The sequence below is a fragment of the Dermacentor variabilis genome, chromosome 2 (genome assembly GCF_050947875.1).
Source record: "Dermacentor variabilis isolate Ectoservices chromosome 2, ASM5094787v1, whole genome shotgun sequence".
NCBI classification, from domain to species: domain Eukaryota; kingdom Metazoa; phylum Arthropoda; class Arachnida; order Ixodida; family Ixodidae; genus Dermacentor; species Dermacentor variabilis.
The window spans coordinates 182,898,201-183,025,437 of NC_134569.1; the positions used below are offsets into that span (position 1 = coordinate 182,898,201).

The 127,237-nt window shown below is 47.3% G+C and overlaps 2 protein-coding genes across 2 annotated transcripts in view; one reads left to right on the forward strand and one right to left on the reverse strand.

Moving 5' to 3' along the window:
- The window catches only part of LOC142570585 (solute carrier family 22 member 7-like), a 5,064-nt gene extending 271 nt beyond the window's left edge, over positions 1–4,793 (reverse strand). The window contains exons 1-2 of the mRNA XM_075678956.1: positions 4,359–4,793; positions 1–1,283 (exon numbers count right to left, since the gene is read on the reverse strand). The exon at positions 1–1,283 is cut by the window's left edge and continues 271 nt beyond it. Of these exons, the coding sequence (XP_075535071.1) occupies positions 1–1,283; positions 4,359–4,793 (1,718 nt within the window). The remainder of the gene's footprint in view (positions 1,284–4,358) is intronic.
- A 4,462-nt stretch (positions 4,794–9,255) lies between these two features.
- Positions 9,256–107,441, forward strand: LOC142570586 (neprilysin-1-like). Its single transcript, XM_075678957.1, has 17 exons — positions 9,256–9,296; positions 11,102–11,244; positions 15,106–15,165; positions 16,741–16,902; positions 19,894–19,980; positions 33,750–33,952; positions 34,984–35,154; positions 36,539–36,655; positions 43,455–43,585; positions 50,655–50,853; positions 60,680–60,778; positions 64,195–64,269; positions 78,244–78,391; positions 86,613–86,731; positions 93,168–93,284; positions 94,963–95,039; positions 107,342–107,441. Exons 1-17 carry the CDS (start codon positions 9,256–9,258, stop codon positions 107,439–107,441), a joined length of 2,049 nt encoding a protein of 682 aa, XP_075535072.1.
- The last annotated feature ends 19,796 nt before the right edge of the window (positions 107,442–127,237 follow it).

A 127,237-nucleotide genomic window follows, 5' to 3' on the forward strand; every position in this document is an offset into this window, starting at 1 on the left:
TTTGGCGGGCGCTTGACGAAAACTTCCGGCAGCCACTGAATGGCAGCGGCGCTGGCGAAGACCACGAGGGCCAAGATGACGCCAAGGGCCAACTGATGCCCCTCTACTGCATCCTTGTTTACGACGACACCGAGAAAGCCTCCCACACGTCCACAACTATAGGCAAAGCAAAGACCAGTGCTGCGAATGGCGATGGGGAATACCTCGGCCGTGTAACCATAGGCGATGCTGAGGCAGGCCGAGCAGCATGCCAGCACCAAACTGCGAAGGATCGGAATCACGAACGAGAAGTCCAGAGACGGCGCCACAGCGTGGGCGGCCGTCAACGAGCACAGCAGCGCCAACATTCTGGTTAGTGTCTCGCGCTGGCCCTTCTTGACTATGACCTGGCAGGCGGCGAAGTAGATACAAGACTGTAAGGCCAGATGAGCTGCTGCCTGGTACACGCCGATAAGCTTGTCCTTGAGCATGAAAATGTAGAACAGGAACGTGAGGCTAACAAAGCATATGACCACGGAGGTAGCCTGGCGTCGGAATACGGCCCTGTGCGCGGCTAACTCGATCCCCGTTTCGCTTTTTAATGGCCCTGTAGATGAGGTCGTCTGCAGGTTTTCTTGCTGTTTCATTTGGTGCCGAAAGAAACGGAGCGAGATTCGGGCTTTCTCCATGTTGACTCTGTTGTCTTTTGCCACGATGAGCATCACCTGCTCCCCCTGGCGCCACCGCAATTTGCTGAATAGCCAGCTGGGCGACTCTTCTAAGGAGTAGCACAGAAGGACAAGTATGGTGGTCGGCAGCACGAGAACGGCCTGCGCAAGCGCCCACCGTGGCTGAAGGGCGCCAACGGCCCACAGGAAGGGTGCGGGAATGGTGACGCCGATGCCCGTGGCCCAAACGCAGTAGAGAGCGCGCCGCTCTTTTCCCGTCATCTCGTAGAGGAGCACGCAAAGGATCATGGTGGCAGAGTTGCACGAACCAGACACTAGGAGCCGGGCGATGAGGAAGAATGGAAAAGTCTCCGCCACGGCCGCGGTTAGGCTGGCGCTGAAGAGTGTCCCAGTCATAATGAGGATGACGGGCCGACGCCCCCAGTGGTCGGACAGCGCACCGGAAGCTGGAACGAAGGCCACCGCCACCAGCATGAAAAGGATGACGGAAAGGTGACGGAGCCAGTGTCTCCCGCACACCAGGTCCCACTCGCTGATAATACTGTCAGCGCGGTCGCCGGTGTCGTAGTCCCACTCTTGGCACTCCACCACCCGGCGTTCTGCTGACGCGTTTTCCTGCGTTGTTTGCATACGACGGAAACATTTTATCGTCAGTTCAGCTGAGTTTTCCTAGAAAGCTCATTCAAACCGCATGTCCCGTCTGTCCGTTGGGGGGTTGCTTGACCTGTTGTTATGTTATCTCACGTGCACTTTTGTACATTGCTGAATGGTGAAGTGTTTCTTGAAGAACTCGGTGTCTCTATTGGTTTCTGCATCGCTTCGCTGCAAAGTCTTAAGTAGCGATAATGCTCACTTTTGTAGGCTAGACTCGTCTGTCCAGCAGACACATCTGCTTTAAAAGGCCCCTGAAACGGTTCGGACAAATTTTGTAGACGCGTAGGGTACAGCTTAAGTAGAACATTCGCACCACAATTTAAGTGAAGCGTTACGTATTAATGGAGCTACAGCGCGATTACAAGTTACCCTCCTCCCTAGCAGTGCTTTTCCTCCTCAACTCGTTCGCCGAGCGATCGGGGCTAAGCTCCGCCTTCAGTGGTTCTGCGTCACGATGCGACGTCACATCGTCCGCTTCCGGTTGTTTTGGAGCCCGCCACCACCCGCGCGAAACTCTCCGCTAGCGGCTTGGCCGTCAACCCCAACCGAGAGCTATCGAAGCAGCGTGCGTTGCGAGCATTCTGTCGTAGCGCCGAACGTGTCTGGTATTCCGATAATCACACACTAGCAGAATGTTTCGACGGAACGGTGAAGGCATAAACTCAAGCTGATGAATGAAATTTAGCGTAGACGTACGTGAGCTGCCTGATCACTCTCCACGGTCCAGCCACTCGTGGCGCAGAGCTTAACCAGCCAAAGAAAGAGCTAATTTTGCTCTAATCAAATATAAAACATTTTAAACCTTTACAAAACCAACGTGTTAACGATTACACACCTGCGAAAAATTTACACCAGCAGCAAAGAAGTATACATTTTGTTACTGCTACTGTGTGTGGTTGAGCTCTGTCCCACCAGGTCGCTGCACCGTGCAAACCATTCACATTTTCGCTTGTGTTCATCCCCTGAAACGACACGCAAGGGCACACAGCCAGGCCCTGTCCTCTTGCGCTTGCGTTTACCCTAATACCGGACTCGCGAAACGCTATTGCGTTAGTAATCTTCCGGTGTAAAGTGACGGCCGCAATCGCGCAAATCCTGGCGCCTATCGGTTAGCGGCTGTCCAATGCGCTGCAGCCATTCCGCTCGTCTAATGGCTTGCAGAAGGACACGATGTCGCAGCTTAACATATTGCCAGTCGCTACGTTTGCAGTCCACAACGCAACAAAGTCGAATCATAGCGCTCGCGAAAAGACAGACCGACACTGACTGCGGAGCTCTCGTCAAAGACGGAGCACGTTGTAACACAAGCAGACGACAATTCCTGTGTGCCGGAAGTGCTTAAGTGTACTGAAAAATTGTTCTTGTGCATTCTCTTGATGTTACTTTCTTTTACAAAAACTAATTAACTAACATTCCAACTATAACAAACATTATTTGTTTACCATAAAGTTGGGAAAATTACTGATCACGCGCCCAGGTCAGCCAATCCGATAGCTCGCCCCACTGACGTCACATGGACGATTTCCGTCATATGGGTAGGGGCGGCTTAAAATTCCGCCGAGATGTGTGCTGCGATCGGCAGCGATGTGCATTTTTAAAACCTTATAATAAATTGCACGCTTTACGCGGCGCACTTAGATGTGTCAATTAATGATCAGAAGGACCTACTCTAACGATTCAGTACGTTTGTAGAAAATCGTCAAAATCGTTTCAGGGTCCCTTTAAGTAACGCAGGTGTCTCCCGAGAATGATTCGATCTCGCTTTTGAAATCTACTTTCCCGTTTCACGTAGACAGTGTGGGTTGGAAATACGAGCCGCGAGCACGGAAAGGGGTTTGGCCGTACGCACCTGCCCACAGTAAGTTGGTTAAGGGGCTATTGGCACACGCTTTCCTAAGGGCACGTGCTAAGCAGCAACTGTCACATGTCACCGAGCAATCTGTTTCCTACCACAGAGAGCGCGACTAGAGCAAGCTGCGTACTCGCTCCTCCCCCCCCCCCTTATCTGGTCTGATCGGTGATAAAACACTGCACAGATGATTAAGAACCCGTTATAATCGCGACTACATGACACCCACCAACAGGAGATACTGCAAAAGCAGCAGCGGAAAAGAATGTCATGGTAACCCCATATTTGCATTGGGTCTCGTACATGTTCATAAAGATAGCTTGGTGCGCAGGCGTACCTGTCGTGTGCTCCGCCTAAACTCCCGCGATTACGTGGCATGACAAATCCAGCCAGTGAACAGACAAGTGCGCGCACCGACAAGAGTAAAAATCGATTGGTTGACTGCTGTAAGGGAGCTGCGTATGATATTCCTCTCTTCTGTGGTCCAAGAATGTGCGTCTGCAGAAACATTACCTGGTGGTAAGAAAAGCAGACGTGCTTTTGTTGTCCGACTTGCGCTCAATGTCATTGTATTTTCCAGTTTAAAGCTATGGGAGTTATCGCCAAACGTCACAAGGTGTATATCACAATAATTATAGAATCGGCAGCCTCAGCCGGAAATGGCGCGGCTATACATCAGCAAGCATTCAATTCCCCTTTCTGAAAAAACAAGTGGCATACATACATAGGTCCACGGGCAACGTGACACGAAATGTTTGCTTGCAGATCTCGGGCGAAGCTTATTTCACCGCAAACACATCTAAGGCCCTTATTTAGATCATCTCTAAATCTTCCGAAATGGGGTTAGGCTAAGCTGCATTACATTAAGTTACGCTAACCTAACGGGCAATTGAAGGGATTTAGAGGGGATATATTTGGATGCTTTGGGTGGATTCGCTGTCAAATCCGCGATGCCCGTCTGTTTCTTGTTATTCACGTGTCTTATGATTGGCGTTCATGCTTTCACGAGAGTGTGGAACTTGTGTAAGTGAAAATGAACATTCGGTTAAAAGTCAGCGCTTGTGTCTGTGAGCATTATTCGTCTGATATCAGTTTTCTGCGCTTTAGTCGCATTCATTAAGGCCATTGGCCTACTTCGATCTAATCAACGTGCCGCCTATCGCATTAGGTTGCATCTTCTCACTCACCGCGGTCGGCGGGTCGTACATGGTGCACTGACTGAACCGCCCGTCGGTGTCGACGGGGATGGCTGCATTCCTCCAGACATGCGCCGGCAGATGGCGCATGTTGTCGGGAGGCCTGCACCAGTGGTCCACGGGTCTGCCGATGAGCTCGTAGGCGAGCGCCTGGCTCAGCATCACCGCCGCAGCCAGCGCCGCGGAGATTAGGACGCGCATTTGGTACCGGCCGTTGCCGAGGATGACGTGCGTGTTGTCCTCGATGGCTGCCGCCGAGACCGTTTCCGCGAAACCCTTGAGAGCGCTGCCGACCGGAACCTGACTGGCCGTGTCAGGCGGCACGGGTGCCTCATTTTTCTGCGAGCCTGTCTTCTTCGGTGACGCTAGGCATCGGAACGAAGATGGACTAGAGGGCGAGCTCAGGGCCGGCGTTTTCGACGCCATGATGCTTCTTCTTCTTCTCATCTGATGCGTTGCCTCGTGAGGAGCTGTTCTTCTTTGTTTTTTGACGTAAGCATCAGTTTTGTTGCTGTTTTTATTCTTTATAAGCTGCAGCACAGCATTGATGCTAACCTTTATAATTTCATCCAAATCGCTCACCATTATTTTTTTTCAGAGGGCATGCTCGGGCAGTATGTTGGTACGAAAGGGAAGGTATCCATTATGGCGTTGAATAATTTCATCTCGACTTCCTAATTGTGATCCTACACCGATGAATGCTGGACAGTTATTTAATTGTACATACTGCAGCCCCATAGGAGGGCTGTTGCAGTTACACTGATTTCCATAAAGAACACTTTCAAATTCGTTAATCAGGGGTGAGCGAAGGCAGCCAAGTAAGGAAGTCAATACTTCTATAGTGCTGGGAAAGAATCTTTATTTTAATGTATTTATACGGTCATAGAAAGGGTTAAGTTTAAGCTCGTGGTGAAGTCATTTATTTTTCATCTAGCCGCTCCACTTGCGCACCGATTACCGTCGTCCATTCTCTACCGCTGATAAGGTTATAATTTTTGTTGATGACATAATCACTAACAATAAATTGTTGCCCTTTCGTTCGTGCTTCTGCTTACGGTGCCTGTTGTAAGTTTGATGAGTGAAACTCTTATCTTCACCATTTTGTTACTTCATTCCACCAAAGAGACATTCTAGGTTGACGAAGAAGCGGCGTTTTGTTTAACAGCGGAGCTGTTTAAGCTTTTAGTCCCGCCGTTTAGCGTTACCAGAAAACTCGGCATTGCTGTATGGCGCCTCACGTTGCCTAGCAATCACCTGCGAAAGCACCGAACCACGTAACCTAACCTCCTCGCACCCCACGCGCGTAGAGCAGAGTCGTGACGTGACAGGCTAGTAAAAGCTCGGAACAGCCGACGCAGCGACACACCTCTCGGCTCATCTACTCCTTGCGTTCATGGGAAGACTGAAGAAAGTCCAGACGCCCGAAGAACAAACGGCTTACCAGGAAGAGCGCCATACTGCCAAGCGAGAAGCGTTGCGTCGCTGCCGAGCTGATCCGAAACACCGAGCCGAAGCTGCGGCTGAGAAGAGGCGACGCCGAGCCGAGGTTCTCGAGTTTCAGGAATGCGACAGTCGGCGCCTGAACGCTCTTCGTCACCAAGAAAGCGATCCCGGCCTGCGACTGCTCGAAAACTTCCAGCGTCAAGCTGCCGAGACAACTTAGCAAAACGTAGCCTAACCTCGAAAAACCTCGAAACAGCTTAGTCAAGCCTACTATAACCTCGAAAAACCTGCGAACGCCATAGCCAAGCCTACCAACAACTTAGCCAAAAACCTTCCATAACCTCGCAATACCTACAAACGACTTAGGAAAGCCAAGTAATAGCTAGGTTATCACAGTGAGCTCACAAACTCCAGCCTTGCACCACTAGTGCAAGCTGCACGCGTTTTTTTCATCAATTTTCCGAGCATAAGTCAATCAACATACAAGCACAACCGGATTTCTGCAATGTACGTTATTGATGATCGGTGGAAAGGTCCCTGATGCCAAGCATCGTAATCTGGTGAGCTCATGGGGGCATGACCACTGTAGGACCACTGTTTTGGTAGCGACACCGAATGTGGTTGAAGGCAGGGTAAGTGAACAAGAGATGTGCGATGATAGCTACCGATGCGCAAGCATAAAATATGGACAGCCTTACGAAAGTTTGTGTAGCACTATTTTCAGGCAGCCAAGGTGATCAAGTTTGGATTCGACGTGCAGTAGCTTATAAAATTATCATACATACATTTCTTCCCCTCTCCTCGTTGCACAGAGGAGTGCATAAAAGAGAGGAAGAAAATGTATATTAAAGACCCCTAACTAAAGGGTACAACTCGCACCGTGCCATTCTCTAAGCCTTTTCGGCAAGAATGTCTCGGTGAGGAAGAAAGTGCGAACGCATGTCGCTACCACTTAACAGGCCATATCGTTCTCTGAAACGTCAGCTGTTGGCACTGTTCATGAGAAAAATCTTACGATGCTCCGAGTATAAGTTTGAATATACTGTAAATAAAAATTTAGTATGCTTGGCTAGGTGTCGCAACAATAAACAGCATTAATCCGTCACGCTCAAGTAATATAGAATTCTGGATTTGAAGTAAAGGTTGTTCCCGATGCAATCATAGTTGTTCGTAACTCGACAAACATTGAAATCGTTGAGAACTGCGGTGACTCGCAAAGCGCTATGAACGAGATGAAACTAGTAAAAAAAAATATCGGCACTAGCAACCTCGTGTTGATATCTTTGTACGCGATAGTTTGCGCCTTATGACAAGACACGCATTGCAGATTTCAGTGACGAGCGCGTCCATCAGCCACCATGGGGACCTTGGAAATGAAGCGGTACTTTTATTGAGCAAAAAAATCTGTTGATCCACGCAACACGACATGCTCGACCTTGTAGAAAAGTTGCCACAGCACCACAGTACGATGACCGGCGCATACCCTAACTTCAGCTGGAAGATGCGCGCACTCACTTTTTATAATTGTTGCTACGACATGTGCGCCTAACGCGACAAGCTTCTCAAAATGCTGGCGTGCACCACGACCGTACTGGACGACGCGCGCAAGGGAGGAAGCGGGCACGCGTCGTGCAGTCCGGCAGTGCAAGTACGAGAGAACTTCCACTTCGGCAGTTGACGAGAGTGGTCGCTTCCCCATTCTCTCTCGTGCGCTGTAGTCGACACCTTCAGCGTTCAGCAGAACGCTCGCTTGCGTTTGTGTTGTCGCTACTCGGCGGTCGAGAATCCGCGATGGATTCTGTCTCACCGCTTCGCCCTCGATGGGCTCGCCACCGCAAAGCGGCCAGCGAGACATCTATTGACCCGCTTCCGTTGTGTTTTGAAGTTTTGCGCAAACGTTCAATGCTCCGGAGCAACGACTTTGCCACGCTTGTCAACTCAAAGCTTGTTAGTCAGGAGTCGGCAGTTTTGGCGCCCTTGCCCGACCATGGGTACACTACCGACGAGGCCCTTGTGCCGCGCCTACAGAACTGACACCTGAGCTTCCTGCGGCAACTGGAGACCATCGCTACGCTAAGCCCCCGCCTATAGAACTGCCACCTGAGCATGCCGCGGCAACTGGGGACCATCGCTGCGCTGAGCGCCTCGCTTTGCAGCGAGGCGAGCATACCTTCCTTAAAGCCAGAGACAGCCCTCCGTTCGTTGTCAGTCCCGACACGGCGACGTGCCGCAAACGTTGACGAGAATACGAGGACGGCATTGACCACGCGGTGTTCTGCAGGCAGCTTCCTCCACCCCTTACTGAGGCCACGACCAACCGGGCAGCCGTTCCCGAGCCGCGGCAGCGATGTGTGGGTAAAATATTAGTGTGTGTGTGTGTGAGGGGGGGGGGGGGTAAAATATTATTTCGGAGCAGGCGAAGTTGTTTGGTTTGCTCCCAATAAACTTCAATCATCATCTCTTGCCTCTCTGAAGTAAGTTTTTTCGCAAAGCTTCAGCGGAAGATGGCTTCGTGCTGTAAGAAAGCCAGAACTTATTGCCGTAGTTTCATATGCAAACATTGTGATCAGCGTTAATCGCGTATTTTCGCTATTTCTTTTATTTTAGGAGCCACTGCGTCCTAAAGTATTGTCGATATCAACCAATGCCGACGATGCCAGGCAACGTATGCCACAAGCCACAAATATTGAAGGTCTTCCGTTTTCTTGAAACGCTTGGCATAGAACTTAAATGTCACGCAGTGAGAGAGGAGTGTGAGAAATGCGCATTTTCTGTTTAAAACAAGATCTTTCGAAACCCACGTGCGGTATTAAAGTGATATATGATCTATGGTCTCTCAATAGCCATAGAAATCAGAATATGTATCGGGAATTCCTCTTATGCATGTAGACTTCAACTGCAGAAGTTCGCAAGAACCTCATAAAAGAACATCTCCACTCAACTGAGGTAAGCTGCCACAACTGAAAACGTGCACGTGCAGGGGGCTCTAGCAAACGTGCAGCGTAATTTGTGAATGACAGGGATAGTCAAAGAAGTTGACATCACGTGTCCGACTTGGGAGCAACCAGCCATGGACGCTCTTATTTTGCCAGTACGTCGAAGACTCGGTCTGGTGAAAGACCCGGTTGATTCTACCTGCTCGAACTGTTTTCTTTCTGTGACCCATATGTAATAAAGTCTTCACTTCCTTAATTATTCCTAATTTGAGTGTTATCTGACTGTGGTCTAAATCATTTTCCCACTGCAGTTTCGCTTGCTAGTCTCCAGTGGGGGCAAATTAATCATTTACAAATGCGACACGGCAATTATGTGAAATCACAACAATAGGGACGACGATGAAGAAGACTAGTGACGCATCTATTATTGTCCGTCTTGAGGAGCAAGCCTGCAAGTTTTTTGCCGAATTTGCTGCTTTTTTTAGCACGTAACAAGGACTACGAGCAGCATGGAGCCGGAACCGTCGGTTGAGAAAGTGCGCTATCGGAGGTAAGGCCGCTTGGAAAGAATTTTAACAACATGCTGGCAGTGTATGGTCCTCGATAAGGTTCCGGATGAGAAGAGCTTCAGGTGTCGCATGCATTCAATACTGATCACATGGCGTGGACTCAATTAGTCTGACTAAATGGGACGCATGTAGTCGATATAGCAAATACAAGCACGAGTATTTCTCTCATGCATTGACAGGGTACTAGAACGAATGTGCTAGAGTTTGTTGCTAGATCTTGAAGTTATATTGATAAGTATATTGAAACCTACCGGTGCGGCCACAAACTAAGGACGACGACGGGTGTGTCGTCTTCCTTAAGGTGCCTGGGACAGTCTCTCGTTTTATACTTCCTCCGGTGTCTGCTTTCCCTGTAAAGCTAGTAAGTCAACGCTGTACGGATTAGACAAGTACCCCCTGTCAATTTGGTTGTTTGCGGCCTGACACTAGTTCCTGCGCCCATTGCTGTAGAAAAGAAAACATCACATTTGTTCTTCATAATTTTCCATGCTCTTGTGTTCTTCGTGCGAAAATGAAGTTGCCATTGCAATACCTTGATCTACTTACCATAATAGCTACGCAAACGCGCATTCACTAATGCGAATGCAAACGAGACGTTTTCAGGGCAGCTATACTATAGTTGACGTTTCTTCCATTCGCTGTTCCTGTTCAGCTTACAGCAACGCCCATTATCTCGCCTCCTCTGCAACAACGGGAATAGAGACTAAGAGGGTGCTTTAAGTTGCAGTCGTAAACTACACTTCTGCAACACAATAATCGTTGGTCCTAACTTAAGGTTAGCACAGGCAACAACGGAAGACCGGATTGAAACTGTCACTTTACGATCTCTCGGCGTCTTGAGATTTCGACAGCATTTGCTCTGGCCAAGTTCATTATTAATAATAAACAAGGTGCAAACGGAATATAAAAAGAAAACACTACAAAAGACACCGTGAGCTGCTTTGATGTGTATTTCTTAGGCAAAAACTTTCCGAACCTGCCCCCCCCCAAAAAAAAATGTCTTCTTAAAAAGCTCAAATGGCACGAGAGACACTGGACGCGCGACACTCAGGCGCTAACCTGCAGCTGCAGAGTTGAGGAACGTCCTTCAGCACCGTGGAGTTCGGCGCATGTGCAAATTCACCCGCAATAACTCCCTCCACATACGAAGTTACACTGTCATAAAATGGGGCAGGAAAAGCTGACAATGGCGTAAAAGAACACAGTAAAAAATGGAACGAATCCTGGAGGATGCATGAGAAACATTGAGAAAAAAAAACCAGCGCGCATTGTGCCGGAGGTTTCAGGCAGTTTACCGCCTTTAATATGTTTAACAACCGGCTGCAAACTGACCCAAACATCTAGACATAATTAAAAATTAAATTATTGGGTTTTACGTGCCAAAACCACTTTCTGATTATGAGGCACGCCGTAGTGGAGGACTCCGGAAATTTCGACCACCTGGGGTTCTTTAACGTGCACCTAAATCTAAATACGCGGGTGTTTTCGCATTTCGCCTCCATCGAAATGTGGCCGCCGTGGCCGGGATCCGATCCCGCGACCTCGTGCTCAGCCATCTAGGCTTCTGGAAAATATATACTAGATGCTAGCGTATCGACGCTGACACTCAGACGGCGAATTCAAGCAGGAAAACCTTGCTCTTCATTTAACTCCGCTAAATCACTTTGTTGCGCCTTATAAGTGCAAATTGAATATCGAATAACGAATTACTTAACTAAACTAAACTATCCGAACAGTTCTCGTAGTGTAGCTTGAAACACGTGCGGCTATTTTGTTTCTGCCCCAGACGCAGACGGCGCTATCCAGTGCCTTCCTCAAAGCTGCAGACCAAGGGTCGACTTCTCGTGGTTGCATTCATTGCCGTCTCGGTGCTCGTGGTGTTTTTCGCATCTAGTGTCTTCCTCATCAGTCTCGGCGACTTAGCCAACAGTGAGTGCTTATCGGTCGGCTGCCGTATCACCACTTCCGTGTTGTGCATACGGGCGCAGAGGGTTAGGACGGATTACAGGCAAATGCCTATCGCTTCCTGCGTTTCGGGGTCGCACCCGCTTTGTGTATGTGGGTTAAAAAGTGGCGTACATACATACATACGTACATACTGCATATAAATGCCTGTTTCTGTCATTTGTGCCTCTGTATGCCCATTTTCGCTATCCTTTGCAGCCACGAAGACTTTCTCTAACTTATTCTGTGCCATGAAAACAACATCAACGCGATATCTACAAAATGTACACTCTTGTTTGCGATTTTTGTCAAGAATAATTCATGTAAAGAATAGCAGCTACCTCCGTCGTGTTGCCACCACTGAGACCAAGAACTCTGCGCTCGCTGCTGGACCTGACTTCCCTTGCGAGGAGATCACAAACTGTGTTTCGCGTGGCGAATTATGGCTCACTGGTCATTTTCATGAAGAAAGAAATACTCGCAGTTGTAGAGCTTTGACATCGAAGAGTCGTGTCTCTGGAGAGGTATCAGCACTGCCACGCGGATTAGCAGCTCAGTCGTGCACTGTACTTACAAATCAGTTGCTGCCATACCTAGGTACACTCTTAGAAATATTTACACCCGTTGGGGCTTATCTTGTCCCACAACAATGATCATCATCTGTCATGCCCGCGTTTCCTTTCTTTAACGCTGCCAGCCCGGTACTTCCCGGTCACGAACGGCATGCGCGTTATCAGTGTGACGCAACATTCTCGACAACAAAGTAGCGAGCGCCGAATTTTCAAGAAAGGAAACGCAAGCAAGGCAAATGACGATTATCGTTGTGGGACAAATGTACACCCCAAAAGATGCAACCGTTTTATGAGTGTAGACGTGCATGACGAATGCATCATGAATGAGTTCAGTTATATATGCCGTGATAAAAAAAATATAGCACGGTAATTCTGCCGCACGAAGACGTTTGCTATAACCGATATTCACTTCGTGTCGCAACTGAGGCGTAATCTATTATTTCTCCTTTCCAACAGGGCACGAAAAACTCCTCGCCCTCTCCTTACGAGCGGCTCGTGGTAAGGGAAAGATGACAGGCCATGCGCATCTTCGTGTGAATCTTCACACCGCAAGCGCATCGCGTGGTCGTAATCGAACTTTCCGTTCTATATAATCCTACGGATACTGTTGTGAAGCTGACCCTTGTGGTACATCAACCGTGTTCTGACCACTTGTGTTAGCCCGCCTTCTTAGCGCCAAAAACGAACACACAAAAAAACGCAGGTACTAGAGGACCAAGAGTTGCCAAGAACGAAGACAAAAAAAAAAGAACACACAGGTATGCCTGGCTTCCTGAGCGCTGTAGCGGTCATGACCATTTACCAACTTGCCGAGTGTACCATGCGTCCTATCTAACCTCTTCTATCATTTAGCGGCTCCTCCCAAGTACCACGCATGCCAGGGATGTAGCAAAAGAAATAAAAAAAACGAATAAATTCGAAGAAAAAGGGCAATAATTTACCAGAGACACTTCAGACTGCCCACGTGTGGTAAAGCGAAAGCCGTGTAGCTGGTTTGGTAAAATACTTTCTTTTTCTTTTTTCTGCGCGTTCCTTTTCCGCGCAAGCGTTTGCCTGTGTCTTAACTGCGCCTTGGAAAGGCCAAATGAAAACTTGCCAAGCGTCTCAACGCACTCGCTTGCTCGCGAGGAGGTCACCTCTCGAAGGACCGCTCAACGGCAGTTAATTGGACAATAATGCTTTATTTTATTTTTATGCGCATGTTATACACTCATGACATGGCACCACCTCCTACCCATTGGCTGCGCCATCAAGTGCCCAACTACACGCGCACTAGGCACCCATTTATTCAACCAGAGCCGTGGAGCTGCCGTGTCGTCCGGGAAGCGTGCTCTACTCACAGACCGGAGACCCGAGTTTGATTCTCACCCAGAACAAAATTTACCTAATATTCTTTTCAAAGGCATTAATTTACTTTGTTTACAGGAACTCCCCTGCAAAATTTTACGTCAATTCGAGAATTTTTTAAGTGCTTTTACTCTTTTTCTTTCACTCTGTATTCGGTCACGCCGCCTATTACAACGCCAGATTTTCGCGTGATGGGACATGTAGTGCTTTAAAATTAACAATGATTCCATGGTTTCTAAGGTTGCAGATCAAGTTGCACTGTAATAGAATCCCTACTTTATCCCTCATTGAAGCTCTTCTGCATAAATGTACTCCTGCCACACGCAAGAAAGCGGTGGTGTTAACAGGTTACATTATGCTTATGGTGCTTGAGACGCACCTCGGAACTATAGGATGTCTATGTAGTAAATAAATGTATAATAAACAAAAAACAAATAACCAATCGCGAAAGCTGGCTTTTTTTTTTCAGGAGCGGTCGTTGCGGGGAGGGCCTCCCTCAGAGCGATTTCGACAGTGCACTGACTTGTGGGCACAACGTGAACAACAGATACAAACGTACAGGTCTGAAGGGTAAACCTGTGTTTCTGTATCTGTTGTTCATGTTGCAGTTTCAGGTTTATGGCGTTATAGAAGTTATTACAATCAAACTAGCCACATTTATTAGTCTACTCGGTTCACTGACTCCCTTGCTTACATGCAGGTGATCGCTTGTGCTCTGAAAGCGAGATGAGGCGGGTGGGGGCGGGGGGGGGGGGGAGGCTTTTATTTGCAATATTTAACTGATGAACTGATAGAAGCATATCATGCCTGTGTACTCGCTATGAGAACTAAAAATTATACAACACTGTCACTTACTCTGTCAATTCCTGACTTTGAGATTGCAGCTCGAAAATAAAATTCAGCGATATCTACTCGACAAGCTTGAAGTGGACCGACGTGTATCACTCTCTGGCATACCTTGGCATCGATATTCCCGCCTCGCAAATCTGAATGCGCTGTGGCAGCGAGAAACTTCATGGTCATTATGTTAAGAGACGAGCCTTGTGGAATCATCCCACTTAGTTTGAGATTAATCCCGCTTAATCTCACTGGCTACAATTCGTAAATTGCAATATGCGCGGTAAAGTGGTTAATTAGCAAAATAACTTGTTAAAATCCAGTTAATTGGGTGAACACGCGTTTCACCTTCTTGTGCAAGTAATGTCCACCTCTGCGAATAATCAAGCTCAAAGACTACAATTATCTCGAACAGGCCGTATTTAAATATTTGAGAAAACTTTCAAATGATCACCCCGTATAAACCGCTATGTGAGTGACACAAACACTTTAGGCTCCTCATCGAACAAACAATTCGCGGGAAATTACTGTCTGAATGTCTATCATAGCCAGAATATTATTACATAAATTTACAAATATCTGCATTAACGGTGCACATTAACATTCGGAAGCTCGAGAGATTCGCATCGTACGGCAAACTAAGTGTTTTTATTCAACAAGGCTCGTCTCGCAACTCTCGCATAGGAATTAAGTAGCTGCGATCTTGCATCATCTGCGATCGGGTTATGACAGCACAGGTTAGCAATGTCCAATCTCAGAGATTCTTGACTGCAAGAACAGTTCATTCATTCGTTCCAGCGTTTGTAAGCCGCGCAGAAGACGAAAGAGCTCAAAGACTACGCGAACAGAATCGCTTGTGTTGGTGTCGTCCGTGTTATTTTCGCTGCGTTCTCTTTTCTGTTTTATTATTTTGCCTTAGCTAAAACTCACTCAACCCTCAATATTGAGAAACACGCCTATGTAAGTACTGCGGTCCTTCTTACTGGCCGAGTTTTTTGCACTTCCTTCGAATGGGCCAATTAAACTGCTAACGCTGAAGTTGTTCTCAGCGATCTTTTTACCGAATGGCGTTGTATGGTTCTATACGCAGGCAACCTGGATGACAGCGTGGACGTCGCCGTCTGTCGAAGCCCCGACTGTCGTGCTGAAGGTGTGGTTCAGGATTCTAACAGCGAAACATAAGGTGTACTGTGGAAGTTAGCTCTTTAAGTGCGATATTACAAAACACGTCCTCTACTAGATTGGCCGGTCATAAGACACAGCCAACTGAATTTTTAATAAACCACAGCCTGACAAAAAAAAATTATTTCATTGCTGTCTTGCTACGAAAGCATTTTTATCGTGGTTGAAGTGGGGGGGACGGGCGTTGGAGTGAGGGTGAGAAGCAGGTAATGTTGTGGGTCACTTATTCCTACCACACGTGATTTCTTGAAGTATCTCAGGTTAATAACAACAAACAGGATTGAATAAGTGGTGTTGAAGAGAAGCGCCTCAGCGCGCAAACTTGACCGCGTGGATTTAGGTTAGCGCATGTCGGGTGTCAACAACATGCGCAAGTAAAGATGAATTTGAAGAAACAAGAGCAGAAATCCTAGCCGCGGACCCAGCATAACCATTCACCAAAACCTATTGTCTGGAACTTATGACATGCTAGCGGACTTGAAGCTATCGGCTATGTACACGGCAAAGTTTTCGAGGCCAAATATTTAATTTACTTTTATTTTGATCGCCCTCGAGCTGTCTTAAAAGCACGCTGTATAGTGTGGCATGTGCCCCTACTCCAGTATGCATTGCTCAGTCTTTACCGTGGGCTTGTCTGAATTGGCAGGGCATCACTGGATCATTTATTATGCAGGCTGAACTACCGTCGAAAGCAACAGGCAGCTTTATTAGCATGCTATGTTGGGTCCGCTGCAGGTCCAGAGGCTCCCGCGTATATACCTGCAAATTTGCTAGTATTCTCATCACAACACCTAATCGTCTACCATCAGCAGCTTAGAATGTTTTACTTTAGCATCCATCCTAATAATCGCATGTCTTCTATGCAGATTATATTACCTGCCCAGCTTCAGCTTTTCTAAGTCGCAACTAAAATATCAGAAATTAGCATGCGATCTCTAATTATCTTGCCTAACTTAGATGAGGCTTTAGCACGTCCCACTCGCGGCCCTGTCCTCTGTTTATTGATATTCTGCATCACGGTCGACAGCTGTGCGAGTTTGGTATCATTCATATTGTTTGCACTGCGAACAGACACGTTCTGGGTCTCTCAATTGTTAGTCAATGCTTGTACTGGTCCAACAATCTGCTTAAGTTTGAGCTATAACCACTAAGAATCAAAAAGAGAATCTGGCTGCGTACAAGTCCCGGAAACAGCTTTCGCAACTCCCTAAACACATACTGCGACTGCTTACTTCCCCTTTTTTTAGAAGCATAACTGCAGTGTGAAGGCACTCATGGAAAATCAGAGCCCGTATACGCAAACATATTTGCACGCTAGAGCTGTTCGAAAGAGCATATTCCATGCAATTTTCATGATGAACGTAACTTTAGCGAAGGCGGCTGGCCAATGGTAAACAGCATTCGCGAAAGAAAAGCTTTTGTGAGTTCGGCCCAGTTTCGTTTTCTCAAACGGCTTTGCTTCGGTGCCTTGCTGCTTCTGTGAGCAGTTCTTTAATTTTTACACCCCACGCGGTTCGAAGACAGGAGTGTTTGAACGGTGCAGAGGAGGCCCTATCCCAAGACGTCGACGAGACGAAGCCGGCCTGCGACGACTTCTACGCGCACACGTGCAGCCGCTGGACGCGTCGAAACCTGCCCTCGCGACACCAGGCGGAGAACGCGCGGGCAGACACCGTGCGAGCCCGATACGTGCTCCAGCTGTACGGTAAGCATTGTCCTGATTTTTCCGGTTCTCTTGGAGGCCTCTATTTGCTCCACTGGGGGACACACCGAGCAATTGCATTGCCTTACCTTTGTCTTACGTCAGATGTTTGGTTATCGTGCTGCTTGCTACACGCCGTTCTTTCTTGCTAGTTGATTGTTTCTGGTTGTTTTTATCGCGTTTGATTGCGAGTACCGACGGCGTGCACGTGGTGTTGCTCGAAAGAAATATTATTACAATAGTAATTATATGGGCACTCGAGGCGCATTTCTGCGGTCGCCGTCGGCGTAGCCCTGATGTTTTGTACAAAGTCCAAAGGCGGTAACATCGTCGCCGCGTGCCCTATGCTGCATGTGCTAGTAAAATTAAAGCGTGCGAGGGTGAGCCGACGATGGCCGCTCAATCTAGCACGTGTCAGAAGGGAAAGCGGGGAGGAAACGCGCCGTCTCCCGTCGCGCGCAAGGTACAGGGTGGAGGGGAGGGAGGGGACCAGACAAGTCATCGCATAGGCTTGTTTATCGGCGCCTCTAGACACTCGCGTGCCGCTGAATAAATTTTGTTTTCATTTCATTATACTTCATTGAACTACCTGCCACGTTTAGTTCTTAGGCGAATCTCAATGTTGAGGACGAAATTATGTTGAGGAGATAAGCTGCAACGAAACCTTGATCAAATGGTAAAAAGTATATCTTTGTTTTTTTTTCAAACAGACCACATATTTATTCCTTGTAAACGCATATTGTGTGCATATCATCTCAGTTGGCCATCTTCTTATTGTCGTGACTAAATGTACGTAGCCCTCAGATTGAACTTCTGTTCTGAATTCTGTGTGCTCGATAACATTCTTCCGCGTAAGTAAAGCCTTGCATCGTGCAGTTGTTAAAGAAAGTGAGAAAGACAGAACAACCCTCGCTGTTATGGTGTTTCATTTTACGATTACATCTAAATTTCGCGAGATCAGTGGAACCTCATAATTATTTTGTTAAATCGAGAGCTTCGCTACATCTAGAACACTTAAGATCCTCAAGTGAATAAGACAACATCTATTGAAGTGTGAAGAATCATGTAGCTTTTGCCTGCATGGGCGTTCTTGTACTAAGGGACTGCACGCTGAGGTTGCTCTGAGAAGACGATGCACATTTCAACTTGGCTGTGATGACGAAGCTAGCGCCTTCTGGTAAGGTGACGCTGAGCTTTAAATGTATGTTGAGATTCTGCAAAGGGCAGCATCGTCCATGAGTAACGGCTCGCCTGAAAGCGGCACGCGATCAGCTTCATCGAGCAATAGTTTAATAAAGGTCGATGCACATTGAACACAGTACATTTCCTCTTGCATGTACTTTTACCTAAGTTAGCCCCCAAGATTTCATTGAGTTCGCCGAGACGTCGAGTTCTCATCGTTACTTATATTTTCAGCGCATTAAGATCTACGAACCTATGTCGGAAAGTCAAAAACACTACGTTATGCAAACAAATTAGTGGAACGGGGATTTGTTTAAGGGGTAATTTGACTGTAGCTAGTGATATTGCTTTTGGTTGGTCAGTAAAATGTCGTTACCGCGAGAGTAGTTATTGCGAAATAGCCCTTAAAATGGGGCGGAAGGTTCTGTCCGCCCAGACATATATCTTCAATATCAGTCACTCAATCAAGAATAATATATTTGTTTAAATCACAAGCCAACTTGGAGATGTGTCGTTACATATGCACAAAGGAAACGCTCTAACACCTTTACTGCAATTTCGACGTTCACATTTGTTTGCACATCGCAACTGCGAGCTTACTAATGTTATCAAAAAACATTTAATAAATTTTTTAGGAGCGGCACAAAATACAATAACATCAAATCACTGTTACTTCATCTTAGGCTCTCATGGCAGAAGCCATGACCGCGAGTGTCCATTATTCCCATCATAAGAAGGCAACAAACAAAGACACGAGGGACAACATAGGGGAAATTACTTATACACAATAACTGAATTAAAGTGAGAAATTTATGGAAGTGAAAGTGAATCAAAGAACAACTTGACACAGGTGGAAAACGTACCCACGCTTCTCATTTCGCGTGCAATGTTCTTACCAACTGAGCTATACTGGCGCCGTTTTCCCATCCACTTTCTTGGGTATCTATGTTTCCACTACTAGAACTAACCTAGGGAGTGTGAGCCAGTGCCACCACTCGCACATCTTGGAGGCGGATGTGTAACATACTTTCTGCCGTAGCTATCACGAGTACCTGATCTTTTTGGGTGAAGGCAACCGGTCAATAAACCTACGCATGCTACCTGAAGGCATCAATGTTGCCGGATTCGAGACCCTCGTTATGTAATGAACGGGAAGAAACGGGTTTATCTGAGGGGCGCGATATTTATCAATCATATCCCAAGAAGCTAACAAACAAAGACACCAAGGACAACTAAGGGAAATTCCTTGTACTTCATAATCGAATTATAGAAATGTTACATTAATGAAAATGAAAGTGGATGAAAGAGCAAGTTGCCGCTGGTGGGGAAAGATCCCACGTCTTCGCATTATTCCAATCTCATCCGTGTCGTTATTCCAAGAGCCAATTCACGTAGTATAACTATGGGTTGGTGTGAAGTACGTTTTGTTATTTATTGCACAATCGCTGTTCAGCTTTTCATCTTATTTCTGCGCTCTCTCTTTAACTATATATCTTTTCAAATCGTATTTGTCAAATTATGCTAAACATATGTTGTTCACAGTGCTGTTAGGGAGGGCAGACCTTGGTCAGGTGTGAGCGCCACCTTTTGCCTTCTGTGCGACGATTTATCGGCGCGATTGCACTGGTCAGCCCATGTGACCTTCGCATATGTAGCTTAGGCTGATCACCGCAGGTAGCTTTAGGCTGAAATATGCCCTTGCATTCTCTTACAATGCGATGCAGCGCTAATTCTCTGTGATGATGTGGTCACATGGCGCCGGTACATCTCAAAGACTATTCCAAAATAATCATCCTCGCAACACTGTTGCAGATTCCTACAAGGCAATGGCTATCGACAGTGCCCTCCAGACTGCCGAAGAGAAAGCAGCCGCCATGTTCACTGGCTGCATGGACAGAGGTAACTCCTTGTTCAAACGTCCTATGGATCCCCGCACACGAACCTTGAACAAAGACCACATAAGAAGTTCATCTATCATTATTCGAAATTGAATTCAATACCTACAAAGTGGTACATACTACATTGGAAAACATTCATTGGTGAAGTTTCTTGTCCCTGTCAAGGCTTGGTGATGGGCTCGGAAGCCGAACACGAGCGAATTCTGATTGAACTACGACAGATTTGGCTTTCTATTGAACTCCTACTCATTTATTTTGTGGCATTATGCTTCAGTTACATTGATGGCGTCTGTTGCTATCATTACTAACATGAACGTACAAGCAACAGAAAAAAATGTAGACGTCTTTAGGCTTAATAACAGCTATAGTCCATGATTACTTTGTTTAGCACTAAACGACACACACAAGAAAGACGACCAGGACAAGGCGCTACTCTCAACTGACATCATTTTATTGCGTCACTCCTTTATAGACAGCTCAAACAAGAGAACATGCGCAGTGAGCACCATGCGGTGGAGCCACCAACTTTGATGTGATGCGCCATTGCTTTGATGTGTTTAGAATCTTCCTAATGAAATGTTGTCATCACTATGCGAACATGAGTTCCATAGCACAGTTAAATAGGCTGCAGGCTGCTGGTTACCCAAGTGTGGTGGTGACGTCAGTCTCGGAGGTATTGCTTCAGAAGCTGAAAGGGAAGCGGCACAAAAGCAACTGCATCACACAAAAGAAGAGGCCTGAAGTTGTGCCGTATTGCCACAGAGTGGCTCACAATCTAAAGAATGTCGCCACTAGATACCAAATTCCGGTAGTGTTTTCCGCTCCTCAGAAATTGTCAATGTTGCGCAGCCGTATTTCTAAAACAATAAAAAACCTGATTGTGAAAAGAACCACGTGAAGTTTGTAAATTGCAGCGTCGGTGTGGTTTATAAGATTCCCTTGTCATGTGGCAAAGTGTATGTAGGGCAGTCAGGCCGCTGTGTTAACGAGCGCCTTAGAGAACATGAGCGATCCATACCAACAGGCACAGGTTCCCATTTGGCTCAGCATTGTAAAACATGCAAGTGCAAACCCATGTTTCGTGATACCACGATTTTGAAAAAGAGCCGTGACACCACCGTCCGAGAGTTATCGGAAGCATTTTTCATTCAGTCATTGGGGTCAGAGTGCATTAGTGTGCCTTCCTTAACCTTATACAGTGCTGAATTTGGTTTTTGGATTCTGTCGCGTGAGTGCGCTCTTGGGATCGGATGTTGTTGGTGGCTCCACCGCATGGTGCTCACTGCGCATGTTCCTCTGGTTTTAGCTGTCTATAAAGGAGTGACGCAATAAAATGATGTCAGTTGAGAGTAGCGCCTTGTCCTGGTCGTCTTTCTTGTGTGAGTCGTTTTGCGCTAAATTCATGGATTCGCACCAACTAGCCCGCCAACGCATTGTGCTGAACAGCTATAGTCTTCCACCTGATTGCACAGGTGGCGTTTTCCGATGTTTTTGTCGTATGTACCTTGTCCTACATGCCAATATTGTTATGTCGATCAAATGCTTCCTAGTGGCTGTACCGCCGGAGTACACAAGACACTGCTAACTACGATGGAAATTCACCGCACTAAATATTCGTGCCGTGCTGTGTAGCAGTGCTACTGGCAGCCATAAATCCATGTTGCTGGGGAGCCATGTGACGCTGGTTTCTCATCTTATTCCCATGTAGACAGAGAAGTGGTCCAGGAACAATTAGGGCTAGTTACGCTTTCGGGGCACTCTGCTTGAAAGAAGAGAGCAGATAATTATACTCACATATTGAGTATAATAAGAACATTCAACGCCCTGAAAGTAAATAAAATGCGTTACCAAATACCTATATTTTTACCGGCAATGTACGCAAAAAGCAAACGTAGTTCTTTAAAGACAATCATAAAAATCGAAGTTGTGCCTGCCGCCTTCTTCTTGCAAGAAAAAGTTATAGAAACTTCACCTAGGCGTAATTCACCTAAACCAGTTGTGGTTGACCAGCATAACGTAGTAAGCGCCGACTGCACCGCTTGTATATTTAGGCCGGCAAAGAGTAATCTTTCATTTATTTATTTTATTTATAAAACACCTTACAGGCCCTGTTGGGCATTGAATAAGGGGAGGGGCAATGTAACTATGATCTGTGGAGTACAATGGAAACAACTCCAAAATAAATCCAACACACGTGTGCAGTGGCTGAACTAAAGAACAAAACAAAGCACAGAATGCTCAAGCATAACAGCAAAATAAGAGGAAGGAGATTAAGTAGAAAGCGCGCACACACGTTCAAGAAATAATTTACGATCCGTTATCGAGACGATTTCATCGGGAAGACCATTCGAGTGAGATATGGCACGAGGTAAAGCAGATAAATTGAAGGCAGTAGTTTTAACAAAACTGCGCTTGATGCTAAGATGATTATGTAATCTGGAGGACGTATGGGTGGGGGTTTCGAAGGGTAATATGCATGGCTTATCGGAATGAACATATTATAAAGGAGGTTTATTGGGGTTCGTAGTGACCGCCGGTCCTAGGATGCACCGAGCAGTTTTCGAGCTCGAGGCTCTGATGCGCGCTTGATGCTGCCGATGCCGCTGACTGTGCGCACGTTCGTCATTTTCCTTACAATATTTGGAAAGTAGACAGAGCAAAGCAACCTAGCGGCGGATGGCTAGCGGCTGCAAAGGAATATCGAGCTTGGTCTGCGCTATACTGGAGTTCCGATCGAAATTCCGAGTGATATATCGGGCAGCTCTGTTCTGTATTCGTTCAAAAAAATTTCAAACAAATTAATCATGGTGCTTAATATCCCGAAACTGCACAGTTGTTTATGACAATTGCCGTTGTCGATGATTCCCAATTAATTTTGACCGACTGGTGTTCTTTAACGTGCATCTAAAGCACGGTTCATGAGCCTTTATGCGCCCCTTCGCAATGATGCAGGCATGGCAGAAATCAAGCGCGCGACCTAGTGCTCTGTCGCGCAGCGCCATACCAACTTAACTGCTACGACATTTGTTGTTGTTGTTGTTGTTGTTGTTGTTGTTGTTGTTGTTGTTGTTGTTGTTGTTGTTGTTGTTGTTGTTGTTGTTGTTGTTGTTGTTGTTGTTGTTGTTGTTGTTGTTGTTGTTGTTGTTGTTGTTGTTGTTGTTGTTGTTGTTGTTAAAATAACCATAAAATGTTTCCGCCCCCAGGAAGTGGATCCATTACGGCGGGGGGAGGGCCAATGAGGAGATCAGTTCAGATATTATTGACCATTTTTGAGTCTTGTAGAAATCAACTTAAGGCCTGGAAGATGAGGCGCCGGCTCTAGAGGTGACCAGTGAGAAGGCGCCAGGAGCCCAAATTCTGAGGCCTCAGATTAGGCGGGAGGGCGGCAATCGCTCTTTACGGTGATTGGCGAGAGCCGAGCAGCCCCAGAGCATATCTTGCTGATTCAACAGCTGGCTCTCTGGACAGGAACGGCAAGTGGCTGATTGCGAGGTCTGGAGGTGCATTCTGGCACAGCAGGCTGGCGTCACTGATGTCTCCGCGACGATGCGTCATAGGCGTGTGGCTTCAGCACCAGTAAAATTCCCTGGCAGAGGCATAGGATTTTATGGGAGGACGTTCCGGAGCGCGGTCCTTCGAGCCGCCTTCGCCTCTGCCACGACTGCGTCCGGTTCGATAGGGTGTGGCCATAGGGTAAGGCACTTGTGGCCGAGCCTTTGAGGGGCAGGATATAAGCTCCCTTGCCAGAGTCGGCCATTCGGTTGCCAGCGACCGAAGCGTGACCTAGTATCCATGCAAGGCGGACAGTGTCAGCGATTCGCATCGCCCGGTGCATCGAGTGAACAGCATCGTTGCGCGAGTCCGGTCGAGCGCAGGCCTTTACGCAGGCCTGCGAGTCTGTGTGAACAGTGTGATATATAAAGGCCGCAAAAGGTGGCTCCAGGATGGCTTCGCATGCAGCAGATATTGCAGCTAGTCCCACCGTTAATGAGTTATTGCTGGCAAATTGGCATGAGGAGTAGGCCGTGGCAGTACGTGGGCAATAGTAAGTTGTGGCGGAAGCATCGTCACAGAGAGCGCAGTCAGCGTACACAGCGTGGTGATGGGGCACAGCGTCGCGAACTTCTTCATGCCGCCTTGCGTAAGACATTTGGCTCTCTGCGTGATGGGTATTCACGTTATGGGGAAACGGTGCATAGTCCCCGGTCAGGGGGAAATCCCACGCAGCAGGGAAAGAGGGCAGAGGCGTCGAGGCGATTGGCAGATGAAGAAGCGAGCTGCGACCGGACATCGTGGATCTTAGTCGGAACTGATGTGAATGCTTGGTAGCCTCGGCTATTGCCTCCATCTGATTCATCCGGGCCATTTAGACAAGGCGGTCTAAGGGGGTTAAACGCGGTAGGCTGGTGGCAACACTCGTGGCTTCGTGGTTGAGCAATTGCAGTTTTTGTCATTCCTTTTTAGTCAGACTGTAGAAGTTATAGCCGTATACAGCACGTGAAATTAGCAGAGCAGTCATGAGGCGACGGAGGGTTCGCTCTTCACTTCACACCAGTTTTTGGCCGTGATGCGGCACATTAGGTGGAGTATACAGTGCCAGGGCCGTGTGATGTTGCGAAGCCACGTTGCTGCGCCACCATCCGCATCGATGTAAATGCCTAGAACTCGTACGCTCTCTTGATGAGGTATTTGCTCGCCATCAAAAGTGAACAAAAATTGCGAGGCCGAATGGGCGTCTTTCGTGCCCAGTACTACGAAGTTAGTTTTGTCAGCAGAAGTCATCAGTCCGACCTCCTTCAGAAATGTGGCAATGGTGTAGAGTCCGGCTTGAATGAAACGGGACTCGTCGCCATCGGAGCACCCATTGGTCCATATTGTGACATCGTCCGCATACACACTGAAGCGAAGTCAAAGTATCTCAGCCAGGCGATAGCAGAGTGGTGCCATCGCCAACTTGAACAGTAATGCCGAAAGGACTGCGCCTTGTGGTACTCCCACTCATGGTTCCTTCGGTGCTGAAACTGGCTGCTCTACGGCAATTTGAAATTCACGGTTATAGAGAAAGCCGCGTAGATATGCCCATGGTTTGCCTGTGATACCGGCGCCAGCTGCGAAAGCGAGGATCGAGAGGTGAGGTACGGAGTCAAACGCCTTGCGTATGTGGACCGTAACCAAACGTTTTATATCCAAGCGATGGCGAGTGTGTATAAGGTTCTGAGAGAGTGGAGCGAAACTGTCTTGCGTGCTATGCCGATGGCTGAAGCCATTTTCGCAGGCATGGAGGATGCTGTTTCTTTCGGCGTGCCAGTCAAGGCGACTCAGTGCCATTTTTATATAAGCTTTCCAGCCTCGGAAGTTGCTCAGAACAGAGGCCGATTCTCCTGGCTTGGGAATGCGGATGAGCGTTGATAGCTGCTATGAACCGGGCAGCTTCCCACTGTTCCAAACCTGATTAAAAAGAGCAACAAGTTCCTCGAGGGTATTATCGGTAAGGTTGGGAGCATAGCCGATGTAATGCTGTCCGCAACTGGTGCGCTGGACGTCTTAGTGGAAAGGAGTGCAGCACGAAGTTTCGCCTTGGTGAAAGGTGAGCTCATACTACCCTCCATCATAGGTAGGCTTGGATTCGAAGTAATATTCGAAGGATCGTATGAGCGTGGGGGGTTCATTGGGGAAAGAGTGGCTACGGCAATGTCTGCCACTTTTCGTGCGGTAATTCGGAGAAAAAGAACTAGGCGAAGGCGGGTGCGTTGGTATAGTCCTTCGAAAGTGCGCCAAACGCCGCCGGTACCTGTGTGGCTCTCAAGTGATTCGCAATGCCGCTGCCAATTTTCACGAGCTAGTTGGTTGGCGTGTTCGGTTGAGTGGGCAGTTGCACCGTTAAGGCGAATTCTGTCAGGCATGGTTTTGCCGCGGGCGAGATCAATATCTTGGGCTTCTTGCCTGGCCGCCCAAATGTAGGGCAGATCTTGGCCGGGGACTGGCGTGGAGTCGGTAAGTTCCAAAGTACGTGTGGCGATTCGTCTGGCTTCTCACAAGAGGTCAAACAATGGCCGTTCTGGGAAGAGATCTCCGAGTGCAGCTCTGAATGCGCCCCACTTAATAATGGGAACAGGTCAGCGGGCCCTTGCGCGGCTCAGAGACGTGAGTTGTATTCGGATAGGGAAGCGGTCGCTGCCCCTGGCGTCTGCTAGGACATTCCAAGTACCCGAAAGTTTCTGAGAGCCACGTGAGGTCCGGTGTGGTGGCTGATTGAGCCGCATGTAGAGAATACCGTGTGGGCCTGTCTGGCGAATTGAGCAATGAAAGGTGAACTCGCTTTGCAACTTGCAAAATCGATGAACCGCGGGTACGATCGTGGCCATTGTGACCAGTGGCTACGTCATCAAGAATATTGTTGATACGCATGCGCAAGCCTGGTCTGCCTGTGTATAAGTACACATGCTTCTCGCAATGAAGCGTTCCTTCGTTTCCTCCTGCTCGGCTGCTTACATGGTGTCAGAAGTGGGGACGGCGGTTCGTTTTGTTACCGCCGCCAGTCGGCAATGAATGAATCCACGGACCGACCACAAACACCCATTGCAAGAATGGTGTTGACTCTGCTAAAGCCACCAAGGCCAGTCGATACGACTGGAAGCACGTTTCATAACTGGACCGTATGGAAAAGTGAGTTTAACCTTTTTGCTACTGCGACGGGACTAACCCAGCAGCCTAAGGAAGTTCAAGCCATAACTTTTCTGATGACGATAGGCGAAGACGCGAGACGAATGTACTATACTTTTAAGTTCGCCAGCGAAGATGAGAAGGCCTCAAAATCCTTTTAGCAAAGTTCGAGGCCCATTACAAGCCATCTGAGAACCTAACCTTTAACGAATTCCGATTTGGCTCCAGGGACCAACAAGACGGAGAGTCCTTTAATGACTGGCTCACGGAACTGCGAATTCTCGCGAGCAGATGCGAATTCGGTGAGCTCGAGGAACGGCTGATACGAAGCAGAATAATTCTCGACATCAGAGATAAAGACTTCCAGCAAAAGCTCCTCTCGGAAAACCACTCATTTTCAAAAGCAGTAGAAATGCGCCGCGCACGAGAACAAGCACAAGTACAACTTCGAGAAATCAGAGCAAGAACGGCCGTCGCAACAGTCGCCGCAGTCAAAGAAAGTGCAACGCCTTGCTCCAACTGCGGTCTTAAAAGGCACACAAATGGGAAATGTTTGGCTCAGGGCAAACGCTGCAACATCTGCGGTAGAAGCAATCATTTCGCTCGAATGTGCCGTCGGACACAACAAAGATCCAGGTCAGCGGCACCCGAAGTCAAACAGGTTGTTTTAGGAAATGAAGAAGAATACTTCCTGCACACGCTAGAAGCATGTGCTATCGCCAGCGAGGACCGTTGGTCGGCGGTAATTATTAGCGCAGGAGCAGCGGTTGACTGCAAAATCGACACAGGACCCAACTGCTGCATCATGCCTGAGACGATGCTCCGAAAACTAACTACACAGCCGGCACAGCCGTGCTCGACCACGTTGCGCGCCTTCTTCGGCCACAAGCAAACAGCTTTGTAGAAAATCACCTCGACTACACCTTACAAAGCTCAGAGTTGTCTAGCGGAATTTTTTATCCTATCCCAGACCATGCCAGCAACAACCAGCGGCAATATTGCAGAATGCTTGGAACTGATATCCCGCGTACGCTCAGTCGGCGCACGGCCAATGCAGGACCTAAGCGTCGGGTTTGGTGATGTATTCCAAAGCCTCGGAGAACTGAAAGGTGTTACGTACCACATTGAGCTCAAGCCAGGAGCACGAAGCAGCGTCAAGCCAGCCCGAAGGGTGGCTGTTGATCTTCAAGAACGCGTGAAACAGCAACTCGATAAAATGGAGCGCGACCTCGTCATTTCAAAAGTAACTGAACCTACTACCTGGTCAAGTCACACGGTCGTAGTGGTTAGAAACGACAAAATGCGCATTTGTTTAGATCCTTCAGATTTGAAGAAGGCTTCATATGCCAACATTAGAAGATGTTCCGCGCCTGCAGGGGGCAAAGAACAAAGAAAATTAGATGTATCGTCAGGGTTTAGGCAAATTAGGCTAGATGAAGAACCTTCATTAATATGCACTATGAGCACTCCCTACGGCCGCTACAAATTTCTTCGCATGCCCTTTGGGATTGCCTCTGCCCCGGAAGTTTTTCAACGGGCAATGCACCAAGTAGTAGAAGGCTCAAGTGGCGTCGCCGTTGTAATGGATGACATTCTAGTCTGGGGATAGTCTCGAGAAGTGCATGACAATAACCTAGCAGCTTTACTTGTTCGCTGCAGGGAGCACAATCTAAGGCTAAATAAAAAAGCGCCATTTTTCGCAGCCGCAACTTCGCTACATGGGACATATCCTCACACAAGAAGGACTTTGCCGGGGTCCCGGGAATCTGGAGGACATTTTGCAAGTGCCACCACCAAAAAATATTAAGGAACTGCAAGTTTTTCTTGGGATGATTAACCTTGTGGCGCGCCTCATCCCCAACATCTCTTCACTGTTCCCGCTCCTCCGGGAACTATTGAAGATGAACACAGTATGGCTCTGGACAGAAGAGACTGAACAAAGCTTCCATGGCCTTCGCTCCTGTCTAACAAAGGATCCTGTTCTTGCCTATTTTGAGAAAGTAATACCGCTGAAGTCAGTAGACTCAAGCCAGAAAGGGGTGGGGGCAGTTCTTTTGCAAAGCGGACACCCAATCGTCTACTCGTCACGGTCGCTTACCGAAGCGCAAAAGAAATATGCGTAAATCGAGAAAGAAATGCTAGCCATTCTTCACGGGTGCGCAAGGTTTGAAGACTACATGCTAGGGCAGCCAGTGGTCATCATTTAATCTGACCATCGCTCCCTGGAGTGAATAGTTAATAAACAGCTGTGTGAGTGCCCGTTACGCTTGCAGCGTATGAGATTCACTCACTCTTCAGTGGTTCCCTATAAGAGTGACCTGCAAGCCAGGAAAAGAACTGTTTGTAGCGGATGCGCTATCACGCTTTCCGAACAAGACGGAGCTGAAAGAATAATCGCTAGGTTTTCAAGTACATGCTCTTTCTTCGCTTCCAGTCTCTGATCGGCAACTGCAAGGAATCCGTGAAGATCTACTGAAAGATGCAACAATCACTGAATTGTGCAGCTACCCAAGCAACTAATGGCCCGAAAGCAAGCAACAGGTATCCGAGGCCGTATGCGCGCACTGTAATTACCGCAACAAACTTCATGTCGAAGACGGTCTCCTCCTAAGAAGCAACAAACTCGTCATTCCCCCAACAAAACGACAAGAGGTACTTCGTCTACTCCACGTGGCACACGGGGACGAAGAAAAATTGAAGGCAGGAGCCAAAGAAGTAATGTGCTGGCCTGGCATGTCGGCGGATATTGCAGCTCTCGCGAAGGCATGCCTGCTTTGTCAAAGGTACAAGAGCAGGAACGCCAGGTTACCCATGTTTAGTTACGATATACCTACTCTGGCGTGGCAAGTAGTCGCAGTAGACCTTTTCTACCACGAGGGCGGTGAATGCCTTGTTATGGTACGTTTCTATTCTTTTTTTTCAATATGAAGCAGATGCGTCCAACAACGGCAAAAGCAGTGACAAACGGGTGCATGCAGATTTTCGCCACTCATGGCATCCCATCAAAACTATGCAGTGATAATGGCCCCCGTTCAATAGTGCGTGCTTGCGCGTTTTTTCCGCACAGTTGCGCATCGTTCACGAAACTTCCAGTCCGCATTACCCTCGCGGTAACGGCATGGCTGAAAGGGCCATCCAAGAAACAAAGAAACTGCTCATGAAGTGCCGGTATGGAACGCGGGAGTTCTACAGTGCCTTGCTAGAATGGTGGAACATGCCAAGGGACGACCGCCTAAAGTCGCCCGCACAACGACTCATGGGCCGTCAGACGAGGACTAAACTGCAAGTACTTTACTGCCACTTTGAACCACAAACCGTGCCCACTGAAATTGTCCGGAAGCGACTCGACGAAATAAGGCGCAAACAACGCTTATTCTACAACAGAACAACGCGAAGTCTACCGGATACTCACAGGGGCTCCACGGTGGCTGTTTATGATACGACACAGGACATGGGCACCAGCTGTTGTCATAGGCCCGGCAAGTACACCGCGCTCTTATGTCGTTGCGACAGAGAATGGGCAGCATCTACGACGCGCGAGGGAGCACCTGAGATCGATAGAAAGACAAGCTTTCCCCCAGGAAAACGAGTTTACGATAGTGACCCCTCAGTCCTCCCCTCAACCGTGCAACACCGAGCAACAACCACCTAAAGAGACGCTCCGCAGAAGCACACGACAGCGTAGAGGGCCGCAACGGTATTCTTTCCCAGAACGCCGCACATAGACAGTTCAGTGGAAGCTGTGCAAATGGACTTATTAGTTAGTTGTACAATCTTTCGTACAATAGTGTGCGCTTGTTTTTCCTCAAAGGAAGGAAGATGTGATCAGTGGCTGCGTCGTCAAGAATATTGTGGATAAGCGTGTGCAAGCCTGGTCTACCTGTGTATAAATACACATGCTTCTCGCAATAAAGCGTTCCTTCGTTTCCTGCTGCTCGGCTGTTTACAGCCACAGATCCACGGATGATGTGGGCATTGAAGCCACCTCCAATGACGCGGAGATGGGGAGTGAGCTTTCGAATTTGGCCAAGCCACGACGCGTCCGTGTCACCGGGAGCAGATTTCCAGTACACCGATGACCGACAGTGGCTGGGAGCCAAACCGCACAATCACTGTTGTGATTTCGCGAGTCACTTTGTTGGCGGGCGTTTGTTGCGAGCGTAGCAGGGTGGTATGGAAGGCTGGTTCAAGACGGGGTAACCTCTCAGGGAGAGGAGCCAGAGGTTAGCTTCTTGTAGCGATATTGACACGTGTACTTGTATATCTCTAGCGGGCGACCCAGTTGTCACGTGGTAGTGACGGTTCAGGACACGGCATGAAAACTGTGAATGGTGAAACTAACTTTATTGGGCGAACCTGTGCTCAGAAAAAGCAGGCTACACTCAATGCTCAACGAAAACGGTGAACACAGTCGGCGATCGTCTAAAATCTGATCTGCGCATCAAGCACGTCGGCTTTTATACATCAGTCGTCGAATGTTCTAGACTAATCGCTGGCGTCTGCGTGTCTCCCACAAAGTTCTACACCATTCGCGTCACGCGATAAAATCAGATAACACAAAGGTTTGGTAGAAACAGACAGCGGATAGAACCATCGATAACTTTCGAGAAATTGCCGATACATGCAGGCGCGTCCTGCTCGGTGGGATAACATCTGTTAGGCGGTGAAACGTGGTCGCCTGAGAGAGATATACAAGTACATGTGTCAATATAATATCCGGGACGGGGTCTTGAGCGATACGAATAGAGAATTCGGCTTTTTTGTTGCGGATACGACGACAGTTCCATTGAAGGATACTGTTAGGGATTCCCTCAGGTTCTGAAGCCATGTTGTGCCGCGACGTATAGGAGGGGCGAAATCGTGCTCATCAACCTGGCGAAAACATTTCCCACAGTTTGAGTGAACTGGGTGGTTAGGCGAATGAGTTCCTCTTGTAGACGACGGTTTAGCCTTTCCTCAAGCGATTCCACGGCTGCAGGGTAGGGCTCGGGCATAGGAGCCATCTTTTTTGGTTTTGGTTGCAGGACAGATGACGTTGATTCACCCGGCATAGAGACCGCAGGCGTCTGTGCACGGAAGTTTGGCGAGTTTGCTTTCTTAGCCACTTTGTGATAATGAGCTGGCTGAGATTTATTGGCGCCTGCTGAAGTCGAAACCACTGCCTAATGAAGGTTTGGGTGATGAGGAAGTCTTGGCCAGTGCGTCAACTCGGGAGTATGGCGGCTCAATGGAAGTGGAGTCTTGGAGCTGTGGTCTCCTGGTTGAGATGTGTTGATAATTATTTCATTGTTATTAGTATTGGTGGGTGCCTTGGGAACAGCGGTGCGGGTGGGTGGGGACGTATGGCAATGCCGAGCGATGCCCACCTTGTGCTGGAAGCGGCACTGTTTCGTGAGCTGTTTCTTTAAAGGGCAAAAGTTATCGGTGGCAGTGTGCGGTCCTTGACACTTTCCGCATATCGGAGGCTCATGGCAACCATCTATCTCAACACGGTGAGGCGGACGGCCGCATGCGCAGCAGCACCGTGTCTCTGACGGACACACGTCATGGTTGCGTCCTAGCAGGTGGCAACGGGTGCAGACTGTCACCTTAGGGCGAAATGGGGCAATCTGCTTGTGTTGCAGGTAGTGACGAAACGCGGGAGTGTGGGCCCGGCGAAAGTCACGAGTACGTTCCACCTTGGTTGTCGAGCGGACGTGCGGCAACCGGCTTGTGAGTCCGGCAAGCAATTTGTGCGATGAGCGTGGGTCCATCGTCTTTAACGTCAAAACCATGAAATGTGCCCCTCGCATGGTTCTGTGGCGTTGCTTCGTACGGACGGAAAGAGAAAGTTCGAACTCCGTGTTGAATGGTTGTTAGACCGAGAAAACAGGGGTTCAGGCAGGGCTTCCATGCGCCAATGGCGATGAGATTCGCCTCGCTCTGTATGCGGATGCGGTAATCTTGGGTTTGAATGCCTCCGATGATCATGACACCATCCTGCAATGCTACGTAAGGTATTTCCGACACCGGAAAACGTTCGGCAGGTCAGAGCACGACCGTTTATCGTGTGCGAGTTACAGGTGGAGAAGAAGTATTCAAAGTTGATGCTTGAATTTTTGTGCGTTTTCGTTGCTGCTGCCATGGGCGATTGTCAGCTTCTTATACGCGGGAGCTCCGCGCTGCCTGGATGTGTGGCGAGATTGTCGGGGCAGAATTGCTGTCGCTTATGTGGTTGTTGCTGGGGTTGAGTACGTCGAATGGGTTGAGAAAACAAGATCGACTGACCACTGTGCCGTGCGTGACATTAGTGTCTGTTGCTTCGAAGGCAGTTGGTTGTAGCGATGATCGGGCTCTTTTTATTGGTGAGGCCGTGGTGTCCCTCATCACCTGTGTCGCCGTGAGTTCAAAAGCGTTAAATGAGGGCACCGACTGGTTGTTCGTCTGCGTAGTGCCGTTTCTCACTTGGGTTGGCTGGATTGCCCAATTGGGGAACTGGTCCGGGATGCGTGGAATGGTTGGTTCCACAGCACCACAGTTGATAATCTGGTTGGGAAGAAAATTCTGCTGGTGGCATGCATGCGGCTCAGCAGGCGGCGGCAGGGCGCCAGAGGATGGCTCGGGAGCACACGACAGCGCGCGCAGCTGGCGGAGCTCTGTTCGCCGTTGATCTCCGCCATCGCCGCTGCCGAGGCTTACCGCCGAAACAGCGGCTACGCTTGCCTTGCGGTGCCTGTCAGTGCCGAGCTGGAGGTCAAAAATTGTTGAAAAGTTGTCCAGGAACGCTGGAAGTAGGGTGAAGTGTAGTGGCCGGTCGGAGAGCCGAATTCCGAAAGCGTTTTCGGGAAATTAGGAAAAATTGACGGAGCGTTGCGAACATGCGACAACTCGCTTGTGCGCTCACAAGGTTTTCCCGTTATAAGTGAAATCGGCGTACGCAATACAGCAGTAGTTAGAGGTCGGTGGAAGGAGCTCGGAAAGAGATCTGAAATGTGTATTCTTGTGGCCCATTTCTTTTTTAATTAATAGCGCGCACATTGAATGCCGAAGAAAGCTTATTTTAGTTCTTAGATAATGCGTTGTGCGGCAGACGCGCTAGGACGGTAATGAATACGTGGCGCCTCGCAGACTCCATCGAGGAACTGGGAGCGGCGCCCCTCAAAGCGCTTCTGGTCAAGCTGGGCGTTTCCTTCCCGCCAAAAGGCGACGAAGCCCGCCGCCTGGACCTTTCCCGGCTGGTGGCCATGTCGCTGCGCACGCTCGGTGTGCAGTCCTTCCTGTCTGCCCAGCTGAGACCCGACGTGCAGCTCAAGGAGCAGGCCGTGTGCGCGGTGAGCGAAGACACTTTGCTCGGCGTCCCTCTTTGTCGTTTTAAGGCGCGAGCCTCATAACCTGGACGAAACGTGTTTCGCAGTTTTCTGGACACGGCCACTCCATTTTCAGCCGCGCTAGTCATAAACCGTGGTCTCTTGCACGATGCGTGCTTGCATGTATTCAGTGCGGTTCAGTGTTAAAGTGGAGATCATATCTACTATGCGGCTCTTATAGATGACATTTTGCTGTAAATGGCGGCTGAATGATGTCACGGCACTGCAAATGTACGTCTAAATGTGCCAGCGCCACCAACCCCAAGTCAGTTGCTGAAGAGCGGGGCGACTCTTACAGAGGCGAATTCACATGAGCATCATAATCATGTGTTCTTTTTAACAGTGAACCGCATCATAGATTAGTATACATGGAAGCGTAGCGCACATCACAGCGATATGTGTGGGCTGAAACTGTTCTACACGGCAAATACTTAAGCATTCTTCCCTAGCCGTCATGAACTTTAATGCGACGTGGAAAGTGGGAAACGTTCGGTAACAGAAGCATTCCTGATCACAATGTCAAGCACGACACTCGTCATTTTCCTGTACCTCAGAATCATCCGCGAATTCTGGTTTTTAAATCTACATTTCAGGATGATACTGCTCATTTCTGAAATTTCCGTTCACGTTGGGGGATTTCTGCATAAGTTATGGGTGCTTCATTTAGGGTTTATATGTGCATGAGCCTTACATATAAAAATACGAGGAGAGCGGATGTAGAGGGAACTGCGCAATTGAAATAGAAGCTACTGGAAGCACAGCACACCACAAGATGTATTTCTTTAAGGAACGATTATTACTGCAGTAAACGTCCATCTGTTGACCGTCTGATATGTAGCTCCACGCAAAATCTAAATGGTGCACAAAGCAATAAACAAGGGCAATGTGAATATAAGAAAAATTTTACATGGATATACTGACCCTATTTTTATATTTACGAACTTCACAATTGACGTAATATTTCAGGTTCTTTGCGTGCTGATTTCTTTCCACAGCTTGGTGCTCCTGACATTTTTCTCGAGACACCGCTGCTGGAAGACAACGTGATCCGGCTGTCTTGGTACCAAGGCCTGATGGCCAAGGCCTTCTTCTATCTCGTCGAAGACGAAAACTACGCCTCACGTCTAGCTGAAGACACCTTCAATTTGGAGAACGACATTGCCTTGGTGAGTACTTAGTTCCCGGAGCGTCGAGTTTTACCTAAAAAGTCCCCCATAGTTAGCTGAATGTTACCATAATTCATACCCGCCGTGGTTGCTCAGTGGCTATGGTGTTAGGCTGCTGAGCACGAGGTCGCGCGATCGAATCCCGGCCACGGCGGCCGCATTTCGATGGGGGCGAAATGCGAAAACACCCGTGTACTTAGATTTAGGTGCACGTTAAAGAACCCCAGGTGGTCGAAATTTCCGGAGTCCTCCACTACGGCGTCCCTCATAATCAGAAAGTGCTTTTGGCACGTAAAACCCCATAATTTTTTACCATAGTTCATAGATCCACAACGACGCATACTCCTTCTTGTTCGTCTTTCTTATTCGTAAAAGGAAATTCCACCGTTCTGCGCATGTCATTAGTGAAGGTGGCGGACCAGTGACAGAGATAATTTAACGAACAATAATCTTCGTAAATTTGCCTCCTGCAATCTGCAATTTAATACGATTCGTGTGCCAAGATATAAATTTCAATATATTTTTCTTCTGCACACTCTGTGCAACAACGAAGTATTTGGGCAGATTTATGCACAACTGACCGAAATGCATCCGCCCGCAGTTTGTGCTGTCGTTTGTGATTAGTGCTACCCTGTAGCTCCGTGATATGTGCGCATCACTTGCGCTAAACGCGGGTCGCTGCTAAGCCGCCAAGCACTACGCACTTTTAGTTCTCTCGAAATGACGGAACTATACCATGGCAAAAGTCCTTGCTATCTTTACTTCGGCACAGCTGCGGCACGACGAGAGAATTCATCAAGAAATCATAGCGCCCAGCACAGCCTGTGATATTTTTGCCATTCGTACGTCGACCTGCATGTACCTGGCAAATTGTTGGTAACAAAATTATTAAATGAATTGTATATGTGAAAACGGCACGGCAAGCTGACGTAACAAAACATACGTAGATTAACAAGCGACTGACTCTTCCGACTAAACGCGAAAAAGTAGCCAGGTCTTCCAAACTGAGACAACACGATAGTTTCAAATAAAGGGAAGGAATAGAATGGCAATATTATGCAGGTGTGGCTTGCGCGAGGCGAGCATTTGCGCCTCTTCGAGTATGTTTTTCGTGGCGTTGCAAGCACCATTGCGCTATGCCCGAGAGTGAAGAGGCAGATTTCTTTGTGCGCGCAGCCAGATCCATCGCCAGGTAAATAATAGCCATAAAAGAATCGTCATAGAAAATATCATTGAATAAGCAGTGACTTCACATCGCACTGTGGTGTTAACACACTGTAAGCAATAAACAAGTTGTGAAGTGTTTGTCTAAACGAATCTTCTAGAGGAAACGTACTTTGTTTCTGTTATCACCGTTCAGTAACCTTCGCTCTGCTGCCTGCAGAGTCTTGTAGTGATCGTCTCTCACCTACTACCGCAGGCCAAGATAGCCGACATCCCTCCGGAGGCAGACCCACTGTACGAACGAGTCGTCGTCAAGAACCTCGTGCAACTACCGCAGGTAGGTCACTGCACCTACATCCAAAGCGCGTCTAAGGTTTGCAGCAAAGTATCTGTGCTGAGGGTGGGCCGCAAGAATACCACTGGGCCGGCAGTGTCACGATCGCGTTTGTACCTCACAAACTTTGATCGCGAAAATTTTCTAACACTACAGAACAACTGCTCGGCATGTGGTCTCCAAGTTTCGTTGTTTCTTTATTTTTTTTTTTTGTGCACTGCTGTCGCAGGGCTCATTTCGCAAGGTTCAGATTAAGACGTATCATTTTTCTACCTAGATGCGACCGCAAAGCAACACAGCAAGGTCATTTCATTTGCATATGCTTATTAACATTTGGTTTTGGTGTGCAGTACGTCATTGCCGAAGAATAAACCCATGACATCCACATGGGTCAAGGGATCTGAGCACAATGCCAAAATGTCCTTGCTTCAAACTGCATTCGTGAGGATTTCTTCAACGCCAAGAGAAGAAAATAGTGTTGTCATTTTCCGCGCAACCTCTTTTATGTAAGCACCGGTGTAAACGTGAAGCCAGCATGCTTCTTCGAACGAAGCCAATCCAAACGATTAAGTTTACAAAATGTCCCAGTGCCATCGAACGCAGATGAAATTATGTTGACGTTAACCTTACACATGTGTGCATTATTACAGGCTATTTCTTACTTCATACCATGCCTCTGGCATCAGCCTCTTAAGAGCAAGCTTGAGCTCGGGCGAGTACGTACATATATGGGAACGGAGAAATCATTTTTCTGGGCAACCACGGCAGTCATTTGATTAGGTTTGTTGCATCTAAATGAATATGGTAATATTTGCTGACTGTAAGAAGCGGATTTCTTTATTTAAGCCGTCAACTTGTTTAATAATAACTGTAGCAAAATTTTAGAAACCGAAACTATAATGTCTACAACTCTTTAACTCAGAACTGAAAAATTATATCATAATTCTGTAAATCACTCCTTATAATGAAACTAAAGTGGACAGTATTGATGTATTATACACCGGTTGGATTGCAAAGTGGAGGAATCTCGACATGGAGTACCCTACGCTCATTCAATTATTTTACTACATAACCACCCCCAAGTGCGTAATAACGGCGTCGAAGAAAAACGGCAGCCGCAGCTAAGGCTCGGAGCAAGTCTGGTCCAGCAGTCTGTACGGCGAGCGGGGGGCGTTTTGCCGAACGCAGCCAGCTCATACCTGCGAGAGAGAGAGAGAGGGCTCTTTATTGGAAAAGCAGAGAATTTTGCCGGCGCGTATATAACTGCTGGCATGCTACTACCTGCTGCTGCTATCGAGCCCACTGATGCGCGTAGATGTGGAAGGTGTGCCTCGCCGTACTAAGCGATCAGCCTGCCAAGACTTTGGTGCGCGTACAGCTTTGACCCCCTTACGGAATATTGAGACCTTAATGTTGATGGCAGCCGGTGAGTCGCACTCGGTGTCCGGAAAAGCTAGAGTTTTATATGAGGGCGGGAGTGTTGAGAGTGATAAAGTGCGAGAGGCATGCTCGGTGAGGATGGTTCGTGGGAAAGAACGTATGCCGGCTTCAATCTGTAGGTGGAGACGTGGGCGTCCTTCTCTTTTAGGCCCAGAGTGAAACTTTTCTCGTCGCAATAAACAACGTTGTGGAATCCGGCATACGGTGGCTGCAAAGAAGCACAGATAGTGTCATCGCGCAGAAAGGCCTGCGTACATGTCGCAAGCTTCTTCAATACAACGTGCGTTAGCATGGTATGATGCGCCACTGGCGACATACGGAGTGCGGTCATAGTGCGTCGGTGCCGAGCCAGAAAACTGGAGGGATCCGAGGTAGCTGCGTGAGACGATGCCGCAATCAATTCTCGGCGAAGGCGAAGTGGCTCCCCGTTGTCTAGATCTACAATTGTCGCTTGAATCTCGGGTTTGAAAGTGGCGCAGAGACCCAACTCGTCGGCTGGGAGAACCCTGTGCATGGTTGAGCCGGGGTGGCCCATTATGGCTGCTTCGAAATGCCGGTGAAAGCGTTCGATCATCCCGCTGCCGCAAGTCAGGTAACGGTTGGTCCTCAGTCCGGTCAAAAGCGCTCAACACAGGCGGTGAGCACGACGAAGCGACGTCGCGGCAAAGGCTTCAGTAGAGGTATGCGTGCAGTGCGGCGATAGTGTATCGCCGTGTCCAAATAACCGTGCAAGGGACTGCACAAGAAAACACGGGGACGTAGAAAAGACGTGAGTACACAGGCGCTCAACTCGCGGCACAAGGTTCGATGTGTGACATAAAAGGCCGACTTGATCAGTGCCTGTCTAGTGTGGAAGAACCTTCTCACAATCAACTGACAATGCAAACGGTAGTGTTCACGCGGCTGCCCAAAAGCGCACCGAGGGGACAAGTCAAATCCCCCACAAGTTAAGCTATCGTTTGCACCTCACATACAAGCACGCCCTGTTTCTTTTCACAGCAAGGAGCCTAATGTCGCAGCAGCTCATGTGCGATGCGGAGGCGGGCACGTGCACAGTGAGGGAATGGATATGAAACGAGGATCAGACGAGGAAAGTCGCTGCAACGTGCACTAAGAGGAGGCTTTAACTACGGGGTCAAATCCTATATCTCTTTCCGAACTCTTGTGAGAAGCAGAAACGCTCTCATGAGACTACCAGTAAACCGGTTCTCACGAAATGTGTTGTGTCTATGGACAAATCTGAACTCTACCGACTACAGGAAGCAACAGTTAATACTTGGGGCCTTAAATTTCACTTTGAAAATGGTGAAATTGGTAGACTTAAGTAAGACTGAAGTACAAAGTTTAAGCATCTTTAATTCTGCGTCGAAAACAGATATCGCACTTCCGCAAGCAGTATCTGCTAGAACATATAAAGTGGAAGAACTTGATATTTATTCCAGATGCTCCACTTTCCGGCCGACCTCTCTGGCTTTTCCAGTCAATAAATTTCTTCTTCTTGACATTTAGGTTTGCAGCTTACGTGAAAGCGTCACAATGCTTACTTGGGCTTCGCAAATATCGTACGAAGAAATAGTGTATATTACAATACCCTAATTTAATACTTCAATTTTGCTTACGTTGAAATTGTGAATATGCACACTTTACTAAATTATGCGCAAGTTTAATATTGTTCTGTTGGCAGACTTTTAAACTTGGTGCCTAAGCTTTTGAAACTTGTGCTATGTTCAAAAGTTATTGTAAACATTATTATGGCTTAAATCAAAAGCTTCGTGCTGCGGTCGGCAAACATCAGGTAAATCTTCTGAATAAAAAAAAATATGATCAAAATCTGTTCAATGAGTGCCGACGGAAATGAATTCTTTGTTACATATGTATTTAAATAGGAGCTCTTTACGTAAAGCTTCCTCTTAACTTTGAGAGGCATTGGTCACTGAGTTCTTAATTCAGCGCGAAAGTCTGAATCAGAATCAGAATCGATTTATTCATAGTGGGCATTACGGTAACCTTGGAGAATCGGATAAGAGACTGGGAAAATGCTTGACGAAGGATGGTGCCCCCTGCAATAGGCATTTCTTCGTGTTCACTCAAATGAGCAAACAGTATTATGCCAAAAGCAATGCCAACAACAAAACAAAAAAACTCGCTATTTTCGCGAAAGGCGAAGAATCGATTTTGGTAGTCAAATTAGTAGACAGCTATACCAAGTAAGGATAGTGGTTTCATCGCCCGTATAGAGTTGTGAACATTTGCTTACTAACTAAATTAACAAGCACGATCGCACGCGCACACAGGTAAGCATGAACACGTCGCGCTCGATGACCGCGGAAACTCGCTGTCAAAACACTAGAGCGAGGAAACGCGGCAGCAGCCGCCAGCGAATTGACCTTCGTGTCTCCCACTGCAACGTGAACTAAACGTCGAAAACACAGCGCATACGAAGCTACCGGCGCTCGGCGCATGCACTTTTTTCCATATCGCAGATCGCTTTGAATATGAAGTCCGCGCGCGCGCCCACTTTGTCCACAACGCAGATCGCTTTTCATAGTGCGGCCGCGCGGCCGTCAGAGCAGCAGGCGCCAGCATAGAACGCCCCCCCCCCCCCCCCCCTAGCCTTCCGCCCCGTGCCTCGCGCGCGACAGGATACGGCGAGCTTCCTTCCTCGCGCGCGCGAGATTGAGCCGCGATCGTCGGCTGACCCTCGCAAGCTTGTACGGCGCACGGCGACGGTGTTGGCAGAAATTCGCTTGGAGTGTCCATATCATTGCTATTGCTCTAAAATCAATGCAAACACAGTCAAAGTACCGTATATGAACGATTCTACCGTGTCACCTATTGTTACGCGCAGTTATATTACCGCCCAAATATGAAATAATAATAATAATAATAATAATAATAATAATAATAATAATGACTTGGTGCCGATTATACCGCGCACATCAAGTAACGAATCCTGAGTCGAGGCGTACCGCGTTGAGATGATATTAGCGATATAACCTTAGCGGCTAGTCGCTATTGTAGTCCGACGACACCGCCTTTTCGCTTTCTACCGACCACAGAAAACCATCCTGAGTTCCATTTAATGCATTAGAAAGGCCGCACTCCTTGATTGGCTCGTGCACGACCGTCTGCGAGAGGGCATTCAACGCACCATGGACGCACCTTGCGATGTCTCCGGACGTCACTTTCTTTATACGGACCCGTTCGACGGCAACGTGGCTAGCTACCCTGCATTGAGCTTTTCATTTTTTGGTGAGGATTAGTTCTTTTTTTATTTGTGTAGAATCAGTTGCGATTGTAACACGCATTCAAACTTGAAAGCAACCCTTATTCAAAAGAACGTGCGCGTTAGAATCGTGCAAATACGGTATATGATGCAGTAAAGGATGTAGTAAGTAAATAGCAATTATCTGTGCATAATACGGGGATGTGTGGTTCAATAGAGACAGAAAATTCTACCGTAAAATTCTTGCTACCATTAGTTCACGTCACTGAAATCAGCCAAACCCGACACGCGCGTATACTGTGCTCAGCGATCAAAACGGGGCACTCTGAGCGCATCGCGGCCGGCACCTTGCGCGCCGCCAGTGACCGCTGGATAAACACTGGGGGCGAGTGCAAGGGGGAGGGCAAGTACACTCAAAATGCTCCACAAATGCCATGGCTTTCATCTTTACCGCAATGCGTCAGATCGGTGTCCCCTGAGCAAACCGATGGCGCAAAAACCGCCGGCAGCCATGCGCTCCCCGAGTATCGCGTTTCAATCGCACTGAGCAGTGTACATTGTGAGCACTCATTTTCTGTTCCAGCTTTGGCAGCCCTCGAATGCTAGACAGGTGTTGCCTAATGCGGGATTTCTAACGCTTTCTCGAGATGCCTTCGTACGATTTGCGAATTGGCGCAACGTGAAGTGCTGAAAAAAAGATGGGCCCAGTATGTTCAAACTGTGAGACGCTACTAACTTTGCGAACCGTTCTCTTTGGCAGTAAATGTGGAACCTCTATATATTCGAGGACGATGTGTATCACCTAATAAAACGCAATAAATATCGCTACGCGATAACAGTGAGTTATACATATTCAATTGCATGTGTTCCGCTCGTGCGTACCATAGTGTGGATAAAACACCAACTGTTTTCGACGCCTAATCTCTGACGATCGATATATGCACATATCGCATTACGTGTTCATTGAAAATTTCCCACAGACTTCTCACTGCCGGTACACTTTGAATCGGCGAGAAACCAATCTTCAGAGACAGTTCAGAACTATGGACAAACTTGTTTTGTTAATACTGAAGTACTTCTTCAGTATTAACGACTCACCAGCTCACTTTTGACCGTTGAAATTGTCGACCTTTCCAGGGTAGTCAACAGTGACTTTTCGAAAATAGTTGCGCAAGTAGCACCGCGCAAAGAAAGACATCTTGTCCACGTTACACGTACGGCTGGGGGGATGATGCTGCACATCCATATCCCGAACTTCATTTGGCTGTATTTGAATACTCACGATGTTTGCCTTTTGGCATCTAATGCAATTGCACAGCCAACCTGAGATTACGCGTCAGTCATCTGGTATATATTTACAAAAAATTAGATTGATAGAATCAAAGGCGTTTAAAAAAAAGGCAGCACGTACGGTTTCTGCATAAAAATTTTGGACCCACATCAAATAAAGCGCCGCTATGAGTAAAGCCCTGCCTCTGAATTTAACTCAAACGAATCAGCCTTTGAGGCTGTAATTCCTGCACAAAGAAAAACAGAAATCGTGGTCGTTACAATATCGACATCTCGCAACGTTCGTTTTTCTTTTTGTGTGGCGTATGCTACTAGAGAAAGGCTCGCAATCGCAATCACGCCCTTCTCTAGTCGTAATAACTTTTTAAAATACTTTGTTTTCGCACAATAACTGACTGCAATAAACTCACAAACAAAGTCGCACTACAGCCCTCCCTGACTATGTTTTCCTTGTGGTTCAGCCAGCAAATTGTTTTCAGTTATATTTGACGGCGTGCAATTGATGCATGTCCTTTTTGTGTTGTAATGCTACGATCATTCTGCACTTTCTTTTCTATCTTGTAATCACACCCTGCAAAAATCCCCCTTTTAATTTGAGGGTTGGGGATGGGGGCGATTGCAGTATTTGTAAATAAACATATGAATAAATTACTAAATAAATATTCCATTCAGTTCCCCTATAACCTCGTGTCAGTTTTGTAACCACTGTTTTCGTTTATACTATCCCAGTAGCATTTGACATTTTTTTCTCTGTGGTACGTCTCTTTGAGCTTGTATATTTATAAGCATGTCAAGATGCAAAAATTCTTTCTGTTCTGGTTTGGGCTTTTCTTTGTCCCCTGTCAGTGGAGCTGGACGGGATTTCTGTCAACCTTGTTTGGGGTCAAGCAGTCGTCGCTCGGAGAGGATGTGTACGTTCTCGTCAGGTCCATGGACTTCCTGCGCCACCTGGCGCCCGTATTTGGAAACAGCTCGAGGTGAGCCGAGAGAGCGACCTGCCCTTTCACGTATTTCAACAAACTCGACGGCAAATTCTACACGGTATGCGTTCGGGCTGGTTGATACTCCGTAACTACGACACTAATGCTGGACAGAGACAGGCAGCGTAAGACGATACCTTAAGTGCTAATATCTAACATATGGTTTTTCATCGAATGGCGTAGGTATGATATAGTGATTTCAGAGTAATTTAGTCAAATGCACGCGTACCAATAAGCTCAAAGGCACGTCGGTCATTGCTCTCTGTTGCTGGCCAGGCACGATGTCGCGGGGTCGATGACCAGCCTCGAAGGCCGCATGTTGGTGGCGACGGTATGCTGAAACGCGCACGTACATTGAATTACATGCCCGTCAAAGTACCCGAGCTGGTTGAAATTATTCCCAAGCACTGGTCTGCTAAAACTACCCTCAGCGTGCGAACTGAAATCCTACTGTCCATTCTCGATACACAAAACACTTCTAATATGCCACTCATGTGTCAAGTCTACTATACCATGTTCTCAACGTTCCTCAATGTAATTTGTCATTATCCGTCCTTTCAGCCTCTGTACTGCACCAGTGGAATTCAGTACCAGAATGCAGTGTCACTGCACCACCTCGTTTTCTTACACTACTAAAGTAGCATGTACTTCTGTAAGCACAATAAGAAATACTAAGATCAGATACTTTAATACGCAAACTGTGGCGGCATTCACTAAGCGAACTTATGAACAAATTTTGGCCTAAGAAAATTCTTACGAAATAAGCGCATTCACAAGGCTAAAACTGTTCCTAAGATGAGCAAGCTTGCAATGGCCCCCGCTGCAAATACGACCTCTGCAGCCGAAAAAAATATATATATGTAAGCGTAACACAGATGCAAACTTCAGCGCCTCCGCCAATAGTGAGTGTAAGTCGATTCATAAAACATAAACAGCCGTCACAGATGACGGCTTAAGAAGAAGTTTCTACGATAGGTTTGTAGCAGTCCTACGAACATACTTATGTCTATCTGCGCCACTCGAACTTATGCGGGTAAGCGTTGGGACGCGCTGTGGCGGCTGATTGGCCATATGTATGTATGGATGGAAAAACTTGAGAGTCCTGAGATACGCGATTATCGTGCAGCGAACCGCTCAAACGTATGGACGGGCAGGCCGAGCCTGGCCGCTGCATCGTGGGCTCTCTGGCCGGCCCAGGTTTGGTCCCCGTAGTCGGGGCTTCGCAGTGAAGTATTTCATCTTGATTAGTCTGCTCGGTCTGTTCCTCGTAACGAGGGGCATCGCCAGAGCGTGTGTTCTAAGTTAGCTGAATCGCCACACTAGGGGCAGGTATTGCTAGTATACGTGTCTGGATAGATCGAGCGTAATAAAAATGGGTTGAGGTATATCCCCGTCTTCAAAAGTCTGAGGGTGTGCTTTGGTCAATTCCTTCTGTGGGAGTGGATAAACACTCCTACCAAGGTAAAACTGATGCGTGACCTTGCTGTACGTGGTGGGATAATCTCTATTGCAGGGTGTCGTGGGCTGGGGGAATTCTCCATGGCCACGGAATGCGAGACCTCGTGCCTAGGAGTGGCCACATCCAATAGCCGAGGATGGCGCGTGCTTTTATCTTTGTGGCACGCTCTGCTTGTTATCTCAAAGTGTACTGAACTGTTTTAGTGCATAATGTATTGAGTGTGCGCTGCTGTGGAAGGCAGCAATATTAATGCTGCGCGGCACACGTCTGCCTAATGTCTGGTAGACTGTGCTTCTGTATGCGAGTAATGGCTGAAATTTCATACTCGTCATGACACTCCATTATATCTTCGCAAACAGAAGATTAGTGGTCGTCCCTGAAGCTGTTCAGCTTGACATTGATGTGTTCTGAGCACGTCTGTCGCTTTCTATTTTTCGCTTTCTTTTCTTTCATTTTGAGCTTTCTTTTGCTGATAGAGCTTCGGATGATAAATTTTTCCTATGCTTCGAGGCTATAATTCTCCATGCGATATGAAACAATGAAAAACGCTTACACGTTTCTTATTATCGAAACTTGTTGTTGTTGCATAATTCGCTGTCGTCTTCCGTGCTGTTAGCATCATCCTTCTATTATATAGCTCATAGTTTTAATTCAGCATTAAGTCGCAGTGACGTAGCCCATGGCTTTGCTCATGATGTGGCCTACGGTGTGAACCAAAGTATGCGTACGACGGATGGCAATCGTGTCTATGATACGAAGTGGTACGTCAGTACGATAACATTAAAAAAAAGAAATTGCGAATAAAATCACGTGCCACCATTGATACGAAAATCATGTGGATTGCTTGAAGAGTGATGCTGTGAAATAAAATACACCTCACGAACGAAGCGAACAATTCTCGCATGAATACACACGGGCACACAAGCACCCGCACGCACACACGCACGCACGCACGAACGAACGCACATTTATATTTAAATAACCATACTGTGACGCGTATCACTGGAGACGCTTTTGTTTTGCGCGCTTTTGTTGAAAAAGCGCGCCGCATAACGCAAATGAAGACTCCACTAAATTTTTGTTTTGCATGCAGAAAGCCTAACAGGTAACAGGCCATGGGAAGACCAGCCGACAAAGAAAAGCGACCGCAGACCACAGCCATCGTCGTCTGATGATTGGCTGACGTTTATTCTAAACCCCAGACTAACATAAGTCCTGGCCGAAATGACGTCACTCACGTCTTTCACTCACTTCGTGCGACATTATTTCTATAGTTACCTCCTGCTACTTAAGAAACCCTTCATAGGCGCTTGTGAATTCAGCGCAAGAATCTCCTTCCAGCCGGCGACAGACGTACGGTGCTCCGCCCCTGCTGCGCAGTAGTCAGATCAACATGTCATGAAAAAGCCGGTCACAGTGGCCTGGTATCACGAAATGAACAACGTGAGGCGCGCTCACTAAAATGCTTTGTATCAGCAAGATCGGCATTTACGTCACTCGAATTATGCGGCCTTGTGCTCTTTCCCAGCAGCTCACAGTTCGATCACTTAATTCAGTGCGTTTAGACGAAGCTACGATATTTGTATGTAATTAGCGGTGTGAGTGTATGTAGTACGGATTGTACTGAACGACTGAATGAACTGCACATCGAGGCCGTGGCGCTTGCAACAGGCGGCTGACAGCTCAAAAATTAGTTCATTTATGTGTAACTTCCATATTTACGTTCAGCCACAGCGCACGTATCCGCGACTTCTCAGGCTTCCACTCCGCTTCACTGATAGTTCCGGCTTCACATGTTTTAATTACCCGCAAGAAAAGTGGAAAAATACTTATCGAGAAAGCGGTCAGGCCAGCAGATCACAATCTCGCCAATTATATACGCTGCATCATTACAAGATGTATTCAAGCTATTAGACTGGGAAGGATTAAGGGCGATAATCGACGGCGAATATCTCCACCTTCTGCTTGCCGATGACATTATCTTGTTCAGCAACGCTGAGGACACATTGGACCAATCGATTGAGGACCTTAAACGAGAAAGTGTGAAAATAGGTTGAAGTATAATATGCAGAATTATATGTATTAGGCAACGGTAATGCTGGATAACCCGTCGATCGAGCAAGAATTCATGATCGGCAGTCAACCTCTGGAGTGTGCACAGGAGTAAGATTATCTAGGTCAATTACTCACAGGGAATACTGATCATGAGGCTGAAACTTACAGAAGAATGAAAATTGGTCACAGTGCATACGGCCGGCATTAACAAATCGTGACCGGGAGTTCACCGCTTACCTTGAAAAGAAAAGTGCACAGTCATTCCATTCTTCAAGTAGCATCATATGGGGAGGAAACTTGGAGGTCAGCGGTGAAGCTTGTGTAAAAGTTGAGGACTGCTCACACAAGCGATGAAACGAAAAATTTTAGGTGTAACGCAAAGAGAGGGCAAATGAGCGGTGTATATGAGAAAGCAAACGGGCTAGTGGTGGTTGGAATTGAGAGGGAAAATAGGAGCTAGACAGACCACGTAAATCATAGTGCAAATACTCGGTGATCCATTGGAAATATAGAGTGGATGCTAAGAGTAAGTAAGCGCTGTCGAGTGGACAGCAGAGAACTGGGTGGAGTAATGAAATCAGGAAATTTGCAGGCATAACGTGGAGTCAGCTAGCGCAGGTAAGGGGTAATTAGAGATCGCCACGAGAGGCCTTCGTCCTGCAGTGAACATAAAAGTACGCTGATGACGTTTTCTAACGTCCAAAATTCGTCCGAAATTTGAACGAACTGTTGCTCTTGAGCCGCAGCTCGGTTCGTACTGTGAGACCGCATTCGCATGTTTACAGAATAGCGTCGGCTGTCGCTTGGATACCGCCACCCCCACCTTGACATCGTAATATCGTTCAGGGACTGCTCCGAACAAAGTGCGTCAGTGTCGCAAGATCGACGAATTGAACCGATTTCACCCTAAACCAGCTAGAATATCGAACCGCTATGTGCTTAGTGTACGGTGCTGCGCAATATTCTGACGTGCACTTGAGCGTGTGCTCTTATGAGGCTAGCAAATTGATGAAACCTTGGCGCACAGCATCACGATGATATCGATGCATTCCTTGACCTCTTCGATATTCCACTTGCGTCTATGACAGATATCATAGTTAGGAGCTCCAGGCCTTGACATCACTAACCTATGATTTATTACCGGCCTGCGAAATTGATGTGTGCGCGCCTTTGTGCAATTCGTCTTTGTTGGAATGCGGCCGCCTGAAACTGCAAAAGAAACTCCAGGCCTGGCACGAGCCATCATCGTGTTTTATCATGTGAGCAGAAGCTAAGAAGAAGCGATGAACGCGGATACGATGTCAAAGTGCGATAGGCAGCGAAACTTGATGTTATGTGTAATGAAGTTTTCGGTCATAACACTGGGAATGTCGGTTGCGCCGGCTTTTTTCTGTATTTCACTTTCAGGGCTACTTTACTGGCTCTCTGTGCCCTCGAAAACAATCCTATGTAAAATGAGCGTGCGTTTCCTTGTCGCCTGGGGGTCGACGACATCGTCTACCAGCACCTTAGATGGTACTGGCTACCGAGGGAGCTGATAATGAGCCTATGCGCCACATTAGAACCGCACCTGCAACCGTGTGCAGCGTGATCACATACAATATCGACGAAAGTACAAGTCCTGGCCCCCTTCCCTTGATGTATCACGAACTATCACGCATGGAGCTTTCTTTTTGTTCACTTCCATTGTTAGTATCGAAATAAAGAGACATTTAGTCACTTTGTGATATTGTGGTCGTGGTGGTGGCGGGGTTAGCCTGGCAGAACTGGCCGGCAATTGCTAGAACTGAGTGTTTCTTTCTGCGCCAAACATGTCACCATGTGACCATCAGTCCTGTCTCTCTGAGAAGAATGTGTCACCCTTCCACTGCAGTTCTTTTGATAGCGGTGCAGTGACCGGTCCAGCGCGGTTGCGCTTGTTAGCGCGGTAGCAGACGCCCGGAAAGGGAAGATGTCGAATAGGCAGTCTGCAATGATTTGCCGTAAGAATATAGCCTCAATTACACATGCATGATGTGAAATCATGTCATCAGTTTACTGCACTTCTTTCATTTCTTGTCGTTCAATCCAAGCTTTCCCTTCCTCCTCGTTCTCACACGACGCCATAAGTTAAATGCGCTGCCACTTCGGTTGCACCCTTATCTCAGCGTAAGAACTTTTTGGCTGAGAAACTGCGTACGAACGGCGCAGCTTAGTGAATTGCGCCTCTAATTAACTGTTTTATCCGCCAACTGTGTTCACATCTCACTCCGGACTGCATTTATCTTTGAATCTTCGTGACATTAACCCACCGTCTCTCTTTTACGATAATACCCAGTTGGGTGATGTAGGTACCTGTTCAAACAAATAAATGAATGCAAATACAGGGAACGGGTAAACCTCGCATAGAGAGCAATGTTGACCAGCGTTTTCGCAGTATTGCCTGGTATAGCGCAGTGTGCCTATATTTTAGAGTATCTAAAAAGCGCTATACGCCGCGAGCAGCGTATTCATAGCCACATAACTCTTTGTCTCAGACGCCTTTCGCGCTAGTATCACTTCGTTGTTGGAGAAGAATTAGTTGGTTGGAAATTTTCTGGAGAGGCCAGAGCCCTGCATCTCACCGCACTCGTCGCTTACTCAGCCTTTCATTCGTTCTTAATGCATGAAAAAAATATATACATGTCGCATACTCATTACGCTTCCGCTGACATCCATAAGACGGCACTTTTGCGGGGCATGGTGCTCCAGAAATCGGCCTATCGGGAATATTGTAACTCTTCTTCATCCAATTTTTAAAACTGAAGTGACACTTTTATGATTCGTGCTTTTAAACGACAAAATACCAGTACAAATAAAGAAAATAACTTTCAATGAAGCCTTTGGCAACGTGTCTGAGCATTTTCTCATATACTGCTAAAACTTAAGTGGTTGGAGGCGCTGTTCATCGATTTATTCGGACTTTGTAATTAACTGTATGAAGTGTGGCCACTGATTAGCTGATCACTCTTGTGCAACCTCAGGTAGGTTCTCTGCTGCTTAGGTAGCAGGCTTTGCGTGCGAAGATACGGAACAGAGGCTTCAATGAACTCGATTCAACTCATGAGCATTCGTGAATTATATGGCAAAATCAAATATACGTTTCTGCGGCACCAAGCCGACAAATTATATGATTAGACTTGCTGAAAGTCACATTTCTGAGATAGATGCATGCATTGTTTTTGTTCACGTCGAGTATTTCTTTCCAAATCACAATGATTCCCAAAGGAGTCATTTCACAGAAATGACTCAGCGCAGCGCACGGCGCCTTATTCAACATATCTTAAAGAGGTACCGAAGAAAAATGTCAGTATTAGATTCAATGCCAAGGCCCGGCTGGGAATAGCAAGCAAAGCTGACCTCAACCATAGTCAACCTGCTAGCTTTGTCATTGTGTTGTTGAGTGCTCCGCCACGAGGTCGAGTGCGTGTCACACGGTTCGTATTCCGTCGTAGCTACGAAAGCGCCCTCGACGTGTCGTGGCTGATCTATTCGTTGGAAGCGCTCGCTTCACTATTTGATGACAAAATGCAGGGCAAGTCTGGCCACGCTGGTGGCGTGGCGAGTCCTCGTGTCGGTGTCCCCGCTGCTGCCCAGACCCTTGGACGAGCTGTCGCGGCTGCACGCACAGGGTGACCCGGTGCTCGCGTGCTACGCGTTGCTGGAACCGGCCCTCGGAGCGACATTCGCCAACACGCTGTTGCGCCGCCAGCCTCCTGTAAACATACAGAAGGTAGGTCTCACTTTCTATTCTGTATTTATGCAGAGACTCTCTTCATCCATTTAGCTGACGTGCTAGCAAACAAGAGAGAAGTTTACAGGAAGTGGAAGTCACCGGCAGTGGTCAAACGGGGCATGTCCCTGGAGCAATCATTTCGACAAGAGGCCTACCCTCCGCCGGGGCAGGAAAACAAATCGGTAGTAACCTGAGGAAGACAAGTCCCCTTGTTGAAACGCTAGCTGCAGTGTAGGTTAACAGACAGACATTCAGGAAGGCTGCCAGGGCTGGAAGCTAGGGCGATCAGGAGAGGCTGGAGGGCAGTCGGAGCAGGTACGTAGACACTACAGAGCAAGGCAGAGCTGCCCTGGGCTAGATTTAAGTCCGTCCGTCCATCCGTTCGTTTGTCTGTGCGGTAGCTACGGTAGTATCCATGCTGTAGTTTCTAGCTGCTATATATCAGTGGCAGGCAGCCACAATTGCCTGGGTAAGTTCTTTGCTCAACTCTCACGCCACACCGCCTTCCCACTACCATGCGTCTCATTGTGACGTATTGCACCACTAACAGCAGACGACGCCGGCTCTCGTCTGCTGTTAGCCGACCCCTTCAGGCCCCTCTAAATATCGCCATGGAGCGCGTTACCTCTAGTAGATTGAAATCCGCGAGCGCAAAATCACTGAGCCGTTGCGCGCACAGCAATCTCCTAGAAAAGGCATTTATTTGTCTATATCAGTCAGATTTTCAGACTCTTTCTCTTTCTCGGAGTGGGTGTGCCTGTATGTGCGTGTATGTGCGCGCGCGCGTGACTGCGTTCTTTTTTAACGCGATAGCGTTAAGGAGCTCGTGTCGCAGAAAAGCCGGTGTCGTCGGTGTCGGTGTCGGCGTCCGCGGCGTCGGCCGTGAGCGATAAATCACGGCAGGCACTTCATAAATAAAAAGCAACTTCCAAGATGGGCTGGGTGGGAATCGAACCAGGGACTCCGGAGTGTGAGACGGAGACGTTACCACTGAGCCACGAGTTTTTTTTTTCTTTCGATGCTTCAGAGCGGTACAAAAGCGCCTCTAGTGAACGCGGTGTTGCCTTAGAAACGAGCTGTTTCTAAGGCTCAGGCGTGCGTCGCTTGCTCAGGCGCACATTTCGTTGTCGCGCCGAACGCTGCGTTGCTCGACGCTCACCGCGTCCGATGCGGGGCGCGTAGTCGCTGCGCCGTAGCCCAATACCCCTTGGCGGGTCGACGGGAACGCTGTCGCGTTCCACTCTTGAAGGCGAAGCTTAAGCGTCCTCCAATTTTTTTATATGTTTAATGTGGGATCTTACGTGCCCAAACTACGATGTGATTACTATGAGGCACGCCGTAGTAGGGAACTGTATTAATTGTGACGACCTGGTGTTCTTTAACGTACACCCAATGCATGGCACTGGGGCGTTTTTGCATCTCGCAACCATCGAAAGGTGGCCCCCGCGACTGGGATTTGATCCCGCGCTCTCAGGCTTAGCAGCGCTACGCTAAAACGACTATGCCACCACGATGGGTGGTGCGTGTGTTCTGTATTTATTATGAATTACTAGGCTGATGATGATGATGATGATTATTATTATTTGTTTTGAACAAATATACACAGTTAACTGGAAAGGAAAAGTAAGGAGCAGGCTGGCACCTGCCACCGGAAGGGGCACAACGCCTGCCTACTCTTCTGAAGGGAGGTGACAGCAACACAGAAATGGAAGATAGGAAGGAGGGGAGCAAAGAGGAAAGGAAGAGCAACAGGACAAATCTAAAGCCTAAAGTAGAACACAGTACAGATCACACACAGTAGGGCCGGTCACTGAAGGTCACGCTACTAGAGAATGTTGAATAGAATAATTTCGACGCTACAAACGTGAACCTTAGTTACCTCAAGAAAGGTAAGTAGGGCGCGATGGGCCTGATCACGTTTAGACGCACAACCACTGGGGCATAAACATTCCTCGAGTGTCGCACACGGCAGTCCAAGGAGATAATAGTTTCTCACTAGCGACATGCGCTGCGCACTGAAAGCGGGACACTCAAATATAAAGTGCTGAAGTGTCTAGCAGCAGCCACAAGACGTGCACAATGGACTTGCTTCACGTCCTTGTCTCTATAAACGTTTGTGCACGTTCACGCAATGAACCCTCAGCTTGAGTAGTTGTGCTCTAGCGCGACGAGGCAAGCCTCTACCGCGAACACAGGGTGGGAACGTTCCATTTGCGACGCGCTGATCTGTATGCTGCTTGAGTAGGTGGTGACGAATCAGCAGACGAGCGTCATCAAGCTTGCACAAAATTTCTGTGCAGTCACAGTTGTTATGAGCGCAAGTTGAAGCGAGCCGATCAGCTTCTTCATTTCCGCGAATCCTACGTGTGAAGGTATCCATTGAGCAACGAGAGATACCCCACGTGGTGTAATTTTGTTCGCAGAATCACTAATGCTGCGCACAAGTGGACAATCAATCTCACTGCCTTGTAGCCTGCTAAGGGCATCACGGGAGTCCGTAAAGATGGCAACCTTCCATGCAGTTAACTCCTCTTGCACGTATTTCAGTGCAACATTAATCGCTGCTAGCTCCGCAGTTGTTGACGAAGTTGGATGAGGTATATGAAAGATACGCCGTACTTGCGTTGAAGAGCAGAAAAAAGCTGCAGAGGTGCCTTGACCGTCGTTGTGTACAGATGCATCTGTGAATACTTGAAGATAATCTGGAAACTTTTCGAACATGTGAGACTGAGCCAATCGGAATATTGCCGAAACAGGCACATCAGACTTTTTGTGCATGTCAGGGATTGTGAGGTAAATGGGGAATACGTGTTTCGTGATATCTTTTGGAGGCGGCGACGTATCTGAAGCAGCATGTTCAGAAATGGTAGTGATAATCATAAATATTGCCGCCATTTTTCCCATGCGAGATAACGGGCAGTGAATGAGACGATCAAGGAGCAATTGACCATTCCATGCGCGGTGCAGACGCTCAATATGATACAGAGGTCTCTGGTCTGCTTACAGCCTCAGGGGTAACTGATGCGCCTCAGTCAGTAATGATTGTGAGTGATTGTAATGATTGTGATTGATGCGCCTCAGTGAGTGATTGCGCCTCACGAGGTAATCCAAGCATTAGTCTAAGGGCAACGCGATGATCTCGCTCCAGTTGGGCCATCAAACTAGGTGGTATGTTCAAAACTGGTAATGCGTACATCATGCCTGGGAGTACAGATGACTGGTACACCTGAAGAGCCGTTGTTTTGTCGCAGCCAGCACCTCTAGCAGTCACGGCGGCCACATACTTAAGGAGGGAGTGCGATTTGCGTTGTACAGATTTAACGACAAGACGCCAAGAGATGCGATCATCCGCAATTAACCCCAAATAACGGTGTTGTCGCACCCAGTTTATAGGCGTTTCGTCAAGATGCAGTCGGTTCATTGTTCGACGAGCACGTTGTTTAGGGTGATATGCTATTGCAGCCGACTTAGCAGGTGATATGAGCAGGCCAACTTCACCCAAGTGCTCCGAAGTAGCGTTTAGAGCTCTTTGCAAGCTTGCACGAAGCCGCGGACCAAGGTGCGAAGGGCCGCCTATCCACAGAGCAATGCCATCTGCGTAGACAGCTGTGCTCACAGGGAAGTCAGTGTCCCGAGGCAAACGACTTGGAAGCGCGGCGAGTACGGTGTTAAACAAAAGCGGCGATAATACGCTGCCCTGTGGGACACCGCACTTCACATTTCGGTATTCACTAGTTACTCCTCCGACACGCACTTTCATGCGGCGCTCCGATAGAAAATTGTGCACAAAGTGGAGCAGACGAGCCGAAATTCCCGCGGTTGCAAGAGCGAAAATAATCGCCTTATGCGGAACTGAATCGAAAGCTTGCTGTATGTCTAGGAATAGCATGTAAGCGGAATGCGCTGGTGTGTTCTGTACACACAGCAGCGATACATGCACCTGAAAACACTCGCTGCTCGTCGGTTCGGCTTCTTCTCGACTTCACCATGTCTGTGTATGCTTATTTTCCGAATATATTTTTCAAACTCTAGTGTCAGATATAGCGCACTTTGCCTCCACAACAAATTGTCACGTTCGGATAGCTAACTACAAATTTCCATTGAATAAAATTTTTAATTTCCGCAACCCCGAACCACCTCCGAGATTTCCCCAAAATACGCGTCAAAAGACATTCGTGTTCCAGTGAAAAATTTTTACAAAACCACGAACTCGTCCTCAACTGAAGTACAATAATTATGACACCGCTCCCGCTTAGTAGGGCATCCGCGAATATCACCATTTTGCAATTTCCCGACTCAGGTGTAGTTATTTGCTAAAAATAACTAGACCTGATCGGGAAATGTCAAACTGGTGATATTCGCGGATGTCTTGCTAAGTGGGAATGGCACCATGATTATTCTGCATTTGCACATTTCAATATGGGTTCTAGATTGAACATGTCTAAAACATTATCCGCTCTGATCCTTCACGTACGACCGCTAAAATATAGCAAGAGGCGTGCATGATAGCACGACAAATGAGGTGATATGAGTAGACAGAAAAGCGTGAGCACCTGAAGCTCGTGAGTCTAAAGGTAAGCTTCAGTATGAACAACGGCTGAAGCCAATCGAGAAGAAGCGGCGAGCGACAGCAGTATTTAGGTGCCTGCATCGCTTCTGAGGCGATACAGGCAGGAGAAGAAAGAACTATGGCTAGGAAGTAAATGCAGGTGTTAAAGTGGGGCACGAAATACTAAAGTTCCCTTTAAATGGGTAGGCTGTATCAGCATCCGCAGTAGAGCACCTGAAACGTCTTGTGCTTCGGCTGCATTGGCACTAGGGCGGCAGAAATGATGAAACCAAATACACAAGTTACATTTACGCAAGCCTACATGCTTTTATTGCGGCTAGTACGGGGCCTACGGTCTAATTTCGCAATCGTGTTCACTCCCTACGTGCGCATTTGTTTTGAAGAAGGTGTTTGGGCACCCCCTATATTGTGAATGAGTAACCCCCCTACTGGTGGCGCCCGAAACCGCGCTGCACCGGTGGAGACCGCCCCACTCGAAGTTGGTCGGAGCTCCTGCGCTTGCCTGGGTCTCCTGCACTGTGTAGACGGACGCGCACTGCCATGAAGGGTGATAGAATAGGTCTGAAGAGTATGCGGGGGGGGGGGGGGGGCACCAAATGTAAATAGCGTAATACATTTCCTTTTGTTCCGCGTAAGAACCAGTAACAAAAAGTTCTAGCCCTTCGATTCGCTTATATTTCTCACCATTCGTTGAAACGCAGCATTTCAGAGCACAACGATACAGACAAGCATCGTTTAATTGAACAGCCAACATTTTGGTTCTTGGCTTAGCGATTAGAGTGCGCGCTTCTTTCTAAGACCTGTGATATATATGAAGACGCTACATGGAAGAGAATGTAGCAGCATGCACATGGCCTGTACGTGCAATATACTGGCTATTGTTCGCCATTAAGTTCAAAAAGAAATTCTCGGAACGTTGCAGGAGAGTCGTAAACCGGCAGTACACTAACGCCCGATCTCATTCTCCGATTTCTCGCCTTAAAGCTGCAATGGACGTGCAAAGCAATTTTCCATTATTATTGTTCCTTACTCAAGCATATGTGGCCTTTTAATATACAGGTTTCAATGACTCTTTTCAAAGATTGGTTATAAAAAATTATGGCTCTCCCGTAATCGAGAGTATATGTAAGCATGAAATGGCTACCGGTAAATCAGATTTGTTGTAGATGATACTAGCCACAATCTTAAAGTGCGTATAGTGCATGTTCGCAGTGGCACACTACATCACGCCACAGCACACGAACCTGTTTTGAACTGAACCTCACTCGCCAGTGTCGCCTCGGCCAAACAGCCATCCGCGGCGCACCGGACGCTGCCGAGTTGGTCACAAAGGGTGGCGCCATCTCTGGATTGCTCTGTAGCCCATAAATATTTATGATCGCTTAGCGCAAACGATCATGAATATTCATGGTCTACTGAGTAATATGAACCATCTAGCCCAGCAACATGTACTTCTGGATGCCATCTCTCGAGCCGGCGCGAAATCAGCGCCGCGGAACTCACGGACCACTGGTGTTGAAGAGGCAACCCCGTCTCAGCGCCCAACGATGACTATGACGCGTATAGTGTCCTGTATCTGCTTTCTTAACTTCGCTATAGGAAATCACAAATGAAACTTCAGCGTACAAGAAGTTACAGCTTGATTGATATTGTGAACGAACATCAGGAAGAACACGGACGCAACATTTTTTTTTACTTTTTTGGCCAGTAACTACCATATGTAATGCGGTCCTGTACAACGGGTTTGGGGTCAGAGACGGCATTTTCTTAAATTTTGACTGGTTGCCCGGATGATCTCGTTTTGTTCTGGTAACTTGCCCGGATGTTCTCGTTTGAGTTCCCGGATAACGGCTCTGGCTTTTGGCTCAAGGTCATTTGAAGGTCGCTGACAGCGGGAGCTAAAAACATTTCATGTTTAATGCCTGATGCATTAAGTCTTTGGCTGGCTGGACGCATTAAGTCTTTGGCTCCATATGTTTTCAACCTTGGTTAGTAACATTCCCATAAATACGATGTCTTCTTGCCTGGCCATGCCTTTCTTTCCGTTTGACATTACGCGAGCCCCCTATAGTTGTTTTAGTTATTTATTCATATCGTCAACGTTATGTTTGTGCCCCCAACTTTACGTTCTTTCCATGCAATGGCACGACACAAACAACGCGCGTAAGACAGGCCACGCGAAAGCACCGGCGGTCAAAAGACATTGCGGACCAAACAACTCCTGTAGTTCTGGATTAAAATTCAAAAGGCACGCATATCTCAATAAATGACTGTAAATGGTACTTTATACGGGGTGTATTATTTTATGGTTAACAGAAATTTAAAAGTTCCCCCCGTAACACGTAGCATAATTATACTAAACGAGCTAGATTACTCGCAAGGCAGGCATTATTTGCTCAAAAAATGAAAGCGATTATTTGACTAATATAACAAATGTTTCTAATTACCTTTTTTACTCATTACGTTAAGCCATATATTACAATTTACTGATTGTAGCCGGTGACTTATAAAGTCATATCCACTTGAAACGAATTTTGATGATGACATTTTCGAGATTGCATTACGAAAGCTTGCGACGAAATCATTGGTGCTCCAGTAACCTTCGAGTTTCGATGCATTAAAAAAAGGCATCTTTTTTTTTTTTTCGAAGATATAAGTGGCACAACAGTGCATTTGTACGGCAAGTTTGACTGTGTTTAACTCAAAACTGGCTCTAGTTTAAAAATTCCTTTCCAGTGGAATCAACGAGAAGAAGGGGTGTTAACAGAGGGGCCCGATATTTATTAGTCATATCATAAGCCAACAAACAATGACACGAAGGACAACACAGGGGAAATTACTTGTGCTTAATAAATGAAATAAGGAAACGATAAATTAATGGAAATTAAAGTGGATGAAAAAACAACTTGCAGCAGGTGGGAACCGAACCCACAACCTTCGCATTTCGCATGCGATACTCTACCAATTGAGCTACCGCGGCGCTGTTTTCCCATCCACTTACTTGGGTATTTATGTGTCCTAGTAGAACCCTGTGAGTGTTAGCCAGCGCCACCACTCACAGACCTTGGCGGCGGACGCCGCCAAGGTCTATAGAGCTCAATTGGTAGAGCATCGCACGCGAAATGCGAAGGTTATGGGTTCGGTTCCCACCTGCGGCAAGTTGTTTTTTTCATGCACTTTAATTTCCATTAATTTATTGTTTCTTTATTTCATTTATTAAGCACAAGTAATTTCCCCTATGTTGTCCTTGGTGTCAGTGTTTGTTGGCTTATGATATGACTTTTCAGTGGAAGTGCGCTGTGAAATCACCGGTTTCAATTCGTGCATTGCAATATGTGCGCTAAAGTAAACAGAGGAACAATTAATTTGTGGAATTTTGTCATTTATTGAATTACCCCTATTGATTGCCAATGTGTTTAGTGTGTACGTTTTCGAGTATCCAGCGCTATGTGTAGATTTGCGCTAAGTGCCACAGGCGCTTTTTAAAACTTTTGTTAACGTTACAAAAGAACGTCCGCTAAAGACTGTTGCTGATGCGACGCACAGTTTATTCGTAGCAGTGTAGATATTCTCTGTCTACTTTACCGCAGTGCTCGTTTTCTAAGCGCAGCTTTCTTGATAGAAAAGTACGCGAAAGGTTGATTTAGGTTTAGCCAGATCACTCACGAATGGAAATTCGAGCCACGCACAATCAGCATTCCTGTTTATTTACTGGGAAGTTATTTTCACTTGGCTTCCGTCGTATGTTCATCAAACGAACGATACAGCTTAAGCTCGTGAAACAACACGAATGTTATGTTCGAAGCGGTAGTGGCGATATTCAGATTCATTTCGACCACCTCTGTAGCTAAAGGTTGGTACAAGAGCATTTTGGCACCGCGCAAAATCATGCGCATCAGTGGAACGCGATAACAACAGGGCCACCGCGATGGGTCAGTGCGATACCGACACTGCTGGGTTTAACAATAACTCTTAAATTTAAAACAAACTTTACTCTCAGTTGTAAGGCAGTAGTATGAGGTCACCGATTAAAGTCCTGGCAGTGGACACCGCATTCCGATGAAACGGGAATTTAGAACGCTCGTCTTATAAGGGTTGAATGAAAGGTGAAGAACCAGACAAAGTTACTGTGCAGCTATCCGCTAAAGGCGCCTTTCATAGCTGTTGTGCGGTGTTGGTGCGTTAAACCTCGTCCAAAGTTCGATCTCGTTCAAGTGCTGCATTGTACGGTCTACGAGAACGGTGGCCTTACAGTAATAAAAATTATATTTTTCTAAAAGCTTAAGCATGTGTTATTGGATTGTCCTACTTTCAAGTCAATACTGCAAACAAAATTTAGTTACCTTTCTCGTTGTCAAATCCATTTCCGGGACCGATTTCGCCCCTTCTTTCCCGTACGCGTGAACTCGGCTTTTTGTTATACACATCACTGACTTCCCTTTTCTTTGATTTTCTTTTTGCGCTCGGCTGTGACCGTCGACCAGTAGCATTCTTTCCCCCTCATGCTGTCGCATTTTTGTATATATTCATAAAACCTTAAAGGCTTTGAAAATAAACATAAGCATTCGAATAAGCTGTTTAGTCAATGCAAATGCCAGTCTTGCCGTGGGCAGATACTTAGTAATACAAAACGAACAAGGGCAACGACAAGGCGCCATTAGTTTGAACAGTAGCAGAATTAGTAACAGCACTTTTTTTTCGATAAAAGGCATCACATTGCATATTAAGCGAATCTAAGGCTCAACTCAGCCCGTGTTGATGACTTTCTTCAGACAAAAAATGCTCATGGAGAATAAGTTGTATAAGCCACTACTTCAGTTTTTATTTTAGTAGGACTTCAACGCTGTCAATTCTATGCTTTCGCATGACGCAGGGCAAGATATTCAAATAAAGAACAACGCCCAAGAACGATAAAAGTATACTTACTGATTCATCACCTGCTGCTTACGTAAGGGGGCCGCAGGTTTTGCACGAAATTCAGAAGGGCGAACATTGTTATTGCAGTTATCTATTGGTTAACGCTGTTCCACCAAATAAATTATTGCATACTGGAGAAAGAATGCTTATGAATCTAGGCTTACCTAATTATGGTCTTCTAGTACCCCACTTGGCAACATAGTTTGCTTGATTGCAAAGCAATTGCCGATGTGCACTTTCTTTTCAAGCCCTAGCTACTCCTCTAGTATACAATTTGCTACGTCCATGGTCGAGCGACAACGTTCGCAATACTCAACTGCTTTCTGCTTCCTGCAGGTGAAGACGCTATTGCATCAAATCCAGGATGGCATTGTCGAAATGCTTAAAAACTCTCCGGCTATCAGCAAGGAGATGAACACTATCGTTGGAGAGAAGGTGCGTGACCACCTTGGAGAAACTACGTTCCAAAGCGATAGAATGCAAATAATATTGACTTTGAACTTGCCGTCTCTCTTTTCTATAACAATATATTTCGTCCACCTCCTCCTCTTTTTTTTCATTTGTCTGCTGTATGTGCGCTATTGCGCAGTGGTTACCGTTGCTTTGATATATGTTCAGCCGCGACCTTCGCACTAACTACTGGCCTTAGTAGCTTGCTCGACGATCAGCAGGCCGCGGCTATACCACGGGATTCGAAATGATACAATGCAACGCGTACTGGCTCCGTAATCACCGTCAATTTTTGGCTGGTGTTAACGAGGATGCCTTTCCGGTGTAGTTTGTCTTCTTTATGGCTGCACGTGCGATCACTGATCACGAACTAGATAAGTTAAGCTTCATTAGCTGCGTGAATACGCCGGTATCTCTAAATACTTGCCTTAGCGGCTTGATTCGTGATTTGCGATGAAATTTAACTCTTGCAGCAGTTAAGGCAAATCAGTTCCGCGAAAGCCCGCAAGCTGGAGTAAAGCACATGAAAGAGAACATGTGACATTTCATGTGAACATTTCATGAACATGTGAAAGCCCGCATTTTAGCACGAAGCTACAAAGGAATCCCGTACGGGTTTCTCAAAAAGAAAGGTTCGCAGCTGTAGAAATATTCGTCCTGGTCCGAGATTCGAGCCCATGACCGATTCGTCTTTCCGGGGTGGTCGCTCTACCGTCTGGGCTAACCAGGAGGCTAGCAGATTTCAGAGCCAGGGCGAATTAATCCACAACTCGAGGCACTGCGTCGCTGAATATGGCAAGTCAGTTATGCGGATGCCCGCAAGGTGATGTAAAAACATGAAAGGACAAAAAATTGACATCCATTCGAATTGTAGCGGGAAGCTGCAAAGTTAATGTCAGTTTCGCACCACATATGCCTCCTTCCACGGCCGTACTGTGCATATGAGTTCAACAATAGGCGCTATGATCTGCAACCTTTGCAGCAGTAGCGCTCAAATTACGTGTAAGAGCCTGGGACATTAAAGGCTAATAGGCTAGAATTGTTCATAAAAGCAACTTTCAGCCAATCTTAATGCGGCGCATATAATTAGAAAGGGCGCCCGAGCAATGGATAGGACCATTTACGAACGAAATGCTTTGTGACTTAGTCCCTGGTCTTTACCCTTGCAGCTTGTTACCAGCGTAGGCACGTCGTTCGTGAGCAAGTCAACGCGCTCTCCTTCGCCCCCACATTCAGGCGGCTGTTGTTGATAACCTGCCCTCAAATTAAGAAGTACATGGCCCGAAATCCGCAAGATTCTGTGTAGAAGTAAAGCGAAAAAAAGAAACTCATGACAGATTCTGATAGACCTGAGAGGCAATTCGATTGAAGGGTGACCCCTGGTCACTAGATGGCCAATCCACGGAAAGCTCCATAAACTACCCCCGTTGTGCGTTGATAACGTTAAAATTAGCGCCAATGTGGAGAGCTTCTGAACTTTTTCATTCCCTTAATTATTATGTGATTACCCTTCCTATTTTCGCCCAACTATATGCGGTTGACTTGACCCTCTCGTCGTTGGTAAATTATGAAGGCAGCCTTTCCGCTGTTATTGAATCCTTGCTGCATTATGCAACAAGTGAGCATAATGCTTCAGAGGTATACAGATAGCTTCGTTTTGACATCCATACTAACAGCAGCAGTTACTGTACTTCAGAAAAGTTGGTCCTGATGACGGAAGTATTTTGTTAACCTCGGTGCTAGATTAATGCTAGATTAAGAAGACGCTTTACCTAAGGAGCTCCTATCTGAATGCACAGAAGCAGAGCCATCATTTTGCTCAACAGCCGCAACACCACCTTAGATGGGGTTAGTTGCATATTAAAGAACATTTTAAAATATAGTGAGTGTGAGCAGCAGGTTTCCCGTTGGGCTATTATGTTTTAGAAATGTAGCTAAAATTGCCAATTTCTTATATTGAAGCATGAAAACTTGTTTCAGTGGAGTTTTTCAGATGTTCTTCACTTGACCTGCACCGGTTGAAGTGAAAAATGGCTGAATTAGAAAAAAAACTAAAATATCAAGTTTTTCATTTTGTAATTTTCCATATAAAAACAAATCACAGTTCTGTAAGCAGAATTGACGTAGTATAGACCCCTTTGAAATTTAACACCAACTAAGACTTTTACAATACCCTCGCTAACAATTTAACAGGTTCACATAAGCTAAACATGAGTACATCACATTTGTCAACTTGAGAGGCTGTAGTAGAAGCAGTTCACAGAACCACGATATATTTTTTTTTTAGTTCAGGATTACGGATTGTTAAACTTCGTGCTTCAATTTTGTTTTGCGTTAATTATTTGGAACAGCTTTTTCAAGAACTGTGACGGCCGAAAGTTCTATTTTTGCTTCCTAAAATCGGTAAAATTCAGTCGTTCACTCCGAGATGCAACAAAGTTAGTCTGAAAATTCGTAGAGTGGTTGTTTAGCGAGGGAATTTCTGCGTTTTACACCTATTTTAATGGACAAATCGAAGTTTGCCCCGAGCTAAGGCTTCGTCTTCATGCGTGCGTCTATGCAACCACTTGCAGTATTCGCCCAGAGTTAACGTAAATGTATTTCAATAGTCGCATAGCGCGTGTGTATGGGATCAACATCACTCATGGTTAGACAAAGTTACAGACGAGAATCATCTGCCCTTAATATCCTGCAAATGTCTGGATCGGTGAACGAAATTATGTAAATATATATTGGTTTTGGATAGGTCACATGTTTAGTTTCAGCAGGTACGATTCGATAATTTTTTCGCATTTTCTAAGGTAGTTGGGAGTTTCCTCCCGAGGCCATTAAAACGGCAGGCAAAAGGGAAAAGTACCTTATATTTGGAAAATTGTCGGATGCCCCTATGGCTCACGAAACAGCGAACATGCTTATAAAAGAACAAAACGACATGAATGGTAACTGCCCTTCGGTTGGCAAGTGTGTGCCACAACTGCGAGGAAGACATCGAAAGCGTTATTGGAGTTCCTGTGTGCCGCTAGACTGGACACGTGGCTTTCGTATGGTCGTTGTGTGGTGTACAGTATTTATCGATCCACTTCCTCCTCTCGCCCTATGATCATTCATCACAGCACTTTAATTCGCTTTTCTCTTTCCAAACGCGAAGTAGCAGGCTACTCAGGCCAACCTCTCTGCGCTTCCTGTAAATAAAAATCTATCGGTCAATCGAACGGGCAATATATAGGTAATATATCGACTGCACACCTGCAGCCTACCAGTACGATTCAGCTGAACAGGCACGACTGTGGGAGCGCACAAACACATGCACGCCATGCACTGGGTTCAACGACATTGCGTCGTGCAACAGTTTGCCACTGTTATCTTTCACTATCTGCACCACTCCTTTCTATCTCTTGCAGATTCGCGACATGAAGTGGCACATTTTCCCGCGGCCTATGGAGGGTGTCAGGGACATGGACAGCATATTCGAAAAGGTGAGGCCTCCAGTAAACAGTAACGCAATTGGACCTTGATTACCGACGCAACATTTTTTTTTTCGACGCTGAACGCAGACAATGCCCGTAATTTTGTGCAGTAAGCGTAGGCTTATAGCCAGCGTTCTCACAACGCCAAGCAAATGTTTCGAATCAACAGTGGTTTCTGCTGAGCTAATTGGTTCATGATTAATGTAGAGTGCAGGTTCTTTAAAGATATGACAAAACAAGAGGCAACACAACACATAGCTGTCGAATGTTGCCAACCTATAGTACCTTCCCCACCTAAGAGCTATAGACCCTTTTCTCGGCGATCCCGTGGGCGCCGCCATGTTTGATCACGCGGTCACACGTCCATTGCTTGCCTCACCTACTTCCGTTGCCTCCGTGTTTACAATCGATGTGCATGACGCCCGGTGCGACTCAGCAAACCTCTGTTTCGACGGATATAGTAGATGGTGGCTGGGTGGACAATACGATACTTTCGCCACTGCTTCAAAAGACATGTAAGCCCTTTCGGAGCTTATTATGCCTTGCCCAAATGGCGCGAGCTGCTTATACGGTACTTGTACCAAACGTAGGCCTAGGAATGTATTACAAGCTGTCCAAGCTTGCAGCTTATCAATTTAGTCAGGATCAGTGTGTTTTGTTTTTCATTCGTTATTTGGCAAAAATTTTGAAGCAGCGGCTTGTCCCGTTTCTGGTAGTGCATTACCTTCAATATAATTCGTGCATCTCTACATCGGACGCGTCGAACTATACGCAGTGGTGGTACAGCCAGTTCACCTTTCGGCACAGGTCCTGGCGAAGGCAAAAAGCCGATTTGGCGCAGTAGCAAGCACTTTTGGCGCAGGATCCAATGCCCGTGTGTTTACCATATGCCACGCAACTATTAACTGATATAGTCGACATGTTGGGGAGACGGGTTTGTGCGAGGCTTACCCTGTAAGCTAGTTAAGAAAGTGCGCAACACTCCTCCACCCCGCGACGCGCAAAGGGCGCTAGGGCCGGGTTCGTTGATACGGCGCAGAGAAGGCACCACAGACAGGTCGTCAACAAACGCGTGTTTATTAAACCAGGATGCAAAACAGTGCGACAGCCACGGCTTGTGGGCAAAGGCTCATCGCAAGACCGATCGAGTACGCGCGCCTGCACGGAACCGTTCCGTGCAGGCGCAAAGGTTTTGAGGCCGCAAAAATATAGTAATGATAACGTCAGCGCCACTGCGCATGCGTGATATGCAAATACGGTTCTACGTTTGCGTCAGTGACGCTATACACAAACTCGACGCAAAAGTTTTGCGTGAACGAACATGGCGGCCCACCGAATTGGCGGCTGTCGCCGTGCAGCCAGCCCATTCGCTAATACCATTCTTAGCTGTGCACCGCGTGCGATTCTGATCGCATGCAGCGGCTCTCTTGCGAAGGCCCACTATGACCGATAAGCATCAAAGAAGTTTAATTTTAATCCAATAATGTGACATTTTCCTTCGGCAAACTCCGCTGTACTATGCGGGTTCGATGAACACCTAAATAAAGCGCCAGCAAGACGGTATACAGCGGCACTACATTGTACGTCCGTCAGATAAATATGCACGAATGATGAACCGGTCGACTCAGACGGGCCCAAAGAGTTAGTTGCTCAGTATAGAGTGAGAATCCCTATGGACGGGTCCCTGCTTCCTTTTGTGATGACGATAAGAGCGTGCCGTTGGTTTTGATTTCAGTGTTGCTAACTGCAAAGCATCGACGGAAGGAAGGTCTCGCTTTTATGCGTGCTTTGGCGCAAGCTCGGCGCGACTTTCCTCTAAAATGCCGTTTTGGTGCCGGATGGCGCGAAGGCCCGAACGACGAACGAAATCCTTTCTGACACAGCGTTAGAAACAAGCAGGAACCGCATGCTGCATTTGTCACGAATGAGAACGCGACGCGGCCGCTATGGTGGAGACGCGGTGGCAAGCCATAAAGGAATGCAATGCTGCCACAGAGAAATGGGCGAAGCTTTGCACCGATCCCTTTGCACCGAGCCCCGGCCGTGCCAAGCCTCAGCTACTTATCATCTTTTACTACAGATGGCGGTAGTTGTCTGGTCGGTCTAATGGCCCTTGATAATTTGAAAGTAGCGCCGCTCTTTGAACATTATTGAATAGAATGAATGTTTTGCCGTATGATAAGATACACGAATTAAAGATTGCCGCGTGTGCCTTCAATATTGTAAAACACAACCTGCCTTTTCATGCTTCTATATTTTACTCACCTTTTCGCGCGACCAGAAATCAAACGTGCGGTAATTTTAATCTTCCTCCGACTAAATATATTTACGGACAATGTTTGCTACAGTTTTCAGGGTCAAGAATTCGGAATAAACTACCAGCAGAAATAAAACAAGCAAATAATTTTTCATCCGTGCTTAAGAAATACTTGCTTAGCTTCAATAATGCTTTTCAATGTGAACAATCATGATGTTCTTTCTTTTCTTTAGTAACTCGCTGAAACCTGCTGAACATACCTAACTATTGGCCTCGAGCTCCACCACTGGAAAAGCTGGCGCTACCGTCGGCGTGACGTGCTATGAGGGATCACGTGGACATAGCCGCCGCGTCGGCTGCTTCGGGAGCGCCGAAGCGAGCTGAAAACGAGAGTTTAAATTCCCTCGTACGCTGTGGTCCTCGTTTAGTGACGCGATTTTCCCGCTTCGAGTGTCTACTTTGCAACGCTTGAAAGCACTACAATAGGTACTGGCTGCCACGCAACATGGTAGGCTACTGCTCGGTGCCGCAGTGCCGGACGTACGCAACGGAGCCCGGTGTCAGTCTTATACACACGTAGCCGCAGGACAAGAAGCTGCGTGAAGCTTGGCTCGCGAAACATAAAACCGGCAAACAGTCGTCGGCTACAACTCGGGTATGCAGCAAGCACAGACGCAAGGAAGATTTCTGCTACGGCGCCTGGTCTGCGATGTTCGAAAACGCACACTGAGACGCTCGCCCGAGTCCTCTGCCCGACTAATGTCATGAATGTTTGGTCTACGAACTTGTCGATGCTATAGACAAGTACTGGCAAGTCCACTGGAGTGGAAAGGGAGCGGTAAGAAGCACATTAAAAAAGAAGCGTGGCATATGGTCATGTTTGTGTCTTGAATTAATGGACTGGATTACAAAAAAGAAGCAGCGGGAAATCGCACGCTGAGAACACCGATAAACATACAATGCGACGCAACTCGAGAACTAATACTGAAACGCCCAAGAATTTAGAACAACAAAAAAAGATTGAATCGTCGCAATGGCACATAACAGTCCCGGTAGGCGTCGAAGTCTCTACAATGAAATTATTTTTCAACTCCGATAGCGCCGACACAACAATGTTTGCTTGTATACTGTCAAATGCTCATATTCTGCGGCCTAAAGCTATGGCATGGTGCGAAAATGCGCACGCGGCGAAAGCGAAACAGTGCGCGGACAAGCGTGCAGACGCGCAGTCGGTCGCTGCGAATCTGTGCGATCGCTGCATTGAGGCTTTATTCTATTACGCTTCATTTAGTTATACAAACACTATAAGAACATATTTCACATAGTTTACTCTCAGCGTTTACCTACCTTTCACGCAAGAAGCCGGTTCGGGAGACTCTATTGCGGCGACCGCGCGCAGTGACGTTCACTGTACGTTTTCGGTAAAGAGATAGCGTGCGTAAACGATTCTGTGCTTTCGGTTTGCCCAAGATTATTATTGAGACAGTAAAAAATTTCTTTTGTTTCGAAAGTACTTATAGAAATCTCCGGGAGAGCTCCCACGTGGTGTTTTCAGCGAGCGCTGACATATAAACCTATGAGGAGCGCGCCGCGTGATCCCTCATACTACGCCAGCGAGGCGCTTCCGATAGATGGCGACTCCGTAACTCCTCGCCGCCAATAGTCGGTCACAACTTTAGAAAAAAGGGGAGGCCCCGCCCAGATGACTGAAGCGCGACAGCCGATTGCCTCCGTGACTAAAATAGTCCCGCTCGAAAAATCGTGCTCCTGAAACGCGTAATTCTCGGTATAAATAAAGACTTTTGTATTTTGATGACTGGTTTAGTAGAGCTCTCATGTGCTACAGCACATGCCGGATAGCGACAGAAAAATAACCCCGTGCCTTCTACAACGCTGCCCGTCGCCTGCTTTTTAGCTTCATTAAAAGTGACAAAAGTAGTAGGAGCAGCTCTGCATGGCTTTTGCGCTTGTTTACGTGTACACCGCGTATCTAATACTCGTTTTCCAAGCTTAAAACGAATCAGTTGCTATTGAAAAAGTACTTATATAAAACAATGCATTTATCGCAACCATTACAAACCTGGGGCGAGAATACGGTCGAGACAAGAAGGTGCAAAAATGCTTCATTCGTCGTTTTAAATGAATACTCTTGGTTTTAAATAGCATAAAATTTATATTTTTTTGTTTTGTGTTTTCACAATTTCACAGCACGCATTCTACAGCTTGCGCGTGCAGTGAGCACTGGTGGACAGCAATCAATTGACGGTGCTACACAACGCTCTAACACCGTCGCTAGACGCTCGGCTATCTCACTGCTGACAATGATCGTTGACGCTAAGTTGGCGATGACAAATCTTTGCGTTAAAGGCTTCTTCTGCAAATATTTTCTGTTGAGACACTCGTAGGTTTGTTTCATGCGCGCACACTTTTCTGATTTCTCCTGAGAATGGTTTTGCTCCATCACTTCACCCCGTCCGACGAAAAACGCAGCGACACAGTACACGAACATATCCGTCGCTAACAGTAAGCACCAGTTTTTGGAAAACTTTTCTCGTTGTAACGTCACTAGGGAGCGAAGTAAAACAACATGGAACAAACACGCAGGATGTGTGTTCGTAGCGGTCGCCGCGGGATCCTGTTTTCAGGCAAAGCGTATAGCGCAGCGCCAGCGATGCTCGCTGCAATGTTCCTTCGCCGGATCACGGCTCAGTGTTTCGATTTTGTCGAGATTAATAATGTATGTTCATAATATGCAGGAACTTGCCTGCAAACCTCCTAGCTAGTGTATTCTGTGTTTACTTAGAAATGTTTAATAGTATAACATGCTTTTCACTGTTTCGCATTTTATTACGTACGCTCGTGCAATTTAATGGCATGCGACAAATATGTGTGTGCACACGAGGTATCTTACTTGCTCTGTACTTGCAATTGTTAGTCATCTATGATTGGACCCGCAACAAGCCTGTGGCTATGGGTCCAATCAGTTTTGGTATTTCTGTATGTTCTATGTCTGCAAATAAAGAATTGAATTGAATTGAACTCTGCCGCCGCCGCGCGGCCTCCTCGTCCCTTGTGCGTCCTCCCTGCGGCGACCAGTTTTGCTCCCGTTTTTCTGCATGACGATTGGTCTCTCTGCCGTTGCCTTTGGAAACGCGCGGATCTTGCGTTTTGCTTGTGTTTTTCTTTTTCGCTCGCGCCATATTTCTCGGCTCGGCTGGCTCGGCGCTTTAACTCGGCGTAGCGAACGTTGTACGCTGTGTTTCCTGCTCTATGTGCTAGCGCTATGTCCTCCTGTTGCGCATATAACTGCAGCAACAAGCCTGAAGATGGTAATGCCGTTTGTATGATACCACAAGGAAAGCGTGAAGGCTTGCGCAGGAAGCAGTGGCTGGAAAACATTGGCCGAAAAAACTTTGTTTCGACAAAGAACAGCGTTGTTTGCGAGCTGAGGTACCTTTCTTATTGCTTGTAGCAAAACATCCCGTAAGGCTTCATTTCTTTTTCATTCTTCCGACCTGCTCAACAGCGCTTTTGTTGCGGCAATTTGTATGTTGCAAGAACATGCGGTTGTCCTCAGTATGCTTAAAGAGACACTAAAGCGAAACTATAAATCAGTTTAGGCTAATGAAGCATTGTTTGAGAACCCTGCAGGCAGTCATTTAGAAAAGATAGTTTGATTATTAGATGAGAAAATGAAGATCCAAGCATCAGTATTTGAATTTCGCACCGAAACCCCAGTGCTGCCACGTCAGCGTGACGTCAGGGATTCCAAAGTATGTTTTTGCATTTGAGCCGCGTTGGCTGAATAAAAGTTCCCGAAACTTGCCATGTTTAATATTTGGTTCCTTTAGAACACAATGTAGTCCATCTGTACCGCTATATGTAATTAGTAGGCCCTAGAAGATGGCATCAAAATCCGAGACGTCACAGCCCCCAGGTGCGGGAACTTAAGTAGGCGTCGCCACCCGTATTTCGTTCTTGCGCTTTTTCTGGCTTACGAAACGTCTTATCGTTGTAATAGTGGTGTTTTTGGTGTTCTAGAACGGTAATTTACTGATGCAGAAGAAATCATTTTTCACTTTAGTGTCCCTTTAGTATGCTGCGGCGGCTCTATCACCTCGCACGTCGCCAAATGATGCTATTCAGTCGGAAACGCAGCACTATAGATTCTGCTTTCCGCTGTGAACAATTATGCGCGAAGATACAGCCTCTCGATCGCACTTTTCGCGATTTTTAGGATCCGCGGCCTGTTTTACTGAAAATTGATATAGCGGAGGAGCTATTATTTCTAGTTTACGTCGATCTGTGCGTCAGTCAGATACAATGAATGCAAGCCCTGAAAAAATTATTGGCAAGTATACCTGTGGTATTGCAGGTGGTGAGCGCTAGCTAGTCCACATTGCGTTTTCTTTTATGCGTTGCATATTGCAATCACTCAGTTCAGCCCTTGGGCGCGGCCGGGCAGCCACCATTGACCTTTAGCGCAACCACGTGACGTGACGTCACGACAGCCGGAGGAAAAGCTGGGCCCCAACTCGCGCGGTCGTGCGCAGCCGCAGCCACCACCTGACTTCCGCTCCTCCCGCCAGGGGCGCTGCGCCGGCGCGTGACGTCACGGAGGAAAAGCTGGGCCCCAACTCGCGCGGTCGCGCGCGGCCGCAGCCACCACCTGACTCCCGCACCTCCCGCTAGGGGCGCTGCGCCGGCGCGGGACGTCACGGAGGAAAAGCTGGGCCCCAACTGGCGCGGTCGCACGCGGCCGCAGCCACCACCTGACCGCGCAATATGCAACGCATTCTTGGCTTAACCAAGCTAAGCCTGGCAATTTTTTTTGAAGTTTTAAGGCCAAAGCCTTTAGATCTCTATGCTTCGAGGTGGCGTTGTGAACAGAAAATATCATGTGACCAAAGGAAGGCCAGAGGCGACCCAAAGCACGTCCATCCCGGTATAAGAGAATTATTAGGCAAGTTAATTTATTATTTATTAGTGATTTAATTAGGGGGTATTAGAGTGTATTAACCAGGATTAATGTGTATGAATAAGGATATAGGTGTAAGAAAGAGTATTAAGGTGGATGAAGGAGGATTAAGGCCGATTAGTGCGGATTAAGGTGGTTTAGGGTTGATGAAGCCGTATTAAGACCGATTAGGGTGGATTAGGGTACATGAACTAGGATTAGGGAGGATTAAGGTGGGGCAGTAGAATTAAGGTCGATTAGGGTATATTAAGGTAAATTAGGGTTCATATGGGAGGATTAAGATCAATTAGGATATATTAGAGTTGATAGACATGGATTATGGTGTATTAAGAAGGATCAAGCTGCATGAATAAAAATTAAGGTGTATGAAGGAGGATTAAGGTGAAAGGGCATTAAGGTGAATTAGCCTTGATGAAGGTGTATTAAGACCGATTAAGGTATATTACTGAGGATTAGGGTGCACAATAAGGGATGAAGGGTGATTAGGGCTGATTAAGGTTCATGAAGGAGGATTAAGGTTGTAAAGCCTACTGCAATAAACCCTAATCCTTCATCGACTTTAATCGGCCTTAATCCTCCTTAATACACCTTAATCCATCTTACTTCACCGTAATCCACCTTCATCCTCTTTCATCGACCTTAATCCACCTTCATGCACCTTAATCCACCCTAATTCACGAGAATTCTTAATGCACCCTGATCCACCTTTATCGACTTTAGTCCACCCAATTCCTCTTTAATCCACCCTAACCTTTCTTCATTCACTTTAATCCCCCCTAAGCCACCATAATCCTCCCATGTGCACCTTTATCCACCTTCATCGACTTTAATGCACCTTAATTATCCTTTATACATGTTAATCCTCCTTAATTCATCTTAAATCACTAATCATTACTGACCTTCGTTAATCAGTACTGATCTCTTATACACGGCTACACATGCTCTGGTTCGCTTCCCGCCTTCCTTCAGTCACGTGATATTTTCTGTAGCTCAAAACGCGACCTTGAACCAGAAAGGTTTTCGCTTAACAAGCCACACACAAAGCGATGTGCTACGAGCAATACTAGATCAGACGCACAAAGTAAAGCGTCTCATCATGTGGAAGAAAAATTGTCTGGAATATAGGACTCGCCACAAAGCTCCTTTCACATCAATATAGCCCATTCGTGCGGCTTTAAGAAAATACCAACCTCCTCATAAACGCTGCATTCAGCATTATCGATGCCATTATCAGCATTTCTCAAAATTTTCAACACCGCTGGGGCGCGCAACTATACCAAAATAACACGCCTCCATAGAATGCTGCGGCCCGTCCGTGGGAGCCCAGGAGAAAAAGCATGCCGTGCGCAGCCGGCGGTCGAGGAGAATCAAGGAGGAAAGTGCCGCGAGGAGGCGAGTGTCGCTATTTTCAAATTATCAAGGGGCTTTAGGTCGGTCAAGTAACAACTTCCTCTGAACTTTGCCGCTTTCTCTCTCGCCTACCACGCCTCCGGAGAGTTGACCATCCTATTGGTCAGAGCGCCGTGGTCACGTGCTAACGCGCGTTTTTCTTTAGGTCTGTAGCAGACGTTGGCGCCATTCCCGGTATTGAAATCGCGCTGCTGTGGCTTTCTGCCGACGGAGTTTTGGCGGGAGGTGTTTCGCTAGCGCTGGCGCCGCTTACGTACTGTGGCGTTGCCTAGCCTATGTTGTGCTTATGGGTGCAATAACCGACGAGTCTAGGGAAAACATTTTTCGTTATTCTATCCGGAAGAAGTAACGCGGCTCGCCGAAACATTTCGCTGCACAGGATCGGCCGGGCAAACTTTGAAAATGCGCGGGACCCGCGCCTTTGTGCGGAAAGTGGCCGTTCAAGAAGTCACTCGTATTTTTTCGGACGATTTGGTGAGAAGGGCGAGCGTATGCAGCCTTTCTTCGCATTAAACAACCTTCGGCAAGGTTGTAGTTGGAAACGTTCAGTCGCTTCTACGAAAGCCGTGCTTCATGTCGTCTGAGCCTCGCCGTTCACGCTTGTGGTTCGGCAGGCTTCATTATGATGTTGCGCACATTTTCTGCGCAGTCGTTTCTTTGTAGTTGAAACCATTGCTGGGCCCAGACACGAAGTTGAGCTTCATATGTTAGTTCAACCCGGCGTTCAGTGATGCGTTTTACATACTGAAGTAATGCGCATTACTAGACCTTCTTTTGGTTGGATTCCGCTTACGATCTCGAGACTAAAACGGTGGTTCTCATCGTTTAAGCCCCCGCTATTCATGCTACTCGCGGTGCAGGTGTAGCTTTTGTGTATAGCGCGCATTGCTGCACGTATTTATATTTGCGGCGTTGTTACCAAAGTCGGCAGTTGCTGTGCCTAGGCACAGTAACGGCAGCTATATATTGAGTACGTCATATCTGCGCGCATAATAAATCAGAATACAGACATGTGCTAAACACAGCCGAAAATATATTGTTTTCAAAGATGCCGTGCAACTCTCAGCTGGTTGAAGCATTTTCAACGCTGATAGGTCCGGTAAAATAAACTTCCAACGAAGGGGCGCGCAATGACCCAGACCATTTTCAATGTTCGACGTTGATAAAATTGTCATGGCCATGCACATGGCGGACTGACATATCAACGGTTCTTATTTTCGAAGATATTTGTGAAATGTCAAAGTGTATATTTTCTTCCGTGCCTTGTATTATATCTAAAAAATTGTACCATACCATATCTTAGTTTAATCATATTTAGATCATTTCACCGAAGGCCAATTTGAAAACCAAATCCTTCAGAATTACGACAACAAGAAATTAAGGCCACGTTCATTACCAAGCCTTTTTGTAGTATGAGCAAACGTGCCTTTCACAGAATATATTATGGTAGTATATTACACATCATCGGTTCATTGTGCCTCATAATCAGAAAGTGGTTTTGCCACGTAAAACCCCAAATATTATTATCATCGATTCATATAAAGCCTAGACCCCACGTCTGTGTTTTAATAAAGTAAAAGGTAAATATCCACATACAAAGCGTATGTTGCAATTTCTCTTGACGGCGTTCAAGTTAAAATGAAGTTGATAAAAAGGTGCCGTTCGAGAAAAAACTCTCCCTTAGCTCGTTTGGGCACATCAGATGCATCTTTTTAACTTTTAAAGAGCGCTTAATTATCTTGCACAGGTTAACCTTCTATAAATCATCTCATTACATCCTAACCGTCGGATTGTGCCTCACAGATGAGGTACATTCTGATGCACAAAAGTATGTCTGAGCTCTCGCACTTCTTGAGTAAGCGAAAATTGTACAGCAAGGAACTCGGACCATTCACAATAATTTAATTTCTGGGCCTGTAGTTAGTGCATTTAAGGCCTTATATTTATTTTAGTAATTATTTTAGAATTGATGCACTAATATCTGTTCCAGCTGTTCCGGCGTGCGATAGGACGACATATTCGATTCCCGCGTCAGCCTCACTAGGCTGTAGGGCGTCCAATTTTCGTCGATTTAGCGTAACTGCACAACGCTTGCTTCGCGTCCCCGTTAAGCCATACTATACCGCACCTTTCTATTGGCCACCCCAATGAGCTCTTCTTCGAGCGGAGGCAGAACGCATCGAGGCTCTGCTCTTGAACGTAGACAACCAGACAAGAGAAAACCGGCTGGACTCGGAGAATACTTCGCATTAAATTAAGTTCGCGGGCGCGCAGCAGCGTTGTCACTGCGTACGAAGCAGCTAGCAAATTATACTAACCATGTGGCAAGCAGACGTGTGGGACTTGTAAAGTGACACACCGGAACGCAAGACAAGCAAGGAAAGCAGACAGCACGGACGCTGGTTCTCCGCATTGTTCCCTGTACGTCACTTCCGCCGAGCGATAATGGTGGCATTTTTTCTTTCAGTTTCGGTGTGAAAAACATTTTTGCGTGCTCTTTGTGACGGTTGCCCCCTATTTCAGGCGTAGGATTTTGCACAGATGCTACTGCACGTCTAAATTATCTGAAACTGGGCTTTTTACGAGGTCGAAAATTCCCTTGTACTTGGCCTTTAACAGGCGTGACATTGATGGGGTGCCAGCGCAGATCAAGAGCGCCCGACAATTAATAAAGACACGAATCTATAGACCCTGTCGTTGCACCCTCGTCGGCAAGCCCAACAAAAAGCTAGACATAAGCAGTTCCGCCATGTTGGCCGTACATTCAGGTTGATGGAAGCGAAGGTGCAGTGCGATATAATGCAAGCTATTAAGAGAAATGCGCTTCAATGCACCGTAAGCATCTAGACGGTAACGAAGCAAAGTCTGGTTAGCTGATCGCGCCTCAAGTCTTCAACCAGGATATGCTGCGCCATGCAGGTCCGTGTTTTGAGCAGTCAGGTACAGGAGGAATTGGCTGTTTCCACTGTTCAGAGGAACCTGTCGGGACATGCGACGCATACAAGACAGCGGATGAAGCAGAAGCGCTAGTAAGGCTAGTGCGCATCACTACAGAGTCCTCTCGGTGGATCGTAGATCCAGTCGTAGTGAAAGACGCGCTTCACATTATGGGAGGTTTGCATGACGCAAAGCAATCACGAGATAAGTCAAGGATTAAGGCTATGCACACAGCCAGTGCTTATTATGGTTGTACGGCAGGAACAAGTCAACGCGATCTATGCGATCAAGTGATAAATCGCCTACGCGAAGCCCGCTTCACACTAAAAGCTGCAAGGTGCCGGATGGCACATGGAGAGGTTATTTTCCTTGATCAGAAAAGTTGATGAACTTTTCGTGCCCTAGACACAAGCGAACCAATACTTAGATCACATAATTACACGAGTACGTACGTAAGTCATGAAGACACTATTGAGGGAATCCGGCCCGTTGTAGTGTGCCAGGTAGGAGATGGAGAGGAGGAGCCCCCCGTTCTCTATGCGAGTAATAAATGGACCATGCAGTCTCGAGCAGGCGTACAACGAAACCGAGAAAGAGGGCGCGGGAAGGGCTTTTCCTAAATTGTTGGGCGATCTTGTAAGTTCTAGTTCCACTATAGATACAGCTCCCCGCGCTTAACATTCTGCGACAGCTGTAAGAAGGTTCTACAGAAGAGGCCTTTCCCCGCGCTAGAGCGTTGCTTTATATAAAAATTATCGTGAGGTTCGTACAAAATGGGCAATCTCAACGACAATGCCTCTGGCTCAAGTGGAAGTGCTTAACGCAGGAATGAGTCTTGGTAATACCAACTTTGTGAGTTTTTCTTCCGGACACAGGTTTTGCACTTTTGATTTTGGTTTGCTCTATTCAGTAAGAAAATGTTTTGCTGTGGGACTAATTGATCAGTGAGATTTTAGTGCTGCTGTGTTATTTTTATAGAATAGCGGGACGTTTGTATGGGGAAGTAAGTCTGGTAAAGCCTTGTGAGAATATGCCTCGCGCTGATCGGCTGAGCGGTTGAGTTTTCGGTGTGGTTCCGACTGACGCTTGCCGTGGACAAGATAAGTGCAGCTCGACCTCACGAGGTATTCAGGGATGTTTTCGGCGTGGAACAAAACACCAAGCGGAAAGAGTTCCCCGACCATGTACCGGACTCAAGAAAGCTGTGCGACAACCGCCTACGGATGCGACCGCCAGTGCCAGTGCAATCCCTCCGGACAGCGGATGCAAGTCCCCAGCCCATCGGGACCTTCCTACCGCGGCGGTGGAGTCTGCTACGACCGGACTCTGTGATGGAACAATTTGCGTCACGCCGCCAAATCCGCCGCAAAGCCCGGTAGTTTCAAATACGCCAAACCGCCCGCGACCGTTGGAGAAGCAGGTCGTAACAGCTTTGTGTGGTTGCCTCCATTCCCGCCTCCTCCTCCTCGGCGTGTGCGAAGCCGTAATGCCAGCGTGTGCACGCCAGTGCTGTCCTCCTTCATCGAGCGAGTCGATTACGCTTTGAGTGCCGATTCGCACCTTCTCCGCGTCGCAGATGTCTGTGTGTGCGTGTGTACGTGTCAGTGCCTTTCTACGTGCTGCGCCAGCGACGGTTGAAAAATCTGTTCAGCTGGCTTCTACGTACCAAGCGGCGGCCGCGGCAGTGGAGAACGTCCGCTCCGTCCTTCTCCTGGGCGAGGGCTTTTTGGAGACGCTAAAGAGAGGCGCCCCCGCCAAGGAGCCTTTAGCCTTGAACACAAGCTTAGCACGTTTGTGTCGCTCTCCGCCACGAACGTTGCAGAGCTGACGCCTCCATGGCAATGTAATTAAAAGTTATTACTCGTTACGTCGATCGTCTCGCGTCTCTGCCTGGGCCCCTCTTTGCTGGTCAAGCTCCAGACCGCTGGGCCGTGGCTACCTCCATGGTCCTGAGTGCACTTTGCAACAGTGATGACCAATTATGTGGTGGGTGAGATGCGATGAGCTGGCAAATTTGTTCAGGAAGCCAGCCTGGCTACGGAAGCGGGCCCACTGAACACGGCTTTGGAATCGGTGAATATCGCGACCGTCTAGCTGAGCGCGTTCTCCACCGCGTGGCGAAGGAGCGTCATCTTCATTGCCAGCACATTAACGGTGGCGCTACGCATATACGCGCGCCTGCAACTACTGCTTCATTCTTGATATTAAATATGAAGATAGCCTGATTTTGTCATGTCATTTCGCCAGTGGCGTTTTCTTTTCTTCTGCTTAATATGGCCGTGTCTGTAGCGCAGATTATGCCGCACGGCGAAAGTTCAGTTCGGTATATATGGTAACATCGGACACGCCAGTGAAGATGACAGGCTGCATTGATTATTCCTTGTGTTTGTGTGTACTGCAGGCCCGCGACATCAGCTCGTCACGCGTGCTGGACGGCTTCTTCACACTCTCATCCCTAGCCATGGAGAGCCGTTGGTTGCCGTCTTCACCTACTCTACAGAAGTACGTCGTCATGGGCGTCTTAGCGCACACTTGTCCTCAGTTCACACGTTGGCACACGTGAAACTGTGCGACAATTAGTGGTAGCTTGCGAGTTCTTGTTCAAAATGACGTAGCATATAACTAATTTGTCAATTTACCATGCGTTCTGACGAAATAATTCGCTCCCAATAATCAACTATATTGGGGCAAACCACTGTAATAGAGGACATGAGCGCCAACCGAGCCGAAACATCTTCAAATACGGATATTTCGGCTCACCCAGGTCTCACTGGAACCTTGTCTTGAGGAGCCCGAACTTCGAGTTTTAGCAAAGTTTAGCAGTCTTCTTTTTATTTACGGAAATGCGTTCGTGTCTCAGAGGTAGTGATGTCGCCAGCTGGGCTACTGTGACTAACAAGTAAACAAGCCTGCAGCAGTGGTATTGGGTGGTGCATGTTTACTATTTCAAAAAGAAGCTCTCAAATAATTCTGCTATCCTTGTTATATTCATCTTCTATTGTCATGTACCAAACCGGTGTCCCCCCCATGAACAACAATTAGCCCTTCAGAATGTGTAGCGTTTCTACCTGCGTAGACCACCAGAAGCTACTGTACAATGCAAATACAGACAACGTATATCACAGCACACCGTGAAGCAGCGCAACGGAAATAAAGAGAAATACACGGAGCTTGCGAACACTAACTTCCCAAAGTCTAACAATAAGCCAATATTCCGCACAGACAACCCAACTTATTGACAGCAGTTCTTATCGTGAGTCAACGAACCCGCCATAATCTCGTTTCAGTTGGGCTTTTCTCGACGTCTCTCCTTTTTATGATGTGTTTCGCAACACGTTAGGTAAGTATTCCTTGCCTGTTTCTGTTCACTTCAATTACACAGTTGATGAATGAACTGTCTTAAAGCTGCGGTGGCTCTACTTACGAAGGCATTTGAAGACAAACAGCTCTAGAAACAAACAAAACACGACGCAATCTTCTCTTCGGCGATTGGTGATTGTGGCTCAATGCTATGCATCAAAAAGAGACGATTATATCTTTATTTCACAAAGAGCTGAATTCAACGGTCCAATATTGTTCGATTCGCCACGCGAGTCGATAACGCTTTTCTTACGCTTATCACATGATAACCATAGCACATATTCCGAAAGGACAGTCGTGCACGGTGATTATCTCATCGTGTTGCCGCGCGGAGCCCTTTCAGTCATTGATCGATTGAGAATGCACGCTAGCGACATTTATTTCTTGAGCCCACTCAATTTCAGTCATGCGTGCCACTTCAAAATATGTGCCTCTGAGATGCCTAGTTTTTGCCTCAGACTGCTGTCCGAAATATTTCAACCTATTCGCGAAGTTTATCTGTCGGGAATTCACCAATAATGTAACAATCTGTGAGTGACAATTTTCTCGGTGTTTCTCTTTCAATAGCGACAATGGAGACAACGTCTTCGGTGAAATATGGACACGTTATCATTATACGTGATCTACGTATACTGACGCCCTTTGCATAACACACTTTGAACATCTCAATTTTTCAAGAAGAAGTAATTCAAAGAAAACTCAACAAAAGTTGAATACAACATATAAAAGCTTTTTTTTTTTTTTTTTTTGCTGCCGTCTTTCAAATGTAACGCTATACGGACTCGCACAGCTCATATACTGCTCGGCAAAACGCTGCCGAGACGCTTTAGGATATGGTGATTTCCCAGTGCGCTTACATTATTTTAGAATCAAAGGCAGCAAGATGAATTTGACATATTGGCCCTGTCAATTTCGTGTCGATTTAGAGCTTTACGTTCCCTTTCTGTTGATATTGCCCTCGCTTTTCAGTGATTCCTTTCACCTCTGTACAGAAGCCGTTCCTATACGATAGCCTGTTTCCGTAAGCATCTCGCTTTTAATTTACTTCTTCTTTTCAACTCTTCGAACCATACGGCACATAGCAGGCTGTGTCAACCTTCAAAGCTTTTACGCCAACCACAATCGCTATAGACCCACTGCACAGCTATTAAGTCGGCTTCTGCGCGTATCTGGGTGAGCAAAATATAGCCAGAAATTCTCATCATTAAAACGACACTTCAGTATTCAACACTGCATCCAAAACAACATCGTGGACTCCACACGGAGGATGCACCAATAACATCGCATTGGTAGCCCACGTACGTCTGAGATATGCCCTGCATCATCTTTGGCCATGAGACGTGCCAGGAGAGTTACCATGCCGTTGATGAAATAGATTTGGTGACCCCTAGCAACAGCGGTGTGTAATATTTGTCAGCCACCCACCACGGTAGCTTGGGCCTACGGCGATGCGCTGCTGCGTTCGAGGTCATGGATTCGATGCCGCGTGCAACGGCCGTATTTAAATTGGGGTGAAATGCAAAAATACTCGTGTACGTAGATTTGGCTGCAGGCAAAAAAAAAATAACGTATGGCCAATTAACCTGGAGTCCCCCACTAATGAGTGCCTCATAATCAGATCGTACTAACTGCACGCAAACCTAAAAATTTAATTTAGCTTTAGTTATCATCCACCAAATAATCAAGGTATAAAAGCCCGTTTTCTCAGTAACATATGAATAACGGAGTACAAGCTCTAGCTTGCAGCTAGACCAGGCTACAGCCCTCGTCAGCAAGTTCAATGTATTTAGAGCTGGACTTAAATTAACGTCCATGCTGACAAATGCGTATAAAAATGATGTCAATCCAGATAAATAATAAGGTGACAACATGTATAAATGCGGAAAATAAGAGATAAGAAAACGCCGTAAAAGAATAGGGCCCGCATTCAAAAAACGTTCTCACAGTAAAAGCGTTCACGTCAGCCAATAGTGATGCAAGGAATATTAGCGAAGGCGATCAGCCAATGAAAAACAGCGCACAAGCGAAAAGTATCATGAATTCAGCCTCAGATTGTATATGCTCTACAGCAAGCCAATAGCAGCTAAAGCTACAAAAATGACTGGTCATGTAAGTGTGATAGGCTGACTGTTCATATAAGGTGCGTCTGGCAAAGTAAGTTCCCGCTAATTTTAAAATAACGCACTCGCATCAGACAATAACAACGTTTATATTGACGCATAGGGCATGCATTGCTCTCCAGGTGGGAATCAACTTCCTGTAAAATTTCTGGTATCACAGCACAAAGTTCTGTACGACGGTGTCATGCAAATCAGTCACGAGTGATGGGAAATATCATGTCCCCTCTGACTCTGCAGTAGGGCAGCTAACAAAGCGTTGCACTGGCGCATATTTTTGCCCTTGGGCAACAGAAAACGACTGATGTTAGGAAAATGGAAGGAAAGTTTAGAAAATTTCATGTGATCACTTGCTCGCCGTACGCTTTCCATCAGTTCCACAAGCCAGTACGGTCTTCACCGCGCACATTGTATTCACCTATTGTGGGCTGACTGGACCAGCGATCATTTGACCATATACCGTTCCTCGATGACGTGTGGTGCGCACACTTCGCCCAGCTGCCGGCGTATATGTGCCGGTGCCAGCTTCTTGACACACAGAAAAGTTGCAGTTTCACCCGAAAGGTGAAGCATCGATTGCAATAGCAAATTAGCAGAAATCCATACGAAGTTAGGATAGTACTTTTATCGGCAGCATGAACGTGTAAACATTTGCTTGCTACATAAATTAACAAGCATGATGTGAGCGCCTACCGCAGACATGAACACATCCCACTCGATGACCTCGGACACCCGCTGTCAAAACGCTGGCGTGAGGAATCATGGCAGCAGCAGCGAGCGAAGTGACCTTCGTGCTGTCTATCGCTTCAACGCAAACTGAGCGCCGTGAACACACACCACGCACAGAGCTACGAGCCGTCGACTCCCCTATACTCTGTCCCCAACGCAGATCGCTCTCAAGATATGACCGAGCGACCGTGCGCAGCCGCCACATACGCAGCTGCAGCAGGAGTAAAACGGCACGTCCTATCTCGCACGCAATTGGTAATATCTAAGCGCATAGCACAGGTCACAGCCTGTATATGTATACAGGCATCCTCATTGTGCGTAAATCGCCCGTACGGCATGATGTAGACAAAATGACGCAGCATCTTAGTATAGATACTGGGTCTCCACGTTTTTGTCGGTGCTCGTTCCCGCAGGCCCATATACGTGGCCCGATTTGGATTTGCCGCAGCCCGACAACTTCTGCAGGCCATACTTCCGCAAGGCAAGTTCTGTCCCCTGCAGTCGATCATCTTTCAGCATCGCAGTTTGGCGCTTAAGTCTGCGCATCGTATTTCAAGATGTGCCATGCTGTCTATTAGTACGGTTGAAAGCTTATGACCACAGCATCGCATTTGTTCAGAATCAAAGCAAATTTATATATACAACACTGCTGTTCTAGCTGCGTATGAAGTCAGTCATTCTTTGTCCAAAGATGTGCTTACGCCTGCATGCTGTACGAAAGCTGACCCCTTCACTAAAAAGCATCCTCATTAACAAATCCACTTGCAAAACATAGTGAGCATTCTATACAAGGTGTCCCACATTACATGAGCCAAGAATTTAAAAATGAAATGGGTGTTGGAAGTAAATTGAACCGAACGCATATTGTTCGCAATAGCCTATACTAACTTAGGTAATTTCTTGTTTTCCCCATAACTCACAAACTAATTAAGTTTAATTACCCAACTTTAATTCTTGGCCGTGGACCCCAAGAATTATACGCAGATTTGTAGAGCACCTTCTGAAACCACCGATCCGGTTGTTTCCTTTACGATACTTCTCACGTAGCGCTTTTTTTTTGTCGGGTTACAAAGAAAGCCCGCGAAATATGAAAAAAGCACATGACGGAGCGCTTGCGCAGCGGTGCCATGCTACTCTCAAGCGTGCGTTCGGTGAACAAAGTCGGCTCCCGCCGGATGAAGGCGCAAATGCATGCTGCTGACCCAGCTCTGCCGAGGAGATGAAACAGCTTGCCGCTTCCCCGTCGCCAGTCACGATGCAGCCGAACTTGTTCACCGAACGCACGCTTGAGAGCAGCACGCTACCACTGCACAAGCGCTCCATCACATGGCTTTCTTCATATTTCGCGGGCTTTCTTTGCAACCCGGAAAAAAGGGCTACGTGAGAAGTATCGTAAAGGCAACAACTCGATCGGTGGTTTCAGAAGGGGCTCTACAGATCTGCGTATCATTCTTGGGGTCCTCGGCCAATAATTAAAAAGTTGGGTAATGAAACTAAACGAATTAGTGAGTTGTGTGGAAAACAAAAAAATTCCCTGAGTTACTATAGACCAATGCGAATACTATGCGTTCGGTTCAATTTGTTTTCGACGCGCCTTTCATTTTTGAAATCTTAGCTCAAGTTGCGTGGGACACCCTGTATATTCGAACCTCACATGTTTTCTTCAGTCATCACTTTTTACATGCCAGCACAGATTTATGAAGTTTTTTGTCTCTTGCGAAACGCACTTAACTTTCTTTACGAATTATTTGCTCGCAGAAGTAAATAAAGGAATGGTCATAGACGGCACGTTCTTAAACTTTGCGATGTAGTTTGATGCAGCCTCGCATAAATCTCCTCGTTGATAAATTTCTATGTTAAACATAGACATTAATGTTATAGGCTGGAACAGTGCGTCTTGTCGAACCATTCGCTAATTGTTCACGCTGACGGTTTTGATTTTCCGCCAGTCAGTGACCTCGGGATTGCCTCACGGGTCCATCTTAATACCGTTGTCCTTTCTTATATATATATATATATATATATATATATATATATATATATATATATATATATATATATATATATATATATATACATACATATAATTTGCTTGTTGCAATTACATCCTTCAATAAGTGTTTCGCATACGATTGCGTCTTATATTGGTTATTAAATAATCGAATAGTGTATTACTTCATAAAATGCCACATCTCCTTTGGTGTGATAAATGGTTGATGAGCATTAACATTTCAAATTGTAAAACAACGAAGTATCACGCATGTTTTAATTCATGCACAGGCTCCTACTCCCACCCTCAGCGACACATCTCTGGCACCTGCTTCCTCTTATAAATAAATCGGAATGCACATTACGAATGACCTGTCTTGGAATATGCACGTTGAGTTTCTAAATAGGATTGCCAGTCGCATGCTAGATTATCTGAGCCGAAATTTCTCTTCCGCTGCTCACAATGCGAAGCTTTCATTTCGCAAGTCCCTGGTGAGATCAAAACTCGAGTATGCCAGTCCTGTCTTAGGTACAGCCGTTGCAACTTTATCGCATTCTCTCTAACGCGCCCAACACCGTGCCACTCATTTTCTTGTGTCCAATTACTCACATGAAATCAGTGTGTCTTCCATGAAGTTAACTCTTAGTCTACCTACTTCCAAATCGTGCCGCATGCGCACCTGCTTGTGTATATATTATAAGATTTCGTTTAATTCGTTTCGAAGTCGGAGGTCCTAAATGCCGTACCAACCAAGCAAAGAATAAACTTATCTTCCTCCTTCCCATTGCTGCAATTACTGAGGCTGTCACTTTCATGAAATCTACGCTTGAACCTTCCTGTGTCTGGGAAGAAAACACTCCTCTACGTAAAGCCTTCGCGCGTTTTCAATAAAGAAATGAATAAGTAAATAAATAAATATATATAAATAAATATGATATAAGCCAAGTAATACCCAGAAATTATGGGCATTGCTTCTTCTGAATGTTGTCAAGCTTTGCTGCAATGCACCCGCGTATTCCGTTCTAATACCACACGCTTGGTGTTTTAATAAGACTCAATATAATTTTCTCATACCGCAGGGAAGTTACGACTAGGTGCCGTAAATACGCATATTATTACAAAGGAGTACCGTATCAACGTTACAGTCTGGAAGTTCTTAAAATTCTGCCAATCTTCTGAAATGTTTTTTTTTTTTGAAGTTGTCCCTATTGCATTACGTTGGTGCATTGTGGTTAAGTTCGACAGCTGGCCGAAGGGGCGGTGTCCAGAATTCCTGGAAATGCCACTATATGCCTGAAGCTTCGCTAATCGCATAACTCCACCTAATACTTTACCACCCTTGACATCTTCATCCTTGCACCAGAATGCTATTTCGCTACCGTGTCCTTGTGAGAATGGCCCCCTGTTAAGCTATGTTGATATTCAATCATTTGACTCTGAGCTCTCGCTTTCTTTTCGGTTTCCGTGATGACCTAACACGTTGACACGCCGTCTCCCCATTTGTTTTTAGAGCGCAGCTCTTTGGCGTCCGTTCCTGGGTTTCGCGTCGTCGTCGGCGTTGTCGTCGGCCTCGTAACCAGCTCCGCCCCCCTTTCATCCCCCCAGCGCTAGCAGCGACCGACTGATACCGCTGGATGCCGCTGACGCCGCTAGAGAGTCAAGATAACGTGACTGCATAGAACACCGTCGCCGCCATGCAGAAAGAGGAGGAAAGGGTCCCCCCCCCCCCTGTTCTTGTGTGGCGGATAGGGTGCTCTTCAGTTGCCGACGCGCCGGTTATTTCACGCAGGCCCCGGCACGTCGACGAATACGTGACCACCTTCCCACGGCTAGACCTGGTTCTTAGCGCTGCGGAAGCGAGGGTATCATATTGTTTGTGTCGGCATCGGCGGCGTTGTCCCTGAAACCATCTCCGCAGCTGGGGTTGACTCACTATCGGCGTCAGCGGCATCAGTCAGTCGCTGCTATCTCTTCCCTCCTCCCTTTATCGTGTTGTCCGCTTGCTGCGCGCGCTTCTGCCCCCATCGTTTGCCGCTGGGTGTACACGCCGCCCCCCTCCCCCCTCTTCCTGCGAGTCTCCGGTTGTCAAAGCGCCGGCTCGAACTTAATTCCTTTCTTCGCTCCTCCTCCAATGCAACCCCTGTGCGGTGGCAATCAGAGAGTCAGATCGGTGGCGGCGGATCTGTATATGTGCACCGCCCGAGCCGAAATTGCCGCTGCCGTTCGCCCTGTGCGGTGGCAATCAGAGAGCCAGATCGGTGGCGGCGGATCTGTATATGTGCACCGCCCGAGCCGAAATTGCCGCTTTTTGTTAAAGGAATACGTGTGAAAAATAAAAAAAAAATTCTGTGATAGCGCATACATGTGTTGCTCGATTTCTTTGCCTCAATCTATCGAAAAGGTGAAACAGCTTATTTGCTGCGCTCAAATTTCGCATTAGGAAGTAACGTAATCGTCGGTAATTTTTTTCTTTTTGTCTCACAATGCTGAGCCTAGTCGGGGGTCTTACATCACACTGCCACACTTCAACGAGCCACGAGACGGTGTTACGGCTTTCTCTTTGTTTTCTCGTAGGTTGGCTCGTGGACAGCAGCGGCCGCTTCCGCGCCTGGTGGTCGGAGAACGCGCGCAGCGTCTACGACAAGCGCACTTTCTGCCTCGTCAAGCAGTACGCCGAGCACAGCTGGCTGCCGGTGATCGTCTCGCTCCTTCGCTTTCGGCTGGTGTATAGGCGACATGTAGAGTGTGACATCAGGAAGAAGGCTGACGATGACATTGTCCTCAGAATCGGCGCGTGTAACAATTATTTTCCACTAACTCCATTTGCGTGACATTTCTCCCAACGCAAGGTTAACACACTTGCCGTAATTTTCAAAAACTACTTGACGAAGCATTTTTTTAAAGGCGAAAGGCCTTTCTAGGCTAATGGTGAAGTTTGTGTCAGCGGACCTGACCGCCGGACTGTCCGCCGAAGCGTCATCCCGTCATGTGAAGACAGATTAAAGAACGAAAAATGATTGATTGTGGCACTTAGTGAATGATAACGTTATAATAGATATTGGCAGAAGTTAATATATGGCTAGTAATGACTCCGAAATGAGAAATATGTCTAACGACTGCTCGTAGTGACCACAATTGATTAGAAATCAAAAGAAATGTCTAGTAATCAGTAGTAATGACAAAAATTACTACTAATATCTACGAAAGGACCAATATTTATAACGACCGCTTGTAATGACCACAATTCATTACAAATGACTAAAAATGCTTTCTAGTGAGCAGTAATGGCTAATAATGAGTGAAATTACTTGTAATCACTATAATGACTATGAAATGACCAACATGTCTAACGACAACTTGTAACGACAACTGATTAGAAATGACCAACAATGCTTAATAATGACAAGTAATGACTAATAATGACTGAAATTACTTGTAATGACTACTAATGACTACAAAATTACCACTATGTCTAAGGACGAATTGTAACGACTACAAATGATTAGAAATGACGAAAATGCTTAGTAGTGAGCAGTAATTACTAATAATGCATGAAATTACGGAACAAGCCTACTAACAAGGTGCGCGCATAACGGGGCGACGTTCCCACTCGAATCAAACGACGCGGCATGCTTTCGTGTTCGCACAAAACGAGCTATCCTTTCATAGCAATCTATGGTTTTTAGCCGGGACTTTCCAGTGTGTTGGTTCAAATTCAATGTGTTTGGTTCAAATGTAAAATTAGCCAAGGTCGAGTTAACGAGGGTCAATTGCTGAACTTCCCACAGAAGACGAATTGTCCGATTCAGACTGCCTTTTGGAAACTATTGGGAGGCAGCGAATGTCTCTAGGTCTAATGAGTGTCGTTACGAATTAAATGCAATGAGAAGGTATACAAGTGTACGGTGGCTGACTTTGTGACTGTGAAATATGCATACGATCTTGCAGTGTAATTAAAACAAGGTACGTGCATGCTGAAAATTAGTGACCAAGGCCAACGTGGCAATATGAAGTTCATCGGTATCACTGACTTGCTTAACCGTCATTGTAGTTAAGTGACCAAATTTTACTGCGTTGAAAGTTACCGCCGAAAACAATTTAAAATGGCAGCCGCACTGCCTCACGAAACTTGTCTCTTTAAGTCTACTTCAACAGGAGCGACACGTAAGTCTCTTCACTGATTCCCTGCATTTCTTCTGAAACAGATGAACACGACTGCTTCGCTACACGAAAACGTCTTGGACAACGTCGCTGTTCAGGTCGTGCACGCAGTAAGGCCATATATATTCGTATTTCTTTCTAAATCTTAATTCTCTAAGTCTCACTTTCTTGAATTGAGTTCTAAAGAACTTTTCTTTAAATGTAGACCAATTCTATCGCAAACAATAGGCGGTCGAGCTCTAAATGCGTAGAGATCTACATGGGCACGGATCACGGGGATTGTGATCGGCACTGAATGTTGAAAACATGAAAATCTGAAAGCTTATATGCCCATGACTGACCACAATGATAAGCCATTTTTTCTGGTTGGTCGTTCCTTGCAAATGCGAAAGACAAACGCCGACATGCCTATCTCGGAGTGCATTCCCTTACAAAAAGTGTTATATAAAGTCTATAGACAGTCTATAGATGTCTATAGACTGTCAATAGACTTTCTATAAAAAAATTTGTAAGGGCTTGGCGCGTCCAACCAATGTACCGGCAGCGTGTCGCGCGTATCTTTCTAGAGGGCTCCCTTCCACCATTTGCACCAACTCGCTGCCTTTGTACCGTCCCCTCTCCCCCTTCCTTCACCGCTGACTCCGTGCACAGCGCCGTACCGAAGGGGCAACAAGAAAAATTAATTGTCATTCCACTCTGTGAAGGCGGATGACCAGCGAAGCCGTATATGTGGGCCCCTTAATGGCGAATTGTCCATTGCCCTGCCTCAAACGCCGTATGCTCATAAATGGAAGGCGAAGCGCGACTAAACGCTCCTCCAGGATGTTGAGCCTCGGAAGATGATAAGGCACCGGGGGGTATACAATACCCATTACCCATGTATTGTTGCAAAACGCAGCATGACGCTTTTTACTGACGGATACCGGCACAAAGAACAGACACCCACCTCACCGCCCTTCGAGGGCACATTGCTTCACAGTATAGCCAAGGCGATCGTGCGTTGGTCAACGTCCCGCAGTGCAGTAATGGTTATGAGGTCGCTCGAAAACCAGAAGCGGTCACACACAACACTGGCCACACAAGGTTTGTTCCCCACAAACTCCCTCTGAAACTTGGCTGTTGCTCCGGTGAAACGTTCCAAGTTTTCGGGATCGGGGCCACATGGACTGTTCGCACTTCTTTCCAGCTCGCGGTCCTGGTGGACAGCACGCTTACGCTTGGCGTCCGTGGCCCGCTAATCACAGGTGGTCTCCTCCCGCTGCCGCCGCGCCCATTCCCTTTTCTGTTAAACGCTGTCGTCTTTGGTAGGCACGCTGCATTTCGACATAAGATGTTGAACGTATTTTTGCAAGTTGGCGGAGTGCTTGAAGCCTGCTTCGCCTCCGAAGCGGGTCGGCCTGGTATTGTACTATCTTGGGGATCAGCCCACGGCTTTTGGTCTACGGACGTCGATGCGCTTGAAACTAGACACATACAGCTTCGCTGTAAAGCGCGCAACAAATAACTCTGCCCGATGACTGCTCGGACCATGCGGCCATCGCGGAATACGGCGGCAGTGACGAGAAACGTGTGTCATACAAGTGTGTATGCAGGTTATATGCAGATGAGAAAAGAAAATGACAGTTTCACCCAAAGGGCAAAACATTGAAAGCAACGGCAAGGTTTAGACTACAAGCGTGAAGCTCCTCGCCTGGTGATATAATACGCGTGGGCGACGTGTTGAGGCTATGTTGCACGCAGGGCAACTGCATGTTGCTCTGCATCCTAAAGATAACCCTGGCCGCTACCAACTATGTCACAACGCTGTCGTGATCAGGAGCACCGCCAGCTGCGTTACAAATTGTAAAGTGAGTGCTCATATGAATTGGTCTTGCTTTTGATGTACTCGGCTGAGCATTCCTCTGAACTTCTACACGGGTTCACTGCAATACGTTCGAGTTCCCAATATGACTTTAATGTCGACGCCGCGTCTCGATCTGCAATATTCGTCGTCGAGACAAACATGATGTAGTTAATTCTCAGGCATCTGGTAGAGGTTATTCGCTGAAGTTGTCCACACGAAAACTATCTCAAACGCTGTCAGGGTTTATTCATTTATTTGAAGAATACCTTACAAGGCCCCTACATGGGGGCTGAGTAAGGGGGGCATAGAATCTGTGAGACATTTAGTTTTGCCTTGAGAAAATCTCTAATGTTCGGATCAAATAGACGCATTCATACATCCACTTCCACCCTACAGGAATCATCGCGTAGCGGCAACGAAAGCTCGACAAAGGTTACTTTGATTGCTTCTGTTGGACAGAACAACTTGCCCGCATATCGAGGGCGTTTTTATCACCTCAATCCTCTGTGCCTGCCGCAGGCGGTACTGACAAGAAATACTTCAACTCTGTAGAACGTTCACTGACGGTACGTTTCGCTAAGAAGTCGAACTCACAGCACCTCATAATTTGCCTCCGAGCGCTTTGAGCAACACTTCGGTTAAAATGTTCTGAGGCTATCAATGTCAAAGCAACACCCTTGAATTTTTTTTTATATTCGATTCTTTGCTCACTGCCTGGACGTTTTGCTCCAGAACTGTTCCATTCTCAGGACACTCTCTCGTCTCCAAGGCAAGCAAAGTGGCTCGTTACGGGCCCTTCTAGGTAATAACCTGTGCCTGCACGGCAATCTTAAAGGCAAGATCGCATATTTTAGTTGCATGTCTCCGTTGACATTTCTGGCAAATAACATTGGCCCCGAGATCACTTGAAAGATAACCACGCTTCGTACAGCGAAAACATCTTCCTTTTTGTTTTAGTGTGGATTTCCCCTCCTTTAAGTCTAATTTGGCGTCGCAGGCTTCGCTTTCGTGGACCCTTGAGTTGCACAACTTGCACATCATACCCGACGTGGCCTCACACAATGGGGGCCGCGGTCGAGATTCCAGAATGCTGTCGGTCCGGCGCTCTTGCGATAATATTTGGAGGTGACTTAATGCCTGTGTTGTTCTGTCAGTTCTCCAGCATTCGTTCTCGGCTCTTCAGTTCCAGCTCGAAGAACCGTACCACATGTCGCAGTGGCACCGAAGATGACGTCGTTGACGCAGCGCCGTCATTTGCGGCCGATGTCTCGCGCTGTCTTTGTCCCTGTGCCCGTTATCGGTGCCAGTTAAGCACCACCTCACTCGAAAGAGCACGGAAAAGCACGGCGCACAACATCGCTTCGCACATCTCCTCTCCAATGCATAAGGGCCTCAAAACTTCGCATGTGCGGTTGTAAAGGATCAAACGGTTGCCGCAGATCATCCACATTTATTGAAGAATTTAATGGTCGTATGTCGATCAAGCATTGCACATGGTTGGATTAAAGCTGAATGGTCGCCAAGTGCTTCTACAAAAGGTAGAAGGTGTCAGCGTAACTCTCCAAAACCTTCTAGGGACCCGCAATAAGCTGCGTCGGCTTCTCAAGTGAGCAGAGATTTTAAATACTTCAGCCCGTTGACGTGGTTCCTCTCGAATTCCTTGTGATTAGCGACCGCATGCTGCTGTCGGAAAGACTACCAGTTCTTCAGCTTACTGCGGAAGCTTAAATACTTTCAGGTTGGGCAGCTTCGTTCTTTGATTCCGCATGGCTGGAGCTTCATGGGCCGTTGGATCCTTTTCGTTGGCAGTTTTCACTTGCGTCTGTTGGGACATGCATTTTCACTTCATACGTCTTAGTAGCACATACATATTGTGTTCTTGTCACTGCATTCTAAAATAGTTTAAAACTCGCTTTTTTTCGCATCTACTTCTCTTATATGAAGCCATTAGCAGCGTCTACGTCTTTTATTGCTGCTCGGCTGACAACAGACGTTCAGTAAGGGCGCTCGCGTTTTTGAAGTCGAAAGGCAAAAGTAGCGCCTACAAGTGTTTCCTTCTTTTTTTCACCAAGCGCAGGGCTCTAGGCTCGATAATCTAACGATTCCATATTTTTTTTTCCCTTTTCGCGCTTCGGAAGTGGCTGTAATAACGCAATGGCCTACATTGTCACCACGGTCGACAGGTCGTGAGTAGTGGATGTTATGAACGTGATATAACCGAGCGGAAAGAATCGCTACATTACACCGGCCCTGATTACTTGCCGTTTTTTATTTAGGATTTCCAACTTTGCTGTTCGGCGAACCGTTATAGAATGCGCTTGATTGTTCTCTATATGTCCTGGTTTCATCCTTCCCCAATGATCGTCGACGTCCATGATCCTTCACGAATACACCGTCGTTCGGTGTACGTACTGCAGTTTATTTTTCTGGTTACAGGTTTACAAATACGAACACTTCGTTAAACATGTTGAGTTCTCGACAGAGCGACATACCTGGCACTTCTCGCTCCTCTGCTTCGCTGAGTCGTCCTGTCCACTCAACACGCTTCCCTTGGGCCCTCGTCTCCCGAGGCATCCCCCCGGCAAGCCTAGCTCAAGTCGTATAACATCAGGAGCGTTTCGTAGTGCGGAGAATCTCTCAGCGAAGTGAAGCTCATTCCATTGCCTTTTGGCAGAGGGTCTCCATCAGCTCACGCTACAAGTAAGAAAAGAGACCCCTGCGAGTGCAGAATTATTTCTGAATACATGGCACGTTCTAATTTTTCAGTGCGGTGGATGTATGTTTGTACACATATACGACTGCGACAAGAAATCAAAGAACACGTATGTATACCGACCACATAACGGGCATGGAGAGAACAGGACGTGAGGAGCACCGTTTGCAACGCACTACGCGTTTGAAAATTTTGTACCGTCATAGTGGACTTGCTCAGGAGTGTCGTGACTGTTATTTCGGCAAACAAAACTCCAGAACTTTGGTTTGCATATTATTCTTACAGGCTATTTGAAAACTTTGCCTATCAGAATGACCCATTCAAAGGAGGGCCAAAGAATGACCAACCTTCAGTGGCGCATGCGATAAAAAAGACGTAGAAGTATCGCTTTTGTACATACGCATGCGTGCAGGTCTACACGAGCATCCTCAAGCACAATCGACCTCCATTCGTGGGACGCGAGGCACAGTGGCATTTTGGCGACAACAACATGACCGCTGAGCAACTTTTCTTCTACGCTTACGCATCGGTGAGTGCGAAAATATCGGAGGGTGCGCCGTCACTCCAAGAATAATGTAGAGTCGCACAAATAGTGATACGCCTAAATAGCACCGAAGACAGAGTAAAATCTCATAACGGCGAACTTGTAGATAACATAGATATATGTCCATCTTATGAGGTCTTTGTACCAACAAATGTGACCCAGATAAACGAAATTCTATCATGCTACATGCACCAAGATATATATATATATATATATATATAAGGAAGGCAGGTATATTAACCAATCAAGACTCTACTTGGCTACCGTATACACATGCACCAAAATCGCGATTACGCGAAGCCGCCCACTGGAACAGCAATAAATCACAAAATAAGAAACTTGAAAATAATTTATTGTAACTGCTCACTATTGACGGCATTGTACAAGCGACTCTTCAAGTTTTAAATTGCCTCCTGCAGCTGTGCCTGTCTGCGTCCTGTTACGAAAGCTAACACGTAACCTAATTTTCTTAATTATAATTCATGCACTCACGTTGCTTAAAAGTTCCTTAAAGGTTCATGGAATTATACGCGGCGTCATATGAGAGCGGCGCTGGTTCTTGTGGTTACTGTAAAGTGTTAACACGTGTACTTATTTTTATCGGGCGACCACGTTTCGCCGCCTAACAAATGTTATCGCACAGCGCGGGACGAGCCTGCATGTATCCGAAGTTTCTGGAAAGTTATCCATGCTTCTATCCGCTGTCTGTTGTCGCCGAACCTTATGTTATCTGATTTCATCGCCTGACGTGAGTGGTGTAGGTCTTTGTGGACGGCATGCGGGTCCCAACGATTAGTCTGGAACGTTCGACGACTGCTGTATAAAAGCCGACGCGCTTGACCCACTGATCAGATTTTCGACGATCGCGGACCGTGTTCCCCGCTATCATTGTGCTATAGGTGTAGCCTCATTTTGTGGGCACAGGTTCGCCCAATAAAAATTAGTTTTGTCTTTCACAATATTACTACTGTGTTCTTTAACTTTACCCCCACGTGACACTATGTTCACTTTGTTAGCTTGCGAAGACGCCTTGAGGACTTCCTCAGATAACACTACCACAGTGTCATCCATGGTAAAACACATTGGTATCAATGGTAATATGCTGCCATCCGAAGCCCCACGGGGTGGAGTCTGCACCCTCAGATGTCGGCGCAGGGCCAATATGAAAAATAATTTTGGGGGAAGTTAGACGAGTTCCGGCTATTGCGAAAGGACGGCGATATGCACAACCGCAAGTCCGCACGGTTGTTGCGAAATGGGAAGTTGTCATCCACCCGAAAGCACTGTCTCCTCAGGAACTCTTCTGCGTTCCGCAATTGAAGGACAATGCGTCCTGGGCAGAAGACTGAAGCAAAATATCGCTAAGAAACCAATTTAGCTACTGAGCTGTAGAGAGGCAGCTCCTGATTGGTTCACATTGTAGAGCAACTGCCCCTTGAAATCGGTGGAGCCGCCGTTCGAGTCCCTGATCAAGAAGACTTATAATCAGTTGAGAAGCTCTTGCTCCGATGGACCACTACTGGTTCCTCTTTATATGCAGCTTCGTGCTGCTTTCGTGTGGATGACATATCTTTAACGCAACGTTGTGCAGTCGGTATAGTAAGCAATATATCAACTGTTAATCTCAGTAAACGCAAAACACTGCCATGCTATGCGCTCGCAGAATATGTGCTCGGCGCTCAGCTCGAGAGCAGACTACGAGCGCAGAATGCGAGGACCCATCGCGCCTGCCAGCTTTAGGTGAGTGGTGACCAGCTGTAACTACAAGCGCGTAGATCTGAGTTGTATTTCTTCCTGACACTGCTTTCCTCCACTCTGGGGAGAGCATCGAAGCTCAACATGGCTCTTCTAACAATGGCAGATGGCCTTAATTGACTACGTCATTGAGGCCTGTAGAGCGTTTTGAATGCACATGTATGTGCCCCGCCCATCGAAGAGTACACAATGTAGGAAGAAACATTCTTTTATAGACAATGTATATGTTCTGAAGACAAGCATAGTGGCGCGTTTGTTTTCCATCATCTGCTTGCCAGGATCAGTATTAGGAAAGCCACGATGTTGTCACTTCTTAGCAACGCGTTGTTCTATTTTTGTTTCGACAATTCGAAGACGACTGCGTCAAATAGTTGCCTGCTTTGTTTTTTGCCTCCCGCTTTATCGCCCCTACCTTGTAGGGTAGTTGCAATGGGAGCCGTGTTTCGCAGAGCTGCGTGCGTAATAAGGCAAGCTGAACGAATCACTTCACACAAGTTATTTCGCTTTACGCGACCGTTTTGAAATGTACAAACACAGAAACTAACTTTTACGAGGATTCTCTTCAACTTTCTAATATAAAAATGGGCCGTAGAGTTTGTAACTACTAGGTTATGAATGGAATTAGCTTAATTAGTGAATGGGTTGCGTTGGTTTTCTCACAACGCATGTCCGCCTGCCCAGGTAAGAAATCTGTAGTGACGTGATCCGAGTATTCTTTGTGGTTGTCTTTCATTGTTCGAGTAAAAAAAAAGGAAAACACACTGCATAAAGGTGCGACTTTTGCTCACGACCGCCTTTCTTTTGGCGTGCCACACAGCGCACTTCCGCACAAATCTGTTGCTCTTGGGAGCAAGCCCATTAAATCGCGTGGCTTCACTCTAAATATCAGTGCGTCACTGTGACGAGTAAAGGGTAACCTAGGATAGCAAATATAGGCTTCAAGTTCACTAAAGATTTTTTTTTTTTGCCTTAAGAGCGCTCATTGGTCCGCCTTCACGCGCTCGCCACTCGAGAAAGCAATAGTCGCGATAACGAGACAAACTGCGTTCGTGGTTTGCGCGGTTTCATTTTTTCGCTGACATCCCTGGGCAGCCACACGAAAATCGGAGAACGGAAATCGAATAGGTCAGATCTGTGTCGTCCCTCTTCCTGTGTCCGCGTCTGTGCTTTCTTATAACATGAATTCCTACCAACTAGTTCAATTTCTCCCATGCTAAAAGTAGTGTTTCTCCTTGTACTAAGACCATTTTAATACAAAATACTTTTGTCATCGTTGTTGTTGTTTGTATACTGTAGTGCCTGTTCAATCATTATACAAGTACCATCAGACTAACTGCTGCAAACTTTGCCCGAAAACAAGAAAATATTGCGGTGCTTATTTCGCGGTTTTTATTCAGCCCCGGTAAGAACGCGTAAGCTGCGCACGAGGTCTGTCTTTGTCAACCTAACCCACTATATAAAATTATTACTAGAGAATCGTATCTTTCTTTTTTTGCCGGCACCGGAGGTGTGCTGCGATGCAAGGATCGATCACCGTTGAAAGGTTACCTAATCTGTGACGATAGAATATCGCATCCAGAAACAATTACTCTGTAATCATGCATAATATGAGGACTGTTAACCAGAAAATACGATGATCAATTAAGTTCGTGAACCGCGCGAGTGCTGAAACCTACATACTTTGGTGTCACGCCGACACATGATTTTACGTTCTTTTTCTAATGCACAGGATGCGCTACAGTTTTTGTCCCGATGTTCCCGCGTTTACCCCCTGCGTCGTTCGTGTGCGAAATTTATCCCTCCACTTCTAGCAGTTGTGCATTGCGTTCTTTTACTGCGCGTGAACCAACTGCCATGCGCGCATATATGTGAATACTGTTAAATACTGTACTGGAGATTATCGGAGTCAGCGCGGTGAGGTGTACGTGGAAGAGGAAGACGACGAACTTACGGTGCGCGGTCTTTCGATGTCCAGCTGAGATTGTCCCGTTTTGCTGGTCTTCTGTCAGGAGCCCTGCAGACTACTTAGGATTTGGTGTAGTTGCTGGGTGCTCGTCTTCACCGCCCTGCAGTTCCAAAGCCATACGTTACCATCTACCTCCACAATGACCGACGACGCCGACCCCTTGCAAGTCGCTCACGCCCCCACAGCTATCGTGTTCTGGTGAGGTACGTCAGCGTCACCTTGCGATCTTCAGCGGCACTGACAATCACGACGTGGAGGACTAGCTTGGAGCGCATGAACGCGTTAGCTCGTATAACAAGTGCAATGACGGCGTTAAGTTGATCAACCTCATCTTTTATCTGTGGCCAACCTGTGATTCAGAAACCACCATGCCGATTTTACCACCTGATATGCTTTCACGGAGGCCCTCACTTCGTTTTTCGATCGTCCCACTGTGCGCAGGCTCCGCGCCCAACACCGTTTGCGTGGCTGCGCTTATCAAAGCGGTGAGACTTTCACGAGCTAGACTGATGACGTCATCAACCACTGTAAACGCGTGAATGTATCCATGACCGAATCCGATAAGATAAGGCACATTATGAAAGGCTTAGACGACGGTGTCTTCCATATGCTCGTGGCGAAGAACCCTGTGACGGTTGCTCAAGTAATAGACATTTGTCAAAGTCCCGATGAGCAGCGCAAACAGCGCCTTTCCACCCATCGTACCATGTTGCAATCCACGCGCCACTCGGCCTTGTAGCCCGCATGCGTTGGTACTGATCATTCCGGCTAGCTGCAGCGGATTCAGCAATACATTCATGGAGAAGTGGTTCGCCAGCTATCTCTTGTGGTTCGTGTTACTCAGCCCACTTTCACACGAGACCCCTCGCTCCTACGTATAATCCAGGTGCAAGTCGCTGAGGCGCGGACCTCAACCGTCGCCTGTGGCCGCACCTCTGGCTTACACTGAAGCTCTTAACCCGCCGTGGTTGCTCAGTGGCTATGGTGTTGGGCTGCTGAGCACGAGGTCACGGTATGGAATCCCGGCCACGGCGGCCCCATTTCTATGGGGTCGAAATGCGAAAGCACCCGTGTGCTTAGATTTAGGTGCACGTTAAAGAACCTCAGGTGGTTGAAATTTCCGGAGTCCTCCACTACGGCGTGCCTCATAATCAGAAAGTGGTTTTGGCACGTAGAACCGCATAATTTTAACACTGGAACTCTCAACCGACCTCGTGCTCGTCCGATGCCTACTACTTCCAGCCCAGCCACCAGTTTCTGCTCGCCACGTACGGTACGCCCAGTTCACGTACCGTTGTCGCCTTCCGAACCTTTTGTTAACCCCTGGCGTACTCCGCATAACCACCCCATCTGTTTCACGTGCGGTATTTAGGGCCATGTTGCGCATTTCTGTTGCCGCCGTGGACTTTACTTTTGTGATGGCGCGCACCAAACTTCAGCTACCTTTCTTAATATCCTTCACACATTTCTATCCCTGATCACTCGAACTAGTATTCATGTCGCCCCGCATTCAGCTCACGTCTATCTCCTCCTCGCCGCCGCCATGCCCTTTCACCCATGCTTCGCTATTCCAGCTCTGGCCAGGAGAAAACAAGAACTGCGCCGTCGTCGAAACTTTCGAGGCCTCATCTTTCGCACCCTCTCCCCCTCCCCCCAAAGAGATAACAGTATTTGTCGAAAGTGCCACCACAAACGCTGTTGTCGACACAGGGGCTACCCTTTCTGTCATAAGTGGAGACCCCTGCCGCAAACTCAAAGTGACGATTCCCTTTCCCGATCTTTCACTACGCGTGGCAAGATCGCAGCAAGTCCAGCCTTCAGCCGCATGTACCACTCGTGTTATTATTCAAGACCTATTAAATTTCGTTGAATTTTTCGTTCTATGCCGTGCTTCGCATGACCTTATTTTGGGCTCAGACTTTCTTTCCGTGCATCATGCTGTTGTCGACCGCCCTCGTACACAACTGGCTTTGTCTCCGCTCAGCAACCCTACCATATATCTCACTAGCCAATCTCCGAAAGTGGTCGTCGCCGCTGGCATCATTCTCTCTTTTCTCTGCCGCCTTGGTCTGCGTTTCTTGTGACTGTGTCTCCGCCTCAACTGCCCTTTTTACACCATCTAAATATAGTGCGCGCTGACGGAACCTTGTACTCCCGTTTGCCGTCGCCACACTCGCCGATGGCTCCGCTACAATCCATGCGCGCAATCCATTTCCCTGTTTTCCTACTCTATTACACGGTGAATGAATGAATGAATGAAACCACGTTTATTCCACATTAAAATGCGCCGAAGACGCTCCGGGTGAAAAAAGAGGGTTGTTATTGCAAAAGGGGAAGGGTAAGGCTGCCTCCGTTTTATTAATGAACGTCCTGGAGGCAGCTAAGTGCATGGGGGCCGCATGACGCTTGTGGCTGTCGCGGAGCCGATCGCCGATGAGTGGTGCTGCAGGGCCCTGAAGGAACAGCAGCAGTGCTCGCCAGAGCTCGATGGCATGGTCCGGAGACGCGGTATCCGGGCAAGCCCAAGCCCGGAGAAAAGAAGGCGAGGGTCCCCGCTGTATGGTGGCCAGGGCACGAAGCCTTGGTTGGATGTAGAGGGGGCACACCCAACAAAGGTGGTTTAGATCAGCACGACATGCGCACATGGAACAGAACCCACTTACGGGTGGTGGTGCGCCACCCTTGTGGAAACGGTTCAACAAGTGAGGAGTAAGGAGGGTGCTTCTCTGGATTCTCCGAAGCAAGACTGACTCTCGCCGTGTGAATACCTTCGGTGGAAGTGACGGTATAGAGAGTGGATTGCCCACTGCTGCGAGGTAGGCGGCACGTCGTTGTTTGGTCGCATGCTTGTCTGCCATTGGGTCTGCCACCTCAGGTGTGGTGAATGTGCGGGGCATATCGACACTTTTGACGTCATTCTTCCATGTGGCCTACCTTCCGATAAGGCACCACTGCTTATCCGTGCAGTCACTGCGGCTGCCACACCAGCCTCACGTTCCTATAATAGATTGTCTTTCAGTTGCCTGCTGTCGATGATGGGCCAGCTCAACGCAGTGAACTCGTTGAGCTGCTTGAACGTTTCAATGCCTCTTTCAACCTCGGCCAACCTTCCTTGGGGCGCACGTCAGCGGTTGTTCACCGTATTTGCACCGATCATAATACTCCGCTGCGCCTGCGTCCATACCGTGTTTCCGCAGCTGAAGCAGTGTCATTGACAAAAAAACGCTGTACCTGGTGTGAACCAGCCCTCCCACAGTCCTTGCGCGTCTCCGGTCGGGCTGGGGTGCAAAGAGAATGGATCCATCAAATTTTGCCACGATTACCGCCGGCTAAACACGATTACCTGCAAGGATATTTAACCCCTACCACGGATCGACACCGAGTTTCTCTCTTGGCTGGATCTGCGCTCCGGGTACTGGCAAGTGCCGATGGCTGAAGCCGACCGTCCAAAAACCGCTTTTGTAACTCCTGACGTATTATATGAGTTTAATGTAATGCCTTGCGGCCTTTGCAGCGCGCCTGTCACTTTCAAGAGTGTGACGGACACTATATTTAGGGCTCTAAAATGGCAGGCATGCCTTTGTTACTTAGACGACATTGCTGTCTTTTCTACGGATATTGAATTGCATCTCTCCTGCCTTTAGCAAGTCCTTGTGTATCTCACCAGAGCTGGGTTGCAACTTTATTTGCAAAAAAAATGTTTTTTGGTGCCCGCAAGCTTAGGATCTTAGGTCCCACCCCATGCCCACTACTCTACAAGAACTAAGGAGCTTCATTGGTTTGTGTTCATATCGACACGCGTGCTTATCTTTATGGGGTTTCTTTAATAATCAACCTATTGAGGCCAAATTAGCGAAAATAAGGAGCATCAGTCTAAAGTGACTCGTAGTCAGTGTCCCTTTAACGCACTGCCGTTCTCATCTGTTCTTTAATATTCATTCTTCTTCGTCGGTGTCATAGCCCGTTGTGCCGGCATTATGCTGCTGCAGGTGTAATACTTCGGGAATCTCTACTGGCAGCGCCTGCTGCTGGTGTTGCATTTTTGGCCACTCCTCATCATTATGACGCTGAAAGTGCCCGAGATCTTGTACCTTCGTTCGGAGAGCTTTGAAACAAGATAGCGCGTATATCTTGTGGTTTTGGTCAGGTCTTGAAGCAGTACCTGCTAAAGGTATTTTTTTTTTATTTTCTATGGCATCCTTTTGCCGGTATCACGTTTCGATACATTTATTCCCTCCCGTGATTTGAGCCCATGTTTGCTACGTTTGAGCTGTCGTGCCAACGTCGTGCCGCCGCTGTCATCGTCGTTGCATTTTCTTCGTGCGGCGTCGTATGTATTTTGTATATGGCTGTGCCACCACTGCATCGAGTTGCACCTAAGGCTTTTTTTTTAGTTGTCATCTGGCACACCATGTTTTTTTTTTCTCGGAGGCGAAATCATCTTATGCGGCTAAACGATTCCCTTTCAGTGGTCGAAGTTTTGATAGGAGCGGCCGTACCTGCTAAGGCAAATACGTAGACACGGACACACTTATTTTGTCTTAGGTCGTGGGCATGCAAGGCATTCGTAAAGCTGCAGTGATGTTTGACATTTAGTTTACTTTCGGTCTTCATAGATGATCACATTTATTTTGCTGAAATTTCACCTACTTTCGTGCTATAGCTCGCTTGGTACCCTCCCGTTGGAAGTACTATACATGGTGTCATCTTCCATTCGGGCTCTGGGTGCCCGCTCTTGAGAAGTCTGCTGAAGCTACATGCAATAAATTTGATGTTGGCACTTGGATGTTGTCTTCTGGCGCTCACTGAACGTGAGGTCTATCTATCTGTTCCTTGTCTCCCGAACACCTTTTTGTTACTCTTTCAGGCCTTCAAACATTTCCTTCAGAGGGACAGTTCTTTAATTGACATTCATCTAAACCTAAGTTAGTGAGGCGTTTTGGCATTGTGTCCCGATTTTAAAGCGGCCGCCCTGATCTAGAATCGAACTCGAAACCTCGCACTCAACGGTACAGTGCCACAGCCATCCACCAAGGTATCACGTGGGGTTGGTAATGCGTGAGGCAGCGTAAAGTTCTTGTTTACCAGATTTTCACGAAATCATATCATATATCCTCTACAAAATAGACTTATTTATTGTTCCCCGTCTTTATATTTCGTTACTTGGCTTTGACAGTTGCTGGTGCCTACCTGTGCTCACCTCTTGGCACAAGTGCCTTCTGCCGTGCGAGGTCCATGGGCCTCACTTATTTCAGGAATGCGTCGGTTTGCTGCGCATTTCTCGGTGGCAGTCGGAAATAGCAGCGAGCTTCCGTCGCGGCGAGACACGAAATAGCGGCGGGACCAGAATAGCGTCGCAGTTCGAAGAGTCGCGTCACATTCGGTAGACAAACGCCTCTGAGTCAAGCCCTTGGCTTAGTAGTTGCATGCACCACTCATGCTCTTTGAGACATTGCGCTGTCTACGCCGAGGGCTGCTTTTCAGTTCTATACAACGTAGATTGCCAACGACTTGGTTTCAGTAAAAAAAAGCAAGCAACACGTTTGCTTCAAGATATATCAAAAAGCACGCGCTTGAACGATATGTGGCGGAGCCGATGAGTTGGTTTTTAGCTTTAAACTCAATTGAAATGATGCGATCATCCCGGCACGTCAGGTCTTTGTCCGTAGAGCTTATCCACCCTTCGCAATAGCGTTCGATTTGTTTCCGGTTTAAAAGATTCCGTTACTTCGTGCGATCTATATGTCCCTGAAGTATTTTAGAGGAACTATGGTTTGCGTGCAAGATGTGAGCAGCTAGTTGCCGAACAAATACACACTCCTCAGTAGCAACATCGGGATTTTGTACAAGTTTAACGTACGAAGCTCTTATACACTTGTTCTTTATTCCTCTGCTCTCCAATACAATCTTCCCGAAACACACCGAAAGAATAACTTTGCAGATAACTTCGCAGTAAAAGTAGCGCAAAAGGAACGGTAACAAAATACAGAGAAGTACACAGGACAGCGCCTGTCCTGAGTACTTCTATATCTGGTGTTGCCATTCCTTTTGCTCTCCTCTTACTATGAAGATAAACCAACTTGTCCAGTTTTAGACTCAATAACTTCGCCTCCACCGTGGTATCACGTAAATGAGCGAACTTCATTGGATAACTCATCTATACAAATAATGCTTCAATTAGGCTGCAGTGTATTTTCCTCTGCATTCTCAGCAGATAAAATTAACCGAAAAATATACAGATAAAAAAATATGCGGATCCCATGTACTGTGGGAATCGATGTAAGCGAAGCTTTATAAGCTGTTTTCTTTGACTGAGGGTAATTAGCGGTGATGTTCGTGGCGAATGTGTAATTTCTTCAACGTTTAGCCCAGTATGAGAGTGGTTAGTTAATGTTAGACTTTACCTCGTGTGCATTACTGCTGTTTGTCTGCGTAGTCCATAGAACACACAGGGAGACGTGTTTGCTTGAGTGAGGCGTTGTTGTGCGTGATTGCGCATAATCTATGAAACGGTATTACTGCCTCAAATGGCACATCGCATCGTGGCAGAAGCGTCAAACTGTAATTGAATTATGAGGTTCTACCTAATTCAATTAATTATTATAAATGCATTTACACATTGTATACAAACATTCGCGGTCTGCACCATGTTTCGTTGCGTAGCGAAGACGCTCCTGCTCCACGTGGTGCTTCTATCAGGCCCGGGAGTCCTCGACGCCCAGTGCACGCTTTGGAGCCATTTTGCTTGCGCGTGTTTACGTGCTCCTTCTGCACACGTGACCAGCACGCCGTTGAGACGCCAACTCTAAGCGCTGTTTTAAGGCTCTGGACGATTGTGTTGTTTGAACTATCACAGCCTAGCGTGCAACCTCCACAGCCCAGCACCTGCATATTTGTCTCATAGGAAAGCAAGCACAGCACGTGCCAACACCACGAGTGGCATCTCGTGGAGTTGCACGACGCACAGCGGCGCACGCGCCAAAATCATCACAGCAGTGCCCGGAAAGTCGGCGGAAGAGGCAAAGCAAGCTTCGCTTTAAAGACAGGACAGTTACAACGACACGCAGAAAGCTCGAACTGCGCCGAGCTTTTAAGTGAAGGGCTTATTGACGCGGCCTGATATACATAAACAGGCAGGAAACACACGTGACATGAACCAATGCGACTAGACGACATCGTTGGTGTATGCATTGAAAGCAAACAACGCTAAACACGACACGCAGCGTAGCATCTTGTGCTTCATTTTGTTCTGTTTCCCGGGCTTAGCGAGTTTCGCTCGCATGGCACGAGCAGCGCGCAGCCATTCATTGAAGCCAAACTCCAAAATATATCATCTGCAGAAACTACATCATACTCTACCTTGCGAAGCAGTCGTTGTTTGGCTAACGTCATCTTATTACGCTAGCGTCAGAAAAAAAGCTCGGAAGCCGGCGAGCCCAGGTTTCAAGGCTGAGCAGAAGACGCGCAGTCTCGTTACCTTGTGTTTTCCTTGCCCGATTATAGTTTCCTGAAGCTAGTGCAATAAGGGATGTAGCTTCCATCAATTAGCCCAACTTCTGTCGTCGTTTCGCTAACGCAGTTACCCTTTTCTTCCCAAAAGCACTCGCCATGGTTGCTCAGTGACTATGGTGTTGGGCTGCTGAGCACGAGGTCACAGGATCGAATCCCGGCCACGGCGGCCACATCTCGATGGGGGCGAAATGCGAAAACACCCGTGTGCTTAGATTTAGGTGCACGTTAAAGAACCCCAGGTGGTTAAAATTTCCGGAGTCCTCCACTACGGTGTCCCTAATAATCAGAAAGTGGTTTTGGCACGTAAAACCCCATAATTTTTTTCCCGAAAGCAATAAACTTTGACCGACCTTTCATTTGAAATATATTTGCGGCTAAATACTATCTTATTGTGTTCATGAAGTGTGAACCACACGACCTGTCTTATCGCAGTTTACTTCTAGCTCTAAGGCAATTGTTCTCTATTGTCTAACTTGCTACTTCATGGCGTACCCGACCTATCTGGCCGCCCAGTATATCTACCGTGGCCAAGTTGCATCGTTCAGCGCTTGTGTATGTCGTTTTAATTGCTGTTCTTCGTGCTTTTTTTTTTCTCGTGCATTAGGGTATATCTACCATAATGTATATCACCAACCCACCCAAGCCATAGTCTTATTGCATTTTTATGTCGTCATCGACTAGTCTCTTTCTCGGCTCACTTTCGGTTTCGTGCGTCGGGTTACCTTTAATTCGTCACGTCCCGACATGTTCTTTTCTCTTTTCTTTTCTTTTCAGTACCAATTCTTTTCCCAATTTCACTTTGTGCACGCGAGGGACTGTCTTGGGCCGTGACTGATGAACAGTTAAATATATAATTATTTATTTCGCTCATTACCACGGTGTCCGACTGAACCCGAACCGATATGTTTGGAACATACCTGAACTCGAACCGAACCTCAACCCCCCCTCAACTCTCCCTCTACCTCCACCCCTTAAAAAAAAACATAACAACAGCTGCCGATTCGGCACGAAGCCGTTCAAGCATACAAGGCGACTGCGGGGGCTCGATAGTTTCGACGATTGTTCGAATAACTATACTTCTTCAATCGGCGCACCCTACTAGCAGATTTTTACCACTCACGAGTTACGTTTTGTTGAATGGCGGTAGACGATGGGTATGTGCTGGTAACTATTCAAACAAAATGTTTTGGCCGCCTAAAGCCAGCAGTTTATATCCTGCATGTGACCCCCCCCCAAAAAAAAAAAACATACAGCAGTTTTGGGACAAATCTTAGCTAAAAAAGCTAAAAAAGTATTTTAGCTTAGCTAATACTTAGCTAATACTTAGCTAAATCTTAGCTAAAAAGTATTTTTGTAAACTGAATTATTACGGCAATTCGATCCGGTGGAGAATTTCGAACTACATTTGTAAATGTTGTTTTATTTCGTGACTTGTATATAAGTCAAAAAAGAAAACATTTACAACTGCTGTTCGAAATTCTCAACCAAATCGGATTTGTCTCCGATCCATTTGTCTGAAAGCTTTGAAATTTATTTTTTCGTAAACTCTTATGGTAAACGCCTATATGTTACTAAACAGTTTGGATGCTTATCATTTCAAAAAAATAAAGCACCATCTAAAAGTGGCCGATGTAAACGGGTGATATCTTTCATTAGAACGTCAGTTAACACAATCCTTTTTGTCAATTGCTGCCTTAAGTGCAAGTAAATGTTTCCCTAGCAGTGTTCAACAGTGCACGTACATTTCTTCTGCTGAATTTTTTTCCTCATTTTTACGTTACAATATTATTTAAATCTAAGCAACAGCTTGCAGAGTAAATTGGCTGTCCGGTGAGGCCTCCTGTGTGGGCCTCAGTGCTAAGCCCTCTCATTTTTTTTTCCAGCCTGTTAAGCTTAACTCGTGAATCCATAGGGCGAAAGCGTAACCTCTGTTATTACTTTTTCGCTAGGATTAATCCGATTCCAACCTACTGCCAATGCTTGAAAAATGTTTACTTCGAATATGGAACAAAATTTTCCAATGGTGTTATTTTTTTTTAGGGGAAACAATATAGTGCAGAGGAAAGTTAGTAAAAGCTTCACCGCGCGAAATGTTCCTTGAAGTTCGTATTACTGGGCAGTCTGGAAATGAGCAACACAATTAAATATTTCGTGGATTTGCAGCGCTTTAAACAAATAGGAAAAATAAAGAGAAGTGGAAAGACGAAAGAACTGGCAGGGCACTTGTACCTGTCCTGTCCAGCGCCCTAGCTGACCTTTCGTCTTTCCTCTTCTCTTAACTTTGCCGATTTCTTCAAATCGATGGAAATGCATGAAATGTCGATATTCCAACAACCCCATCTGTCCATTGTAACAAAGTTGAAGCTTACCTGAAGCCGCGGGTGGCATCTATGCAAAGGGACCTTCCTGCTGCTGCAGGCTGCAATGATCGTAGTAGCCAAGTGTGTTCGGCTACAGTATAATCGAATACTTCGATTGGAAAAGTAAGTGTGCGCGAGCGGTACCTGAACTTTCGAATGTTTGCACACGCCTAATTCTTGCAAAAAGAGCGATGAACACAGCCCAGAAAATGTATCTTAGTTTCACTCACGGAATATCTGTAGAGTCACTGCTGCTAATCTAAGTTGGAGTCTTCCCCCCCCCCCCCATTATCTTTTTCTTCGTCCCCAGATATTAACTACCAAGAAGTGGTCGCACTCTGTAGAGAAATGAAAAGTTTCCTCCGCAACCACTAAATCTTGTTATTATCTAGATTTTCCCCCTCATTTGCCGCTAATTCTTTTTCAATCGTTTACATGCTACTTCACAGGGTGAACATACCACTGCAGAACCTGCGTGCATTCGCCGAGGCCTTCGAATGTGATGACAAGGCCAAGATGAACCCGGAGAGAAGGTGCATCATCTGGTGACTGGTCAGGCTCATTGTGGCAGGCGCCTCAATTTATGACGCCAAAAGCCACCATTAGGCTCGGGGTGTTCGCTTTTCCGTACAATGTGCTTTTTACTTCTGACTCTAATCTAACAAAAACAACAATAAAATACCTCATGTCCTCAACCGCTTTCCTGCGAACTACGTGGAACTAGAGTTGAACTGGATTGCAGCTGGCCCAGTGGGCCGTTTTTGTGCGGCAGCGGTGATTTGAAAAACGGCGCATGCAAAAAAAAAATCACGGCAGAACTCATCTCACCACAATTGTCGACGATAATGCGAATAGCATTCGAGTAATGCAGCGACAGACCGCATTCCTGAAATGACGGTACTTAACACGTTTAGTGGTAATTCTGAAACTTTCGTTGCTTCGGCTACATGCAACATATTTTGATATCGTCCCAATCTGCTATGGGACTCGCTTTCCAAGGTCTCCCATACCCGTGATCATAGCGTCATGACGTCGAGTGTATGACACTGACGCAGTGACGAAGGGTTAACGAAGGAATTATATTGATCGGACAACAAAGACGGTATAAAGACAACTGCATGACTGCAATGAGAGGTCTTTCCTTAAATTATGGGGATGGTGTGACGACAGCAGCGTGAGACAGCGAAATGATGACAATCTATTTACTACGACTGCATGACGAGAATGGCGCTAGGACGTCAGTATGAAGGCAACCGGATCAAGAACCGGGAATGAAGACGATGGCATCACCACGGCGGCATGACGGCGACGGTATGACAACGGGTTTATGATAGAATCTGTCTGACGACGACGAAATGACGACGATGGCATGAGAACGCCGCCATAATCGTGACTGAATGACGACAGCATGTTTACGATAAAATAACGAACATGGAATGACGTCGATGGATCGACCATGGTGGTATGACGTCTGGATGACGACAATGGGATGACGTTACAGAAGTGATGACGAGGGTGAAACGACGGCGTGCGGGCAATGACACGATGACAGCGGTATAACGACGATGGTGGGACGACGACGGCTTGACTAGAGTAGGATGTCGAAGTTACCATGACGACCTCGTAATGACCGCGATGGCTTCGCGACTACGGCACGCAGGACGACGACGGCACAACGACGATGGTCTGAGAACGGATGCATGATAGCGCCTGTCTGAGTATGATGGCATGACAAAGGCGACATAATCATCGTCGAATGGCAACAGTACCATTACGATAAAATGACGAAGAAAGATTGACGTCGGTGGGACGACAAAGGCAGTATGACGATGGTGGCACGACGACAATGGGATGACGTTACTTAAGTGATGACAAGGATGAAAGGACATCATCGCGAGAGTCGGATGACGAATATGGAATGATTGCAATGCATTATGCATTAGACATGACGGCCTCATGACCACGAACATATAATATATATATATATATATATATATATATATATATATATATATATATATATATATATATATATATATATAGTGGCCGAAGCAATTAGACAACTTTAACGGCTCTGTCGGAGTAGAAGGCGTGACGATGATGCAACGACCACGACGGCATCATGATCATGAGTCCATGTCTGGTGGCCCAAGCTTTTAGACAACTTGGGCAACTTGGCACAGGGAACAAAGTGTGAGGACGACGACATGGCGATAGTAAGATCGCGAAGCTGGAATAACGATGATGGAACGATCATGACGGCATCATGACCAGGAGCATATACCTAGTGGCCCGAGCAAGTAGACAACGCAGTCCAATGGGTCCTCGTAGATGGACAGACGGACGGACGGGCGGACGGACGGACTGACAGATATCGATCCCGACTGACAGATATCGATCCCGAACCGAACAAGGCACACTACACACTACAGGTGCTGATTATATTTACAACGAACATTTATTCTCTTTGTAGGAACCTTATGACATTAGTTAGAAGTTACTAACGAATTATTACTAACGAAGTTAATAACGAAATAACGAAAATTGAAGGTCGTACAGATCTACGCCCCTACATCCAGTCATGATGACCAGGAAGTCGAAAGCTTCTATGAAGACGTGCAATCGGGGATGGGTAAAGTCAAAACAAAATACACCATACTGATGGGCGACTTCAATGCCAGGGTATGCAACAAGCAGGCTGGAGACAAGTCCGTGGGGGAATATGGCATAGGCTTCTAGGAATAGCAGGAGAGAGTTATTAGAAATCGCAGAACAGAATAATATGCGGATAATGAATACCTTCTTCCCCAAGCGGGATAGCCGAAAGTGGACGTGGAGCAGCCCGAATGGCGAGACTAGAAATTAAATAGACCTTACACTCTGCGCCAACCTTGGCATCATACAAGATGTGGACGTGCTCGGCAAGGCGCGCTGCAGTGACCATAGGATGGTAAGAACTCGAATTAGCCTAAACTATAGGAGGCAACGGAAGAAACTGGTACATAAGTAGCCAATCACTGAGTTAGCGGTAAGAGGGAAACTAGAGCAATTCCGGATCAAGCTAGAACAGGTATGCGGCTTTAACTCAGGAAGAGACCTTAGTGTTGAAGCAATAAAGGACAGTCTTATGGGCATCATTGAGGAGTGTGCAATAGAAGTCGATGATAACTCCGTTAGACAGGATATCAGTAAGCTATCGCAGGAGACGAAAGATCGGATCAAGAAACGCCAATGTATGAAAGCCTCTAACCCTACAGCTAGAATAGAACTGGCAAAACTTTGCAAGTTAATCAACAAGCGTAAGACAGCTGACATAAGGAACTATAGTATGGATAGAATCGAACATGCTCTCAGGAACGGAGGAAGCCTAAAAGCAGTGAAAAAGAAACTAGAAATAGGCAAGAATCAGATGTATGCGTTAAGAGACAAAGCCGGCAATATCATTACTAATATGGATGAGATAGTTCAAGTGGCTCAGGAGTTCTACAGAGATTTATACAGTACCAGTGGCACCCACGACGATAATGGAAGAGGGAATAGAACGCTAACATAATCCTAATCCATAAGAAAGGGGATGCCAAAGACTTGAAAAATTACAGATCGAACAGCTTACTGTCAGTTGCTATTTACTAAGGTTATCGCAAATACAATCAGGAACACCTTAGACTTCTGTCAACCAAAGGACCATGCAGGATTTCGTGCTTTTTTGCGCAGTTTTTCTTTGTTCTCATAATGTCATACCAACTAGCCCCTCACCGTACGCTTCTAGGCTGGTAACAAGAAGTGGAACCTCCGTATGCTTTACCTATTCTTGAAAATTTTATCAAATTTATTTCTTCGCGATATTTACGCAATTTTTACGAACCGGGATTTAGACCTAGTCAAGAAACATGCTTTGCCTGTTTCCTTTAGCCTCATCTCGTTGGCATGATACATTGTTGTATATGTAAACATGTTAGAGTAAACCGTATTTATATTATTATTATTATTATTATTATTATTATTATTATTATTATTATTATTATTATTATTATTATTATTATTATTATTATTATTATTATTATTATTATATGATTCTCATTATCAACTTGAGCTGGTTGATCTTTATGAGCTAATATATACAGCATAATTCATCGCTTGCCATCCATATGGTCATGCTCCTTGGTGCTAGACGTGATGGCAAAATTAGCGCCATGACTTTGAGGGAACTAAGGTTAAAACATAGTGTGGCATGGAGCCCCTTTGTTATGCAACGGCCAGGGTGAACAGTAATGGGCTCTCTGTCCGGGGCCCGAGAGCCCATTCCGGAGTTTTCCGGGAGGGGGAGGGGGAGGGGGTGGGGGGGCTGTTGTGTGTCTGAGTATTGCTTCTTTTTCCAGTAAGCAATGCTAACGATTCATGCAAAACAAAACATTTCTAGTAATTTGCAACATTTATTAGGGATGGAACCATCGTCAGTTGCATGCAAAAGTGATAAATAAATACAGGATGCCTAATTAACTATCTTGCACCAAGATTTAAAGAAAGAGCAATGCGTTACTCGGAGAAAACATACTGCATGTTGTTTACAGTATAGTGGAGTAGTTGCCAGTAATTTTTTCGTTACTGAGATTTAATTAAGTAATTGTAAATAATTAACTAACTCGAGAGGTACTATCCTAATTGTCAAAGTATCAATGAGGCATTTCAAGGCACAGCCAAGGCACATCTAACTGCGGCATTTTCAGCGACGAACTAATTGCGTACTAATTTTTTCGACCGATAGATAAACCCGGTGAAATATGGAGAATGCCCTCGCCCTGCTAGACGGTCGTGGGTCCGAGATATATAGCGATTCCAAAACGGCAGTTAGGGCTTTTCAGAAGGGTTGCATCGCCAAGCAAGCTGCTCGTCTCCTTAGCAGCTCGAGTCGAGATGCTCTCACGCATAATTCAATCCACTGGTTTCCAGCTCACGTAGGGTCGGTCGAGGGTGCTCCCCCGAACCTCAATGAGTCTGCTCACGAGGCTGCGCGTGACCTCACCGACCGCGCTTCCTCTACAAGAAGCACCGACTCCCCTCCTCCCTACGGCCACAGGTACGCTCCTGCTACTCACAACGAGATTATTAAATTCTTCTACAAGTCTAGAAGGGTCTTTCCACCCCCTCACCCCAAGTTGAATAGGGCGCAAGCCGTTTCGCTTAGGCTTCTGCAGACCAGTACGTATCCGTGTCTGTCCGTTCTCCACAAGGCTTACCCGGACGTGTATCGCGACGACGCCTGCCCCTCCTGCGGGCAGACCTCCACTCTAGCGCACATGCTGTGGGAGTGTGGGTCGACATACCCAAAGTTCATCAAGGAGGAGTGGGACTCGCTTCTGCGTAGCCCCGCTCTGGAAAAGCAAATCCTGGCTGTCCGGGGTGCCCGCGACCGGGCCGGTGGGCTGGACCTGCCGGTCCCGACGTGGGACTAGCCGGGTGCGCGACGAGTTCGCGTCCTCGCCGGACCTACAATAAAAGTTTCTTCACTCACTCACCATGTGACTGTGCTCCCACCCGGATAATAAAGCAGCGCGCTCGAGCAGGCTCCTTCTGAGCTATCCAGAACGAAATAAACAAAATAAAGAAAAGCATCGTGATCGAGAGCTAGTGCTTTGTCTGCCGTGCCCCGTGCGAACTAAGACGTCGCGTTCTGTGTTAGTTGGAAACAAGCTTTGATAGCTGTTGTCTTAGGGTAAATAAAGTGCATGGATGCTTCTTTTTTTTTCACAAAACCTATCATCACAAAAGCGAATTGTCAACGTCAGTGCAAAGGTTTAAAGGTGCGCTTTGTTTCTTCCCAGTCCCCATGTGTTTCTCCAATGAGCAGAAGGTAAACATGATTCTTGCCTTGGGATCTTCAAACCGCAACAAGAGGAAGGCCGCAGATATACATATATACATCAGTCATAGAAGTGTGGCAGTAGACCAAACGCATCGACTATAATCAGAAATTGTGACAGCCTGAGACAAACCGGCAGCGTCAAGAAACAGCAGCGAAAGACTCCATTTTCGAATCCTAACCTACGCATGAATGTTCCATAGCATTTATGGCCTCAAACCCTCGCGCTAGCGTGCAGGACGTAGCCGCCCAGGCATACCAATTTCCAAGTCATCAGTTTGGACGATTCTAAACGACGGCCTTCCACCTGTACCACCTTAACCAGCATCAATGCTCAGAAGATGGGGAACTGTAGAATCGTCTAGATTTCTCGAATAAGGTCCTCGCAAAAGCCGATGAGTCACCGGACTTTTTGAGCAACGTCATGTGCGAAGATGGAGCGAATTTTAGCAGAAACCCCTACGAAAAATTGCATAATGCACACTACTGAAGGGACTCCAATCTACACTTGGTAAAGCGCAATCGGCACCAGCACCAGTTGTCGCTCAATGTGTGGTTCGGATTTGTGCCGGTGCTATAATCGGTCCCATCTTCTTCGATCACACACTGAACTGAACTGGACAGCGTTACGTGAATGAAATGCTTGAAGGAGTGGTGTATGAGTTTCTCAGTGAAGTCCCGCTGGTCACGTCTTGCGCTTCTGTGGTATTAGCGAGATGGAGCACCAGCACACAGCAGCAGCCGAGCACGAAACTGGCTGGATGCGACTTTTCAAGCGCAATTGATTGGAAGGCACGAGCCTGTAAATTGGCCGTCAAGGTCACCTGACCTCTCTCCACTCGATTTCTTTCTTTGGGGTTATGTGAAAGATCGTGCTGACATGAACGAGACGGTCGTCAGAATAGTTCAAGGCAAGGATAACGGACGTCCGCCGTACAATTCCGGCGTCAGTCATCAAGAAAGCCACTGAAGATGTGATAAAACGGACACAGTACTGCGTAGCTGCGAAAAAGGAGACCTGTTTGAACTCGTCCGCTAAGCTGTAGGTGTTCAACGGAGCTTAAGAATTCATCGATAATAAGGGCACACTGAGATATGATTTATTTCTTTTTTTTTTGCGTGGGCAAACATCCTGATTGCCAATTCGGCTCATTTAGAAGTGATATGGGTTTTGCCTTTTGTCTACACGTCCGTCGCTTCCCGGTCTGTTTATTTCGCTTTGATTTTTTGACACGAACCTCTTCTTGCAGCATGTGTAAAATATTACAAAAAATAAAACGCTCACGTTAATTTGGCTTTGGTCCTAAGCAAGTTTCTGGCGCGGAATATAGCTTTGCGCGCACTCTTTCAATGCGGTGCGAGCAAAGCTGGGATTTGGAAACACTCTATGCCTATTACAATGTTTTTTTTTCCCATTTCGTGCATGGTGAGAGCGGCGCTTCGGCCGCGTTATCAAGCGGCTTTTGTTATCGAAGGGATCAGTCGGCCTTAAGAGACGGATAATAAGTGTGACGTAGAAACGAGAGAAAGGACTAGCTGCGAAGCGGCGAAACCAACTGTTGGTGCTCCTTCCATACCATTATCAAGGTGATGCGCTGTCTCTTCGGGTTTGCGACAGGCAATGCAGTTGCTTTCAATTAGCTTATTTGAGGGCGCTGCATTATGATGCAGGTGGGAGCGCATTCACGTGGTATTTTTCATACTTCGTGAGGTTTTTTTGCCAGTTGGAAAAAATCGTACGCAATTAGTATGTCGCTGCAAAAACACAGCACTTACATGTCATTTTATGGTGCCTATACAAATGCCTCATTGACACTTTGAAAATTAGGACAGTTCTTCTCGAGTTAGATAAATAATTACAATTACCGAACTAAATCCCAGTAAGGAAATTATTACTGGCGGCTACTCCACTGTACTGGAAACAATATGCACTAGGTTTTCATCGAGTAACGCAACCGCTCTTTTTTTAAGTGTTGGAGCATGATAGTTGTGGAACACTGTATAATTCACTCAGTAACTGAAATGAGGCCAAGCCGGATTCACTCAAAATAATAATCAGCAGCAGTCATGCGCAGCAGTTCCTAGACTCGCAGAAAAATAAGATAAAAAGGGAGAGAGAGGCCGCAGTTTCGCTGGAAAGGCGAAGCAGTATTACTGATAGTCAAGTATGCGACTATTACACGAAGGAAGACTACACGACCGAGAGGATTCAGGCTGTGCAATTGAACTGTTTCCTACTATGAGGTCTTGTATATGCTCATATAACGCCGTCACTACAGCGCTCAATTCAAGGTGACACGACGCGTACTTATTTAAGTGCATAGGATATATATATATATATATATATATATATATATATATATATATATATATATATATATATATATATATATATATATATATATATATATATATATATATATTACGAATGATGTTTGTTTACAAGGTGAAACGAGGTCCGAGAGGGAAGCTACAGGCCAGGCCCAGCCAGCGCAGAGTACCCCGAGATCACGCGCGCACACTGTACTACTTCTTTCTCTGCCTCAGTCGCACAGTACTGCGACATATTCCCCGGGGGTAGACGAAGCTCGCTGAGCGAGTTAAAGGGGCCTGTGATGGCACTCCTTGAGTCTGGCCACGTGACAAAATATAACATAATGGTGATCAGCACACCAAACAGGGACAACGCTGCACGCTACGTAGGCATCGAGGGCATCTCCGTCGCCGGTCAACGTTTCGAGGTGAGCGCTTACGAGGCCGCCCCCCACTACACGTGCAAGGGCGTCATCCGAGGCGTCTCCCTTACCGACGGGCCCGCGGCGATCGACAAAAAACTCGTCAACCCGAGAAATCCTACGGCGCTGGGCGCCAAACGAATCAAGAACACCGGCACCGTGGCGGTCCTGTTCGAGGGGTACCGGGTGCCAAATTCTGTCTCCTACGGCGGCACTATCGTCAGGTGCACTTTAGTTCGCAAGCAAATGGACGTGTGTTACAGCTGCGGCAGACTCGGGCACCGCTCCGACGTCTGCCCTTCGCCCAACGACGCCATCTGCAGAGGATGCGGAGAAGCAAACCCCGACGCCCAGCATAGGTGCGATCCCAAATGCAAGCTGTGCGGTGGCGACCACCTTACCGCCGCCAAGGAGTGCAAACGACGATTTCAGACGCCATATTCCGTCAGGCGCAGACGAAGGGAACGCTCCCGCGCCCTCTACGCCGAACATTTCCCGCCCATGAAGGGCGCGAGTCAAGCCCGGCAAGCATCGCCTGAACGCCAATACGGTCGCAGCCGCTCCCGGTCCAGGGGGAGATCCAGGTCCCGTGGCCGCTCCAGGGGTCGCACCAGGAGCCACTCCGTCTTCAGGGCCAGGTCGATGTCAAGATCCCGAGTCCGATCCAGATCCAGATCCGGTCCCAGGGGCCGCCCGGGTTGCAGAACCCAGCCAGCATCTGGACCTCAGCCCGCCTCCACACCTGTGCGGAAGCAGCCGACCCTCCTTTGGGCCGATCTGGCACGTCCCAAGCCCGGTGTCAATATAGAAGCTGTTCACGCACCTCGTAACGACCCGCACCCAGAGTAAACTAGGGACGCGGAAGTCATTCGCTTACGCAAAGAGAACGACGACCTCAAGAGTACGATCAAGAGGCTAGTTAATGAAATGGCTGAGATTCGGAAACTCGTTTCGAATGCGTCGGATAACGGCGTGCCCGGCAGGGCCACAGAGACTCGAATCCTAGCCCCAGTAGACGGTACTGCGACGTCCTCCAAAACTCAGAGCAGTAGTAAAACAAAGAGGTGAATCGGGAGCGTTGTCCGCAGAAGTCAGCGAGATTAAGCAAACTCCCATTGGGCTGGCAGATGGCCTCAAACAGGTCACTGCTAGCGTAAGTTGTCTCACCGATAACGTTCATAAAATTCAGGTTGCACTCGGAGACCGCAACAGGAGCCTCGGAGCTCTCGCTGATCGCATCGACGCCATTGAGGCGCGAATGGCTTCATCCGCCTCCGTCGTACAACCGCTCACCGTTCCCGCCATACTAAAGAAAGCTAGACTTCAGTATCCAACCAGGGAGGCGACAGGAGGTCCCAGTCTTTGCTCAGCCCTGACTGCCCCGTTAGGTGGTAGTCCATCCGGTCCGCCATAATGGATAGGCCAAAGAGAGTTTTCGCATTTGGCAATGGAACTGCAAGGGGTATTCCAACAAAAAAGCCCCTCTGCAGCAGTTCTTCAGGTCTTTCGCTGTCAAACCTCAAGTCATTGCTCTCCAGGAAACATTAGTCTCCGCCGCCTCGCTCCATGGGGCTACAGGGCCGTGTCGGGCCTGCCTGGGGGGTGAGGGATTTGCACCCTGATTGATAAAAGGCTGACTCATCTCACCCACGACCTCAAGCTGGCGAGTGGTAGAATTGAATATGTCATGGTTGAGATCCTGCTCGGCGTACCACAGCAGAATCAGCGCAGAAACAGCGTGTTCGTCCTCAATATCTACAGCAACCCCAGGGACTCGCGCCAACAGTTCAAGACCATCCTCAATAAAGCGACCGACTTGGCGAGCCCTCGACCCTTAATCGTCGTCGGTGACTTCAACGCACCGTACGGCATCTGGGGTTACGTCTACGACACTACCAAGGGGCGCAACCTGTGGCAAGACGCCAACGAAATGGACCTCACTCTGGTCACTGACAAGAATTTTCCTACGCGCATCGGCGACTCCGTCACCCGGGACTCGACACCCGACCTCGCGTTCGTCAGGAACGTTGAGGACGTGGGCTGGTAGAACACCGCCATGGAGTTCGGCAGCGACCACTACATTCTCGAGACCAACTTCAAGGTGTCTCGGAGTAGGATCAAGGAATTCACGTTCATCGATTGGGAACGCTTTCGCAAGATTTGCGAAGAACCCGGCAGAGCCAGGGCAACCGCCACTCTCGAAGAATGGTGCGAAGGCGTCCGGAACGACGCTTCCGCGGCTACCAAGAAAGTGGAAACCGATCTCGACATTGAGCGGATGGACCGCAGACTTGCCCACCTGACCGAGGCCAAAAACGCCCTGCTCCGCCGATGGAAGGGTCAAAGGCTCAATCGCAAACTCCGAAAAAAGATCTCGGAGCTCAACAAGGTCATCGATGACCACTGCAAGGCGCTATGCCAGCAGCAGTGGGACGAGGTCTGCGAATCCATCGACGGACAGATACGCAACGGCAAATCCTGAGGTATGCTGAGGTAAGCACCTTCTCGACGAAAGCGGCTCAAAGTCAAATCAGAGGCATACGTTGGCCCGGGCCCTTCACGAAGCCACCAGGTCTCACATGGTCGATGAGCTCGTCTCAAAGCTCGAACAGAAGTACTTGCCCGTCCGTCGCGACGGAGATCCAGTGACCCAACTCACGGACTACCGAGGCCCTCCACACCCCGAGCTCGACAAAGACTTCTCCGTTGCCGAGGTCAGACAGGCCATCTTCGCGCTCAACCGCAAGTCTGCGCCGAGTCCAGACGGAGTCACCAACAGAATGTTAAGGAACCTCGAGGACACGTCGATCGTCTTTCTGACCGACAACATCAACGAGCCCTGGAATAGCGGCGTCGTTCCTGCACAATGGAAGATGACCTGCACGGTGCTCATTCCCAAGCCCGGCACGGCCCCTAACATCAAGAACCTCAGGCCGATTTCTCTAACCTCCTGCGTCGGCAAGGTCATGGAGCGCGTCGTCCTCAACAGGGTCAACGGGTACCTCGAAGACAACGAGATTTACACGTACAACATGATCGGCTTCCGCACCGGACTCTCGACGCAGGATGCAATGAAGCTAATAAAGCATCAGATTGTGGATGGCCGCCCCAGAGACGTCAAGGCTTTGCTCGGTCTGGACCTCGAGAAAGCTTTCGACAACGTGCTCCACAGCTTCATCGTAAAGACTATTTCAGACCAGGGTCTCGGTTCCAGATTCCAGAGCTACGTCAGCTCTTTTCTAACTGACAGGAAAGCCAAGCTTCGCATTGGAGACCCGCTCCGAAGATGTGCCCCTCGGAGGGCGGGGTACTCCTCAGGGCGCCGTCATCGCCCCAACACTGTTTAACATCTGTATGATTGGTCTTTCCGAGAGGTTGGCACGCGTAGAGAGCGTCAAGCACACCATATACGCCGACGACATCACCTTATGGTGCTCCGGCGGCTGCGAGCGCGGAGTCGAAGAATCCATGCAGGAGGCGATCGACGCGATCGAGGAGTATCTCCGCCCCACCGGACTTCGATGCTCCCCCGCCAAGTCGGAGCTTCTGCTTTGCAGAAAAGAGAAGGGAGGCAGACCCAAAAATAGGAAGCCAGTCTCCGAAAGCAGCATCAGTCTTCGCACTTGTGACCGGGGGGGGGGGGGGGGGAGGGGGTGATTCCCAGGGTCGACGTTATTCGGGTTCTGGGCATGTTTGTCGAATTCAACGGCGGGAACGGAACGGCTCTCCGCAAGATCATCGCAACGACGGACAACGCTCTCCGCCTCGTTCGCAGAATAGCAAACCGGCACCGAGGAATGAAGGAAAACAATCCCCTCAGGCTTATCAATGCCTTCGTACTATGTCACTTTACGTACACAATTTCTATGCACAACTGGCTCAGAGCGGAGCGAGACAAGCTCAACGCTCTCATCCGCAAAGTGGTCAAGAGGGCTCTCGGGCTACCCCATCAGGACCCATACCGAGGATCTTCTCAAGCTGGGGGTGCATAACACTGCCGAGGAGATTGCCGAAGCCCAAGAACGCGCACAACTCACTCGCCTGAGCACCACAGCGGCAGGTAAACACATCCTCGAAGAGCTGGGCTACCAACCTGCGGGATTCCCGATGGTCAGTACCCCGATCCCTAGGTTCATTCAAGATAAGTTCGAAGTGGCCCCTGTGCCCCGCAATGTCCATCCCGTCCATAACGAGGGCAGACGCAAGGCCAGAGCAGCAGCCATCCTCAAATAGATCAAGCAACGAGACATTAGAGCAAGCTTCGTCGACGCCGCAGAGTACAGCGATGGGAAGACCTTTGCCATCGTTGTGGTCGACTCCAGCGGCAAGATTTCCAATAGCGCCTCCATTCGCACTTCAGACCCCAAAGTCGCCGAGCAAGCCGCCATCGCCCTCGCCCTGCTAGACGGTCGTGGGTCCGAGATATATAGCGATTCCAAAACGGCAGTTAGGGCTTTTCAGAAGGGTTGCATCGCCAAGCAAGCTGCTCGTCTTCTCAGCAGCTCGAGTCGATATGCTCTCACGCATCATTCAATCCGCTGGTTTCCCGCTCACGTAGGGTCGGTCGTGGGTGCTCCCCCGAACATAAATGAGGCTGCTCACGAGGCTGCGCGTGACCTCACCGACCGCGCTTCCTCTACAAGAAGCACCGACTCCCCTCCTCCCTACGGCCACAGGGACGCTCCCGCTACTCACAACGAGCTTATTAAATTCTTCTACATGTCTAGAAGGGTCTTTCCACCCCCTCACCCCAAGTTGAATAGGGCGCAAGCCGTTTCGCTTAGGCTTCTGCAGACCAGCACGTATCCGTGTCTGTCCGTTCTCCACAATGCTTACCCGGACGTGTATCGCGACGACGCCTGCCCCTCCTGCGGGCAGACCTCCACTCTAACGCACATGCTCTGGGAGTGCGGGTCGACATACCCCAAGTTCATCAAGGAAGAGTGCGACTCGTTTCTGCGTAGCCCCGCTCTAGAAAAGCAAATCCTGGCTGTCCGGGTGCCCGCTACCGGGCCGATGGGCTAGACGTGCCGGCCCCGACGTGGGACTAGCCGGGTGCACGACGAGTTCGCGTCCTCGCCGGACCTTCAATAAAGTTTCTTCACTCACTCACTCACTCACTGACGTGAACAACTTGCGTCGCACGTGAACGCCGATTACTTGCCGTCACTTTGGCGATGACATAGTTCCCATCACTCAAGCGGCTGAGTATAACGAATGGTCCGGTGTAAGTGGTGAGAAACTTGCGGTACAATCCCTTTTTGCGAACAGGTGTCCACAACCAAACATAATCACCGGGAGTAAAGCTGACGGGGATATGCCGCGCATCACAGCGAATCTTGCTGTTGCCTTGTGAGGACAACGTCCTAAGATGCGCCAGTCGACGTGCTTCCTCAGCACGACACAGAGTTTGGGCGATGGAAGGATTTTCTTGGCACGATAAAGGTAGAATAGTGTCCAGAAAGTTCTGGGGAGCGCGTGCGTAGAGCATAAAGAACGGCGCATATCCAGCAGCTTCGTGCTTGGCACTATTGTACGCGTACGTTATAAAAGGTAAGACGGCGTCCCAATTCTTGTGGTCAGCGGCGACATACATTGAAAACATGTTGGTAAGGGTTCGATTCGTTCGCTCCGTAAGGCCTTTGGTTTGCGGGTGGTAAGGAGTGGAATGACAATATGCAGAACCACAAAGCCGTAAAAGTTATTCAACGACGTCGGCGGTGAATTGCCATCCACGATCACTGATGACAACACGGGGAGCGCCGTGACGGAGTATGACGTGATGCAACAAAAATGAAGATACATCTGCTGCAGTGGCATATGGAAGTGCCGCCGTTTCCGTATAGCGAGTAAGGAAATCTACGCTTACTATAATCCAACGGTAGCCAGCTGACGTCTTTGGGAGCGGGCCAAGCAAGTCGGTGCGGAATTTTTCAAACGGTAACGTCGGTGGCCTAACTGGTTGTAAATAGCCTGCTGGGGCAGTCGTCGTTTGCTTGTGGCGCTGGCAAACAGTACAGCTGGCGACGTACTGTTTCGTTGTTTTCCAGAGCTTGGGCCAGAAAAATGTCTGTCTAAGTCGGTGTAGTGTGCGTGCAAAGCCAAGGTGCCCGGACGTGATATCGTCATGCATGGAACGAAGGACAGCAGGCCGCAGGTTTTCGGGCACAACTAGAAGCAATGGCGGACCATCAGCCGAGTAATTTTTTTTTGTACATCAAACCATTACGAAAAGTAAACGGTGTTGTTCCTGCTGGCTCACGTGCAGCTGCCCGTAGGGATTTCAAGGTAGGGTCGCAACATTGCTCGCTCTCGAAAGTACGCAGGTCTGGAAAGTTTGAAGAGATGAAAACTAGGTAGTCATCGAAGTCATCATCCTCAGCTTTAGTGTGCGGCGAAGGGAGACGAGATAGGCAATAAGCATCCGTGTGACAGCGTCCGCTCTTGTAGTTAACGGAAAAGTTGTACTCTTGAAGGCGCAAAGCCCAGCGGGCCAACCGGCAAGACGGGTCACGCAGCCCAACCAGCCAACAGAGTGAATGATAACCCAAGTAGCACACAAAGTCTTGAAAACGTCGTATTAAGGGATTCAACGTCTGAAACGGATTTTTGACCAAAATCGACGCATCAAAGACGTTCCAAACAAGATAGCTTAAAAACGAGGGGTGAATACGTTTTGATAACGTTGGAAGCCAGGCAGCTTAAAAACGAGGGGTGAATACGTTTTGAAAACGACTCAAGGCGCCACCGCCACGCCACGGCGCGTCAGCCTCTTTAGCGGCTTCTACAATATTCAACAACCCATCCACGCGATCCAACCTTGCGCAAGGTGGTGATACCGTCGTCAAATCATGTGACCAAGGTGGCCACGTGATTCGTGACGCCGGGCAGCCGGGCGAGCCGGGCATAGTCACGTCGTCATGGCGTCGTCGCGTCACCGCACCCGCATTGCGCTGTGGTGTGTTTGCGGCTGTTCTGAATGTGCTGCCGCTGCCCTTTGCTATGTAAGTGTTGCAGTGTTTTGCTGTCAAGAAAACGATATTCTGTGATCAGTTTTGGTTGTGCGATATGTTTGTGTGGTTTTAATTTGGAAATCAGTAGTGTTTTCAATTGTTATGTGACCAAGGCGGCCACGTTATTCGTGAAGCCGGGCATAGTTGCGTTATCGCACTCGCATGGCACTATGATCTGTTTGCGACTGTTCTGAATGTGCTGCCGCTGCCTTTTGTCATGCAAGTGTTGCAGTGCTTTGCTGTCAAGAAAACGACATTCTGTGATTAGTTTGGGTTGTGCGATCTGTTTGAGCCGTGCATAATAGCGTTATCGCACTTGCATTGCGCTGTGGTATGATAGCGGCTGTTCTGGATGTGCTGCCGCTGCCCTTCGTCATGTAAGTGTTGCAGGGTTTTGCCGTCAAGAAAACGACGTTCTGTGATTAGTTTGGGTTGTGCGATCTGTTTCTGTAGTTTAATTTGGAAATCAGTAGTGTTTTCAATTGGAGGGCGCGGAGTGGAGGGCACTAATCAGTTCTTCAAGTTCATTGTCATGTTATGTGAGGCGCCTTTTCACTGACGCTGTAACTAAGGCGTTAAGGGCAGTATAAGGACGAAAGTTAGAGGAACGAAATCGTGCCTGTGTGTCCCTAGCGTCGGGATCGGCCGCTATGCGTGATCCTAACAAGAAAGCATTTTGCAGAATGCGAAGAAAGGCGGCAAAATTTCTGTCTGGGCGCACCTTGCCGATCTCCGCAATAGAGCCGTCATCGTGGTATTTTAGTCTCCCGTTTAGCAAGAGTGTTGCAGACAAGAGAACTGGTTCAAACAGGCTTTTTTTTTTATGATTCAGTACTAGTGCGGTATCCCAAAAGGTGAGGTCAAGTGCTCGCCCTATTTTCTTCCCTCGCGCTACAGCGCACTGACAGAATTTTTCGTGCACCATACCGTGCTTTTCTCGTTTGCGCTTCAGGTTCTCGATTGTGTTTTCACCCCCTTTACCCACGTGATGGGTATTTCATGGTCTTACCGGGTACCACGTGTGTCCATATATTGTGTACAATATATGAAACGGCCAAATTCGATTTTATTTGACGCCTCAAAGGGTAGTAATGTATTGAGTCCCTTGTAGCTTTGTCCTTGTTATCAATTTTACAATTTGGCGAATGGATACAGCCTGTACGCTGCATAACTCGCTTGTGGATACTGCATACGTGAGTCGAGTATGCCCTTGGTATAAAATAACTTGTATGCTTTAGGTAGTACGATTGTTTGCAGTTTGGGACATGTATCGGAATGTACGCTGTGCGCCCTTCGCGCTTTACGGCGGCCTGCCGAGTTCGTGCGGGTGCCATGTGTGCGCATGGAGTTCGCGAAGCGCTCTCGCAGTTTTTTTATATATATATATATACATGTGTTCTGTTCGCACGCTTCGCACAACAGGACATGCCGCAGTTCTTTGCCTTGTGCAACACATTTTCCTAGCGTACGTCTGTGCATTATTTGATACCGGTTTCACACGGGCCTCTTTTAGCGGCTATCCAGTCCGTTACTAATCGAATTTCTCGGTCGTGATTGGCTCCTCTGGGCAAGCTACGAGAGTGAGCCAGTCGCATCGATAATTTCGATCCGGATCGGGCCTGATCGCAATCGAGAGTGGCCGTGTGACACCGGTTTTACACATGGCTCCTACATAGGGAACACTTTAAGTTCAATGCTACTGAGTGAAGAGCAAGTGCATATATATGCCAGTGGTGGTATGTGGGCAAGTCTTTCTGGTGAAGCCAATACTTGTGCATTCAAAACATTTCAATTACCAGCGTAGTGCATCAATGTGTCTACTTCGACAAAATGGAGCACCAGTGCAGATATTTGAGCATAACTGTCCAAGGCGGCAAGTGTTTCTACATTGAAACCACTACCAGCATGTGCGGCAGTTCTATTTCCAGCAGCGGGACTGCACAATAATCAGTAGGGTGCTCTCAAGCTGTTCATCTATGAAGCTCTGCCTGGACTGTGTGCCAAATATTTTTGGACATGAAAGTGGGGGTGAACTGGTAAACATCAGTGGAACTGTGCCTGGACTTTGTGGCAAATGTTTTTGGATGTGAAAGTGTGAGTGAACCGGCAAAGAATTTGCTCTGGGCTACATGTGTTAAACGTTTTTCTCATTCGGAGTGCTTTTTTTTTTACTTTAGGAGACTGGAGATGTGCGCAAAGTGTGACATGTCAGTGTGCTAATTAATGTATTTGCTGGTTTGCAAATTATTCGTTGCAACTTTGTTTTTCCGAGAGAGGTACAACTTTGCCTCTTGTAAAGGGCTTTTTAGATAAAACACTTACTATTTATTATGACCATTGCTTCCTTTGTTACACAAATGCAGCTTCCAGTGCATTCCAGCTTATTTCCATGTTTATGTAAGTTTCTAATATGAGGCTTGCATATTCATTTCTCACGCTCTGGAGTGGCAAGATGCAGCATTACTGTCTCATCGTTCGCTGTACTACAGTAGTGTTCACTTGTTACACTGAATCCCCCGTTTAAGTATTCTGTACTAATTTCACTTTATTGCTTTTTTGTTGTATGGTTACTTTTTCTCGCCATTACCTTCTTTGATATATCCTAAAGGCAATATTTCCAATTTTGCATTGTTCCCATTTTTTTTTTATTTCTGTCACAGGATTGTTTCATGATGGTATGCGGTGGTATTTCTTTTTGCGCTCTTTTCAAGCATCTAGCTGATTGGTAACATTGCTTGGAGGCTGTTACCATCCGATTCATACTCTTGCATTTTTCAGTCTACTTCTTCCATTCGCTCCGATGTCACTTCTGCATAACTCCAGTCCATCTAATAGCACGTGCACTTTACTATGATAAATTAGACACTTTAGTACACTCCAGGTTTTTCTGTTCATTTTTGTATGTGTACTTGGAATTTTGTTTATGTGCTAGTGAATGTTCACTTTCGAGTTCATTACGAATCTTTTCTGCGACTTTTGTCATTGTTGATGTAGTTTTACTTCTATTTGCATTTCTCTCACCGTTTGTTCGAACCTTGCATAAGCATTACATTTTAATAAAGTGTTTTTGCTTTGTCACAATGTTCTCATTTCATGCAATCTTGGCATGAAAGGCTTGGTCTGGCCACCTGCCAAGACGTGGCCATTTGTTCTGCAGGATGCCATTCCCATTGTGGTTGTAAGCATTGTAGCTTACTAAAGGCGGTATTAAGGATTTATTATTCCTAACAGGCTCATTTTCGTGCGACTTGGTAGAGGATGCGCCGGCCATGCGGGGAGCAGTGCTTGGCACTGCGCCATGGCTCTTACAGACAACACCGACGCTTCTACTCATCTGGGGCGCGATTGGAGATCGTTGTTCGAAATGCTCGATCAGTTTCACCTCACGCGATTGGCCTAGGCCGTGCCAACGGTTGCGGCTGATGACGTCTGCGCGGCATAGGCCAGTCGCGTGAGGCGAAACTAAACGCGTGTTTTGAACAACGATGTCTGATCGCGCCCGTCACCCGCGAAAATTAGCTTCAGATGATCGTAAACCTTTCAAGACCGCTTCTAGACCAGCTTTTTGATAACGTCCTAAAAACGTTTAGAAATTGGTTACGAATAGCTTTGGAAAAGGGATTACTTGTGTCTTTCCCAATCCTATTTCTAGACCAGCTTTTCGAATACGTCTTGCAGACCTGTTCTAGATCGTCTCAAGAAAGTAATTAAGCCGGACATTAGCAGAGATATACGACGTTTTCCCGCCGAAGTTCTCTCATTCGTGTCTTCTTTAACCCGTTTTTATCGTCTTGGATAAACGCTACGAAAACGTTACGTATCTCTTTTGTGCTACCTGGGAAGTCACTATCGTGAATACGCGGCCATGTAGATACGGACGGAACTTCTGAATGGCGAAGACGACTGCTAGGCACTGGAGTTCAGTAACGGTGTAGTTTGTCTCCGCTTTTGTAAGTGTCCGACTAGCGTAGGCAATGACATGATCACGGCCACCGCAGAGCTGAACAAGCACAGCGCCAACACCCGCACCGCTGGCATCAGTATGATGCCTCCGGATCAAAATGCCGCAGTAGCGGTCCAGAAGTCAACAAAAATTTCAGCTGTTGGAACGCCGACTCGCAGTCAGCAGTCCACAAGTATGGGGTGTCTTTGAGAAGGAGAGACGTGAGGAGAGAGGCAAGCTGTGCGAAATTCTTGATAAAGCGCCGGAAATATGAGCAAAGGCCCAAAAAGCTTCGCAGATCTTTCACCGTTTGTGGCTGTTGGAAGTCGCGAACCACTGCTATCTTTTCAGGGTCTGGTCGTATGCCGTCTTTGTCGACCAGAAAGCCTAGTACGAGGGCTTGACGCTCACCGAAATGACATTTCTTCGAGTTTAAAATAAGGCCAGCTTGCTGGATACAGTCAAGAACGATCGACAGGCGCTTTCTGTGCTCGTGAAATGTCCGGCCGTAGATAATGACGTCGTCTAAATAGCACATGCAAATTTCCCATTTGAGTCCGCGGAGCACGGTATCCATAAATCGCACGAATGTCGCTGGGGCGTTGCATAAGCCAAAGGGCATAACGTTGAACTCAAGAGACCGTCAGGTATCACGAAGGCTGTTTTCCCCTTGTCTGAGAGGTGCATGGGAATTTGCCAATATCCTGACCATAAATCAACCGAAGAGAAATACGCCGCGGAGTGTAGGCAGTCGACGGCGTCATCTATTCGTGGTAGGGGGTACACGTCTTTCT

What these genes read in the sequence shown, in the direction of transcription:
- LOC142570586 (XM_075678957.1), top strand. Translation starts at nt 9,256, where the DNA reads ATGGAGCCGGAACCGTCGGTTGAGAAAGTGCGCTATCGGAG. An exon ending in GTATTTGGAAACAGCTCGAG is followed by an intron (nt 43,586 to 50,654) that starts GTGAGCCGAGAG and finishes GACAAAATGCAG; the next exon opens with GGCAAGTCTGGCCACGCTGG. An exon ending in ACACTATCGTTGGAGAGAAG is followed by an intron (nt 60,779 to 64,194) that starts GTGCGTGACCAC and finishes TATCTCTTGCAG; the next exon opens with ATTCGCGACATGAAGTGGCA.